The sequence below is a fragment of the Mustela lutreola genome, chromosome 1 (assembly GCF_030435805.1).
Source record: "Mustela lutreola isolate mMusLut2 chromosome 1, mMusLut2.pri, whole genome shotgun sequence".
NCBI classification, from domain to species: domain Eukaryota; kingdom Metazoa; phylum Chordata; class Mammalia; order Carnivora; family Mustelidae; genus Mustela; species Mustela lutreola.
Window position 1 is genome coordinate 289,925,970 of NC_081290.1, and position 135,522 is coordinate 290,061,491.

Here is a 135,522-nt window from a genome sequence, read left to right on the forward strand (position 1 = left end):
GGGAGCTCAGGCCAGAAGCTGCGTGGGTGGCACCACGGCCCACTAGCTGCCTGACCTGGAGTGAGTGACTCAGCCTCACCAGGGTGGGCCACAGCACTGGCCTCTTGAGGTGTCTGAGGAGCAGGGGCAGCAGCTCGGACCCTCCCACGCTCAACGGACACCGAGCCCCAGGCTCTCCCAGCTCCCACTCCTGTCCGAGCCCCGACCCTCCTCTGCCCCCTCAGCAGCCACGAGGGCCCTCCCAGAGTACACCTTTGGCAGCGTCTCTCCAGTTCAAGTCTCCGTGGCCCTCACAGCCCCTGCAACGGCTCTTCCTCATTCTGCCCCTGCAGATGCCCCGCACCCCCTCAGCTCTGCTGTTTGTACCCTCTGACCCCTTTGCCTGAATCACTCTTTTCCACCAAATGCCCATATATTCTTTGGTTGAGATTCCACCTCCTCCAGGAAGCCTTCCCTTCTGCCATGGCCTCTGTGCTTCCTCAGTTCACAGCCCCATCCCAGGGATGGCAGAGATAGCAGCTTGCCTGTGCCCTTAGCACCGTCTGTGCCCGTATGCCGCCCCGTCTGTGGCTGCTCTGTGCCGGGGGTGGACTGGTGCGTACCTGGTCCCAGAAGACGTGGCCCCAGTAGCATTCCTCTCGGCTCCCGTTGGACAGGCCCCCAGGGCTGAGGCCGTGGCAGGTGTATCCTGGGACCCCGGGCTGGGGCAGCGCACTGAGCAGGTAATAGAGGGCACCACGCAAGGCCTGGCGCAGGGCCAGGGGCCCTAGCACATCCAGGCCACAGCCAGCCCAGAGCTGGGCCCAGGCCTGGGCATGGGCGGGGTACAGAGCGCCTCCTGCCTGCAGCCGCAGGGCCTCGGTAAGGCAGGCTTGGGCCTCAGCCTGGCTGCCCCCCACCACGGTCAGGAACTCCCAGGTCCGGTCTTGCTCTCTCTCCCCAAGCGTCAGGGCTGGGGGCACTGGTGTCCACAGCATGTGTACCTCCTGCTGGGAACCCCCAGGTTGCTCCGGGGTTAGCGTGCAGCCATAAAGATACCTGCAAGAGTGTGGCCATGTCTAAGGGACCAGCTCCCTCCTTGGTCTACCTGGCCAGGCATGACCCCCTCCTCACCGGGCTCCTTGGAAGTCAGGACCCAGATGCAGGTCCAGGTCTGGGCTTTTTGGGGAGAAGGTGGACTGCAGCAGCACCGTGACGGGGCCGTCCCCCACGGCCACACGGGAGATGGACACACTGAATGCCATGACGTGAGGCAGCGTGCGGTGGGCATAGATGCGCTGGGAGGCCCGGAAGCTGGGGCTCTCTAGGGTGTGCAGAAAGGAGCCTGGGAATGGGTGGCAGGGGGTGTGGTCAGGGCAACCTGCATGCCCCACTGAGGGCCAGTGAGGACGGTTACAAAGCCACTCGCCCCTCAGGGAGGCAGAGCCGCCCTCTGAGTGCCAGCCGCCCTGTCTGGAGAGCTCCAGCGGCACAGACGACAGAGGACGCCAAGCTTGCCCGGGTTCGGGAGGCCTGCAGGGCTGAAGCCCTCCTCTTCTCCGTGAGTCGGGCATCCTGAGTTGGAAGGTGGCAGGGTGGGGCTGCCATCCCGTCAATGGCTCAGGGGGGGCACAGGGCGGTGCTGGTTACCTGTGTTAGTGTCCAGGACAAAGGTCTCTGTCAGCTGATCTCCTGTGTCTCCAGGGACCTCCAGCTGGACATTGAGGGGACTTGGCAGAACGGCCCGGTGTGTGTCCCCGCTAGCCCCATTGTACACGCCACTCACATGCAGTGTGTCATGATACACACGTGTGCCCAGGTATGTGTTGGTCATGGTGGCCAAGAGCCGGGGGTCGCTGGGCAGAGAACGGGCAGTGAATATGGTGGGGTCCTCACTGGCATCCTCCATGGAAAGCCTTGCTCAGCAGAGGGGCCTGTTAAAGGGGGAGTCAGTGGCTTCCACAACTGGCTGGGCCTCCCTCTTCTGACTGTCTGTAAAGTCCCAAGCCCCCTTCCTCCCACCCCACAGCTTGGCTGATGCCTGGGACAGCTGGTGGGGAGGGTGTGGGCCTCCTGGGCATCTCGGTCTTCCACAGACTCCACTTTTGAGCCCCCCAGGAAACACTTTCCACCCTAAGAGATGCTCAACTCCTGACAATGATCTCCAGACACCTAGCTGGGTCCCCAAACTCCCACCTTCCAGCTGTTTCCAAGCCACACCCCCAGGAGCCCCGACCTGTCAGTGGGGAGTGGGAGGCCTCCGTCTTCCGCAGGGTGGTCCTCAGGAAGGCGGGCTTGGGAGAGGGGGTGTCTGTGCCGCAGCGCGGTCCCGGGCCGTCGGGGCGGTGGGGGCGGGGTTGGGGTGGGGGCGGAGGCCAGCGGCCTTGGGCCCGGAGGTGGCAGAAGCCGGGGTTCCGGGAGGCAGGCTGGGGAGGGTCTCTGGGGCTCACCGCGGCCCTGTGTGTCCCCAGGCTCCAGCCCGCTCCGCGGCGCTCCTCCACGGCCAAAGGACACTCAGCTCCCGCCGCCCCGTCGCCGGAAGGCCTTGCGGTCCCGCCCTCAGGGCCGCGCAGGGCGGGACAGCCGTGCCCCCACCCCGGGGCGGGGCAGCTGGCGGGCGACAGGCCGCGCTGGTCCGTGCGCAGACCCGGTGCTGCCGCTGCGCGGGTGGCGCTCGCGGGAAAGTGCGCGGGAGGCACAGGTTGAACTCGGACCCCAAGGAGGTGTCCAGGGGCGGGTACGAGAGGGGCAGGGCCTTTGATCGGCGCTTGCCCCGCTCCGGCGTCGGTTTCCTCTGTCTCTCCGCGAGCTTCCGTGTCTCCCCTTTGGAGGGGTGGCGACGCGATCCTCCAGGAGCCGTCCCTCCCTTGGCTCTGGCCCCACCCTCTGACTCTCCCGGGCCTCTGCTCTCAGACTTGGTTCCCCACCTGCCCATGCGGTCACTCCAGCGCTGGGCCCTGGGCACACGCCTTGCCTCTCTGCCCTGCCTGTGCTTTGACCACCGGGCTCAGCCAGAGACACTCCGAGTCAACATACCCCTTGGAACCAGCTCTACTTGCCACCTCCCCCAGTACGGGTGTAGGGAACTGCGGGGGACCAGCTGCTCAGGCCCCTCCTGGGCCCACACCCACTTCCACCCAGCGAGTCCTGAGTCCATGGTTCTGCGCTGGCCAGGGCTTGCCAGCTCTCCCCATTCCCCACTGCAACCTCTGAGAACAAGTCGTCCTCTTGGGTAAACACAGCCCTCCTCACCATGTGCTTCTTCTCTGCCCTCTATGGTCCTTGGTAACACTGGGCCACAGCCACCCCGAGACTGACCCGGTGGGACTGTGTCTTCGGCTCAGAAGCCTGCCGTGGTGCCCGCCTCACGGGGAGGAGCCGGCAACCCTGAACTTGCCCTGACCGCCTGCGCTGGTGTCCGGCGCCCCACTAGCTTCCCTGCTGCTTCTGCAACAGCCCGGGCATGGACTGAATGTGTGCCCCCAAATCCATCAGTGGAAATCTGATCCCCAGTGTGACCGTATTTGGAGGTGGGGCCTTTGGGAGGTAATTAGGTCAAGAGCTGTCAGGAGTGGGATTAGCGACTTCACAGGAAAGGCCCAAGAGCTAGCTGGCTCCCTTTCTGCCATGTGAAGAGACAGCAAGAGGACAGCCCTCTGCCACCATGGAGAGGGCCCTCATCAGATGCCAGGATGACTGGCACCTTGGCCTTGGACGTCCCAGCCTCCAGCACGGTGAGAAATAAACCCTTCCCCAGTCCCCAGTGTGTGGTATTTTGTCTTGATAGAGGAGGGGGCTAAGACACTTCTCTTCTTGACCTTTGTGCTTGGCTCTTGCTTTCCCTGGAGCAAGTTCCTTCAAGATGCTCTCAGGGCTTGGTGCTCACACCCCTCTGTTCTCAAATGCCCTGTCCTCCGTTAGACTTCCCCAGACCCCTGACCTTGTAACCCGAAAGCCTCGACTCCATTGTCTGCCTTTTGCACTACTTCATGTTCCCCCAAAGCACTGGTCGGCCCGTCTGTACACGTTTATTGTCTTTCTTCCTGTCAGGCTCGGGGATTTTTGTCTGTTTTGTGGAGTGAACGCTGGACTTGAGGTGGTCATGGAGGGGACGTCCCCCCAGGAAGGGAAGGTGTTGACTCTGTGGTTCTCATCCGCCCGGACCGAGGTCTGAGGAGCTGGTCGGGCCCACTGTGTGCAGCAGAGACCCGAGCACCGGGGGGCTGAGTGCTGTGGCTCGGCTCCGGCATCACTCGGCTTCCTCTCCCAGGGGATGGGGAATAGAGCCCCCCTCATACAGGTGGGTTGGTGGCCAGAGAAAAGCACCCTTGTGAGGGTGCTTGACTATGTGCAACAGAAGCCGACGGAAGCAAATCCAAAGCGGAACATGTCACCCGTGTGTGGGGTGGGGGTAGGCGGCCTACCAACCCCGCGCCAGCACAGCCCCCCCCCTCCCGGCGGCTGCTCCAGGCCTCGCCCTGGGCTCCATCCCCGAAGTAGCCGTGAGCGGATACCTCTGCACTGGGACCACACAGCCTCAGCAACAGCTTCAAAGACCCGAATCCCTGGGGAGGAATGGCAACCTGCCCACGTTTGGTCAGGGTCAGCCCCCACATGGCCCCCCGGGAGCAGGGCCAGAGTTGCACTGTGGGGCCCGAAGTGCAGGTGGGGTTGGGATCAGTGGTCTGTGCGGAACGCACCAGGTGAAGGCGGACCTGTGACAGGCGCTCCATGACTGGGGCGCTCAGTGCCATTGTTCTTGCTGGATGCGTCTGCGGTGGGGGAGCGGGGGATGGCTGGAGGCCCCAGGAGAGGCAGGTGGGTGGAGCAGCAGTGGGGGCTTGGGGGAGGAGGGGTCGCTGGTGTGGAGGACAGAGAGGTAACATGTGCCCAGGCTGTGGGGGGAGGAGCATGTCCCAGGACCTGTCCCCAACCAGGTAAGGGACCACGTGCGTCCTCACCTCCGATCTGCCTGCCCCCAGCAACTCAGGCTCAAAAGAGCTGCCCAGAGCTGACAGCAGTGTCCTCTTGCCCTTGGGATGAGGAAGTCCACTCCGTAGGGCTGACTTGAGCCCTCCTCCGGCCTTCAGGAACTCAGAGGGCACTGCTGTGTCCTGCGGGAGGCCTGGGGTGACCGTCCAGGGCTGGGTGGGTGATGACCAGGTCTGGCTTTGCTGTCTTCACCACCTGAAGCTCCTTCAGGGACTGCTCGCTCAGCTGCACGGAGGTCAGCCTGTGGCCGTGCGCACAGAGCACAGGAGGGGGTAGGGTGGGGAAGTTGAGGCTAGGACTAGGGGGACCGTGACAGGCTGGGGGTGGGGGCAGTGATGGTGCTGTTGGCCCAGGCAGTGCTGAAGGGACACAGTGACAGGAGGTGGTTACTCAGGGACATCAGAGGCTGGGGGAAGGGGCTTGGGCCCAGAGTCTTTTGGGGAGCAAAGGGTGTTGGGATCAATGGCCCAGAGTTGCCATGGGCCCCAGATGACACCCGGACATTTCAGTCTGGTAGAGCAGCTGAGGCCAAGGGCTGGGCAGGGCTTTGGAGCATGGCTGTCCAGGGGCTGGGTTTGAGAGTGGTTGCTGGGGGCGGGGGGCGGGAGGGTTTCCCCTTCAGCATCCAGGAGAAGTCCCCAGGCACCCAGCCCAACCCATGGTTGAGAGGCTGAGTCCCCAGCACCTTTCCCACCCCTGCCTCTACCTGAGGGTCTGTAGGCGGCATCCCGGGTGCTGGAGGACGGCACACAGGTCGGTCACTGTGGGCTCTGATAGCTGGCAGTCACCGAGTTCCAGGATCGTCAATGCTGGGCTCTGCCTGAGCACGCTGGTGAGGTACTGAAAGGCTTCCTGAAGGCCGGGCTGCCACACCCTTGGGGGAGGAGGAGCCTCAGGACCGCTGTGGACACCCCCCTCCCTGGCCCACAACCTGTCCCACCGGTGGCCTCTCCCAGGCCAGGTCTCACCGGAGCTTCTGCACCCGGCACTGCGGCCAGGCCAGGCCCTCACTCAGCACCCGCAGGCCTGCCTCGCTGAGCCGGTTGTGGAGGAGGCCTAGCTCCCTCAGGGCGGGGGCCTCCCTCAGAGCCTCGGAGAGGTCTCGGCAGATGGAGTCCGGCAGTCTGCAGCGGCACAGCCTGTGGGCAAGAGGCACGTAGATCTGGCTTCAGGCCCCTTGGCTGCTTGGCTATAGCCCACTGGGCAAACTGGCCACTCAGTGTGTGGGGGTGGGGGTGGGGAGGGGGAGGTTTAGTCCGGGGATGGGCTGGCTCGGCAGCAGCAGAGATCTGTCCTTTGTCTCCGCATGTGTGCCTGGGTTGCCAGGGCCATCCGAGCGAGGGCAGGCCTGCACACCTCTCCCTTACGGCACAATTCTCTCCCAGCATCTGAAGAGCCCGTTTAGATCTTACTGCCACGTGTTTAATTGCGTCACCACCCGTTGAGTTTAGGGGGGCCGTGGTTAATGCAGTTAGCCAGTCCCCAGCAATCAAGCGGTTGGCTTGTTTCTACTTCGCTGCCTTTAGAAACAATGCTGTGATGAACCTTTTCATGCACTGAGTTTAGGTGGGCCAAGCTTGCTGATCACTGCCCTCTGTTTCTTCCCAGGTTGCTGGAGTACCCTCCCACCAGGCCAACCGTGTCACCATGCCCCACTACTAGCTGCCTGCTGAGGCAAGACCTACTGGCTCAGTTTCACAGGGGTGGAAACGAGCTCAGACAGACTGGCTTGCCCAAGGGCTCGGCGGCAGGCAGCTGGGACTCAAAGCCTGTGGCCCGAGTACTTCCCTCCACTTCCCTCCGCTGCCTGGGAGAGTTCAGAGGGGCTGCCCAGGAACCCCTCTTTCTAGTAGCTCCTCGCAGCTTTTCTTTGGAAGGAAAATACATTCTGGTCTTCCTTATCCCTCCCCCAGAATGCAAAGCTGCACCACGCTTTCCACTCAACCTGCGGCCAAAGCCTCCTTCCTCATGACCACCGAAGCTGGTGAAGGAGCCCCGATCCGCACCCCCCCCTCCTTCCCCGTCCTGAGTGGGCATAGCCTGTTGACCCCATCCCGGGAAACCAGAGTCCCCTTGGCCATTTCCAGCCAGGGCTACATCTCTGTCCCTGCCCAGACTATCCTGTTTTGCATCCCTTCCAAGGGAGGGTGGGGGCTCGGTCACTCACGTCAGGCTGTGCAGACCACAGTGTTGGTCAGTCATGGCCTCGAAGAGTGTACGTAGTGGAGAGGCCTGGGATTTTCTCGCGGTGGCTTGTGAACTGGTGGGAGAGAGACCAAGGTGAAGACCGCCTGTCGCCTCCCAGTCCCTCCCTCCTTCCTGTGGTCCTGAGGTGTCAGAGCTGCCTCTGTCCTCAGCCCCAAACTGAGCCGGGACCCCTCCACCCTCTTCACTCCAAACCCAGAGGGAAGCTGTTCCTCTGGGGCCTCATGCGCCTCCCTGCTGAAGCAGCCTCTGTGAGTCCGGCCTGTGCGTGTGGGGTGTCGCTGTCATTCCGAGATGGGTCGGTCATTGCACCTGCGGTGGGCGTCCCCAGCCCCAGCCCCTGCCAACACCCCGACAGTCATTATGTCAATAGATGCTGAGCTCTGGGTTGAGTGCCGGGATGGAGCTAAGACGATTTGCCCTGAAGGAGCTGAGGGTCTGGTGAGGGGGATAGACATGGGCAGAAGTCATGGCATATAGTGGTCTATGGGGTACTTCTGGGGACAAAGGGGTCCCAGGCCAGCTGGGGGAGCCTGCCAGAGCACTGATGACAGGCAGCAAATAGTGTTCTGGGTGGAGGGAACAGCAGGTACAAAGCTCAGGGCACAGCTGGCATAGTGCATTCCAGAACTTATTAGAAAGCTGGACCACAGCCACATGGCCATGGTAAGAGGTTTGTCTCGGAGGGGACCGGCTAGGAGCTGGCATGGCAAGGGCCCCTTGGGAGGGAGATGGACAGATGGACATCGGAGGCTTCCTTGAGAGGGCTCGAGCTCCTCCTTGGGGGAACAGACCTCTGGGCGTGGGCGGCATCCCCCTGCACAGATGGACGCAGGGCGCACATCCCCCCACCCAGGGTCTGTGGACTCACGAGCTGCCGCTGAGGCTGCCATGCAGTCGCTTTATCAGGCTCTTCTTCTTCTTCTCCTGCGGGGGGACCAGCACACAGCTAACCAGCCGCAGGGCCTGCCCGGCTGGGCAACTCCTCACGCAGTAGCTCAGGACCAGCAGGTCCAGGCGGCTGAAGCGCACTCGCTCCAGCAGGAGCTCCGGCCAGCCGCGCAGCGCCTGGTGCACAAAGGTGCTCTCCTGCGTCTCATACAGACAGTACAGGAGCTCTAGCGGGTAGCTGAGCTCGCCCTCCTCCTCCTCTTCTGGCTCCTGGGAGCCTTCCGGAGCTTCTGTCTCTTCAGTCCCCTCGGGAGCCGCCCTCGGGTGACCCTGGCCCTGTTCCTGCACCCAGCGCAGGACATCCTGCTTCACGCGCTTGGAAACCACGCCGCCGCAGCCGAAGTGGCGCTCGATGTCACGCAGCCGCTCCCCGTTCAGCAGCCCGAAGAGGAAGCGCGTGGTGAGCGTGAGGTGGCCGCGCAGCTCGGTGCCCCCCTGCAGAAGCGCCCCTACGCTGTCAGCTGGTGCCTCGAGAGCCTTCTCCTGCTCCAGCAGGTAGGATAGCGCTGCGAAGAATTCCTGGAAGCTCTGGTCCATGAACTGGTAGGTGACCTCTGTCTCCAGCACGCCTGGCAGTTCTTTCTTGCTGAGAAACAGCGTCTGCACTTTAGAGCCACGAAGTTCCAGTCGTTCCAGATCCTTCTCAGGGAACTGCGCCCTGTGCCGGAGGGTACCTTCGCGGGCCAGGCGGCCCAGTTTCCGCAGCTCTTCCTGCATCTGGGGGCCGTCCGTGGCAGGCGCCGAGCTCAGGACGCTGGTGATGAAGAGCAGGTATACGGACGTGGTGGTCTTGGAGGTACGCGACAGGTCCTGGTGGAGCTGGAGCTGCTGGCGCAGGACGGTGCACACGATCCAGCACACGAAGGGCACGAAGCACAGCGCGAATAGAGTCTCGTTCTCCTTCACGAAGCGGTAGGCCCGCTCCGCCATCCGTTCGTCCCGAAAAAACTTGTGGAAGTACTTCTTCTTGTCCTTGTCGGAGAAGCCGCGCACCTCCGCGCACTGCGGGGAGCACAGGCGGCCCTGCAGCCTCCCGGGGGCGGTGGCGCGCGCGGTCACCAGCAGGCGGGCTCCGGGCAGCAGCGTCTTGCTCATCAGGCCGTCCAGCACGCGCGCGCCGTCCGCCTCCTCGAAGGGGTCTGTGCAGGGCGCGGCGTCGGCGGGTCCCGGCGGCAGCTCGTCCGCGCCGTCCAGGATGAAGAGCAGCCGCTCGGAGCGAGCGAGCATCTGGCGCACGGGCGCGCTGCGGTGGGGGCACTGGTCGAGGACCAGGCGGGCCAGGCTGCACGGGCCTGGTCGCTCCAGCAGCTCGCGGCAGGGCAAGAAGAAGGCGAAGTCTACCTGGTCGTGGTACAGCTTGCCCACCGCCCAGTCGTACAGGATCTTCTTGGCAGCCATGGTTTTGCCGATGCCCGCCGGGCCCTGCAGCACGACCGTCAGAGGCCGCTGACCCTCTTCGTCGCGGCCGAACAGGCGGTTGAAGGTGTGGGTGTCCGAGCGCCGAGCGCGCTCCGGCTCCGGCTCCTCCGCGAGCCCCGGAGCCTCGTCCACCAGCGCGGCGCTCTCGCGCGCGATCAGCAGTTTGGTGAAGCGCTTGTTGATCTTCACCGAGCGGGCGTTCCTCTCCTTCACCTTGGCGTGCTGCTGCAGGACGTGCTCTCTGTACTTCTTCTTGTACTCTGGCGGGGGCGGGAGAGGGGGCCGGGGGGGTGGCGGTCAAGGGAACGGGGGAGGACTTGGACGGGAGCCGCGTCCCTGGACCCTTCCTCAGCCCGCTAGGTTCAGGTCTGTTTCCCGGGCCACACCCCCAGCCCCTCCGCCCAGCCACCCTCCCGCACACCCTCCCCCAGCTGCCCCGGACGCTCGTGCTGCAGACCTGAGGGTCACCGTACCCTCCCCCACCCCACCCCCACCCCCGCCCCCACGGCTTGGGGCGGGTGCTTCGCAGGAGACAGACTTACCCGACACGGAGAGCAGTGCGGAGGAGCCGGGGCTAAACCCTGGAAGGGAGACCTGCAGTGAGGCCCCGCCGAACGCGCAGGGGCGGGGCGGGGCGGGGCGGGGCGGGGCGGGGGCCGCAAGAGGGAGTTGGGGGCCCCCTTGGGAGCGCCCAGGACCCGAGCCCCGAGAATCAGCCCTGGTGGGGCTGTGCATGGGGAAGCGGGAAGGATGGTGGCGCGAGGCCTAGACTCTGTCCAGGCGGAAGGGAACAGAGAGGCAGGGACCCCGGCGACCCCCGAGCCCGCGCTCACACTGCAGCCCCTGCTCCTTGAGTCGCGCAGCCACGTCGCGCACATCCGCCCTCTTCAGGGTCTTTCGGGCCACGTCCAGGGCAGGCTCCGGCCCGTAGAACTGGATCATCTGCTCCGCGAGGTCCACGGCGTCGGCGCGCTCCAGCCGCCCCCACGGGATGCTGCGGCCGTCCAGGGCCGCGTCCCGCAGCTTGTGGCGGAAGCGCTTCAGCTGCTCTTGGCTCAGGTCCTCGAGCGCGGCCTGGAGTAGGTCTCGCGCCTTGGCCGCGCGGGCCTCCGTGCTGGGGGCAGGCGGGCGGTGGCGGTCAACACGCATGTGGTTGCGGGGACCCCGGCCCTGCCCCGCCTCCCACCCTACCCGACCCCGGGGTGCACGACGGTCAGCGGCTCCCACGAGGCCCCGTTGCTCCAGGGAACACTCGCGGGGAGGAGAGGCATGGAGCGGGGAGCGGGGCTTTGCTCCCAGGCTTTGCCGCCTGGTGGTAAGTGGGTACCCCCCCCCCTACCCCAAGGCCCTGGCCACCGCTGACCCCAGCGCTAGGGGGCGCCTTCCCACTTGTTGTGTCCCTGCCAAGCGGGGGCAGGCCAGGTCAAAAGCCCAAGATGCTACCAGAGCCTGCACTCTCCCCTTTCCTCCTTCCCTCTCTGGGAGCCTCCAGCAGAGCCAGGCTGGCCTCAGTGGAGAGCCAGACTGTGCCCCACAGGTCCCTGCGACACTCATCTCACTGCGCCCTTTGGTGGGGCCCAGGCTGGGGGGCCCTCACACCAGGGCCTGAGTCTGAGCCCCTGGTAGGGAAGAGAGCCCCTGATGCCTTCTGTGCAGATGGAGTCCCTAGAGTTCTGAGCCTGGGGCATGTTGGGGAAAGGGCGTGGATGAGGCGTGTGAAGCCCCAGGGAGACAGCAGCCCGATGCCTTAGAGGGCTTCCTGAGTGACCATCCCGAAAGCCAGCACTCACCCGGAGCGGAGGGCCTCTGGTTGGTCCATGGAGTCTGGCACCTAGGAAGAGCGCTTTGGGGCAGACGCAGGGATCAGAAAGGCTCCTCTCCCCAGGTTGACGGAAGCCAAGTTCTAGGGGATTTGCCCAGCTCCATCCATGCCCGAGCCCCAAGGGCTGTAGCTCAGCTGGCACTGAGATGTCGGTCCAGCAGTCACCAGGCTCCCGAACTCAGGAACCTGGGCATGTGCACACAATCACCTTTTAAGAGTTTTGCTGGGTGACCTTTGATTTTTGTCTAATCTTTTTCCCCCAGTACTGTACTCTGAAAACCCACAGGGCGTGGCAGCAAGGGAGAGCCGTGAGCAGGTGTCAGCAGGGCAGGGAAGACAGTGGCTGGCTCCGAACTAGACCTTCAACTCTAGGGCCTCAACATAGGTGACACTCTGAAGGTAGCAGGGAAGAAGGGCTTCTTGGGCCGAGGGGACACCAGGTCTCACACAGTAGTACCAGGGGAAGGAGGCTGTCACGTGAGCCAGGGAAGAGCTCTGCAGCTTCCCAGGTCTGGCGTGAGCAGTGGATGGGGAGAGGTGGGGAGGTGAGGCGTGTGTGAGACTGATGTGCAGCCACGTGTGACCAAATGAATGTGGGATTCTCCTGGACAGCGTCTGCCTGCATGAAGCGTGTGTGTTTGTGTGTGTGTGTGCATCTATGTGACCACCGTGTTTGTGTGAGTGCACCTATAGTCGGTGACATAGTTGGCGACATAACAGGCCCCAAAGATATCAGGTCCTACTCTCTGGAACCTGGGAAGGTCCCCTTCTATACAAAAGGGGCTCTGCAGCCGTGATGGAACTCGGGATCTAGAGATGGGAGATTGTCCTGCATCGCCCAGATGGGCTGTAAAGGTCATCTCAAGGACCTAGCTAGAGGCCGAGGGGGATTCAGCCCAGAGGACCGCGAGATGACCAAAAGTCAGCCACGAGGCTGCTGGCTCTGAAGTGGGGAGAAGGGGCCTTGAGCCAGGGAGCACGGGAACACAGCACCAGAAGCTGGGAATGCGGCTTGGAAAGGCAAGGGAAGGTCATGTCCTCTCGGGCCTCTGGAGGGAATGTGGCTGAGCCAACCCGTGGCACTCAGCTCAGCAAAACGGCTTTTGGACTTCAGACCTCTGGAACCACAAGAGAATAAGTGTGTACCGTCTTAAGCCAGGTTTACAGTAGGGAACGCAGCAGCCCCAGAAGATGGACACAAGATCTCTCTGAGTGTCTCTGGGCGACCGCCTGCAAGCACCGGGGTTCTGGAACTGCCACTGCCCTTCTGGCCGTCAGCCATCCATGTGTTCAGTCCTGCTTCCAGGAGGAGCCTTGAGAACTGACATCGCCCCCCCCCCCCGACCCTGGGAGAGAACCCGAGTTCTGGGAGCCTCTCTTCTGGTGGAGGGGACTCACAGAGATGTCCATTCGCTCTGATTTTTTTTTTTTTTTTTTTCTGTTTAAGACAGATCCCTCCATGTCTTCCTGAGGTGGGCTGGGGCTATCACAGGTTTGGGTCTGCTAGCCACACTCACTTCTACCCCAGGACAGTGCCTGCCTTTCTCCTACTCCCCAAGCTCCTGACAGGTCCCCGTCCATCCCACTTGATTGCCCTCACTGGGCAGCCTTCTGAACACAGGGCAGGGCTGGGAGCGGAGAGCCTGGAAAGGGTGCTGCTGCCAGCACACATGGGCGGGGGGTGCTTGGTGCTTTGAAAGAATTCCTGTGAACATGAGCACAGCTCACGGTCCCCACAGAGCACTGAAAAGCAGGGTCCGGCACCTGCCCTGTGTGTTGAAGCAGCTTCTGATGGGGCAGCTCCAGAGCGGGGCAAGACCCTTACTCCAGGCCCTGGTGAGCATAATAGCCAGCAAAGCAGAGGAGAGGACTGAGTCTCCTTGGAGTCAGGGTCCTGGTAATAAACCCTTAGCAGAGTTGGACCTCAGATGCCAGGGGAAGTTGGGGGTGCTACAGTCGTGAGCTCAATATGGGGTTCCAGCTCCTCCATCTGCCGGCTCCTGACTCACTTAGCTCCAGTGACATGGCTGGGATTCTGCAGAGGCAAAGCAGCCATCAATGGACCACAAACATAGGTGTGTCAGGGCTCGACTGTGGACAGAATGTGGGCCCAGCTCGGCTCCGGCGGCATTGCAGTGCCCTGGCCCACTTCCAGAAGCTCCACTTCCAGAGACCCCAGTGCATCCTTCATGGACCCTTCAGTGAACCCCATCCCAACCCCAAGGCACTCCACACACCCTCAGTCCTCCGGGCAGAGACAGATGTACCACCTTGGCCTGTGCTATGTTTCTCTAAGTGCACGTTCACTTTTCCTCTCCACGGGATGATTTCTTGAAAGCAAGTTCTTTACTGCGCACAGTCTCCCTTTCACTGTTGTTTCAGACAGGAAGTGCCACCATCAGGAACACCGTCTCCTGGCCAGAATGTTGGGCATCAAATCCTGCCTCCACCATCCGATGGCTGGACCACCTTGGACAAGTTATTTAACCTCTCTGTGTCTCTGTTTCCTCCTCTGCAAAACGGCATGGTAATGGCACTCCAGCATTGAGGGTGGAGAGGAGTGAAGCCGTCACACACGTGCCAGCACTTCACGCTGCTGACCGTGAATTCTTCCCTGAAATGTGTGCTGTTTCCCTTTTGCCAAAGGGACGGAGAGGGGCGAGTCAGAGAGAGCGTAGGGATGGAGGAAGGGCGTGCATCTGCTCTGGTGTGTTCGGCTAAATTCAGTGTGGGAAGGGCCCCGAAGCCTGTGATTTCAGGATGTCAAGGTCATCCCTATCTCCTCAGAGGGACCCTTCTTAAGTGGACTCTGAAGTATAAATTAGGCACCTGGGTGGCTCAATTGGTTAAGCGTCTGACTCTTGATTTCTGCTCACGTCATGATCTCAGGGTTGTGAGATCGAGCCCTGTGTGGGGGTCCACCCTGGGCCTGGAGCCTGCTTGGGATTCCCCTCTCCCTCTGTGCCTTCCTCCCCACTTATGCTTGCGCTTTCAAAGAAAGTGTACTTGATATGCTAAGGGAAGAGAGAAAACAGAAAAATATCCTCAAAACCAGAGAAAAGGCAGAAAAAGAGTGGAAGGAAAAAAGAACAAGAAAGTGAGACAAGGAAACCAAATAACAAATGGTTACAAATAGGATAAACACCCATTCAGCTACATCAACAGTCACGTTAATGGTCGATGACCTAAACACCAATTGAGAGAGAGACTATCAGAGTGGGTTAAGAACATGGCCCCGCTGTGTGCTGTTCATAAGAAACCCACGTTAAATGTGAAGACACAGATAGGGTACAAGTAGAGGGACGGCTAACACCAATCACAAGAAAACTGGGCGGATGCAGGTGGTCGAACAGTAGAAACTTCCAGTGAGCAGATACATGAGCACTAGGGGTGTGACAGACACGGCGGTGGCTGTGGCTGACGTTGCTGGACGGCACGCGTGGATGAAAATGTTAAGAGAGTAAATTCCTGAGAGTTCTTATCACAGAGAAAAAGAAGGACCCTTTTCTTTCCTTTTTCTTTTGGTATCTATTTGAGATGATGGATATTAACTAAACTTATCTGGGCCTTATGTCACAGTATATGTAAGTCAAATCATTATGCTGTATATCTCAAACTTACACAGTTTATATGTATGTTAATCATATCTTACCAAAACAGAGAAAAGAGCTGGAGTAACTAACTTCAGATAATGCAGATTTTAGGGCAAGGAAAATCATCAGAGATAAAGAGGGCGTACGTAAGGACAAAAGGGCTAATTCTCCAAGTAGATGTATCAATCCTTGATGTGTCTGTACCTAACAACAGTGCCAGAGACCTAAGGAAGAAACTGATAGAATTTTAAGGAGAAATAGATGAATCCATTTTTATATTTGGAAACGTCAATACCCCCTCTTAGAAATGAACAGATCCAGCAGGCAGGAGGAGCTCATTAAGGACACCGCTGAACTCAACACCATCAACCAACTGAACATCATGGATAGTCATCCACTACTTCAACCCCACAGAACACACGTTCTTTTCAAGCTCATAAAAAATTCACCAAGAGAGACCACATTCTGGGCCATAAAACACACCCTAACAAATGGAAAAGAATAGAAGTCATACAATGTCTGTTGAGATCACAGTGCAATTAAACCAGCATTCAACAACAGAAAAATATCTAGAAAATCCCCAAATATTTGGAGATTAGACCACACATTTCCAAATAACACATGATATAATATAAATATAAATTATAAAATAAAAATGAAAAAATAACTTATCAAAATTTGCAAGATTCATCTAAATCACTGCTTAGAGGAAAATTATAGCATCCCATGCATTTCTATTACAAAAGAAAAGTGCTCTAAAATCAGTAATATAAGCCGCTACCCTGAGAAAATAGGCGGAAAAAGGAAAATTAGATCCAAAGTAAGCATAAAAAAGGGAATAATAAAAATTATGTCAGAAATCAATGAAACTGAAAGCAGGAAGTTAATAGAAAAAAAATCAAAGAATGAAAAGCTAATTCTTTGAAAAGATCAATAAAATTCATAAGCTTCTAGCAAGACTCGCCAGGAAATAAAGAGATAAGGGGCACCTGGGTGGCACAGTTGGTTAAATGTGCAACTCTTGGTTTCACCTCTGGTCATGATCTCAGGGTCATGGGATCGAGCCCCACATTGGGCTCTGCCCTCAGTGGGGATTCTGCTTAAGATTCTCTGTCCCTCTCTCTCTCTACCTCCTGCCGGTGCTCTTTCTCCCTCTCTCTCTCAAATGAATAAATAACCCTTAAAAAAAAACCAGACAAGTTACAAATTTACAAATTATTAATATCAGAATGAAAAAGGGGCCATCATCATAGATCCCATGTGTAAAAGGATAATAAAGGAAGAACTTTATGCTCACAAATCTGACATTTTAGATAAAGTAGATCAATTCCTTGAAAGACACACTATATCAAAACTTGCATAAGGAGAAGTAGATATTATGAGTATGTCTGTATTTACTAAAAAAATCAGGGGCGCCTGGGTGGCTCAGTGAGTTAAAGCCTCTGCCTTCGGCTCAGGTCATGATCTCAGGATCCTAGGATCGAGCCTGGCATCAGGCTCTCTGCTTGGCGAGAAGCCTGCTTCCCTTCTTCTCTCTCTGCCTGCCTCTCTGCCTACTTGTGATCTCTGTCTGCCAAATAAATAAATAAAAATATTAAAAAAAATCAAATCGCAAATTAATATATTCCAGAATAGAAAGTACTAGGCACAGATGTATTCACTGGTGAATTCTAAAAAAGAAATAACAGCTCTACTCTCTCTTCCAGAAGAGAGAAGCAGAGGAAACACGTCCTAACTCATATTATGAAGCCAGCATTATCTTAACACCAAGACTTTACCAAAAATAAATTGGACAATATCTCTCATGGACATAGATGCAGAAATATTCAACTGAACATTAGCAAATTGAACCCAACGTGCATAAAATTAATTATATACTGCAACAAGGTGAGATTTATCTCAGGTATGCAAGGCTGGTCTAATTTTCAAAATCCAATTAATGTAATCTATCACATCAAGAGGCTAAGGAAGAAAAATCAATCATTGCATCCATAGACGCAGAAGAGATCTGACAACACCCAACACCCATTTGTGAGAAAAACTCTCTGCCAACTAGGAATAGAGGGGAGCTTCCTCAGTTAATAAAAGAGATTGGCTAGAAACCCTCCAGTAACATCATACTTAATGGTGAGAAACTTGAAGCTTTCCTTCTAGGACGGAAATGAGACAAGGAAACTCCCTTTCACCACTTCTAATCAACAATGGGAGTCTTAGCCTATGCAACAAGACCAGAAAACACAGTAAGGGTCTACAGATTGGGAAGGAAGAAATTTACTCCCCCCCCCATACATGACATGATTGTCTGTGTAGAAAATTCCAAAGAATAAAAAAACTCCTGGAACTAGTAAGCAGTTATTGTGAGGTTGCAGGATGCAAGGTCCGTGTACAAGATTGCCGGCTTTCCTGTGTACGAGCAAGGAACAGCTGGAATCTCAAATCAAACAGAGCTTCATTTACATTAGCACCAAAACTGGTAAAATACTCGGGTATAAGTTTAACAAAATATGTACAAGACCTGTACGAAGGAAACTACAAAGCTCTGGTGAAAGATTTAAAAAATATGAATCAATGGAAAAACATTCCATGTTTATGGATGGGAAGAGTCAATATTATTAAGCTGTCAATGTTCTCCAGATTGATCTATAGATTCAGTATAATCCTAATTAAAATCCCAGCGAGTTATTTTGTGACATTGGCAAATTTACTGTGAAGTTTATATAGAGAACGCAAAGACCCGGAAAAGCTCACACAACAGGGCATTAGAGCAAGTGCTTCAAGACGCACCATAAAGCTGCACTGGTCAGGGCCCTGTGCTGTTGGCCACAGGCTAGAGAAACAGATCAGTGAGTAGAATAGAGAGCCCGTATATAGACCCACAAAATAGTCAATTTATCACTGACAAAGAAGGACAAACAACTCAATGGAGAAAGGGTAGTCTTTTTTTTTTTCTGGTTAAAAAGTTTATATTTACTTAATTTTATTGGTGTGTAATTGACATGCAATATTATGTTAGTTTCAGATCTACAACAGTGACTCAGCATTTACACACAAATGCTCACTCCAGTAAGTCCAGTTACCATCTGTCACCACGCAAAGCTACGCGGCACTATTGTGCTGCACTTTACATCCTTGGGTGCAGTTTATTTTCTAATTACCTCTTAATCTCCTTCATGTATTTTGCCTAGAAAGGGTTGTTTTGTTCAACAAATGGTACAGGAACAACTGGGTGTCTACGAGAAAGAAAAAAATCTCGGCACAGACTTTAACCTTTCACAGAAACTAACTAAAAATGGAACATAGATGCAAATATTAAATGGAAAACAGTAATGTTTTAAGAAGAGAACATAGGAAGAAATCTAGGTGATCTTGGGTTTGGCAATGGCGTTTTAGATACATCTCCACAGGCATGGTCCATGAAAGAGAAAATGGACACATTTGACCTCATTAAGGTTAAAAATTTCTGTTCTGCAAAAGACATTGTAAAGGGAATGAAAAGACAAGCCGCAGGCTGGGAGAAAATATTTGCAAAAGTCTTATCTGATAAAGGAATGTTATCCAGACCATACAAAGAACTGTCAAGACTCCCAAGTAAGATGACCACCTGCTTAAAAAGTGGTCAAAAGAATTGGATGCTTCACCAGAGACAGTATTCAGATGGCTGCTGAGCGGAAGCAAAGATGCCGGGCATCCCACGTCTTCAGGAAGACGCAGCTTTTAGCAACGGTGCAGCACCGCCCGCCCAATGCAGTGACTACGACCCAGAGCCCAGCAAATGCCAGCAACAGGAGCTCTCACCCGCCGCAAAGCCACGCAGCCTCTTGGGGAGACAGCTGAGTGGTTTCTTACAAACTCCTACTGTACAACCAGCAATCATGCTTCTCGATATTTAAATTTTAATTTAAAGGATTTTAAACGAGTTGAAAGCTTTTTTTTTTTAAAGATTTTTTTATTTATTCACTTGACAGAGATCACAAGTAGGCAGGGAGGCAGGCAGAGAGAGAGGAGGAAGCAGGCTCCCCGAGGAGCAGAGTGCCCGATGCAGGGCTCGATCCCTGAGATCATGACCTGAGCCGAAGGCAGAGGCTTAACCCACTGAGCCACCCAGGCGCCCCTAAATGAGATGAAAGCTTATGTACGCACAACACCTACACACAGATGTTTACGACAGCTTTACTCACGATCGCCATACTTGGAAGTAGATGTTCTTCCATGTGTTAATGGGTGCGCAAACCTTGAGACTCCACACAATGGAGCATTAATCAGTGATAAAAAGAAACGAGCTAGGAAGCCATGAAAAGACGTGGAGGAACCCTCAGTGCATATTGTTAGGGAAGAAGTCAGTCTGAAAATGCTCTGCATTATGTGACTCCAACTCTGTTACATTCTGGAAAAGGCAAAACTCTGGAGACAGTAAGATTATCAGTGGTTGCCGGGCTGGGGGAAGGGCGGGTGGATGGTGGAGCTCAGGGAATGTTTACGGCAGTGACACTACTCTATGTGACACTACTGTGGTAGACCCAGGATGTCATGCATTTGTCCAAACCCCGAGAACGTACAGCCAAGAAAGAGCCCTGATGTAAACCGTGGGCTTTAGTTAATAATAATGTATCAGTCATCAGTTGTAACAAATGTGCCACACCGTCAGGTAGTGTTACTGATAAGGGGACACTTATTACGTGTATATTGTAGATATATATATGAATATATATGTGTATAAAAATTATCTATACTTTCTGCCAAATTTTTCTATAACTCTAAAAGTACTCTAACAAATAAAGTCTGTTTAGAAAAACCATAATGTGATACCACTTCGCATGTGATGGGGGTTATAAGCAGAAGCGTGGACGGTAACAAGCGTTGGGAGAACGTTGCTGGCGGGGTTGGAAATTGGTGCAGCCATTTTGGAAAAATCTCGTCAGCTCCGCAAAATGTTAAACATGGTGTTACCACAGAACCTGGCCAAATACCTCCGAGGTATCTTCCCAAGGGAATTGCAAACAACATCCACACAAAACTTCCACACGAACGTGCATAAGCTTTACGGTAGCCAAGAGATGCGAGCGACACAACGTTGGCTGGAGAGTGGATGCACCAAGTGCGGCCCATCACGGCATGGACGGCCCGGCCCCGAACAGGGGTGGAGTCCCGACACAGGGTACACCGTGGAGGAGCCTGGAGCACGCTGTGCTCAGTGAAGGAAGTCAGACCCAGAATGACAAGTACTGTCTGAATCTACTCATACGAAACGTCCAGAACGGGCAAAGCCACAGAGAAAAAGGGAGATGAGAGGTGGCCAGGGGCTGGGGGAGAATGGGCGCGACTGCTGATGGGCAAGGGGCTCTTTTTGGAGTGATGGAACATTCTGGAACTGATTGTGGTGACAGTTGTACATGTCTATGAATGAGAGTTCTTGGGGCCCGTGGATCACGCCCTTTAAGTGGGTGAATTTTATGGTATATAAATTACATCTCACTAAAGATGGTTTTTAAAAAATATTTTGTTTATTTTTTAATTTTTTTATTTGAGAGAGAGTGGGTGAGAGAGAGAGAGAGAGACTGTGAGTAGGGGGAGGGGCAGAGGGAGAAGAGGCTCCCTATTGAGCAGAGAGCCCCATGGGGGACTCGATCCCAGGACCCTGAGATCATGACCCGAGCCGAAAGCAGATGCTTAAAATGACTGAGCCGCCCAGAAGCGCCTCATAAAGATATTTCAGAAATATTAATTCCAGTTTTTGACCTCCTGACGGATCTTCTAAGCAGCCTTGGTTTGGGAAGCATACCCAGTGCGGGTGGGCTTGGCTCTGTCTGGGCTCCGGGGGCTGGACCCCGACAGTGCCCTAAATGAGACAGGAAGAATGGGGCCTGAGCAGCGGGTGGCAATGCAGGGTTTCTGGGGCTGCCCCCTCCACAGTGGCCCAGAGTGACCATGTCACCACTCGCCTGTGGGAAAAGTGAGGCAGCGGGCACGTTCCCTCCTACCAAGGGCAAGACCAGGACGTGCGCATGTCGCTTCCGCTCACTCCCTTGGCCACACTGAGCACTGGGGAGTTTGGGCAGTGCGCCAGGCATAAATCCCACATCAAAAGATACTCTGTCCTAAGTCCGTTCTCCCAAAAAATTATGATTCCAACCCGCTAGTCCCCTCGACCTGGAGTGCGCTCCGGGGCCTCCGGGGCTGGTGACGCGCATCTGGATCCAGCAGCTGGTTAGGGCTACTTTTCCGAGAACCGCCTAAGAGCCGTGACGTTAATCTCAGCAGCCTCATGACTCAGGGCTCACACACACTCCAGAAACAAGCCCCCCCTTCAGCCCTGGAGGCCTCGGAAAACACTGTTCTGTGCTTCAGCTTCCCAGAGGGGCAGCACAGGAGTCATCCCCTCACAGAGCAACGTCTCCCTAGAAGAAGCTCCTTGGGGAGCCCTCCCTGTGCCCAAAGTTCCATGCTCAGGGCAGGGGCTAAAAATCCCCTCTTGCCCTCTTTCCTTGCCTCCCCTGCTCTCCTGGTCGCAGCCCCGAACAGCTCCCTTGCCGGCCCACTTCCTCACCCTCCCCTCCCTCCAGCGCCCAGCACACCGACATCCATATCCGCACGCTTCCCTGAGGGCCGGCCGCTCTCTCCTCTCCAGAGGCGAACCCCCACATCACCACACCTTCAACCACGGCTCTCAGCTCTCCTTCCAACACAACCCCCAGCCCCCGGGGCCTGCAGGGGTCCTGAATGGAGCAGGATGTGGGGGCCCTGCCAGCTGCTGACTCAAGACCCATTCTGCCCTTCCTTCTTCCTGACGGAGCCCCACTTGCTGCGGGGTCGCTAAGTGCCTTCCTATAAGGCTTGATTTCCCAGAAGGTGACCATGGGGCACGGTCTTGGTCAATGACAGAGAAGAGGAACCCTGCTGGCTGAGCTCAGGAGAGCCCACCGTGCTCCTGCTGAAGAGGACGGACGGGGTGAGCACAGCCTTCTGCTCTTGGCCTCTCTGTCCTGCACAGATGTGGCCACAAGGCCTGCGGGTCCAGCAACAGTGAGCACGTGTGGACGGAGACTACTCACCAAGGGGGAGAAGGAGCTGGCCCCCAGGGTGGCACCACGACCCCAGGCCAGCTCCGAGCCCCGCTCCGCTGCTTCGCTGGGTGGTGAAGACTCCTGCCCTGTTCCATGTGCCCAAGATAGTCCTAACTGAGGCTGGTGGGCTGGGGACAGAGGCGACTTCTGCCCCATCTCTCAGCCCCATTTCCGATGCCTCCTTGCCCAGCACGGCCCTTCCACGGCTCCGTCTCCCATAGAAACTAGACCAAGCCCTCCGTGCCTTCACCTTTGGGGTTCCTGGGGAAAGCCTTCCCCTTGCCCTCAGGGATCCCGAGAGGAGGCTCCTTTCCCAGGAAGCCTGTGACTCAGACCTTCCTGGTGGGCATCTGGCCTATCAAGAGGTCTGGCAACATAGCCAGAGACAGAAAGGGTTGCACTGTCTTTAAAATAAGACACAGAAATATTACTCAGCCTTAGCAAAGCAGGAGATTCTTGGTACAACATGGATGGAGCTGGGGGCCGTGACGCGGAGTGGAACAGGCCGGACACAGGGACAAACACTGCGGGATCCCACCCAGATGGGGTCCCTGGAGTCTCCAGATTCGCAGGGACAGAGAGTGGACGGTGGGCGCCAGGGGCCAGGGAAGGGAGGGGGTCGGTGTCTCAGGGGGACAGAGAGTGGGTGGTGAGCCCCGGGGCCGGGGGAGGGATGGGGTCAGTGTCTCAGGGGGATGGAGAGTGGACGGTGGGTGTCAGGGGAGGGAGGGGGTCGGTGTCTCACGGGGACAGAGTCTCCGTTTGGGAAGATGGAGAGTTCTGGAGACAGGTGATGGGGACGGCCGCTCAACAGTGTGAATGTGCTTCGTGCCCTGAGCCGTGGGCTTAGAGACAGGGAAGACGGCACGTTTTATGTCCTGTGTATTTTACCACAATTCTCGTAAAACAATGCAAGTCAATGTTACTATAATCTGATTAATTATTAGCTCCAGTGTTCTCCCGGATAGGCCAGGAACCATGGCCTCTGTTTGCTTAGCGAAGAGCTGTTGGCAAGGCCTTGAGGACAGCAATGCTATCTCCCTCCTTGGGAGAACAGGGCCCATAAAATTTTATCAGGTTTTTCATGCTCCGACCCTTACTATCTCCCAAGGGTGGGAGTCCACGGGGCGCCTGCCCTGGGCCTGCCTTCCTCTCAGAGCCTGGGCTGGCCAGAACCCTGAAGTCCTGTCAGGCTGAATTAATCATCGCCTTGCTGGCAGCTGGTGGGGCTCCAGACCCATGTCCCAGCACCACCCGAAGGGAAGGCAGGGCAGCTTCCCCTTCTGCCTGGCTCCACAGTTCCCATCCTTGCCCTGGGCAGAGTTTGGTGGAGGATGGAGTGTGACGGCTGAAGTTCTCTTACGAAAGGTGGCCTGGCCACTCAGCTTCAGGAGACAGAGCCTGCCTTACTGCCCCGTCAGCTGGATGAGGGGGGTGTCCGCCTTTGCGGGAGGCCCAGGACCAAGAGGACGGAAGGCCTGGCAGGAGCAAAGAGCCCCTGAAACACAGCTGCGTGAAGCCCTTCCTCGGCGGGTGGGTGCGCCGAGGGTCCCTCTTGTCCTGCAGGTTGGGGGCTTTCCTGCCTGTCGAGGCCATGAAGGGGACCAGACGCAGGAAGTACCTGGGCCCTGGCTGCTGCGCACGGGGAGCCCCTCCCACGGCCCTCTCCTATCTCAGGTCTGTGAAGGGCTCTTGCCTGTCTACCTGTGCCCAGCAGCCCTGCTCCCACCAAGGGCCAGGTCCGCTGGCCTCCTGCCTGCCGGGGCGGGGTGGGGGCTGGCTTAGCCCTCCTCTCCCAAGACAGGACCCACCACAGGTGCACAGAGAGCCAAAGCAGCGACAACACTTCCTACCTCCCCTGCTCAGTCCCCAGAGGGTTCTGATGACCTGTTGAGGCGGAACAGTTCTCTCCCCCAGCAGCCACCCCTGGCCAGGACCGTCTGGCCCTCTAATGTCGTGGTCAGAACGCTGGGGAGAGAGGACACGAGTAGTTTGAAGAAACGAATTTAACATGTTACTCCGCTCTGTGTAATAGGGTGTGGCTCAGCCTCACGCTTGTGCTTGTGGCAGCGAAAGGATAAGTGCTCTCCTGGGAGTCGTCAGGCTCCCCAGGTGACCCCTGCCATGACAGTGGGGGGGTTCTTCTCCCCGGACAGGTCTCCCCAACACCCTCAGCACCCACCTCGAGCAAAGCCGGGCAGGTCCGCTGCTCCACGCCCGGGGATCTCCCTGCATCTCGAGCATCTCCCACACGGCCCAGCGCTGCACAGGGCCTCAGAGTGTGGCTCCGGCTACCCGATTCCAGGGCCCACCAACCCTAGCCCCTCCCCTTCGTTTCTTGGACCTTTTGGCTCCTGGTCCCTGTCTTTGCAAATGCACTTCTGTGTAACTTTGTGATTTCCAAGTCCCCGCAGACCATTTTTCCAACAACTTTTCCTCCAGCAATTACACCTCTTTCAACAGCCCCATCTTTGGTCCTCAGCCTTCAGGTCCCTGGTAACCCTCAGACCAAACCCACAGCCACTCCCATGGCCCCTCAGTCCCTCACAGTGCTCCCCCAAGTCCCCACAGCCCTCAGCGTTCCCCCTAGCTCCCACGGCCTCACAGTGGCCCCCCCAACCCCACGGCCCCACAGTGGCCCCCCCACCGGTCCCCATGGCCTCACCATGGCCTGTGCTCCCTGTGCTCCAGCCACAGTGGTCTTCAGTGGTCTTGTGAAAGCCCAGGTGAGGTCACACCCCTTCTTTGTGGTCCCATGCTTTGCGCAGAATGGAACCCAGGAGCCCACAGGTCCCTCTGCCCTGCTCTCCCCTCTCCCCCGGCCGTACCCCCCCAGCCCCCACCTTGCCCTGCTCCCTTCCTGTCTGCTCAGACGCCACCTTCTTGGTGACCAAACCCTGCCTGCTGTCCTGACCAGGTCGCTGGCCACCCCCTGATGTACTCAGCACCTCTGTGCTCCTGGGTTTGGCCATTGATCTGCCCGGCCAGATGCGCAAACTTCGCAAGCGTGGGGACTGGCTCCTCCCCGTGAGTCCTGGGCAGCTGGAGCGCACAGGGACACAGTCGGTGCCCGTCGGCTGAGTGAGCATGGCAGTGACTTTCGGCCAAGGACGGGGACTGAGGAGACGCAGCCTTTTCGGGTCGGCTTCTCTCCCTTACCCATTTCAGGTTCCTCCAGGCCCTTTCATAACCAACAGCCCATTTCTTTGTAGCACTGAGCCGTGTCCCCTTGCGTGGGTTCGCGTTAATGCCACCTTAACCCACAGCCGTCCAGTCACCCGCCGAAGGCGTCTCGGCCGCTTCCAAGCCATGGCGATGACTCACGGGCGGCTGGAAACATCCACGTGCAGGTTCTTGCGCGGGCGCCGGCTGCCCTGTCATTTGGGTCCCCGGGAGCCGCGGGGCTGCTGGGTCCCGTGTGTGGTGACGTTTGCGCTCTCGAGGGTCTGCCTTCCCACCGGCAGGGAACGACAGCTCTGCTGTGTCCAGCGCTCCACATTCTGGCTGGCCCAGGAGGCGCGCTCTCCGCGCTGCTTCGGAGCTGTGACTCTGTAATGACAGAAGAACATCTCATTCGCTCGTTTGCCTCCCGTACCTCTCCAGTGAGATGCTGGTCGCATCTCGGACCCAGTGTTTTCCTGCCTTGTCATGGTCTCTTGATAGCTGGGCGTGAGGACTGGGAACTGGGCTGTGGGTGACCTGGCGGGGGGGCTGTGTGGCGGGGGGCGGGGGGGGGGTGCCCGGGGCAGAGGCCCGGGAGCTGCACTGATTGAGCTGGGGCCGGAAGGCTGAGGGGCTGCTCATTCCCCTTCCCTCGGCCAGTGAGGCTCCGAGGAAACCCCCGCGGCCGAGGCTCTCCCTAACCAGCCTGGCTCCCAACCACCCAGAGCTGCTCCTTCTCCCTCCCGCTGCCTGGGACAGGAAGGACGTGTTCTTGAGAGTCACTGTGAGGACGGTCCCTGGGTCTGCTGGAGTTCCTGTCCCGGCCCTTGTCCCCACGGAGCCTCCGGGGTCTCACCTACTCGGGTTCAGGACCTCGTACCCTGGCATTGCCCCCGCCCCTGGGTTTCTGCTTATGGTTCTCTGCCTGTGCCTCCCTGTCTTTCCAGGCCGGGACTTTGGGGTCATAATTTGTCCCGTCATCCCACTTGCTTTATGGCTCTAAGAAGAATTGTTGGTTTTTCAGGTTTTTCCTTGTGGGGGTGCAATGGTGATGTTCAAGTTTCTTATGCCGGGCTAAGAACCAAAGTCCATTTGTTATTTTTACAATTTTTTTATGCTATGTGAAATATCTTTGTTTCGCTTTCCAATTGTTTAATGATAGTATGAAAGTGCAATAGACTTTTGACCTCGCATCCAGGGGCCTTGGCAAATGCATCTACTAATTAGAATAGCTTTTTTCAGATTCTTTCGGGTTTTTGACATCCACAACCATATTGTCTTAAATAATTATAGTTTCATTTTTCTTCTTCCCTATCTTTATAACTTTTACTTCGTTTTCTTGTCTCGTGACTTGTGTAGGGCCCACAGTGTAACGTTGGCTTAAATGGTGATGTGGACATTCTTTTTTAAAAATTTTTTTCATTTTTTAAATTAACATATAATATATTCTTAGCCCCAGGCGTACAGGTCTGTGAATCACCAGGTTTACACACTACACAGCACTCACAGCATACACCTTCCCCAAGGTCCATAACCCAACCACCCTCTCCCTCCCCCTCCCCCCAGAGATTCAGACCTTCTTGACTCATTCAACACCTCACCCTTCACCAATGATGTTAAGTTGTAGAGGCCTCCTTCAGACAGCAGGCTTGAGCAGGGAGGTAAGGGCGCCCTGTGGAAGCAAACAGGCTCACAGGCCATCGGTCCCTCACTGACCCGTGGCTGCTTACAACCAGGACCGGTCCCTGAGATGACCAGAAAGGAACACTACTGCCTCTCACTGCTGCCTCCTGGCAGAGTCTCCCCTCTGCTGTCCTGCCTGTGCCCCCTGCAGTCCATTCTGGAAACTTCCACCTGCTGTGAGCCCTCTCACAGCCATGCTGCCAGGCCCCAGCCCAACTGAACACCCCACATTGGAGCCAGTCTTTTTCTTTTCTTTTTTTTTTTAAATTTAAAATTTATTTAGTTAACACACACACTCTCTCTCTTTTTTTAACACACTCTCTTTTTAAAAGACAGAGAACACTAGGGCGCCTGGGTGGCTCAGTGGGTAAAGCATTTGCCTTCAGCTCAGGTCATGATCTCAGGGTCCTGGGATTGAGCCCTGCATTGAGCTCTCTGCTTGGCAGGGAATCTGCTTCCCCCTCTCTCTGCCTACTTGTGATCTCTGTCTTTGTCAAATAAATAAATAAAATCTTAAAAAAGAAAAAAAAAGAAAGACAGATAACAGTAAGGAAATTCTTTCTATGTCTAGGTTGCTACTTAACAAAATGGTGAATGGATATTGATTTTTACCACATGCTTTATCAGTTTAGGTAACTATGTTTGTTCCTTTTTCTGTTAATGTAAAGAATTGTGTTGCTTAATTTTAAAAAAAGTAAACAAACCTCTAAACCCAATTTAGTCATAAGGTCATATTCTTTTTATATATTGATGGATTTGAGCAGATTTTCTTGAGAATTTTCCTATGTTCATAAGAGAGATTTGCCTGTACTTTTTCTTTTAAATCAATGCCCTCATCGGGTTTTATTAACTAGGATCTGTTTCCCAGGACCCCGGGATCATGACCTGAGCTGAAGGCAGAGGTTTGAACCCACTGAGCCCCCAGGCGCCCCTGATTGCTTCATTAAAAAAAAAACCACAGATGAGATACATTTCCTCCTTTGCTTTTCTATTCTCTGGAAGAAACTGTGCAAGATTACTATTATTTTGTTCCCTGAATTTTGGTGAAATTCACCAGTGGATCTATCTGGGGCTTGAGTTCTCTTTGCGTGGAGGATTAGGTAGAATTCACTGGTGAAATCATCTGAACTTCGAATTTTTCGTGGTGGGGAGGCTTTAAATTATAGGTTCAATTCTTTTAGTAGATGTCCAGATAGAAAACTATCTAGATTTTCTATTATTTCTCACAACAAAATAATTTTTTAAAGATTTTATTTATTTCTTTGACAGAGAGAGATCACAAGTAGGCAGAGAGGCAGGCGGAGGGCGGGGGAAACAGGCTCCCTGCTGAGCAGAGCCTGATGTGGGGCTCGATCCCAGGACCCTGAGACCATGACCTGAGTCAAAGGCAGAGGCTTTAACCCACTGAGCCGCCCAGGCACCCCACAACAAAATAATTTTTTAAACTTGTATTTATTTCTGGGAATTTGTTGAATTTCATCTATATTTTCATTTTATTACCATAAAGTCCATCATATTCTCTTATTAATTTCTTATTATCTATAAGATCTGTAGTAATACCTCCTTTTCATTCTTTTTATTAAAATTGGGGACTGGGGCACCTGCATGTCAGTCAAGTGTCCAGCTCTTGGTTTCAGCTGAGGTCCTGGTCTCAGGGCCCTTAGATCAGGCTCTGTATGGACTCTGTGCTCAGTGGGGAGTCCGTTTGGAGAGTCTCTCCATCTGCCCCTCCCCCCCCCATACAAATAAAATCTTAAAAAAACCTGGGGACTGTCATGGGGAATGAAGGGTTACAGGAGATGCAAGGGAGAAGCTCAACGTCTCCGGAATAACCCTCTTCTCCCCTCACCCCTCCCCCTCCAGGTGGGGACCAGGCTGACCCTCTTGTCCCCACCTCTTCCCTTGCAGGTGGGGACTGAGGTCCCAAGAGCAAGGGTCCTTTTCCTCCTGGGTCCCACTTTTTCATAAAACCAAGCAAGAGGACCGGAAGTAGAGGAGAAAGAGCCACAGATGTGGGAGACGCCGTTCCTCCCCCTTATCCTGTGGATGGGGCAGGATTTCAGTAGTGGATATGTCTGTTAGTGATCTGTTGTAATTGTTGTGGCTTGTTTGTTTGATTGGTTTTTAATGCCCAAATCCAGGCGATAGGGGCGCCTGGGGGGCTCAGTGGGTTAAAGCCTCTGCTTTCGTCTCGGGTCATGGTCTCAGGGTCCTGGGATCGAGCCCCGCGTCGGGCTCTCTGCTCAGCGGGAGCCTGTTTCCTCTCTCTCCGCCTGCCTCTCTGCCTACTTGAGATCTCTGTCAAATTAAAAAAAAATCTTTAAAAAGAAAGAATGATACAGTTACGTGGATTGTAGGGATGGTTGGGGCTAGGGAGACACTGAGTCATTTTTTGAAAGTCATAATTGACTTAAAACACCACAGTAGTTTCCAGTGTACAACATGATGATTTGTTATTTGTAAATATTGCAGAATGATCATCTCCATAAATCTACCTAATGTCCATCAGCACACATACTTACAGTTTTTTCTTGTGTGAAGAATTTCAGGATCTACTCTCTTAGAAACTTCCAAATAAACAGCACTTAACTATAGTCCCCAAAATAACTGTCACTATAATGCTGCGCATTAAGTCCTCATGACTTCCTTCTTTTATCACTGGGGGTTTGTGCCCTTCGACCTCCTTCACCCATTTGACCACCTGCACCCCATCGGTGGCCACCGCCACCTGTTCTCTGGTTTGGTCTGCCCGTTTAGATCCCACGTAGGAGTGAGACTGTGGCATTTTTCTTCCTCCGTCTGATTCATTATACTCAGCATAGTGCTCTCAAGGTCCGTCGGTGTTGTTGCAAATGGTAAGATTTTCTTCTTTTTTGTCCCTTGTGTGTACTTGCCTCTTCCTCTGTATCCGGTCGTCCTCACGGGTCAAGGAACACTTGCCTTGTTCCCAGGTCTTAGCCTTGTGAGCAGCAGCTGTGAGGAGCGGGCTGGGGGGCTGGGGGGTTGCAGGGATCTTTCCAAGTTAGGGTTTTCCTTTCCTCTGGGTCAGTACCCAGCAGCAGAATTACTGGATCAGCAGGTAGTTCTGTCTTTAAGTCTTCGAGGAAGCTTTGTACCATTTTCACAGTGGCTGCGTCAGTTTACACTCCCACCAATGGTGCACAAGGTTTTCTTTTCTCTACGTCTCCCCAGCGGTTATGTCTTGTCTTTCCGGCAGCAGCCGTTCTGGCAGGTGAGGGTCATGTCTCGTTGCGGTTTGGATCGGGATTTCCCTGACGAGGAGTCGCATTGAGCATCTTTTCGTGTACCGATGGCCGTCTGGATGTCTTTTGGGAATAATGTCTGTTCAGATCCTCTGGACTTCTTTTGACCAGACTGTTCGGTTTTTTGCTTTTGAGTTGTGTGAGTTATTTATTTTTTTTAGAGAGAGAGAGGGAGGGGCGCCTGGGGGGCTCAGTGAGTTAAAGCCTCTGCCTTCGACTCAGGTCATGATCTTGGGGTCCTGGGATCGAGCCCCGCTTCAGGCTCTCTGCTCAACAGGGAGCCTGCGTCCCCCTCTCTCTCTGCCTGCCTCTCTGCCTGCTTGTGATCTCTGTCGGACAAGTGAATAAGTTAAAAATCTTAAAAAAAAAAATAGAGAGAGAGGGAGCACACAAGGTGGGTGGGGAGGGGCAGAGGGAAAGGGAGAGGGGAAGCCGACTCCATGCACTGCGGGGAGCCCAACGTGGGGCTCCGAGTCCGAGGCTGGAGATCATCCGCTGAGCTGAAACCAAGAGCTCTGCTGACTGAGTCACCCAGGTAACCCTGGTTATTTATAGATTTTAAATATTAACTCCTTATTACGTGTATGATGTGCAAATATTTGCTCCCGTTCAGTAGGTTTCCTTTTCATTGTCTTGGTGGCGTCCTTGGCTGTGCAGGAGTGCCCTCGGTCCGTGCGGTCCTACATGTTCAGCTTCTGTCGTCTTGGCTTTTGGTACCAAATCCAGCACTGACTGCCACAGCCCGGGCCAAGAGCTTACCACCTGTTTTCTCCCAGGACTTCTATGGTTTTGGGTCCCGCATTCATGACTGTAGTCCGTTTTAAGTTGGTTTTCGTGTGTGGTGGAAGAAAGTGGCCCAGCGCCACCCTCTGTGTCAGCTGCGTCTTGTTCCCAGCATCATCTGTCGGAGAGACTGTCCTGTCCCCTTCTGTGCTGCTGGCTCTTCTGTCGTTAAGTAATTGGCCACATGTGTGTGGGTTTATTATCTGTTCGGTTCCATTGAGCTCTGTTTTATGTCAAACACCATCCTGTTTGGATTATTACAGCTTTGTGATATGGTTTGGAATTAGGGAGCATGGTGCCTCCAGCTTTGTTTTCCTTTGTCAAGATTGCTTTGACTATTCAAGGTCTTTTGTGGATCCGTACAAATTTTAGGATTCTTTGTTCTATTTGTGTGAAAAGTGCCGTCGGAATTTTAAAAGAGATTGCACTGAACCTGTAGACCGCTTTGGGTAGTGTGGACGATTTAAGAAGCCGGGGCATGAACACAGATGCCTTTCCATTTATTTGTGTCATCTTTACTTTCTTTCATCCATGTCTTAGCGTTATCAGGGTACAAGTCTGTCTCTTCCTTGCTTAATTTTATTCCTAGTATTTTCTTTTTGTGCAATTGCAAATGGAATTGTTTCTTTAGTTTGTCTGTCTGATAGTTTGTTATTGGTGTGTATAAGCACAACAGATTTTTTTGTACGTTGATATTGTATCTTGCATCTTCACTGAATTCACTCATCAGTTCTAACAGCGGTGTGGTGGAGTCTTGGGGGTTTTCTATTATAATATCATGTCATTTGCAAATCGTGACAGTTTTGCTTCTTCCTTTTGATTTGGATGCTTTTTATCTCTTTTTCTTGCCTGATTGCAGTGGCTAGGACTTCCAATACTGCGTTGGATAAAAGTAACTAGAGCGGGCATCCTTGTCTTGTTCCTGATCTTTGAGGAAAAGCCCTCACTGTCGAGTGTGATGTTAGCTGGGGGCTTGTCATATATGGCTTTTCTTATGTAAGGGTGTGTTTCCTACTCACTGTGTGGAGCATTTTTATCACAAATGGGCGTTAACTTTTGTTGAGCGCTTTTTCTGCATCTGTCGAGAGGGTCCTATACTTTTTACCCTTCATTTTGTTAGTGTGCTGCATCCCACTGATGGACTTGTGGTTGTCGAACCACCATGGCATCCCTCACCTAACTCCCGTTTGATTGTGGTGTACGACTATGTTAATGTACTGTTGTTGAATTTGGTTGGTGATATTTTGTTGAGGATGTTTGCGTCTATGTTCGTCCGTTCTCATTGTCGAAATTGGCTGTTTGTATCTTATCTCTGTTTTCTTGGATAGTTGTACCAAGAGTATCTCAATTAATTGATTTTTCACTTTTTGGCTTTGTTAATCCTCTCATGCATTTATTTTCTACTTTTATTTATTTCCTTATCCTTTTTACTTTCTTGGAGTTTAGTTTATTGTTTTTCTACCTAAATTCTCGAGAGGAATTTTGAGATCGTTGGTTTTCAGTTTTTCTTCTTTTGCATGTATACATTTAAATCCATAGGTCTGGGATGCCTGGGTGGCTCAGTTGGTTAAGTGGCTGCCTTCAGCTCAGGTATGATCCCGGTCTTTCGGGATCGAGTCCCACATCAGGCTCCATGCTCAGCAGGGAGCCTGCTTCTTCCTCTGCCTCTGCCTCTGCCTGCCACTCTGTCTGTCTGTGCTCTCTCTCTCTCTCTCTGACAAATAAATAAAAATAAATTAAAAATAAATAAATAAATCCATAGGTTTCACTTAAGGCATGAATTTAGCTGCATCTCATAAGTTCTCATATGCTGTATTTTCATTATTCTTCATTTTTAAGTGTGTTTTTTCACACAACCATTTAAAAAATGTAAAAAAAAAGAAAAAGAAAAAGAAAAAACAAAACAGGGTGTCTGGGTGGCTCAGTGGGTTAAGCCGCTGCCTTCGGCTCGGGTCATGATCTCAGGGTCCTGGGATCGAGTCCCGCATCAGGCTCTCTGCTCGGCAGGGAGCCTGCTTCCCTCTCTCTCTCTCTCTCTGCCTGCCTCTCTGCCTGCTTGTGATCTCTCTCTGTCAAATAAATAAATAAAAAATCTTTAAAAAAAAAAAAAAGAAAGAAAAAACAAAACAAAACAAACCCATTCTTTACTCATAAGAGATACCAAAACAAGATGTGAGCTGAATTTTCTCTTAGGGAATGCCTTGCCAACTCTTGAGACAGCATGCGATTTACTGAGGCTGCTCTCTTACTCAGATACGGCATGTGACATTCATCCGTGTGGCAACGTGTCTCGGTGGTTTGTGCCTTTCCCTTGCTGAGTAGCATCCCCTTGTGGGGGCATTATATGCTGCTTTGTTCACTTAAAGACAGTATGTTTTGGACATCTGTCCATGTTGCTATATACAAATGTGTCTCATTCTTATCATTGCAGAGATGAACCAACAGTCATTTAACCGGTGCCCTACCAAGGCAAATTGGATCATTCCCGTTTTCCTGCTCCTATAAAGATTGCTCTAGGAAACAACCTGATGCGTGAGAACGTTTATGGTCACAGCAGGGATCGCTCGTGTCACTGCCACTCAGAATTGTGCGGTCCAGCCTCGTAGCCGGAAAGGGTGGGAAATGCGGTCCAGCCGTGCGTCCGGGAAGGCGTCCGGCTGCATTAACCCCTCATGTTCTCCGCCTTAGGAGCTGGAGTGCCGCACTGTTCAGTTTCTTGGCCTTTGTCTGTACAGACTCCACTCATGTCCCCACTGACCGGGTCAGCAACTTCCCCACTCCCTCCGGCGAGACTGCTCCCTGTGTGTACAAGTGGAGAATTCCCACCCTGGGAGTCCTGGCCCCCGCGATGTGCTGAAGGTTGCACACATTAATGTTCACTCCGTGCAGTGAGGTTCTCCTTGACAAGAGTATGAAGTCATGCCTCCTCCTACTCCCCAGATCTCGGTTTCTAGTGCTTTCGTCAATAAAAGGGACCAGCATCCTTCGCTGATTTTCGGATTGGGGCAGAAGATATGCTAGGTGAGCCTGGGGCATTTTATCTTGCCAGCAAGTAAGACAGTGTTCAAAACAAACAAATTAAAGAAACAAACAAAGCTCACGATCATGAAGCTATGTATGCCGATGGGACACAGGAGCCAAAAGAAAGAGCTCTCGAGGCCAAACCAGGGAAAACTTGAGCAACAAAGTAAAGTAGTGTTGAATATAACCCAACATATAAAGCAATTCCACAAGCTCATGCTGATATAAGTAATTGAATAAGTAACAAGTGGATAAAAATAGTAATTAATGATAACTGGGAGACACATACCCTACACAAAAGAATCCCTAGTAATTGGTGCAGAGAAGCTGCCCTCGAGGAGGTGGTGCACAACCACACACTCTAAGTGTGGGCTGTGCAGGGGACCTCCACCCGGAGAGCGCGGGGCAGAAGGGGTGAGCTCCGTCCAGAGAGCGCAGGACGGAATGGGGGCACATCCTTCCAAAGAGCTCAGGACGGGGGACCGTGAGCAACGGCACAGCAGAGACCCTGGACAAGCCCACTGCAGCCGGCAGGCCAGGCAGCATCACGGTGGCAAGTCCTGTCGGTCTCGTGTACCTGACATGACGTGATGACAGTGGCTCTTGGCCTCTGCGCCCATCCCCTCAAAGCCATGACCCCAGCGCAGTGGTGAGAAAAACAGCAGATTCCCAGACGGTGACACCCTACAATATACCCGACTGGTCCTCCTTCAAACTGTGAGGATCATCACAAACAGGAAGTCTGAGAAGCTGTCACAGCCCAGAGGGGCCCCGGGACACATGAGGACCGAATGTCATGTGGGGTCCTGGGTGAGGTCCTGGAGCAGGAGAAGGACATTAGAGGAAACGGAGGAAATCTGAGCAAAGTGTGGGCGCAATCAATAATGATGCATCAGTATTGGCTGATTAGTTGTGGCAAATGTACCGTACTAATCATATTAGTCAGGGTTCTCCAGGAAAACAGAATTAACAGGTTATAGGTGGTTATCGATGTAGATATAGATTTATTATAAGAAATTGGCTCACAGGTGCCTGAGTGGCTCAGTTGGTTAGGCAACTGCCTTTGGCTCAGGTCATGATCCCAGAGTCCCGGGATCGAGTCCCACATCGGGCTCCCAGCTCCACAGGGAGTCTGCTTCTCCCTCTGACTCTCTCCCCTCTCATGCTCTCTCTCACTGTCTCCCTCTCAAATAAATAAATGGAATGAAAAAAAAGAAAGAAAGAAAGAAAGAAATGGGCTCACATGACTGTGGAGACTGAGAAGTCCTAACATCTGCAGTTGGCAGCTGGAGCCCGGGGAGACCTGATGTGAAGTTCCAGTTTGAGAGTGGTAGGCTTCAAACCCTAAAAGAGCTGAAGTGTCAGTATGTGTCTGAAGGCAGGAAAAGACCCATGTCCCACATGAAACAGGCAGGAGGAGTTCCCTCTTGCTTAGGGAAGGGACAACTTTAAAAACAAAACAAAAAAAACCCCCAACAAAACCATCCCTTCAACTGATTGGACAAGGCCCACCCACCCTGAAGAGGGTCATCTCTTTCATTCAGTCGGCTGATACACATGTCAGTCTCATCCAGAAATACCCTCACATACACCCCGGGAAAACTGTTTGAGTTAAAGTCTGGGCAATGTATTGCCCATTCAAGCTGACATACAGATTAACCATCATGTAAGATGTTAATAATAGGGGACTTTGATGTGGGTTGTAGGGGAACTCTGTGCTATCTTCAGAATTTTTCTGTAAATCTAAAACTGTTATAAAAAACATTTTTTAAAATGCCAGAAAGATTTGAAACAAGAAAGATTCTCTTGCTGGCCTTGAAGTAACAAACAGCATGTTGTGAACTCCTTCCTGAGGGAGCCCTATGGTAAGGGTCTGAGGGTGGCCTCCAGGAGCAGAGGACAGTCCCCCGCCGACAGCCAGCCAGAGGTCACGACTTCAGCCCTACCCCCTCAAGGCTCTGAATTCTGCCAACAAGCAGTGCCCTTGGAGGAGGAACCTGAGCCTCAGATGGGCCCTGTAGCCTGGTGACCCCCGATGTCGGCGAGTGAGACCTGGGCAAAGGAGCAGCAACGCACACCGGGACTGCTGACCCTGGAAACACTGACATTATGAGCACACTGTTCTGAGCTGCTGGGTCTGTGACAGCTGGTTACACAGTGAGAGGAACGGATGTATCAGGTGACAACGGTGTGATGTGTTTCTGCTGTTAGGAGCAATGACAGGTCTGGGTCACATTAGGCATCATTTAATATGGTATATATTTAAGAAAAGAAAGTGTAATAAAGTTTTGTTTTCATTGCCGAAGGTGAAAGGTCAAAGCAGACAAAGGGCTTCTCTTCTGGACTTTGGTGACTGTATTTGTCAGGGTTCTACCAGAGAATCAGGACCAGCAGGATGTGTGTGTGGGGCTAGAGATGGGGAGGGGGTTGGGGGTTCCTCTAAGGAATTGGCTCATGTGGTTGTGGAGACCTGGTTGGTCCGAAATATGCAGGGTGGGCCGGCAGGCTGCGGGCCCAGACAGGAGCCTGTGGGGCTTGAGTCCAAGGGCCATCTGCTGGCAGAATTCCTTCTTGCTTGGGGAAGTCCGTGTTTGCTCTGTTAAGGCCGTGAATTGATTGAATGAGGCCCACCCGTACAGTGGAGGGTAATCTGCTTTACTCCAAGTCCACCCATTTAAATATTAATCTTGTCCAAAAATCACCTTCACAGGAACGTCCAGAATGTTTGACCCAGTATCTGGGCATCATGGCCCAGCTGAGCGGACACACAGAATTAGCCGCCACACCAGAGAATGGGCGGGCTTGTGAATCACCGACAGTCCAGTGGAACCAGCGTGTCTTGGGCATGTCGCCCACGGGGAGGGCCTGTCTGGGAGCGGGGCTTCAGCGCAGTGGAGTACAGAGGTGGGCTGAGGAAGGGGCAGCTGGCCTCTCCACGTGGTCTTTACCCATGAGCTCGGAGTTTCCAGTAAATGCTGCCACATAAGAAACACTTAGTGAAAGTCTGTCTTTGTGGATAAAAGGAAGAGGCTGAGTTTTGCAGTCTGGGTGAGAGTTGGATCTTTCTGGAAGTGGGCATTTAGTTTTGAATGATATTGCAGGACGCACCCATTTTTATATGACTTGAAATGGTTCTTAAACTTGTCCGTGTATCATGGTTCCTTTGGATGGCTATTGGGACAGTTGACAGGGACCGCCGCAGCGTTTCTACCTGATTTCTAACGAATTTCCAGGTGATGCTGCTGTTGCTGGTCCAATGTTTCATGTGATGAAATAGATCTGCTATAAAATGGGAATGTTTGGGGCGCCTGGGGGGCTCAGTTAGTGGAGCACTGACTCTGGATTTCAGCTAAGTTCCTGATCTCTGGGAGGTGGGATCCGGCCCCCGTCGGGCTCTGCGCTCGGCAGGGAGTCTGCTTGTCCCTCTCCCTCTGCCTTTGTCTCTAAAATAAATACACAAATAAACACAATCTAAAATAAGTGATATCCAAGTGTTTGCATGACTGTGCATTTTTTCAGGGTCCCTGTGCCTTGCGTCAGAGCCTGCTTTATCCAGCAGCTTCTGTGATTCCAAGTATGGACACAGGGTGGTGCCATGCGCCCACGGAGTCACCCTGGACCTTCCGGGTGCCCTGGCAGCTTTGAGTGGGAGGTTGTGTGCAGGTGGCTGGTCTCTCCTACCCCCACCCCCCTGGAGCAGTAGGGTCAGGTCCAGGGCAGAGGTAAGAATGTGCTGAGTGTGGGTGAAGGAAGGAGGTGATGGTGGAGATTCAGGTGACAGGGCTACTGGGTCTTCCTGAGCCCTTGGGAGCTCTTCCTGGAGCCACTCCTGACCAGGACAGGCTGGAACAGGCCTGGCTTGCCTTGATCCCTGGGCCCTGCTCCCTCTCCTGGTTTCTCCTGCTGTTACAGGGCACTCATCTGACCCTGCACCCTCAGAGCCTGTCACTTTCTTGTTCATTGTGGACCGCCCCGCCACTTGGTCAACACTCTTCTCCGTGGGCCATCTCATTTTCCTTACAGCTGGAGGAGGAGAGTCATTCAGGGCACAGAGCAGTGCTCTGCGGAGGCTCAGTGTGGCCTCAGAGCCACGAAGGAAGAGGCCAGACCAGGGTCCCCACCTCAGCAGCGTCTGTGTGCTCGAGGCAGCAGGGTCTGTGTAGGGTTTGGTTTGCACAACTGGTTCCGGGGACCGAAAACCCAGCCAGGTTGAGGTCTGCATCTGCGGGTAAGGGAGCCCCAGGAGCTATGTGAGCACGGAAACAGGTCTGTACTTGGAGAGGCTAGACAGCTGAGGCTGGTGGGAGTGGATGCGAAGGCCTGAAGGTGACGCAGGGGGTGGACAGAGCTTGAGGGGGAGGCCTGGGACTTTCCTCTCCTTTGGGTCACAGTCCCCCGCCCTCCAGTCCTGGCCTTCGCCAGGGCTTCTCCATGTAGGAGGCCCCCATCTCCTTCCACTCCCGCCCCCCCACCCCCAAGGCTGGGAGAGCTCGGGGCGGAGAAGGCCTTCCTTAGAGCCAGTCCTGGGTGGTTGGGGACAGCAGGATTTCTCTGTGAAAAAAGAAACGCTGTAGGCTGCCTGATTGATGGTCTGGCCCATGGTCTTATTCTTGACCGACCCCGAAGGTGTAATTAAAGGTTTAGGCGGAAGGGATTATTCCAGAGGAGGGGCCGAGCCCCCCCCCCCCCCCCCCCCCCCGCAGCCTGAGGCTGGCATCTGCGTGTGGGACTCAGCGTTGCCGGAGATAACATTCAGGACACACTCCCTCCTCCAGCTTCCCAGGGCTCCCTCCTCTCTGGAAAACTGAGATAAAGGAAGACGGTGGAAAGCCCAAAAATGAGCCCCACATTTAGACCAAGTGTGGTTTCCAGGGAAGAACACATGCTAAATCACGTTTCCCATGCTGCGTGCTCAGACCAGCAGCTCGCCGTTTCTAATGATCATATCCGTGTTGGGGGTGACCACGGCTGAGTCTGGGCTCAGGCGGCCTCTGCCCCCCAGCTACTGGCCTGTGCCCACGCTGATCCGGTCTGGAGACAGCTGAGGAGTTCGCTCTGGGCTGTGGACTTTATCCCCGTGCATAGTAATCTAGGTCGTTCTGACAGCAGAATGAAACCCTGCCCTATTCCTTCTCGTCTGACTCAGCTGTGTGCTCCTCAAGACAGGCCAGTGCTGGCCGTGGAATGGAAACCACATGTGTCCCTCCGACTCCAGCCTGTCCACCGCCCCGACCCAACTCTCCATGTTTCCCTACCTTAACCAGCCTTCCAACAGTGAAAACCTGCCAGACGCCCACGGTTCTGTGATGACCCCAGCAAAGTCCTTGCCCTCCTGGGGCTTGTATCCCTGCTCTGAAAGCAGACCATCAAGAAGGCACGTTTGAGGAGAGGTCAACGGAACAGGACCTGAAGGGTTTAAAAACACGTGGCGAACGCTCCAGTGTGGGGTGGGAGTGAGGTGTGTCTGGAAGAAGGCAGGAGGCGGGCATTAGGGTATAGGGAGCAGGCGAGGCTCGGTCAGACCACTCCGGCCTTGAAGGCCATGGAAGGGAGGCACGGGGCGCCGGGGTCGGGGGGAGGCTGAACATGGCAGTGGTAGGAGCTGGTTGCTCCCCAGGGGCCGTCCGGGCTACTGGGTGGGGCAGTGTCAGAGGACATTTTCGGGGCTGGACTGGTGAGGGTGGAGGGTCGGCTTGGTGGGGTATGGCGTTGTGGGTGACCCGGTGTGCAGTGTGAGCACCGGAGGAAAACGAGGGTGAAGCTCGGACATTCGACCTGAGCACCCGGGAAGGGAAAGTGCAGGGGACGAACCGCAGGGCCTCGGGAACTCCACCAAAGCTGGGGACAAGAGTCAGCCTCAGTACACCCTAAGTATCATGACTGATGAGCAGTGGGGGTGTCACGGCCGAAGGGGGTCTGGAGAAGGTGGATGGAGAGATTGCACAAATCCTGGGGTTGTCAGTGATCAGGCCGGCTCTGCATGAGTCGGGAGGAAGGCCAGGGGCTCGGCATCCAGCAGCCAAGGGCAGAAGGGCTGGAGAAGCTGCTGGGGACTTGAGCATCAGACTCACCCCAGGGGCTCAGGGCCCCTGTTCTTCTGGAGGACAGTAACTGGGGTTCATAGTGAGCCACATCTGGTCCTTCCATTATCTCAGGGAAATCAGCAGCAGGGTCTCTGATAAGGGTGTATGTGTGTGTGTGTGTGCGTCTGTGTGTGGGGGGTGTTGCTTCAGAGAGAAGGTGTGAAATCGTCTTGCAGAGCAGGAAAACACACTGTGGGTGTTTGCTGTGGGAAGAAGCAAGTAAGTCATTTTCCGCATAAATCAGGGAGGAGAGGCGGGGAGGCTCCGAGCTCACGCAGGGCAGGCGGGCAGCTCACAGACCACTTCCCCCCGGGGCCCGTGGGCATCGGGACCCAGTAATTCGGCCCTGGGAGCCTGTCCCCACAGGTGGGCCCAGAGGCAGGGTCCTAAGTGCCCCCTGACCCCTGAACTCGCACTCGCTAAATGTCTGCTGACCTTCCCACCTCTGTTTGTCCACGGGGCAACTGTGAGGGTCTCCTCCAGGACCAAAGGCTGTCATGTCAGTGAACACAGCATAGAGGCCGCTCAGACCTACCACGTGCTGGGCCTGGGAGGAGCAGGGCGCTGGGAACAGCCAGCGTCCATCAGTTAAGAGTCAGAAGGCTAGGTAGCCCAGCCAGGAATCCCTGAGCTAGAGAATTTTAAAATAGCTCTGCATGGGGAGGTCATCTGACCCTCCAGATACTTAAGGTGCCCTCTTGACTTATGTCACTTTCCCCCTCTTGCATTCTCAAGCTCTTTGACTTCCCTACTCCTGCTTCTATGTTGAGGGTCGTGGTCACTGAGAAATGAAGGCCCTTTGCCGAGTGGGCCAAGCCTGCCTGTGCTGAGAAGAGCTCGAAGCCCCTCGGGTGCCCCAGCAGGGGTGGGGCCTGGAGGCTGCTGGACTGAGGCTGGCTCTCACCACTTCCAAGCAGGAGTCCTCTCAGCCAGGCAGCGTGACAGGAGGGGACAGCTGCAGCTCCCTCCTTGAGCTATAAAAAGCCCCAACAGCCGAGTGAGTAGAGGGCACGCCAAGCAGATACACGGAACTTAGCTGGACTCCGGGGGAGCTCGGCTCCACTATGATGCTGAGGTTACCCTGTGCCCCCAGGCTCCTGCAGGCCTCTCTGAGGGCCTGGGTGGTTCCCAAGGCACATGTCTCCACCAAGCCGGCCCGAACACCCACATCTCCCACGGTAAGTCTTCCGCTGCGGAGGGGTGCTGACCTGAGCGGTGGAGTGGGACGTCCTGCACTGTCTTGGGAGACGAGGTGGGTTTGGGGGCAGGACACAGAAGGCCAGGCTGGTAAAAGGGAGGAGGGATGTGTTCTCAAGCCTGTGGCTTCTAGAGGTGATCCTCGAGCTAGAACACAGTCCTGAGGCTGGGACACCGTTCCGACTCCAGGAAAGAGGTGCTTACATCCCTCACCTGGAGGTTAGGCTCCCAAAGCAGCTGGCAGAGTCAGTGAGGGGACGGTGGTCTCTGTTTGCAGGCCCCCACTTGCCTTCTGGCCAATGAGGGTGCTAAGAGCTAAGCTGAAAGGGCACTGGTGTGGACGCCAGCTTCACTGTCCATTCAAGGGGACGGTGGGCTGCTCTGAGGGTCTGTGAGAACACAGGCGAGAACACAGAGCTCGGTCATCCTTGGGCTCCGGGACAGCAGATAACTACCTCTGAGTTAAGCCTCAATAAAACAAGGTCTGGAAGGTCAACTGCTCAAGGTCATATCACTGGTGAAGCAAAGATCTGAACCCAGCTGAAGGGCCCAGTTTTGGGCCAACGTTGTTCTGAATCTGCTGGAAGGTGAAGTCAAGAGGAAGAACTGCATCTGACTCTGTTTGAGGGACCAGGGAGGGACGACGGGGCCCAGGCTCCGTTTCAGGAGGAATCCGAGGGGAGGGGAGGTAGCCAGGTGGGAAGGCTGGTGTGCTTGCGTGTGTGTGTGCATGTGCACACGCGGTACGGGGAGTCCATCTCCTCCTCCAGCTTCTGAGCGGGACCACCAGCCAGGGAACAGGCCCTGCCCTCTCCCTGTATGAGCGGCACCTCCACCGTCCCTTCGCCCCGCGCTGCGCCTGACACGTACACGCTGTGCCCAGGCAGGAGTTCAAGGTCGAGGCACAAGTGGCCTGGCCAGGCAGGCTCTCGGGGGCAGGGGTGATGGGAAGAGGTCCCGCGGAGAGACTGGAGCCCAGGGCGGTCAGTCTAGGTCTTTGCAGAGGCCGTGCGCATGGACGACTGCAGTAGTCCCTGCTCGTGCGGACTCTGGGCTGAGCTGAGGGGTCCCCCAGGAGCAGAGGGGGTGGGGCAGGTCTCTCTGGACCACTGCTCTGGTGGGAAAAATCCCACCCTGCAGGGCCAGGGGACCCAGGGGCAGGTGGACAGCCTTCCTCAGTGACCCAGGAATGACCTCATGTGTCACGGACTCACACGTGCTTTCCTTGACCCAGGAGCAAGCCATTGGACTCTCTGTGATGTTCCTCAGCTTCCTGATTCCTGCAGGCTGGGTCTTATCCCACCTGGACAGCTACAAGAAAGGCTCCGCGGCGTGACGGCTCCGCAGCTCGGGCTCCAGGCGCACGACGGAGAATTGCATTAAACCCCTCCCCCACCTAGTGCTCCCTTGGTGATCGTGTGATTTGTGTACGAGCGTCCCCGTCTCTGGACACTCAGCACTGGGTGGAGGGCTGCTTGGGACACCTGGGCCCCAGAAGCCCCGGGCTGGGAGGGAGTGGGTCAGACACCTCTGTCAGAGGACAGGGGTCCCCTCGTCTGAGCCCCGTGAGATAGGACTTGCTTCCTTGGCCCCAGTGCCCTGTATGTGTTGAGCCGCCCTTTTCCCAGGGCAGGAGAGGAGGACGGAGGCCAAACCCCCACTGAGTCCTATCTCCCGTCTCCTGCTCTCTGATCTCCGAGGCCCAGGCTTGACCTGGGAGCTAAGGCTGAGGAAACAGAACCACGAAGAGGACAAAACAAAGGCGTTTATTACATTCTCACATGACACAAGAGGTGTTCCCACCGATGGAGGTAATGGAGATGAGCCTCCAAGTGGTGTCCCCACGCGCTTTCGGGCTACTCCTTCTCATTCCTCGGGGCACATGTACACTCTTGTCTGCCTTATCACCGGAGACCCGTGACCCCTCCCCACCGTGGGCTACGGGAGACACCTACAAAGGAGGCTTCTCTCTGTGGCCAGGCACCCTGTCAGCCACAGTCTTGCATTCACAGCAAGGAGAACAGTCCCCACCCCCACCGAGTGCAGATGTTCCTGGTGGCCACAGACGGGGAGGCGGGGGACTAAGTGAGGATGTCGTGGGCCTGGTGCTCCACCAGCATCTCCATGCTCCTCACGTCCGTGCACCAGAACTCCAGGCGGTCCTTCATCCCCTTGATCTGAGGCAGACCAGGACCACACGGGTGTTAGGATACGTAGCAACCCCAGGCATCCATCTCCAGCTAAGTCTTTAGGGCAGGACTAATCAGAGCTGGGGGAGTGGGCTGTGTGAGAGGGCGTGACCCCCGTCAATTCTTACCACAAGGACATTTAAAAAAACTTGCATGAAAGAAAACAGGCAAGAATAGAGGAGATCCACAGGGTTAAATTTCCGGCCAACATGGACAAGACGGATCTGAGCTCAGACCACAGAACTAGGAACGTATCTGATCAGAGTACCAATTTTAAGATTAAAAGGCATCGTCAGCACAACAGCACTGTAATTACGATAAGCTTTTAAATGCAGGGTTCAACCCCAAGACTTGTATTAAATTAGGCTCCCTGAAAAACCCTCCCTCCCCACAGCAGTAATACACTCCCGAAACCCCGTCAGTACTGCCTTCTTCCTACCGGGCTTCCATCCAAGCGAAACTAAGACAGCAGATACCGTCCCAACCCCCCGCCCTGGGGGTGAACGATGTGTTACCTGCTGCAGATCCAACACGCGGGGCTGCACCCAGGTCATGTGAACCCGCTTATCCACCTCGTCAATGCTGCCTTTCACCAGGCCCACCGAGAGCGCCTTCATCACCAGCAACTCCACCTGTGCAGAGAGCGGCCGACGTGAGTCACCCCAAGCAGTGCTCGTCGGAGCTCCGACCCCCCCTGGGTCCAACAACTGTACCTCGTTCACAGTGATTTTAGCACTTTTGGCAATTTCTTCAAAAGTGAGTTGTCTGTGATTGGCAGGTCGTGTGAAAGTCATCTGAAAAAAAAATTTGTTAACTATGTTTCCAAATGAAAACTGTCCGAGAACTGACCGATAAGGATGTTTTTGTCAATACTTGCTCCGAAAGTATGCCTATTCCTATCCCACAAACTGAACTCTTCCTTAACACCAGCCCTGTACGTTTATTGGGAACCGGCTTCACGCAGCTGTCCGCAATGGTTGGTATTCGCGCGCAGAGCAAGCGCTTGGGGCCGCGAGTCAGGGCTGTACGTGAGCTGGAGACCGTGTGGTGGCCCAGAAATGTACGGGCCGTTCCCTCAAGGAGCTCAGATTCTGACAGGAAAGCAGAGGAGCATGCGGAGAGGTGTGTGCGCTGTGACGTACAACGGGGGGAGGGAGGCTACTTCAGCCCAGACGGTCAGGGAACACCTCTCTGAGGAGGGTCATCTGAGAGGAGACGCAAATGGTCGCAGAAGACAAAAGGAAGGTGGTGGAGGGGGGTGCGGCCGGAGTGCCGCTGCGAGAGGCCTGGAGCCTGCGGGGCCCGGTGGGCTCGGCTGCAGGGTCTGGAGTCTCGGTGGTTCCCGCACGCTCACCTCCATGAGGCACAGCAACTGGATCTTCCTCAGAAGCTGAGCCTCGTTGGCTGCTAAATCAGGCTGAGAAGGAGAAAGACACCAGTTACATAACCTGCACCTCGATTCTTCCTACAGACGGAAGGAAGAGAAACCCCGCACGTCCAAACACGGTATACCGCGGGGTCGCGGAGGCTCACTTTTCTCAGGGCGCCGTCAACGGCTGCATCCCCGAAAGCCCGTGCTCCCGCCTAAGGCACGCGCGAGGCGGTGGGTACTAATGCCTCAGACGCCGGGGGCAGGACCCAGGCACAGGCGCCACAAGGAAACTTTTGGCACAACAAGGCAAGGACGGACCCGCCCTGAGCAGGTCCCAGGGCACCGCCTGTGCGGTCTGCTCCGTGGAAATGGGGCCTCCCAGGAACACAGCCCCTAAGCTGCAGGGAGGCGCTCCGAGCACAAAGACGGCAGAACTTCGGAAAACGGCACTGCCGCGAGGTCCGGCACAGGCCCGTCCACACGACCCGCACCGCTGCCCCAGGTAGCTCACGGGTTACTGCCGAGCAGAGACCAGAGACAACGGGTTCCCTGCCTCAAGCACGGAGGAACCCCTACGCCGACGCTTCTGCCACAGGGACAGCCGGGTCACTCTTCCGAGGGCCCACTGCCCCCGGACACGGCTCCTGCCACTCAGAGGCTGCTGGCAGTGCACCTCTGAAGCTCCGGCCGGCCGTCCTTCTTCCCAAGGGGCACACGTTCTCCCAGGGACCAACGCAGACTAGAAGACCGCAGAGAGCGGAGCTTGCTTCCTGCCTCTACTCAGCTCCACTATGTGTGAATTCTACAAGTTTATTTTCAACTTTGAGAAAACCGAAGTTTCAGAAAAGTACAAAAACAATAATCCCCATCACTACGAACAGCTTCGTAATATTTCCTTCTAATAATTTAAAAAATAAACTCAGTACAAAAGCTCAGGTCCTCGTTAACACCTCTTCTCCCTAGTCCGCACCTCCCAGCGGCTCCTCTCCTGGCCCGGTGCCCTCGCCCCTGCTGACCCCTTTCCCTCTACACGGCCCGACCCCACCACCCCCTGCATGGCCCACTCCCGTTCCGCACAATGGCCTCGCCTTCCCAAACCCTGGGCTCTCCCCGGCTCTCCTCACTCACTCACAGACCCTTGTCTGTTCAACAAATGCTAAAAGCTGCCACATCCTCTTCACTTGGCTACATTCGGCTTGCCCCGAAGACCAGACACAGAGCATTACTTCTTCTGTGACACCTGTCCGCCAGATGGCACTCCCCTATCACATTCTGTTGGCAGGGCCGCGCACCACCACAGCAACGAGTGACTACCGCGACTGGCCACTTAACCCCCCGCTCGACAGCAAGACTGGCCTGTCTTCGTCTCCTGTCTCCCCAGTGCCTGGGCTGTAGAGGGAGGGCGAATCCCCGGGCAGGTGCGGGCTGAAGGACAGCCAGCGACGCTGCAGGAGTGCTCAGCTGTCCTTCCCACGACTGACCTGCTGGCCCCAGGCGGTCTTCAGCGTCTGGAACCTCTCTACATTGCCGCTGTTAAAGGCATAAAGGGTGTCGATCAGCCACTGCCGGTCGGTGGTCCTCAGGGACTCCAGCACGGGGTGCATGAGCTGTGAGGAGGACAGGGTTAGCCGGCCGAGAACCGCCAGTCGCCCCCTTGCTAAGAAATCTGTGCCCAGGGTCCACTTACAAGTTCTCCAAAGTTAAAAACTCCCTCGCCAAGAAGTCCTGCTAGTCCCAGCGTGAAAGCTCTCTCCTGCTGCTCAGACACTACGGCAACAGCACACCTCCAGTGACACCCCCGTTAGGAGATCAGTCCTGTTTGGCTTTAAAAATCTCATAAAAAAGTAAAGAAACCATTCCCTGTAATGGTTCTATCACAAAGCCTTAACGTGTTTTTGTAAAAACTTTTATCTCTTTTATTGATTTTATTTTTTAGAGAGGGAAAGTGGGGAGGGGCAGAGGGAAAGCCAATCTCAAGCTCATCCCAGGGCCCCGAGATCATGACCTGAGCCCAAACCAAGAGTCGGACGTTTTCAAAGTTCTGAGCCACCCAGGTGCCCCATTAGTCATCTCTTTTATAGCACTCGCCTAACTCAAGTTATACCTAGGACCACGTATACAGGTTTTGTGGGGAAGACATTCATTCGTTTACTTATTTCTACCTAAGTATGTGACTCTACGTGTATTTGCAACTAACCTACTTCCTGGAAGCATCACCTCACATGTCTCGTTCCGTCACCTCATTAGCCTCTTCGGAACAGCGTGAACGTACTTCCTGTTCCCATACAATTCCCCACTCTCCTGACTGCACTCCTTGCTTTTTCCAGGATGCTTTTCTTGAGATGCAGGAACTAACACTGCAGTACTGTGTTTAAGGAGCTGCTGGTGTCCACAGCAGCTTCCACAGTGAACCGTGAGGAACATCTCAAATGGGCTCCCACAGTCCTTGTATTTTCCCCCAAACTTATCATTCACTTTCTTTCCATTTCTCAGACCCTTGAAGGACTTTTCTAAGGTACGTGCCTGGGTCTGGTTCAGTTTTCGCCACCAGAGCCTCAGGTGCAGGGTCTCACCGCGCCCTTCAGGCTGCAGAGGCCAAGGGAGACTCGAGGAGGACCAGTGAAGGGCGACAGGGCACAGCCTCGTTTTCACCTGCGCTAAACGCCCACGGCAGACCCGGGGAGGAACCGACACTGGTGCGGCTCTCTCCACCCTCTCCCACCTGGGCCTTCCTCAGCGAGGGACGCACACGCCAGAGCAACTTCTGACAGCTGCTGGCACGCCTCCAGAGCATGCTCCTTCGACAGCGACTTCCACGGCTCCACGTTACCTGGCAGATCCTTGATGTCGACACAGCCCAGAAACCGCAGGGCATCTTTGTAGTAGGCTGCGTGGTTTCCGACTGTTTGGTAGTATTTACTGGAGAGGTCGTAGAAACGGCTGTGAACGGACGTCACACCAGGGAGGCTGTTGAGCATCTCTTCCACATCCTCAATTGTTTCCTATGCGCAGAAGCAAGATCGCCCTCCTTTTTAACCGAAAGCACTTTTAAGGCAACATATGACACAAAGACTGATGGGACTATGTTAAAATGGAAAATTCAGTTCATCCAAGACACACACGAAAGAACGAAAACGAGCGACAGACTGGGCAAAGGCATCTACGGCACACGTGACACAGCAGGGGTACGGCCCACACTCTAGGAGAAATCTTAACAAACCAACAGGAGGAAAGCGACACAAGGAAAAATGGGCCAAAGACAAGACATTAACAGGCAATTAACAGAAGTGGAGACCCGAATGGAGTGGTCACGAGAGCCCCAGTGAGACGGCCCTTCACCTCCACCAGACTGGCAGGAATTTAACAGTCTGAAAACACCACGTGTGGCCCTTTGGAAGTGCCAGTGCGGTGCCGCCGGGCAGTGCGATGCCAGGGAGTGTGCGCCATCTTGCGGAAAGGCTTGACCACACTTGGTAAAGGCGCACGGCACACACTTCATTACACCTGTGCCCTCACCTGTAGGCACATGTGTTGGTGTGATTCTGCCCGTGTATACACAAGGCACCGGGCACCGAAATGCTGGTAACTAACAGTGCTGTTCGTGACAGGAGGAAACCCTGAATCCCTTCCACAGGAGACAGATGCCCAGGCTGCGAAACAGTCACCACAGTAAAACACCCAACAGCGGCAAGAGTGAACGGCCCCGCACCAACACACAGACTCTCCAACCTCACACCGAGCCAGTAACTTAAGACAATGCCACATGTCACCTGACTCACACCCGATCCACAGAGCGTCAGGAGCCCCACAAGCATGAGGACCACCAGACCTGCGCACCAGAGCGCTGCTGGGACAGGAACGTGCTCAGAGGGCCCCACGGCTCCAACCGGGCAGTGCTGCCTCGACAAAATTCTTTCCGTAATATTTTATGGCTTTTAATAGGTCTTAAATATTTCAGAACAAAACGTAGTAAGTATGCACGCAGGACAGGACTGGGAAGCAGTTAAGAAATACGATGAGAATACCAACACCTACCCAGTATTTTCTCAAATACTGTGGATACCAAAAACCCAAACCCAAACTCAAACTCCAAACAAATGCAGGTAGTCTGGTTCAACAAGATGGACTGACCACATATAAGTTGGCCTTACAGCCACCCATTTGGTCCCCCAAATTACACTAAAATGGAAATAAGAAACAGACAGGGATTAGGAGGCAGACAGGGTCGGGAGCAGCCTGTGACCTGTCGTGGTGAGTGGGCTGACCCTGGTCCACGAGGGCCCACACGGACAGTCTGAGGCTGCCTGGACCCTCCTGCTGACAGACGTGCCCAGGGCAGTCCTCTTATGTTAAAGGGGAACAAGTCTCATAGCAGCAACTGATTCTCAGTGGTTTGGGGAAACAAAACCAAAACCAGCATGCACGCCTGCACGCACAGAATGACGGGGCAAAGAACTGTCAGCACTGGGAGTCTCAGAGAGAGGATGTGTGTGAGAGCTCTTGGTGCTGTGTTTGCAACTTTTCTATGCTTTAAAACCACTTGAAAAGGTAGAATGGACAAATAGGATTTTCCCCCTAAAACTCTAAACCACTTTGTAAACCAAAGACAAACCTCTATTATGGCAACCTTACCTTCGTGACCTGTAGGTCCCCGATGTTTAATTTTAGAGCCCCAATCGCAGTTTTACACAGGATCACTGCCTCATCGCTGCTCTTCACCTACAGACGTCAGACACAAGAGGACCTGAGAAGTGTGGGCAGGAGGCGAACAGAACATCTGCACACTGGCTCCACTTGTGTGACCAGAGACACGCTGGTCTCTGTAAGGTACGTGTGGCAAGTGTGGACACAAAACTGTAAGTCACACATGTTCTCAAGATTTGACTCAGACTTCCTATTTACCTTTTCTCGAGTCTTTTCCAGAAAAGTAAGAGCCACATTGGGATCTAGAAAAGGCAGAAGAACAATGTCAGAAGAACCACCAATAGAGTATTCTTAGAGATTAGTTCCTACCAACCACAACACAGGCGGGATAATCTTGAGGCTTACATCATACAATAGAACATAAAACGTATTTTAGAACCCGGTATTTTCTATCAAAATGTAAACGTTCAATTATCTTGTATTTCAAAATCATTTTGATTGCCATTTGGATCTGCTCCTTTATGACACAAAGTGAGACTCACCAGTCATCTGTCTGACTACGTGAAGAATGATTTCTACCAGGGACAAAGGATTCACCCTGAAATAAAAAACACCAGTCTATGATTGTTGTTAAGCTTCAGTGTTTCATGTTTAAAGTCAAAAACTGACAAAGGTGTTTTACCTGTGTTCAAACTCACTGATGAAGTTTTCATAGAGCTGCGGAACCAGAACATGTAGCGTAAGTACAGGATGTCTTTCATTCTGCAAAATCAAACATGACCAGCAGGCCCGCCACATGGCAGGTGCTGCAGAAACGGTGGTGGAATGACTGGAGACCCACACATGGGTTTATTAACCACCAACGCATTACTGAAGAAGCTATGACTCTTTTCCCTGGTAATTAGACCCCTGACCTTTAAGAATCTCCTAAAACAGATTATCAGTTTGAAAGACTCAGTAACCTTCCGATTTTAGAGGGCTGCAGCCGATATGACCAAATTTATTAGCCATTCAGCAAATACTCGAGTACTTACTCAGACTCTTTGCTAGATACTACAGACACAGGATACGGAAGATGAAAGTCTGGCATTCAAGGATTCCTGACCTAACAGAGCAGACTTATAAACAAATAAATGACAGGACCATGAGTTTACAATCGAAGGAAAAAACCCCTCGTAGGTGGATCTACCAAAAGGAGAGTTTCCAAAGATTATTCCAGAAATGGTGATAACTGAGTTTTAAGAAGGAAGAACATTGGAGAGCTGGACAAATCTGGAGAGGAGGCATGGAGTTGGGAGAACATTCCGGACAGGAACAAACACGCGCAAAGCACTGAAGAAACCCTGTGCTGTGTTTCAAGAGCACTTCTCAAGGGCACAAACAGTGGGAGGTACTGGGGCTTTTCCTTGTCCTGAAGGTAAGCCCGAGTCCGTGGAAACACATGACCACACGTCCACTTTACAAGCATGACTGCAGGCAGGGCGGGTAGGGTAAGGGGGGAACAGACGGAGGGACAGAGACCAGCCGAGGCTACTCGTCAAGACAGGAGTGAGTGAGTAAGAGCAGTGAGGGCAGAGGAAGGGTCCGAGAGGTTCGCTGGTCACAGGGAGGGGAACGGACAATGACCTCGGAGGTGACTGCTGGGTAACTGGGCAAAATGGGAAGAGGAGCATCCAGATAGGGTCAGCTTGGATGAGGAGAGTCTGCGATTCCTCAGCCACGGGTGACGAAGAAAATGTGGGGTCTGTGCACACGGAGCGTGGGATGTTATTTAGCCATAAAAAGACAACACGGATGACATCGAAAGGCGTTCTGCCTAGTGAAGTCAGTCAGACAAAGAAGGACAAATACTGTGTGACTTACTTCCACGTGAAATCTAAAAAAACTGAACTCACAGATACAGAGAACAGACTGGTGGTTGCCAGAGGCAGGGGATGGGGGGGTGCAAGAAATGGCCGCAGGTGGTGAAAAGACACAGATGTCCTGTCATGAGATAATTAAGTCCTAAAGACACGCTACAGCAGTGACTCTAGTGAACCACACTGTGCTGTGCATTTGGAAGTTACCAAGAGAGCAGATCATAAAAGCTGTCATCACAGGAAGGAAGAAAGTCTAACTGGGAGACGGATGTTAGCTAGACTTACTGTGACCATTTTGCACCCCTCCCCCAAATCATCACACTGTACATGTTAAACTAATACAGCATGACACGTCAATTACTTCTCAAAAAAACTTGGGGGGGCGGTTAGAAATGCCCCTAAAGCATCAGTTAGTTATTTAAATCTGGCAACCAGCAAGGGACACCGGGGTGGCTCAGTCGGTTAAGCGTTTGTCTTTGACTCAGGTCACGATCCCAAGGTCCTGGACTGAACCCTGCATCAGGCTCCCTGCAGAATGCAGAGCCTGTTTCTCCCTCAACCTCTGCCTGCCACTCCCCCTGCTTGTGCTCTCTCTGTCAAATACATAATCTGGTACCCAGCAGAGAGCCATCTAAATCAAATGGCTTTTTCATTACAAAGGACTATTTCAAATATATATTTTTCAGTAAGAAAGCATTCTCAACTTTTCTTATTATTTTTAAAGATTTTATTTATTTATTTGATAGAGATCACAAGCAGGCAAAGAGAGGAGGAAGCAGGCTCCCCGCTGAGCAGACAGCCTAATGTGGGGCTCGATCCCAGGACCCTGAGATCATGACCTGAGCTGAAGGCAAGAGGCTTAATCCACTGAGCCACCCAGGCACCCCTCTCAACTTTTCTGATACCCGTTATAATTTATGCAAAAACCCCTCCAAAAGTAAAAGAAACTCAAAATTACTACTGGTCACTCCAGATTCATGAACACTATGTACTGGAAGTTCTGTGGGCCGAGTCTCACCAATTTTTCAAGGTTTGCTTGCCCACTGAAACAGTAAACACCAGTCTGCTGACCTGCGTAAATTTTATGTTACATGGGGTTGAGGGAATATTTTCTAGGTAGAAAGTGATTTAAAGACAAAAAAACAAAGGATAGAGATGAAGAATCACGAATTATTCATTGTTATGACATAGAACCTTAGGGAACAAATATTATGAAAGCTCTAATTCATCATTTTCCCACATAATCCAGAAGACAGAATGCCCGGCAAAATCTTTAGGTTTACCGATGAATACAAGTTCCTTTGAAGTAGTAAAATGTCAAACTGGCGGGTATAAAACACAAGAAACTCTTAGGACCCCAGGTGTAAGCTTCGCTGCGGGCACGTATAAAGTGGTGTATCCAGGGCGAGTACCTCAAGCCAACAAGAACTAGTGCTGGGCTCCAATGCAGGTGTAAATCTGATTTACTCAGAATCTGAGAGAAAGGCATCAAAGAGTAAGATGTTAAGAAAGACCTGGGGGCGGGTGTCTGTCAGGGACTACGGGGAAGGCTTGGGCAGAGAATTTTGTTTTTCTTCCCTGTTGACAAAATGCTAAAAGTGCTCACTAAAGAGGACTCCCCCCTCCAAGCCTCCCCACCGCTGAGGGAAGCACAACAGAGGATCTACCTTCCACACCCCCTAAGACAAAGCATTTGGGCGGGCAAGCAGAAATCAGTGAGCGGAGGAGGGTGATGACGGTCACCTGTAAGACTCCTCCACTATTTCCCACACCCTCCCCCCCCACCGACCTGAAGAGCAGTTTCCAAAAGTGCAGTACTGAAAAAGAGGGTCTACGAGCAGTAAGATCCGGGGCATCCTGGGCTAGAAGACCGCGTCTCAGGCAGCGACTTCAGAGGAAGCCACACTGTATTTGAAGCTACTTGTGCCACCGACTAGCTGTGACCTAAGGCAAGTCACTCCCTCTCCGGTGTGGGCCTCCACATCACAGGAACAGGGAAACAGCAGGGCCACCTGCCCATGCTGTCGTAAGGGCGCAGCAGGGACACTGACTGTGAGGAGCTGCAGTGTATTAATGGAATGCTCAGCTACTATTTTTAAAACTCCTTTACACTGGTGCGGCACATCATTTACCTTAATGAGGCCATCTCCTTGGGCAAAGCATGGGTCCTGCACAAAGTCAAGCACCTGGAGCGTCAGCTGATGCCACAACCTGAAAAAGATAAGGCCCTCAGACGGGTCAGCTGGTATCCGGGGGCAGACGCCCCGGCCCTGACAGTCCCACGAGCACCCAGCGGTGCGGCCTGGGGAACAGGAAGCCAGTCGGAGCGGGTGCTAACGGGCCTAGCTCTTCTCCCGGAGAACCCTTTCCAGACGACCTCAAGAGCTCCTGCGAGGTGGGCCTGAAAACACGGATTTGGGGTCACACACGTGTACGCAGAAATCTGGCCCTTCTACTCTATCTCGGGAAGCAGCTTCAAGTGAGCTTGTTGCCTCCACTACACGGGGTGCACGAAGCACGAACCGGGCAGACGCTCGCACCCTCTCGGGAAGCGGCCGTCTGGAAGCCCGAGTCCGCCTTCCAAGCACGGAATGAAGCGCCGACAGCAGGAGGCTGCGGAGCGGCCCCCGACACGCGTCCATCTTGCCGGGCGCCAGGCCGCCGGCAACGCCCGCGCGTCACTCGGCGCGCGTGAAGAGCGGCTGGGGGCCGCAACGACCCGCTGCCGAACCCACCCTGCGTCTACCGAGGCCCGGCCTCGGCGGCTTCGGGCGCACAAAGCCCAGCATGGGGCGCAGTGGAAGCAGGGACCACGCGAGGGCCGGCGCCGCTGAAACCCAGGGCGCGACCAGCCGCAGAAGCAACAGGGAAACACAGCGGCTCGGGGCTCCGGCCTCTCCGCTGACCCAGACGGCGCAGACCCAGCCGCGCGGCGGCGAGGCCGAGACCGGAACCGGCTGCTCACGACGCGCGGCGGCGCGACCTCGGAAAGCGCCTCTGCTCGTCCGACCGCGGTCGGGAGCCCGCCGCAGCCCCTCGGCCAGGAAGCCAGGGAGGCCTGGGCGCCCCGCGCTCCGCCTACGGCTCTGCTCCGCAGTCCCCGCGGGCCGTCGGCCCTCTCCGCCCTCGGGCACCTCGGGCCGGGCCCGCGCCCCCTCTCCGCCCTCGGGCACCTCCGGCCGGGCCCGCGCCCCCTCTCCGCCCTCAGGGCCGAGCACCCTCGGCCCCTCAAGCCCCCCCGCCCCCGGGCCCGGCGCCCTCTCTGCCCCGCTCTCCCGGCACTGGGCCCCGGGCCCTCGGCGGCGCGCTCACTTCTTCGTGTAGAGCTCCTCCAGACGGTGCCACACGGCAGCCTGGCCGGGGCCGGAGCTCTGGCTCTGCTGCAAGAAACCAGGAACGTCCTTCATGACGGCAGGAAGGCCGGGGCCGCTCGCACGACGGAGACGGTACCCGCGGGGACGGCCGCCGGAAATGCTCACTCACTTCCGGCGCCGCGGCGCGCGAGGCAGGCCGGGAGCGCGCGAGGCAGGCCGGGAGCGCCCGGGCGGCCGCGGCGCGCGCCGGTCGTCAGGGTAACGGCGCCTGCGCCGCGGGAGAAGATCGCTCCGGGGTTTGTGCCGGGCTTCCCGCGCAGACCGCGGAGCCGTTCCGCGGTACGAGGGCCTGGGGCCGGCCCGGCCTCCGACCGGCTTTGCGGCCTCGGCCCTGGTGACGCGCAGGCTCTCATCTCGATGGGGACCGCGGTGACAGCAGCGTCTGAACCGTGGCTCGCGAGGACGGACTGAGAATGCCGTGAGCGGCCGGAGCAAGTGCTCGCAGAGTTCGCCTCCCCGTCCCGGCTGAACCGGGTGGGGAAGTGGGAGAGGCGAGGGCTGGCGCCTGGGCCCGTCTCCGGGGCGAGAGGCGGGACCCCAAGGGGCTGGGACGCCGCCCCCGCCTGGCGTCCCTCCACCTGGGCTGGACTCGCGGCCCTTGGGGACAAGGTCGCGAGCGCGCGGCGGCGGAGCGTGGACATGGCCTGGTGGGCTCGGCCTGCGCTTTCCGCCTCCAGAGCCTGGGGCCCGGCAGGTGAGGGGCCTCTCGGCGCGGCAGGGCGGCCGCAGGGGTGCGTCGGCGCGGGCGGGGCCGGGGGAGGCGAGCGCTCAGGCGCCCGCGCTGCTGGGGCTGAGTAGCGGGCGGGGTTCGGTAGAGGCGGGCGCCGGGGTCCGGTGTTCTCCGTGCGTGGTCGCGGGACTCTGCAGAACCGGGAAACGCGGGCCCCCGTTCACGCAGCTCAGAGGACAGTCCAGAGGTCAGCGGCACCGCGGGTTCTCGGCTCTCCTCTGCACGTTTCGGGCGGGTGCGGGCGGCACTCGTGGGTCCTGTGGACAGTCGCTGCTGCCACGCAAGTGTCAGAACGTACGTGCCTCCGCGGTCGTCCATGCGGACCTGCAGCATTCCCCTGTTTTCATGCGAGCCCCCCCCATCCACCCCAGCAAGCGCCCCCCCGACCCTGCCTCGCCGTCCGGGAAACGGCTCGAGTCGGGGGGAGGGACCTGTCGCCCCGGTCCCGGAGGGGCAGGTCTAGATGCCCCCGGGGCTTCGCGGTGGTTGGCCGTTCGGACCCCTGCCGCCGCCGGTTTCCGCGGGGCACTGCGGGTCCCCGCGCCGACTTCCGGGTTGGGCGCGAGCTCCAGGATTCCGTTCTACCGATGCTTCCTAAGGTGCGTAATCGCTCTGTCCTGGAGACCCTTTGTGATCCGGTCATGGCCGGTCACGCTGAGGGACGCTGTCCGGACTCCCTTGGGGCCAACGCCTGGGTCGAAAGGTGTGTGGGTTTCCATCGGCCTCGACAAAGACGGTGCCGTTCGCACTTCGCTAGCGTGTGTTCCTACCCTTCTCGGCAGTAATTGCACATTTGGGGATCTTTGCTGTTAACTTTAAAAATAAAATTAATTTGCCAAGAAAATGGGTGTGTTCAGGAGTAGCAGAAAATGCAACCCAAGACAAGAAAGCTCTGGCAAAACCACAGACCGGTTCCGTAAACAGAAGTGCCCTTAGGAGGAAGGGGAGGGGGGCTTGGAGGGCCGTGGGAAGCGCTACGTCCTTCGGGACGAACCGGGACCTGGAAGTATGCTGGCTTCTCGTTGGCTGTGCCGCGCCCCCCTCGGCCGGGCTCTGCTCTCATTGGCAGAGCTGTGACTGGCTCTCATTGGCTGGGCTATGGCTGACTCCTTGCCTAGGCTCGGCTCTCATTGGCTGAGGTGTGCTGTCACTGGCTGGGCTCTGCCCTCATTGGCTGGGCGGTCCGGAGGGACGCTGCGGCTTCTTCCCGCGGGGAAGGCGGAGGGCTGCGAGGAGGACGTGGCGGGCGGGAGAGCGCCCCCTGCCGGCCTCCGCTGCGCGTCGGCGAGGTCGCCCCCACTCGGTCTCCCTGCCCAGGCGTTGGACACGGGACTGTCTCAGGGCCCGCCGTTGTTAAGAAACGAAGTGTCCCTGAGGGATTATAATAACCGACTTGATGCCGCCTCGCACAGGTACGGAGAGTGTTGTTGAGGAGCTTAATAGATCCGAGGGCTGTTCCTTCATTCCCGAAAATTCCTTCTTGACTGCGCTGACCCGGGTCCCGGCGCATGCGGACTCCGGCCGCCCGAGGACAGCGCCCGAAAGACCCCGGCCCCTGACACGGCCCGGTGGGGACGGACCCGGCCCCTGACACGGCCCCGCTGAGACCGCAGTCCGGCTGTGTCCCGTGCTGCTGCCGACCCGCTGACAATCGGGGGCCCCACAACCCCCCTCCTCCGGGTCCATTCATTTACGCGAGCGGCTCACAGCACGGGGGAGACCCGCTGACCGAGTCGATGACGGGCTTCGTCCGCAGGATGCTCGAGGAACGGAGTGAACCGCCAGACCCAGAGATGCAGGGGGAGGTCGGCAAGGGTCCCTGGTCCCTTGTGCCTCACGGAGCTTGGGGCGCAGGGGCCCGGCATGTGGTTCACCGACCGGGAGGCCCTCTGAGCCCCCCTCCTCTTGAGTTCTCCGGAGACTCCGACCCTCTAATCACAGTCGGTCTGCCCGGCAGCCAGCCCCCACCCTTAGGGCCTTCCCGAGGTCCCCTCCTGGACATGACCCAGATGTGGTGGGGAGGGGCTGGTTACGCGGAACAGGACACCCACTTCACCTTCGTGGCTGTGAGGGGAGTTGGGGAACTGAGGACTGAGACCGATCGACCATGGTAACAAAAGACGTGCCCTTTGCTCTTAGGAATTCCGAGGGTTTGAGGATGAAGAGCAAAAACATTATAAATCACAATATCACAACTTCCCTTTAATTCCTTTTGTGTTTCTCATAATGACTTGCATGTAGGAGGAGCTCAGTAAACGTTGGGCGGAGATCGCAGGGGAAGAGTCGCTCTAGGTGCTGAGGGACACGGCGCCGTTCCCCGCTGTGGGGACAGCCCGAGCATCTCTTCTCTTCCTGACCGTCTGGCCAGTTTTCACTGGAAAACTTCCTTTGGAGACTTACCACGTCACACTCAGAAGAACTGCTTGACGGGTGCTTTTACACAAGTGTCTGATGCAGCAGAACCCCTTCAGGGTTGTGGGCATCTCCGCAGGAGTGTGGGCATGAGGGGGAAGCACTGTGCTCCCTGCTGTGTGGATTTCCTGTGCTTTCTGCTGGGAAGGGTCGTCTTGAGCAAGGCTGTAAGAATCACTTCTTGGTCTGGCGTTAGCTGCTGCGGCTCAGGATGGCAGAGTGACTTGATGAGACCAACAGTGACCTAGGGCTCTGAGTCTCCTTTGGGGCCGTCGGCCCTGCACATACACCTTCCTTTGTCTTGTTCCTCTTTCTTTTGTACATACCTTTCAGAAATCTCTTCTTTTGAAAAGCCAAGGCGATGCCCATGTGGTGGGAGAGGCAACAACACAAGCAAGTAGGCCGGGAGCAGCAGGCAAGGGCCTGACCCCCGGGTGCAGTGTGCGAGGTGGCGTGCAGGGTCGCCGCGGGGAGGGAGGGGCCGTCAGCCTGCCTAAAAGGAGCAGGGAATCAAACGAGCGCAAAGTGATTGTTCACTGGGGTTCGCCGGTGGCTTCCAGAAGGAGGTGGCATCACGAAGTCCTGGCCTTGACTGTGGGAAAGCTGGACATGCCGAGGTGGAGAAAGGTCTTTAAGGCAGAGGAAGCCGGGGTCGGACATACACAAGAGCCAGGCAGTCCTGTTGCTTGGCTGAAAGCAGGGGTATATAAGAGGGCAGGGTGGGGCTTGAAATTGTCACTGGGGTGGGACACGCTGTGCTGGGATGGGGAGCAGAGAGCTTCTGGGGACCCTCACTGCCCGTGTGTCCCGTGGGGGTGTCGGTGCAGAGAGTGGGCAGTGTTGGTTTGGAAGGAGCGAAAGAACGCAGAAGACAGAGTCATCCCTCTAGAAGATTCGTGCTCCCGAGTTGTTCGAATATGTATGACGACGTGCTTTTGGGATGATGCTCATTTCTTGCCTAAACCACAAATGAGTAGAGGAAGTGCTCCCCGTCTCCTGTTTTTACGTCTGTATTCATTTAGATCCATCACTCATGTGAGGAAGGTTCTGACTTCTTTTGTTGAATCTCTTTTCCCGTCAGGGTGGAGGAGTTTCTATACTGAAGTCAGAGACGTCCTGGGGGAGGGTCATCAAGGGCCTTCTCCTGGAAGAACGGACATGGTGGCCACCAGTCTCTGGGGTGTGAGAATGGTGCCCGGCGCAGTGGGGCTGGCGGTCCTGAACCCTGGGTGAGTTGCCAGCATGATGCCAGGAGATGAGGCAGTTGTGCAGCCTGGTTAGATGTTGCACAGGGGCCCCAGCAGCAGATCAGTGAACCTAGGTAGCATTCCCAGGCCCACAGGAGGTGAGGCTCTGTTGCCCTGCCTCCCACGGCTGCGGACTCACTTGCAGGGGATGCTGTGGGCTTCGTGTTACTCGCGCTGCTTTTGTTTCTTCCTGTTGCTTTCCTGGGTGTTGGGTCCTTTTCTAAGTCCTGAGGCTCTGCTGAAGCTCGTGACTTGTACGTTGTGTCTCACTTTTTTCCCAATGGAAGATCATCCTGCAACCCTAGCACTCAGCCGTGGGAGTGTCTCGGCTCCTGGCTTCTGGGGGTGACTCGAGAAGCCTTCCAGTGTTTCTCAGAGAGCCCGAGCTGAGTCTACCCACTGCCTTGTCTTTTTTTTTTTTTTTTTTTAAATTATCTATTTATTTGAGAGAGAGAGAAAAAGAGCACAAGCAGGGAGAAGGGCAGAGAGAGAGAAGCAGACTCCCGGCTGTGCAGGGAGTCCCATGTGGCGCCCAATCCCAGGACCCAGAGATAGTGGCATGAACCTCAGGCAGACACCCACTGACTGAGCGCCGCCGAGGGCCCCAGCCCCCAACCCACTACCTTGTCTCGGTTGTGGGATTCCTTCGGCTGCTTCATAGTACCAGCGGTGGCGAACATTGAAGATCAAGTTTCTACAGCAGTGTGGAGCCTTAGCGGTCAGGGCGCGAGTGTTTCTGGAATGGTCTCCAGAACCCGCTTTTTCTCCTGATTGTTTTTGGTGTAAAGTCTGAGACATTTGGCTTTCTTTAAGTGTCACTGCCCGTCTGTCACACCCAGGTGTGCGAAGTGTATGCCTCTGCAGAGAGCACACCCAGAACCCCACACAGCTCCCACACCTCTGGTGCGGACCCTGTTCTCTTCACACTCGCCCTGGACAACAGAATTAAGAGACCATACATTCCTTGTTTGCCCAATTCCAACTGACTTCAATTTTTTGTTCCCAAATAAGTTGTGATTTCTGAGTTGAGACTCCTTTCTCTTGTAGCCCAGTAGTCCTCCGTGATGAGAAGCGTGGTCATCTGGGGGGAGGAGAGGGAAGTGTATCATCGGTCTCAGTGGTGGGGGTGGCGGGAGGGCTAGCACGAGCTTACCTGTCCCTAGTCACCTGGCCACTCTCTTCTGTTAGCATTGCAGGTGGAAGAAGACCCATATCTTTTTCCGCTGGTGCCTCGAGCGTCTTTGGAAGAGGAGGCAGCAGTAGGAAGGAGAAGCTTTCTCTGCAGGACATAGCAGAGCTGATCCAAGCCAGAGCCTGCCAGAGGGTGGTGGTCATGGTGGGTGCCGGCATCAGTACGCCCAGCGGCATTCCGGACTTCAGGTGCCCTGCCGCGCCGGCTCTTCCCTGGGCACCTGGGCTGCCTCCTGGCCCCACCCTCCTGCTCTGGGCTCAGAGCGTCTTGCTCCTTTTTGCAGGTCTCCCAGGAGCGGCCTCTACAGTAACCTGCAGCAGTACGACCTCCCATACCCCGAGGCCATTTTCGAGCTCGCTTTCTTCTCTCACAACCCCAAGCCCTTTTTCACTTTGGCCAAGGAGCTGTACCTCAGGAACTACAGGCCCAACATCATACACTACTTCCTCCGACTGCTGCACGACAAGGGCCTCCTTCTGCGGCTCTACACACAGAACATTGATGGGCTGGAGAGAGGTGAGCCCTCCGCCTGTCTCTACCTGGTCACATGCTTCCAGGCAGTGCTTACCCTGTCCTCTGATTTCAAGCCCACTAGTTACGCCTTTGTCCCTGACAAAAAGTCCCCCGTGTGTTTAAGAGTCACTGTGGAGGGACGCCTGGGTGGCTCAGTTCGTTAGGCGGCTGCCTTCGGCTCAGGTCATGATCCTAGCGTCCTGGGGTCGAGTCCCACATCGGTCTCCTTGTTCTGTAGGGAGCCTGTTTCTCCCCCTGCCACTCTGTCTGCCTGTGCGCTCGCGCGCGCGCTCTCTCTCTCTGACAAAAAAATAAAATCTTTTAAAAATAAATAAATTAAAAATTAAAAAAAAAAAGTCACTGTGGAGATCTCACTAGTGGACCCGATGTCCTGGCCTACTGGCTAGGCTGTGAGTTTTGGAAAGAGTTAAAGTTGATATTGGGAGCTTCTAGTTCAGCTAATCTGATATAATGATTTCTTTTTCAAGAAATTAATTATGAACTTTTTCGAGCACATACAAGTGGAGGACTGTGGTGAGCCCTCAAGCCCTCGACACAGCCGGTCCTTCCTTTGTCTGTGTCTTGCCGCCCCGCCACCTCTCAGCCCCAGTTATGTTGAAGTGCGTCTGTCCGTGATGTCATGAACTTAACCTGTAAACAACCTGTAAGTACTTCACTGGGTATCCGGAGAAGGTAAAGACCTTTAAAACATAACTCTGATGTCACGGTCACAAAGAGATGACCACTACTCCCTTAGTGTTATCAGACTGTTTGTATAGTGATGTCCTGCCTGCCCCGGTAGCAGCCCTGACCAGTGACTCACGGATGGTCCTGACGCTGACTGTGCGTCGCGAGAGGCACTGGCTGAGCCTTTCTCTCATGGCAGCGGCGCTGACGGGTGCTGCGAGCCAGCAGCGGCTCGGCTGGGCCGCAGACACCCGGTGGTTTGAAAACCGGAGTGGCCTGGACTGCACTTAGCAGCCACGAACACCCATGGGGATGACCTCTCCTTCTGGAGCTGCGGCAGGACAGGCCTTGTGGGAAGGTGGGAGCGTGTGGCCGTGGGCTTTCGCATGTGGAGATTTAGGACAGTAATGGGGACAGTAGGAAGCCACCGCAGCTGGGACTGTCTGCCCGTCACAGCTCCAAAGCTGACCGTGGGAACAGGTAACTGTCATAATAAGGTAACTCTGTTTTTCTACAGCTTTTCCCCCTTGTTAGTACAGTATTTATTTGTCTTCCCTCTGTCAAACCCTGAGCCAACCACTTTCCCCAGGCTGCCTGGGGAGGGTTAGGAAAAGGAACATACAGGGCAGACAGGACGCGGGACAAAAACCTATGGGAGGTGGAGGCGGCTCCTTCACATGGCGAAGAGGATGAGAAAGGCCGCTGTCCCTCTGAGAGGGCAAAGCCCAGAACGATGCGGGAGAAGAGCTCTTGCTTCAGAGGAGGCTTCCTAGCCCAGCCAGGGATGAGGCTTCTGAGAGCCGGAGGCGCCTACCGCGGGAGCCTCAGCCAGTGTGCGGAGGTCCCGTGAGACCGTGTGGTTCAGAAGCTGCGGGGAGACGAAGGGAGGTCAGGGTTGTGGCGCTGCATCTGAGGCTCTTCTCTGTCAGCGTCCCTGGGGGGGGTTAGTGCCGACGCAGTCAGCAGTGGGCTCCACAGCTGGCAGGCGCTCCTGGCCAGGAAGAGGCTGGGGACGACCTCGGCATAGGATGAGTGGCTGCGGCAGGAGAGCTGCTCCCGGTGCAGAGAGGACAGACGGGCCGGGTGGGGTGGGGTGGGTGGTGCTCTACAGGTTTTATATTTTTTTGAAACATACGGTCTTCATTTCGTTTTTTTGTTTTATTTTGTTTTGTTTTTTAAAAGATTTTATTTATTTATTTGACAGAGAGAAATTACAAGTACGCTGAGAGGCAGGCAGAGAGAGAGGAGGAAGCAGGCTCCCTGCTGAGCAGAGAGCCCGATGTGGGACTCGATCCCAGGACCCTGAGATCATGACCTGAGCCGAAGGCAGCGGCTTAACCCACTGAGCCACCCAGGCGCCCCTGTTTTGTTTTGTTTTTAATTTTAAGATTTAGTTATTGGAGAGAGAGTGAGAGCCTGCGCACCTGTGCCCGTGGGGGGAGGAGCAGAGGGAGAGGGAGAGAGAGCATCTCCAGCAGACCCTCCTCTGAGAGTGGGGCCTGCCTGCCTCGGGGCTCGATCCTAGGACCCTGAGACCAAGACCTGAGCCGAAATCAAGAGTCAGATGCTCAGTGACTGAGCCATCCAGACACCCCTATATAGCTTTTTCACTTTTCCTTAGTGTCTGGAGAGTAGAAAGTGTTTTCCTAGGTATCAGATGTAATCTTATCTGCACTTAGATCAAACCTGTCGACAGGCTTTGTTTAACCATGGTTTGGCTCCACCTGAGAGCCCTCATCGGTGCGCTTACTCCGCTCAGGGGGACATTATCTTCAGGGGGTGGAGGTGGCGATCCCAGGCTTGCACTGAGAGATGGGACTCCGGCAAGGGCCTCCTGGCTGAGAGCTCACCCCTGGAGCTGGCGGCTCTTAGCTGTGGTTTGAATTTCAGTGTCTGGCATCCCTGCCTCAAAGCTGGTTGAAGCTCATGGATCCTTTGCCTCTGCCACGTGCACCGTCTGCCGAAGGCCCTCTCCGGGGAAGGACATTTGGGTGAGTTATCCTGCAGCCCCTTCTCTCTCTCCTGCACTTCGTGGTGGGAGTGACGGGAAAAGTGGCATTTTATAAGCATCATCTTGGAAGAACAACAGTAATGGTGTGAAACGTTTTTCTTTATTTTTAAATTGGAAAAGTAATACACACTTGTAAAACATTAAGAAACGTGGAGGGGAGGGGCGCCTGGGTGGCTCAGTCGGTTAAAGCCTCTGCTTTCGGCTCAGGTCATGATCCCAGGGTCCTGGGATCGAGCCCCGCATCGGGCTCTCTGCTTGGCAGCGAGCCTGCTTCCTCCTCTCTCTCTGCCTGCCTCTCTGCCTACTTGTGATCTCTGTCTGTCAAATAAATAAATAAATCTTTAAAAAAAAAAAAAAAAGGAACGTGGAGGGGAAAACGTATCTCTCTTCAACCTCTTCCTATAGCCCACTTGTAACGGTTTGATGTATAAGGCTCCAAGCCTTAAAAAAAAAAATGCCAAACATACTTGGCCGTATCAGTGTACCTACACCATAGAGTGACTATACTGTTTTTAGTAATAGGATTACTAAGAATTTTAAAAATTTATTTATTTGAGAGAGAGAAGGAGAGAGCACGAGTGGGTCGGGGTGGCAGAGGGAGAGAGAATCCTAAGCAGACCCGCCCTGAGGGCAGAGCCCAATGTGGGGCTGGATCCCATAACCCTGAGATGATGACCCGAGCTGAAACCTAGAGTCAGAGACTTAACTGACTGAGGCATGCAGGTCCCCCAGTAATAGGATTGTTAAGTTTAATATTCTACAAACTGCTTTGTTACAGAACAAAATTGTATGGATGTCTTGTGTCAGTAAGTACAGGTCTGCTTGCTGTTTTTAGTGACTTATATTAAATTTAGCCCTTTACCTTCTGTGGGGTATTTTTTGATGTCTGTGATTTTTGCTATTAGGAACAATGCATCCATGACACTTGTGCTTGGATCCTGTGTCTGTCTGGGGGTAGTTCTGTAGGATGGGTTTCTTCAGGCAGAACAGGATAGACTGGAAAATCTTAAATAAAGATGAAACTCTGAAATATTGCTGAGGTATAGGACCCTGTCTCTTATTTTTTAATGAGGTCAGATTCACAGAACTGTCAGATTAGCATCTGACAGTGCAGCGTTTGTTGGCACTTGATACGTTCCCAGCGTTGGGCCACCACTGCCTCTCTCTGATTCCAGAACATTTTCATCACCGCAGAGGAAAGCTCTGTACTCCCAACCAGTCAACCCTCCCAATAAGCCCTGGTGAACACTGGCCCTTCTCCAGAAGTTCCGACCTGGAGTCATATGCGTGCAGCCTTTTCAGTCCCATTTTCTTCGCTGGGTCAGATGCCTTTAAGATGCCTCCATGTCTTTTGGTGGCTTCGCAGACCACTTCTTCTGAGTGCTGAATAATATTCCCTTGTCTGGATGGACGACAGTTATCTGTTCATCTACTGGAGGGCATCTTGGCTGCTTCTGTGTTTTGGCAGTTATGAACAAAGGTGCTGTAAACCTCCCCACGCAGGCTTTTGTGTGGATGTGAGTTTTCGGCTCTTTTGGGAAATACCAAGTGAGAGCGTGTTTAGTGCATTCTGACGTGGCTCCCCCACTTTGCATTTCTGCCGGCAGCGAGTGGGAGCTGCGTTTGGTGTTGTCCGTGTTTTAGACTTTGGCCGTGGTGGTAGGTGGATGGGGGTCCTGTTTGCTCTCGTGTACAGTTCCATGAGGACATGCTATGTGGAGAAGCTTTTTAGATGCTTGTTTGCTGTCTGTACATCTTCACTGGTGAGCTGTCTATTCGGGTCTTTGGCCGATTTTTTAATTCAGTTGTTCATTTTCTTATTGTGGAGTTTTAAGAACTTTTTTTGTATTATGGATAACTGTCCTTTATCAGATGTCTTTTGTAAATATTGTCTTCCCACTTTCTTGCACTGTCTTTCACAAAGCAGGGTTTTTAATTTTAATGAGGTCTAACATACTGTTCTTCCATGAATTGTGCCTTTGTTTTTAGCTCTGAAGAGTCATTGCCACCTCCTGCCCTGGCCCTTTGTAATAGCATCAAGGGCTGGGGGTCGGGGGCTGGTTGTTTAGGGACCGAATTTGCTGGAGGTGAAAATTGAGAATGGTCGTGGTCTTTCTTTTAGGTGAGTCATCTAGGATGCCCACGAGCTGGTTTTCCAAGTTAACTAAGTCCGGAGTGGACAAGGTTTCCCATGAGATGATGGTTCGGCTCATTAGTAATTGAGTTAAAGGCTACCTGGGTGGATTTAGTATCGAGAGGAATAATTTTCTTTGAGGACAACGTGGAGTCGCTCGTGATGGTCATGAACAGGTTCATTGGGCTTCTCTGAGCAAGCCTGAGTCTGTTCCAGTCAGCAGGCTCAGAAAAGGGTCCTGTAATTGCTCGATGTTGCTTGCAGCCCTCTCGGGAGCTCCCGGGTACGATCCCAAATCTGCCCCCATTGGTGGAGGGCAGGGACAGACTGAGGAGGCGGCCACTCCAGGTTCGTAGGTGTCCATTCTAGTCATCAAGGGAACTGACATACAGGGCTTGTCCCAGGCAGCAGCGGGACGGATCCCCACATCTAACTCCAAATCTTGAAAAGTTCATGAAGAGGCCGTAAGTGGGCTCAGCCCTGTCTACTCTGCACGTGTTCTCAACACCACACCACATCCCCTTCTCAAGGCTGTGTCCTTGGAGCAGCCTCTGCGGGGGGTGGGGCGGGGACACACAAAGGGAACCCAGGGTCCGAGGATGCGGGAACGGAGTGAGGAGCTTCCAAGTGCTGGGGTCCAGGTCACAGGTCAACTGGGGGTCACACCTCTTTGATGACCTTCCCCAACATCTGGAGATTTCCAGCGAGTGTTCTGGTACTTTGCCCAAACTCAGGCATCTGTTTCTCTAAATCCCTTTCAGGGTGCTCCCATTGGGCTGGTTTTATCCAGCGTTTGGCCTGACCCTCTCCAGCAAGCATATGGACCCATCGACATAAATCTGAGAAATCAGATCAGTAAGTTTGAGCGACCGTGTTACGTTCTTCAGCAAATTCTGGGGGTCCTCAGTCACTTTAGGACACTCTTGTAATATGGCTCGGAATTCAGCCTTGGTCCAGGCAACACGAGCAACTTGGTGTTCACCTGGGCCCCAGCAGAGTGAACTTCAGAAGCGGCAGGTGTGGACAGGTTCAGGAGATGGAGGAGGCAGGTGGGGAGAGGTCTGGAGGTAAAGGGAGGCTCAGCAGAGGGTTAGAATGAGCGGTGGGTAGCAGGGAGGTGGGGACTGTGCCGAGGGAAGAGGAAAACGGCTCCAGAGGCGGGACCTGAGCGCACGACCTGCCGGAGACAAAGGAGACGGGGAGGCCGGGCTCAGAGGCGACGCTGACTTCTTTCAGTTGTTTGCCTCTTTGGAAAATGCTGTTTCTAAGTTAACAAACCAAAGTGGGGAGCAAACTTTGAACCCTGAAGTGTTTGGAAGCCTCAAGGTACCAACTAAAATAACATGGCTGTCCGACTCAGCTGTGAGAAGAGTGAATTTGGGGAGATGGCGCGTTCCCCATCACGGCCATCGAAGTTGTAAATTACTTTTGGTGGAGTCCGTCCATTGAGTTAAGAATGCACGTGAGGAGGGACCACAGTTTTGAAACCTAGAGCAAGCTGGGGCCCCAGAAGTGTGGGAGTGTGGGGGCGGTGGTGCCCTCGAAGCGTTTGATCCCCGGGACCCCCTCTCCGAGAGGCTTTTCCCTAGAGGGAAGAGAAAACTTTCCAAACAGTACCGTTTGGGTAGGAGCAGCCTGGCTCTAGGAAGGCGTCAGACCCAAGGTCAAGCAAGGACTCCGAGAAAGGACAAGGCCGTCCTAAGGTCTCGGATAACGCCTGGAGAGCTCAAAACACAGCCCAGGAGAGAGCTCACCCTCGACCCCAGGCTCGGTGGGAGAGCTGCGAGCCTGACTGGGTCTGTGGGGCCTGGCACCTGTTCGCTCGTGGCCTCGGAACCGCCGGGGCAGCACCTGCATCCCACTTCTGACACCAAGTCATGTTTTCCTTAAAAGCAAAACTGCCTTCAGCAAAATGGACTGTTCGGGAACAGTAGAAAAATGCAGTTTGGGACAAGCAAGCTACAGCAAAACTAGGCAAGTCCAAGAAAACAAAGGAGAGGAACATTTGATGGAAAGGAGGGAGGGAGTTGGGAGGGGCTGGAGAAGCAGTTCAGGGGAAAGATGGTGTCTTGCTAGCTGTCACTGGAATGGTTGATTTGTTGTAGACGGTGGTACACATCTTCCCCTGTTGGGACCTGCCTTGATGGTTCTTTGCTGTTGAGGGTTCTTCTATTGGGTCTGTAATTCACAATTCTTCATGTGATTGGTGGTGAGTAGTAGGGTTCCTTCCAGCCTCCTGAATCCAGATTAGCAAGGTCTCCTTTTATTAATTTTCATAACGTCTAGCACCATTTGTTGAAGAGATGAGATTTGTTCCTTTGTCAAAGATCAGTTGACTGTGCAGGTCTACTTTTAGGCTGTTGTGTCCCACTGGTATTTTCACCTGTTCTTAGAATCATGCCACAGTCCTGAGTCCTGTAGCTTTTTATACTAAGTCTTTTTTTTTTTTTTTTTTTTCCAAAGATTGTCAGACAGAGATCACAAGTAGACAGAGAGGCAGGCAGAGAGAGAGAGAGGAAAGGAAACAGGCTCCCTGCTGAGCAGATAGCCTGATGCGGGGCTTGATCCCAGGACCCTGGGATCATGGCCTGAGCTCTTCGCAGAGGCTTTAACTCACTGAGTCACCCAGGTGCCCCTTTATACTAAGTCTTGACGTCTTCTCCGTCATTCTGTGTGTTGGGTATTCTGGTCTTTCCTTATAAACTTAGGATCAGTCTGTCACTGTCTGTTCTTTGCACCTTTGTAACCTCTCCTCTCTGTCTTTGGAGTTTTGCACTTTTACTGTGGTCTATCTCCTTGTGGATTTCCTTTTGTTTACTTATTCTGCTGTAAATTTGTAGGGCTTTCTGAATCTGTGGTTTGAGACCTTGCATCATTGCTGGAAAGACCCATTGGCCATTGCCTCTCCCACTCCCTCTCCTTCCTTGTGGAACTTAAACTCCCACGAGACCTTCTCAGGCTCCCACCCATGACTTTTATGTGTGTTTTGGCTTTCTTCTCTATGCTGCATTGTGAATAATGTCTTTTGATCTGTTTTCCAGTTTATCAACCTTCTATTCTGTTGTTCAGAGTAAAGCTCTTCCATTGAGTGCTAATTCTTCTTTCTTTTTGTTTGTTTGTTTGGAATAGATTTAATGAGATGCAAAACCTCAATCAGCAGTAATCTCATTTCCAGGTCTGAATTACTGGCCTCATTTTTTTCTTCTAAATTTTTATTTAAAAACTAGTTAGTTAATGTAGTGTAGTAGTGGTTTTAGGGGTACAATATAGTGATTCATCATCTACCTACAGTACCCAGTGCTGATCACAAGTGCCTTCCTAATTTTTGGTACTTTTTATTACTGGAAGTTCTCTTTGGTTCTTTTTCAAATCCACTACATTATTTTTTATAGTTTTCTATCCCCATCAGATGCTTCAAAGCTGTCTTATTTTGTTTTAAAGCACTGAACACAATTTCTCCTTAATCTGTATCTGAAGTCTTTGAGTAGACTCTCTTTGGTTGGCTGTCTCTGCTGGTTCTGGCTGGGCTCAGCTTGCTAAGCTGAGGCCAGGAAGTTTTGTCTTAGGAAACTGGAGTCCTCTTTCTTGGGCTCTCTCCTCTGAAACCCAGCCCAGCACATCAACGCAGTCATCTTAGGGTGTAGTGATGGTTTGTGTCCACCTTCCCATGGCCTGCGGGGAAGTGGTCTGTCGTAATGGTCCTTAGAGCTTCAGCCTGAATGTCTGCCAGGCCTAGAACGATGTCATGATTGCTTTAGCTAAAGCTGGGGACAAATTTTATATCACCTTTCACATTGAATTATGCCTAGTGGCGGTTACATGCCTGTAGAGTACCTCCTGAGGGCTGTGTCATCTACTCAGTATTTCATTGGCATCTGAACGGCTCTAATAACTGCCCCAGGTGCACAGCTTCGTGTGACACTTGCGGCATGTCCTGTGCCTTCAGGACCTGCTCTCAAGTACTCCACTCGGCCCCCAGTTTTAGGGTGCTCTGTGAATCAAAATGGGCAAAATGTCAGTAAATGCCAAAGCTGGGCTCATTATTCAGTTGTTGTGAATGTTTGAAAATTTCTTAGTAAAGGCAATCTTTTTTTTTTCAGTCTTTACTTAAGTCCTAGTTATGTTACATACACTGTTGTGTTCGTTTCAGGTGTACAGTTGAGTGACTCACACATCCATATGTCCCCCGGTGCTCGTCACCACAGTGCCCTCCTCTGTCCCCATCCCCCAATCAGCCCGTCCTGTGCCCCCTCCCCTCCAGTCGCCAAGAGTTTGTTCTCATATTGTTAGTTAAGAGTGTTTCTTGAGGGGCGCCTGGGTGGCTCAGTGGGTTAAGGCCTCTGCCTTCGGCTCAGGTCATGATCTCAGGGTCCTGGGATCGAGCCCCGCATCGGGCTCTCTGCTCAGCAGGGAGCCTGCTTCCTTCTCTCTCTCTGCCTGCCTCTCTGCCTGCTTGTGATCTCTGTCTGCCAAATAAATAAATAAAATTTAAAAAAAAAAAAGAGTGTTTCTTGGTTTGCCTCTCTCTCTCTCATTCTGTTTCCCTCAATATTAAGAACCAACTCTTTTTTTTTTTTTTTAAGATTTTATTTAGGGGGCCTGGGTGGCTCAGTGGGTTAAGCCTCTGCCTTCAGCTCGGGTCATGATCCCAGGGTTCTGGGATGAAGCCCCACATTGGGCTCTCTGCTCAGCGGGGAGCCTGCTTCCTCCTCTCTCTCTGCCTACCTGTGATCTCTGTCTGTCAAATAAATAAAATCTTTTAAAAAAGATTTTATTTATTTATTTGACAGACAGAGATCACAGGTAGGCAGAGAGGTAAAGGGGCGGTGGGGGGGGAAGGAGGCTCCCCGCTGAGCAGAGAGCCCAGTGCAGGACTCGATCCCAGGACCCTGGGATCATGACCTGAGCCAAAGGCAGACGCTTAACCCACTGAGCCACCCAGGCAACCTGAGAGAGCCAGCTTTTAAAGTGTGTTGTGACATCGTCTTCGGCCCATTTTCTGTGTCTGTCACACAGGCTGACGTGTCCGTGGACAGGATTCCCCGCTGCCCGGTCTGCACTGGCATCGTGAAACCCGACATCGTGTTCTTTGGGGAGGCACTTCCCCAGAGGTTCCTGCTGCATGTGGTTGATTTCCCTATGGCGGATCTGCTGCTCATCCTTGGGACCTCCTTGGAGGTTTGTCAGCAGGTCCAGAGGTGGACTGAAGTGTGTGTGTGTGTGTGTGTGTGTGTGTGTGCGCGCACGAGGTGGGGGGAGGCTGGAAGGATAGGGCCCGGGGGGGGGCAGCTGGGGGTGGCCCCAGGTGCTCTCGGAGCCTTCTGGCACCCTGACTTGGGAAGGTGAGGAAGCAGAGGTGTTCCTGGCCTAGGGAGCGGCAGTCTGGGCGGAATGGGGACGAGGGAGGACACTCAGCTTTGGGGTTGCTGTCCGTGTGGGTGGGGCACCGTGTGTGAGCAGAAGGGAGGGATGGGGCAGGACAGACATCCCAGGCCATATCGCAGAGGCCGATTTTGTGCTAGAAGCATTGATGGGCTTGAACGGGTTGAACTGGGGACATGGCTGGTGCCCTGCAGTGTCCCAGAGACTGTTGGGGGTGGGGCTTGAAGCAAGATGTCCAGGAGGCTGGTGCTCACGAAGTCAGAGCTACGGGCACATTCAGACCACGTGACTATGAGAGAGGGCAAGCAGAAGGTCTTGGGGACAGGAGAGGGAGTGATTTGGCTCTGTCTGTGGGTGCTCAGGCCATTGGTTGGTAAGGAGGTATGTGAGTGGGGTGCCGAACTCAGTTCTGCACGTGTGTGTGAGGTGCCTGGGACACACCGTGGACACATTCCAGAAGCTGCTCTCCATCTGGACCTGAAGCTCAGGACTTTGTGAAGGACGTTACAAGAGCAATAAATGAGCCTCTTCACCGAGCTCTGCCTGACTGGATGTTGGCACCACAGGGCACCAGGGCCAGGAAGGCCTGTGCTCAGAGCTCCCGCCAGCCCAGAGGCCTCGAGCCCAATGCATTTCTTCAGCAGATGTGCCTGCTGTGGGCCAGCCCCGTGCTAGGGCTTTGGACGGACACAGTAGGACGTCGCAAGCAAGGGACGGTGTTAGGTGGCAGTGTGACAGGAGAAATGACAAGTGGGACGGAAGGCTGGGGAGGGTTGTGAACTGCGTGTAATACCAGTGTGGTTGGTTCATGTGGCCGTGTCGGGAAGGTGAGCCTGGAGCTGAGGCCAGAAGGAGACGTGGCCACATGGAGTGAGTGATCGGAAGGCAGTAGGGACAAGGTCTGACCTCCTGACCCCGCGGGTGCTGTGGTGGGCAGAGTTGGCAGAGACCCCACAGGTGGCAGTCCGGGCGGTGATGGCGGCTGGCCAGGGACACTGCGGAAGGTGTCAGAGCCCAGGTGTGTGAAGGAGTGGTGAGTGGGGGAGCGTGGACACCCGCAGGGCTCCAGGGTTGTGACCTGAATGAGACCGCAAGAACAGAGCTGCTTTCCTGAGAGTGAGAAGCCACATGGGCAGGTTGGGGGAACTTGGCCCCAGACACACTGACTCGAGTGCTGTGTCAGACCTGTGATGCCCATACTGGGCCTGGATGGAAGGGGGAGCTTTGTGGGGGCAGAGGGGCCGGGGGCAGTAGTAGTTAGTGGTGGGTGGTGCGGAGTCTGGCCGCCGCCCTGTGCTGGCCACCAGCAGCAGACACTGGGACCGCCAGTCCTCTGTTTTTTAAGTGAAATGAAAATAACCTTTTTCTCTGGTTATAAAAGTACCGTATGCTCCCACATTATACAGACATAGGGGGTGAAGTAGAGGGTCCCTCCAGGCGGTTTGCTTGTCCTCACAGGCTTCTCTGCTGCCCAGATGTGGGCTCTCAGCAGAGGCAGGGACACTGTGCACAGAGACCTCCTTGGTCAGGTGCGGGTATGCCGTCCCCGCTGGGACCCCCCGAGCAGAGTTCTTGTCTGTGGGCACCAGGGAGTCTGCGGTGTTGCTCAGACTTTATCTCCTGTGCCGTGTGAAAGAGACAGTAACACACTTGATTACAGACCAGCCCTCTGGGTCCCACTGAGGGGGACGCGCGTCAACCATAAGGTGATTTCTGAAATCTGAAATAGTCTGAACTCTGGAACACATCTGGCCCCGAGAGTTTTAAGATGAGGGATGATGGCTGTATAATTTATTTAAGGAACGTTCTATCGATGGACAGCAGGAACGAATAGCGTAAGGATTTTATATTCAGAATAAGAGTGTAGTGAGTGGTTGTGTGGACACGTGTTTGCACATGCATGTGAGCGCCTCCTCTGTTAATATTGAGAAGTTACTTTCCAAAAAGATACACAGACCAGCCGTGTAGGAGTGGCCATTTCCCACATCCTCAGCAACACCAAACATTAGCTGTCTTGAATTGTTTTTTTTAAATCTATCTTTAAGGTTTTCTCCATCGGATTGGTTAGAAATAAATGTGTGTGTGAGAGAGGAGGAAACAGAGAAGGGAGGGCGGGCGGGCTAACCTTTCTGTCGTCAAGAGTGACGTTGGTCTTTTCGTGCCAACCACTGTGTTTTCTTTGGGTTACATATTTATGCCTCTTGCTCATTTTTCATTGGGCTGTTTTCTTAGTCTGTTTATAAATTAGCATTTAAAGCCATAAATTATATAAAGTGTTTATAAATTAGTTTAGCAATTAGAAATATAAACTGTTACATGTTGTTAGTATGTTTGCAGTTTATGGTAATGAGGTTTAAAAATTATTTTTCTACATCATATTTTTTTTTAAAGATTTTATTTATTTGTTTGACAGAGAGAGATCACAAGCAGGCAGAGAGGCAGGCAGAGAGAGAGGAAGGGAAGCAGGCTCCCTGCTGAGCAGAGAGCCCGATGTGGGGCTCGATCCCAGTACCCTGAGATCATGACCTGAGCCGAAGGAAGAGGCTTTAACCCATTGAGCCAACCAGGCGCCCCTCTACATCATATTTTTATGTAGATAATAATGTGGTACTTGGCATTATCTGACTTATCAGGCCTAAAAAGTTCTCTCCCTTTACTTATGAAACCTAAATTCCCGTGAAGAACTGTTCTGTGTACATTTAAATCACTCATTTGAAATGTTTTCCACGAAAGCAGGAGTTGAGTATGTCCCCACCAGGTAATGGGCTAGTGTCCACGCCGTCTATCTCATCTGTTTCTTGTGTTATCACTCGTGAGTGGAAACTTCACTTGAGAGCTGGATGAAGAAGCCCAGAGGTACTAAGTTAGGAGTCCCTGGAGGTCTGGATGGTGGAGACTGTGGAGAGGTGGAGCCCCCTGAGGGCCCAGGCCTTTGCTCCCAGGGAGCGGGAGCGGACGGGCGAGATGCTGCTGGGAGGAGACGGTGTGTGATGGGGCAGGACAGGTAAGAGTGGGTACAGGTCCTGGAGCCCAGATGCACCTGGGCAGGGGGACCTGTGGAGGCCAGAATGTGCGGGAAGCAGAAAGACATGGACCAGGGAGGCACAAGAAGGGAGGAACCCAGGCACTGAGACCGAGCAGACCGCATGACTGGAAGAAGTGAAACAGTGGTGTGTGTTCACTGTGTCCAAGGCCTCACGTCAGTCTGAGCTGCCCTTTCAAAGGCTCAGGCTGTGGCATGCGGTATCCTGGGGGGCTTGGAGGGTGGGCGCTGTGCTCCTCACATTTGGGCAATTTTTCAGGTAGAACCTTTTGCCAGCTTGTCTGAGGCCGTGCGGAGCTCGGTGCCCCGGCTGCTCATCAACCGGGACTTGGTGGGGCCCTTCGCCTGGCGTCCTCGTGGCACGGATGTGGTCCAGCTGGGGGATGTGGTTCAAGGCGTGGAAAGGCTGGTGGAGCTTCTGGGCTGGACGGAAGAGTTGCAGGAGCTTGTCCAGCAGGAGACGGACAAGGTACAGACTGTCAAGCAGGGTCCTCTGAAGAAGGGCTGTCTTCCTCACTGCCCAGGGGTCTGGGTCCACCTGATTTGGAGATCTGGCTGGCTGAAAAGGGACAGAAAGAGAGGATATTGGCTATTACTCCTGTCCCGGCCACTGTCTGGGGCCTTCTGTGTGCTTATGGATTGGGTGTTGTGACTCAGCATCACCCGGTGGAGATGAAGATAGTCGCGGAGCTGCGACTTGGTCCAGGCAGCCTAGGCGGCTCTCACTGCAGCCTTTTGTCCCCTGAATAAAGCAGCACCAGGCTCAGGTGCGGTTCTGAGATGAGCTTTGAGGAGCGGAACTTGTGTGCTGGTATGGGACAAAGCCCCACCTCGGGATGCTTTCAGGAGGTGGTCAGCCCGAGGGCTGCTGGCCTGGGACGACCTCCTGAGGGTAAAAAGCCAAAGACCCCTGATGCTCTCGAGGTGTCAAACCTGTTCAAAGTGAAGTTTCCTTTGAGAATCAGTTAAGCATGTGTGGCCCTAGCGTGAGTGCCTGTTGTCTAAAGGAGGCAGCATCGAGTACCTCAAGTCCAGTTGTCTCCAGAAGGATCATGTGACGCGGCCCTGGGGCTGAGGTCTTGGCAAAGCCTTGCCCTTCAGCTGCGAGTGCCTCAGGACTCAGGGCTGTTGGGTGGGGACTGACCAAAGCCCCCAGCCTCTGGCTGCAGCCTGGTTTCTTACCATGTTGAACCAAAGAAAGAAGAATTTGAGGCTTACTGAGGCCAGGAGGCTTTGTGCTATTTCCACACATCTTAGACATTGTGACCACTGGTTTTTCTGGCCCTCCCTTCCAGAATTTGGCTCTAATGGCTAAGATGTAGGCTGATATCACTCCTTATCTCATTGTAAATGTCAAAGTTCCAGGGCTGGGTAATTGTGGAAGTAGACAAGGCAGGTAGCACAGAAGCCTGTACTTGGCACATCAAAAGAAGAGGCGGTAAGTGGCTTGGTCAGATCACCTGGCAGCTTCTTGGATCTGACATCCTTTTTCCATACAAGACTGAGTCATGTGACACCCCCCCCCCCCCCGGGGATTTTTGGAAGCAGTCCTACAGGATTTGACCTGTGTGATTTTACAGTCTTAAGGAAATTTATGTAAGGTGGGTTCTGGTGTTAGGGGTTTACGTATATAATGAAAGAGCTGCTACCCAGAAGTAAATGTTGAGGGAGGAGCTGCAGTTTGTCCTGGGGTCACCTTCCCCAATAGTGCCCGTTTCTGAGCATTGAGCTTCAGCACATCTCACCTGGCTGGCCACCTGGATTCACCCTGCTGGCTTCGTGTTACTTGAGCTCAACAGCACCATCGGCAGAGGCAGAAATAGTTTGTTTTATGAGATGGTTTGAACCCAGGTCCTGAGGTCTGTGGGTCTGATTTCCTTCCTCCTCTGTTCCAGCTTCATGGACAGGACAGATAGAGTGATGGCGGGTCCCCCTCCCCTTCTGGGACCGGAAATGGTTCCAAGGAGTCCCTGCCCACCTCTGAGCAAAGAGTCTTGGCTGAACCAGAACCTGCTGCCTAAGGAAGAGGGTGAGGCCGACTGGGTCCTGAGCTCTGTGCCAGTGGGTCATGTCGTGCTCCGGCTGTGGGACACCCCAGTTGCGGGCGCCAAGCTGTCCAGCGCTTTTCTGTGGTTTGACTCTTCAGTCTGCTGAAGCTCTTGATGCTGAAAAAAAGCTTTCTCCTGACACTGACCCTCTGGAACCCCAGCGGACCAACAGGACGCCCAGACCGGACCTGCTCTGTGTCTGGGTCTCCGTCTGAAGGGCAGGCTCAGTATCTCTCCCCTTAGACTGTCTGGGGCGGAGGGGCCACAGCCATTCCTAAGGTGTGGTCCTGGGTCCCACGTAATAGAATCGAGTCCTGTAGCACGCTGGCCTCCTTAGTAGAGTTATTGTTAGCTGGAGAAACTTTGTGCATTTCTGGCATGAAATAAACTCTTTGGTCTCCTCAAAGGAATGCAGGTGTTAATGATGTGAAAGGGGACCTTGGGCAAGCATGGACATTCCCCACAATGGAATAACCCAAGGATGGAGAACACGCCACTGGCTCCACCCTGGAGAGGGGCCTAGTGCTGTTTCCCATGGAGCCCCAGCACCCCTCACCACCACACCCCCTCCACTCTACCCTGATGCCGTTCGCCTCAGCCTCCCCCCCAAGAAACTCTTCTGCTCTGGCAGCTAAGCAATACCCCAGTCCCCACTCTGCCCCGCCAGACCTTCCCAGTAATGCCCCCTAATTAACCTCTGTGCTGCGGGAAGGCGTTACTCACTCAGAAACCTCGGCTTGCCTCTGGCCTGCTCATACTTCCTGCACAGGCTCCTTCTGCGGGGGTTGCCCCCAGACCCAGCTTGCTGATCCCCGGCTCCTACCTAGGAGTGTGGTCCCTCCTAGGGATGGTTTCCCTACCCATGGCACATGTAACAGATGCAGAGGGGATCTGGGGGCTCCTCAAGAACAGAGAACAGGACTAATGATCTAGGAAAAGGGCCAAATTCTGAAAAGAATGAAATGAACCCAGTACACACGCTCTTGCTTGAAACTCTTTATTCCAAGATGATATTTTCTGTGACATCTGTGACATTTTGTGGCAGGTGACAGAAATCCAGACTTAGGGCTTTACGAGGTACACTTCCCTTCATCTATTTATGGTCTACACCAGTGGGAAGGTCAGGAGTCCACTGTCACAACCAGTGAGAGCTTGGGCGCCGTGGACACTACAGTAGACAGCTGAGCAAGGACCACGGATGCGTAAGAGGCTACCAGTCCTGAGCTCAGTGGGGACAGGAAGAGCAGAGCGTACCTTGGAAATTTGTTTCTGACATTAGTACACATAGCTCTAGCCAGTTCTTTTCCTGTGAACCGCAGCACTGGCTTGGCTTAGAAGCTCTGGGAAAGCCTGCCAGACGTGGACATGCTTGCGTGTGCTCACGCCCAGCTCTGGCCCCAGGCAGCAGCCCCTGCGCACACAAGACTACTTCAGCTGCAGAAATCAAGGCTGAGTTCCCAGAGTTGCAGCGGGACAAGGCCCTCACAGTCCTACAGATAAGAAATTGGACCAGAAACAAATCATTAACAGAACTTTGGAAGTAAAGAGCAAGGGATCTCCAAGCTAGACAGGGACGTGGCTTCCCCGGGTCACAGTCCCAAGACATCTCTGGAAGCAGCACCAGTTCTGAAGGGAGAACAGACGACTGCTGTCCTCAGTCAGGGTCAGAGTCAGGTTCCGAGGAGAGCTGCCCCTCCATGGTCTCACAGATGGCATCCTGCAGGGATGTCAGCTGACCCCGGGGACTCATCCCCATGGGCTGGATGACTCTGTGCCTGTGAGAAAAGCACGGTGAGGTGGGGAAGGGGCCTGGCAGAGGGCAGTGGAAGTCGTGCTCACCCAGACTACTTCCTAGTGCTCCACCGGGCTGTTCCCATTTACTGGGGAATCCCAACTAGTACCCAGTGGCTTTGGAACCTTAGTCTTAATTTCTCGAGATCTCAATCTTCATCACCTACGAACAACCACCACCCGTCTCAAGTCTAAGCCTTTCCTGGGGCATTTCCTTTGTTTGAAACCTCAGGAATGCAGCCTTGCCGAAGCCCACCTCTGACCCCACCTCTTGGAGTTCACAAGACTGGACACAGGCCTGGGGTTCTGTTCTCCCTTCTCCCAGCTGTGGGCCCCTCCTTGCCTCACCACGTACCTGGAGAGCTTGTCAAACATGTTCACCAGCTTCATGGCCTCATGCTCCTTCTGCTCCTCCGTCATGCCCTCCATGGGGTTGGGCGGCTTTTCCTCCACCCTCCCGGTCACTGGGTTTATGCTGCTTCCCAGGGGAAGGGGTGCAGGGAATGCATTAGTGACTCTCTAGGACAGGAAGCCGCTGCACAGTGGGTGGAGTCCCACACGTTCTGCTTGGGCCCGGACTGGCAAGGAACCCATGCTCCTGGGGGTGGCAGGAAGCCTCCCTCCAGGAGCAGCAGTGGACCAGCTCCTGCCAGCTGGATCTCCTGGTCCCCCAACGGCCCAGCTGCCTTCAGTCCATGTTCTCAACAAAACGTCCTGACATTAGGGCATATCACTTATGGAGTCAGTGCCTAACTCGCAACGTCCTGCCCACCCGCCCGTGGCTCCATCTGGCTGTGGGAACAGGGACCAGGCTGAGCGAGGGAGCCAAGGGTGTAGGGGCACACACCTGGCCTTGGCTTCCTTGTACTCATCCGTATCCGTGTCCTCGTCCTCCGAGTACTGGCCCTCAGGCCGGCCCCCCGCCATGAGGCCCCTGGCAGCCAGGAGGCCGGCGGCATTCCCGTAGCCCGTGTACTTGATGAACCGGGGCACTGAGGGGCAGGGCAGAGGTCAGTGTGCGAAGGTGTCTGGAGGGACAGGCGGGGGGCTGGATCCCAGCACTCACCACTCTCAGAGCACAGGACAAACAGGAACTCGGCGGCCACTCTCTTCACATCGGTGTCCAGGTGTGTCATGAGACGAACAAGCTTGTTCCGCAACAACTCACCAACCTCGGGCCGGGTCCTCACGTCCCGCAGTGGGGGCAGCACCTGGGGAGGCAGCCTGGGCCTGCAGAGGCTGGGGTCTGTGATCTGGGGGGCCCAGCTCCACCCCCCAGCCCCCCACCCATACCTGTGCCTTCAGGAACTTCCTGGCGGGCCGGTGAATGCGCGCACACTCCGTCAGCACGCTCAGCACGGGGGCCACGCTCTCCTTCAGCCTATGTGTCTGCAAAGGAGCCTCTGTCACTGGGGCTGTGCCCCCACCGGACTTGAGGTCAGGGTTGGGGTAGTGACTGATACACACACACACACACACACACACGCACACACGCACACACGCACCACTCCCCCCCACCGCCCCCAAGGCCTGGTCCTGGCAGGAGGCATTCAGGAAGAGGCCTTGCCACAGTCAGCCAGCTGAGGGGCCAGGAATGGGCAGTGGGGATCCGTGTGAGCTTCAAGAGGACCTCGGTGGGAACTTAACTGAGGAGTGCTCGTGTGTGCTCTGTGACCTGGGCAAATCACTCAGCTATGCTACCCTCCCTACCTGTACACCGAAGTTGTTCATGGCCATTAGCACCCCAAGGACACACGACCTGTCCTCAAAAACCAGCGTCCAAAACACAACAAAAATCCCTCCTCGGTGGGCTTCACAGACTCAGACAGTGAAGAGCTGCCGGCCTCCCCCAACTTACCTCCCTGGATCACGAGCCTAGCAGCAGTCTCGGTAGGGACCGTCACAGACATCCCATTCGATGCACATGACTCAGCTCCCAGCACGCCTGAGCAACATGGATCCCCAAGAGGTCCACCCAGTATCACTGCAGTGCGGGCTGCAGCCTGCGTGATGTCTGCGAGCTCCCAGAGGAGCTGGTCAGAGGTCTGGCCCCCAATGTCCTGGGTGCAGGAGCCTCTGGCTCAAGATGCCTCTGGGTCCCCTCAGGGATGCCAAGACACAACTGACGCTCGTTGCCAAGAGCTGCTGAATGTTGCAACACCGAGATTCTTAGGCCACCAGCAAGGACTCAAAAAACATGCACAAAAAGCTGTAAAAAGTTCTTTGTTTGACTCAGAAAACTCATCACGATAACCAGAAAAAACAAAACCCGCAAGAACGTGTCTGAGTCTGCGTGCCTGAGAGACAGACCGAGTGTGCACACGCACGCGCGCCCCCGTTTCTCATGGTCTGCCAAGCTGGACCACAGAGCAGCCGCAGAAATCACCCGAATCACCCCGCCAGGCTGATCTCCACTCTGCAATGTGGACTGTTAAAGCAGCGACCGTGGCTGCCTGGGAAGGTCAGAGCCACCGGGGAGCCCCCACATCAGGTCCCTCTCCCCACCTGGTGCAGACGCTTCTCCAGGAAGCTGAGGAGAACACGAATCACATCCATGTTGGCTCCCAGGAACTCCAGGGAGCCTTCGCGCGGCTCCAGGGTAAGGAGGACATCCAGACACTTAAGGGGCAAGTTCCCCAGGAGGTTCACCGTGTGCCTGAAGACAGACGGGGAGGAGGGCTTGCTGAGTCCGATCCCCAGCGTAGGTTCAACCCTTGATGCCCCCGCAGAGGCCACATATGACAGGAACTAGTGACTGGGGGCTTGGCGACAGGAACCAGAGGCCAGAGCTGAGGGCAGGACTGACCAAGGCAGTGTTTCCACTCGGTGGGGTGAGCTCCTAAGGAAGGGGGCACTGCCTGCAGATGCCCTCCCTGCCATGCCCTGTCTGGGCTGAAGCACCGAAGACATCTCTGGAAAACTAGAACCTGCCTAGGCACAGGTCCTGTGAGCACAGCACCACTTGTCACTACTCCTCTGCTTCCAGAACGACGTTCTCATCCTCAGATCCGTACCCCTCGTCCTGGCCACACGCGGATGTCGGTCCCAGCCAGGGCTGGGAACCGCTCGGCAGACACACCAGCACACCTCCCTTCCACCTAACAGGCGTCCCTCACCCGTGGAACTCCTCCGTGTGGTCTCCAGCAGCAGCGACCATCACACAGTGCCGCAGGATGGTCCCCAAGTGCCGGTAACGGGAAGCATCTTCCTGACCGAAGAGAAAGGGGTTCCCGTGAGGGGAAGCCCCACTCCTGGGTCCTATACACGGACCGCGACTCTCCTCTCCCGCACACCTCACCCCTGTCCTCTTCCACACACCCTGACGACATTTCCTCAGTCCAGCGTAGGTCCTCTCAGGACAAAGTCACGGTGCACTCCAGCCCCATGCTCATGGCCTCCCCGTGCCCCAAACGCCCTCCTGCCAGGCTGCAGGAGCCACACAGCCACACACACTCCATCTCTCTTAGAAACGTTCTTCGTTCAGGCCCTCTGCCCAAAATGTGCATCTCCTCGCCTCCTCCAGACGGGCTGAGAACTCCACGGTCCTCTCCCCATCAGATCTCCGGACACCGGCAGGGGCCCTCCAGGCAGACAGAGCCAGGGAGCGCCCACACGGTGAAGCCCTGTGGGTGCAGGTCCGTCCTCACCTCGTCCACCTCTCTCTTGATGGAGTCAAAGGTGATGTTGAACAGCACTTTGAGGATCTCCATGGCCCGCTCGGTCTCCTGGGGAGGAAGGAGCTCGGGCGGGCTCTCCCCCGGGATCAGTCCCAGGGTCAGCTGCAGCGCGTCGGTCAGCAGGCGCACCCCCTGCAGGTCCTGAAACAGCTGCTGCCGCACGTCCGTGCGCAGTGCCGTGAGCAAGAACAGGAGGCGCAAGTCAAAGAACTGGATGTCGTGCGGGAAGCTGGTCTGCGGGCCCAGCCCCACGCGCTCTGCCAGCCTCACCACCAGGCGGGCCTCTGCCGCCAGCACCTGCGCCACCGGGCTGCTGAGCACGAGGTTGCACAGGCACTTGAGGGACTCGAGGACAACGTCCACATCCAAAGGCTCGGGGACCGGCTCCTCCAAGGCGACGCCGGCATAGCGGGCAAGGGCCTGCAGGCTCTGGCGGCTGGTGAAGGGGCCCAGGCAGCTGCGGTCCCGGGACAGGATGCGGATGCTCTGCAGCCAGGGGACGCGGCGGGAGGGCGGCAGGCCCCGCTCCAGGACCGAGCCCAGCAGCTCCGCCAGCCTCTGCGGGCAGGGAGAGGAGCGGCTCCAGCAGGCCCCTTCCCCGGGCCACCCACGCCTGCCCCTCACCCCGGTCCGCGCCCACCTTCCGGTCCTGCTGCTGGGCGTCCTCAAACGTGAAGCTCTGGGAGTTCTGCGGGGAGACGCGGGCGCTCAGCGGCTGGGGGCGCGAGGGCTCAGGCCCCCGGGCCGACCGCGCGCAGCGGCCTCGGGACGGCGCCCAGCCTCTCCCCGCAACTCCTCACGGCGCGGCGCGCGCCCCGCCGCCCGCCCCTGGCCGCGCACACACGCCCCGGGCCGGCCACGACGCGGGCCCCGCCCCGCCGCTCCCTGGCGAGGACCCCGTTCGCGGGCCTCGCTCACCTCCCGGTTGTACGTGCGCAGAGCCTCCATAACCACGTCCTCCTCCCCCGCCTCCACGGCATCCGCCACCACCCGGGGCTCCATGGCGCCCGCGGACTCCCGCGCCGGGCAGGCGGGAGAGGCTTCGCGCACCCGCTCCCGGCGGTGTCCAGCCGCCCCGCCCTGCCCCGGCGCGCGGGGGAAGCCGGGACCGTGCGCGCCGCGCCGCGCCGCGGGGCGGGGCCAGGGCTGCCCGCGGGGGACGCCGGGACCGGGTGCGCCACGCTGCGGGGCGGGGACTGTGCGCGCCGTGCGGCGCCGCGGGGCGGGGCGAGGGCCGCAGGCTCCTTAAGGTGGCGAGCTGGGTCCGCTGACTGGAGCTTGGTCTAGCCGGCGGGTCGGCGGGGTTTTCAAAGCTCTTACTGGGGGATTGTTCGACCCGGGGCCCAGTCGTCCCTGACCCTCCTAGGGACCCCTGCTTCTTGGGCCGGAGCTGCCCGCAGGCGCCGCGCCGCCCTCCCGCGGCCCCTTTGACGCGCAGAGCCGAGGCGGGAAGGACCCCTCGGCGTGTTCAGCGGGGGCTGGAAGGCCTGCCGAGGGCCAGCTCGCTGCTTTCGCCGGGCTCGTGTCCCGAAGGGATAGACGAGGGAACACGGACATCCGGGACTCGCGGTGGGCCGCACAGGGGTCCGGGTCGAGTCCGCGCCGTCTCTGCGGAGACCGGGCGAAAAGAAGTGATCTGGGGGAAGGTCACTCAAAGCAAAAGGAGCGGCCGGTTCCAAGACGGGGATGGCCGCGGTGGGCGAGAGAAACACGTCCCTGCCGCTCCACGAAGGCGGAGAGTGCGGAGGGTCGGGGTGAAGGCAAAGCCTGACCGTGCGCCGCAGCGTCCCGGGTGTGCCGCTCAGAGGCAGGGCGGCCTGGCCTGCGTCCTCTTCCGAAAGGCAGCGATGGACGTCCCGGGGTCCGCGCGCTGTCGGGAGCGCTCCACGCCACGGCGCGTCGGCATGCACCGTGCGACAAGCCCCTGTGGGCCGTCGGCCCCGCGCCAGGCCCACTCCCGGTGCGCTCACTCCCGGTGCCGAGTGCGGCGGCGGGAAGCCCTGGTCCTCCCGTCCCCGCACGCGCACCCCCGTCTGGCTTCGTTTTCCTGCGGAACGCGTCACCCCTGCATCTTCGGCAGCGCTCGCCGGGGCCGGCACTGGTCTCCACCGAGTCCCACAAGCGGCGGCCGCGGCCTCGAAGCGCACCGCAGCCTGGGCGGGGGCGAGCGCCCGCGGCGACCCGTTCCTGCCTCCCTCGCGGCGGAGGGGCCCGGGAGCGCCCGCGGGTAGGACGGGGCTCCGTCTTCCGCGCGATTGGCCGGTGGAGGTGCCTGTCCACGCCTCCACGCGGTCATTGGCAGGGAAGGCCCCCGCGGCCCGCCCCCTCCCCAGACCGGACGTGGGCCGGACGCCGGCAGGAAGCGGCGGGGTCGCAGGGTCCTGCCCGGGACTGAGCCACGTCCGCGGGGGCCGTGGCGGCGCGGCTGACGCGGGCCGGGGCCGGGCGCGATGGCGGACTGGGCTCGTGGTGAGCGCGGGGAGCCAGCCGGATGGCGGCGCGGCCGCCCGTCCACGGGCGCCGGCAGCTGGCGCTGGGAGAGGGGCCTTGGCGTCCCGAGAGCCCCTGTTCTCACCCGGGGAGCGGGCCGCCGATGCCCGTGTCGCCGGGCCGGGGGGACTGCGCGGCTGGGCGAGCGCGGAGCGGTTCGTAGGGCGTCAGCGTCCCTTTCTGTGCGGCGCGCCCGCGGTGACTCGTGGGGCTGGGCCGCGGTGGGGTCCGGGCCGCCGGGGAGGTGGTTCTGACCCCCTGAGGGTCAGGAATTGGGACTCCCCGGGTCTCGCACGAGTCCCGTGTCGGGTCTCCGCACGCGCCGTGCTCCGGGTGCCACGTAGGATGTGGGGTGCAGAGGCGCGCCGACCTCAGCGGACCTCAGCGGGTTCTTGGGTGTCGCGGAGCTCTCCTCCCGGTTGTTCCCCCTCGGTCGCTCGTCGGCTGCTCCGGACCCGGCGCTCAGGTCGTCCCTGCAGGGCCCCTTCTGCGGCGTCCCCGGGGCCAGAGTTCGTCGTTTTTCGGAGGGCGGGTCCCGTGTATCCTGGGGCCGTCTGTGGATGGAGCGGACAGGTTCTGTCTCAGTCTCCGAAAGTGCTGGTGGGCCTGAAGCCTTTGGGGCACCTGCCCGTCGCGGCTTGGCCGTGTTCACAGGCGGTCTGCTCACACGGCAGGTGCCCGCTGCTCACACGAGCCTGTCCGCTCAGGTCCCTGCGCCCGACCCTGGCTGAGGGTTGGACCTGCGTGACAGCGGGGGGGGGGGGCAGTCCCCTGAGACTTCCAGCTTGTCGGATCGAGCTGGAGTGAGCGCCCTGGGGCCAGGAAGGGCTGATGGGCAGGGGTCCAGGGCGCGGCTCACAGGTAGACGTCCCCCCCACTCAGACTGTCCCTTCCCACAGCTCAGAGTCCCGCTGCTGTGGAGGAGATTCTAGACCGGGAGAATAAGCGGATGGCCGACAGCTTGGCGTCCAAGGTCACCAGGCTCAAATCGGTCAGTGGTGGTGCTGCCTCATCTCCACCTGGCAGGCACTCTGGAGTGGGGACTAGAGGGAGGGTCGAGGCTGGGAAGGGTTTCAGGTAGCTCCCATCTTCCTTGTCTGCTCCGCGGCAGCTCTCATCAGTGAGGTCCAGGGGACAGCTGGATCTCCTGAGCTCTGCTGGGGGCACTGTGCCTGGCAGAGTTGTTGGCAGGGTCTGCTGGTCTCTGGGGGGATCAGGTGCCATCCGGTGTGCCTTCTCTGATCTGACTTTGCCCCCTCTGTGTCCTGACCAGCTGGCCCTGGACATCGATAGGGATGCGGAAGACCAGAACCGGTACCTGGACAGCATGGTAAGGGTCTGCAGCGTGCGCGGGCATCGCGGCCAGCTCTGCCCCATGCTGCCTGCTGTGCCAGCCCCTGGTGTTGCTTGTGGCACCTGCGTGGCCGTCGTGGAGGTGCTGTCCCTGTGTGACCTTGCTGGGATTCCTCCCTCAGGACTCGGATTTCTCAAGCATGACAGGGCTGCTCACGGGGAGCGTGAAGCGCTTTTCCACAATGGCGAGGTCTGGGCGAGACAACCGGAAGCTTCTGTGTGGTGTGGCCGCGGGCCTCATCGTGGCCTTCTTCATCCTCTCCTATCTCCTGTCAAGGGCAAGGACTTGAGCCACAAGGAGCTGACTTCTGTGGGTGCCTGGGGCAACCAGGGCCTTCCCCTGCCTGGTGTCCTAGGCTCCAGAGGACCCACCTACAAAATACTCCTTTGAAATGATGATCGGGACTTGGGAATTTTCTTCCTGTGTGGTCGGACTTCCCGGCTGCCTCTGACCGAGCGAGCTCATCCTGGCTGGCCCCGTGGCCGTAAGTCTCTCTCTTGCGGAAACCAACGGCCACCCACCTGTGCTGCTGTGGGTGTGAGAGGGCAGAGCCTGTGGGAATCGAGGACACGGCTACCTGTGGCCAGCAGCCCTTCCCTTATCCCTTGGGGCTTTGACTTCTTGGGGCCCTGCCCCATCCACATCTCTGGGTAAGGCCACGTCTGATGCCTGAGGTGCCAACACAGGGAGGGGGGTTTGGCGGTGAAGTTGGAGCACCATTGCCTCAGCTCAGAGATGGCAACTACTGTTGGGGGCTGGACGTGGCAGCTCAGCTGGGCTCCTGGGCCAGGGCAGGTCAGCCTCGGGGGAGGACAGGGTGTTGTGGATGTAGAAGTGGACTGCAGCCTGGACTGGAGGCACTGGGCTCTGACTCTTCTGGATCTCACAGTCTTGTATCCGTGGGCACAAAGTTCCGTTTTCTCAGCATCCACTGTCTGGCCGACACCAAAGATGGATTTCCGGGAGACCAGACATCTAGAAGCAGTTCCCTCTGGCATCTTGGAGTCAGGCAGGGTGTGTGTTGGGGGCAGGCGTTCTCTGACTGGAGGCTTCCCTACAAGGGCTCTCTCCGTAGGATCTGTGGGTCCCTTTGAGGGTCAGCGGGCAGCTTCCCCTCCACCACGTGAGGCCCTTCGACAGTGAGCATCCCTTACTGAGGCAACTCTTAGTCCCTCCACCCAGCCTCTGCAGACTGCTCTCCAGGCGTGCCTCCCCCGGGCCCTCCCTGCCCGCTTCGCCAGCCCCATTCACACACACAGCAGCACAGGCCCAGCTGGGCCAGCGGCTTCCTACCCTGTGGTGGGGTGTCAGCACCGTCATTGTGCGTCAGCACACGTGAGAAGCGGTCGGTCAGCTGTGCGTTCTTCTCTGTCCTTGCTGCCATCTGCCTGCCCGGTCACTCCCCTGACTCCCAGAGGACTGTGGGCGCTGCCCCGCACTGCCCGCTGTGTAGTCCCCTGTATGGCTCCCACACAGTGACCGCACCTCGGCTCCGGGCACCTCACTTTCCTGCCGCCGCTGCCTGCTTTCCCTTCTGCTCTTCCTGTCCCTTGTCCGTTCCGCAAGCCTGGCCTCTCCTCACATGGTCACCGTAGCTGCTGCTCCATTGTACCTGCTGGGCCACTCAGCCTCCCGTTGGAGGGGAGCCTACTTTCCTCCGCCTGAGTGCCCTGTTCTGACTTGCCCTGGCCCCTCCGGGTGCTAGTTCTCATGCGGGGAGGTCAGCGTACCTGCCTCCTTGTCTGGGGGGCTATGCTGTTTCCCTTGACACCTTGACATTCCTTCTCAGGCCCCCGGGGTCCTGTCTCCCTCCCCAGTCCCCACGCACTGTATCTCTGAGTTACCGATCTCATGTTAAGGCTTGCCACAGGGGCATGTCCTCTGGTGGCCACCAAGCGTACTAGGCCTTTGTAGTGTCTCCATTTTGCACCCACACTCTTGCGTCCCTGCCCAGGCCTGTGCTGCTGACCTCTTCCTGATGACGTGGCTCAGCTGTGGGAGCCGCACCACGCTATGGGTTCGATGCAGGCTAGATGAGATTCTGTTTTAGGTAGTCTTGACGGGTGCTTCCTGCTGTCCCCTTGATAGCTCAGGCTGCTGTGTTCTCTCCTAAAGCCCCATCTGCCTCCTCACCCCCACTTCCACGGCTCTTTGTGGCCCTTCCAGCTATTTGGGGGTCTGGCTTTTAGTTCCTTTCTGGTTTACCTTTTCGTCTCTCATTCTGATTGTATCGGGATGGATTCCACGTTGGGGGTGTGGCAGCTCTGCCATGGCCTGTGTGGCCTTCCACCCTCCTGCCCTGTCTGCAGCTCTCGCGCTACTGCTGTGCTGTCTGCTGACATGGGTCCCTGAAGCCATTGACAGAAAGAGGACCTCGGGGCCCAGCCTTTGCCAAGTGAGGACACACTGCCAGGCTCTATCCCACAATTCAAGGACAAGACTTTTAACCATAGAAACTTGGAATAAACAGCTTCATGATGAAGCAAACAGTTTTTTTGTGTCCTCATTTTCATGGGTGCTTGGGAGTTTCATCTGGACCTGACCCTGGTCCACAGACTGGCCGGGGACGCTGGTGGTCTGGACCCCACATCCTGCCGTCTCTGGTTCTACCATGTCCCTGCTCTGGTCCTCATGTTCCTCCCACCCCCACCTAAGGCAGTTGGTCACAGGCTTGTCACTTCCTCTGCCAAGTTTGTGTAACTCACCCCCAAGGGTTAAATGTATAAATGTGAGGAGCTCAGAGCAGCCTCATGTGGGGAGGGGCAGCAGAGTGAGGGGGGAGGGGCGGCAGCCATACTGTGCTTTGTTGTGCTGCTGCTGGTGGGCTCACAGGGACCACAGGTGGGGGCGGCCGCCCTGCGGTCTTCACAGTGACCTTTCCGCAGGGCTGCGGTGAAGTCCACACTCCAGTGCTCAATGCCTGGCCTTGTACTCTGGGTAGCCTCTGGAGATGCCTGGTTTTGGCCTCACTCAGATACCCCCTTCCTGGCCCACATCCTGGTGCTTCCTGTGTTGCCTTTGCTCTTAACATCACCTGAAACCTTAGTTGCAAGTGCGGAAATTGGTGTCTTACGGTTAGTGTGGTTGGCATTCGAGACGGGCGTGGTGGGGATGGCCCTCCGCCTAGAACATTAAGGCCTCGCCTGGCCTCGCCTGGAGCTCTTGTCCTCTGAAGGCTTGCTCAGGTGCCTGCAGGCTGAGGGCGGCGTGCTGGCTGCCTGGGGGCCGCTGTGGCCTCACCGAGTGCTGAGCACGCACCCCCACCACGGTGGCTGGTGCTGGAGGTTGCAAAGGAAGGGGCTGCCTCTGCTCCACAGAAGGGCTTCTCCTTTGTAGGTCCCACAGCCTAGCCTCGGGTCATGCAGTGCTGCTTCCTTGAGGGTGGGCACAGATTCTAGTCCGGATTCAAGGGGTGGGGCACAGAGCTCACGGGGAGGGGTCTGTCACGCAGGGAGAAGGCCCCATGGAAGGAGACAGGTGCCGGTGTGACCGTCCTCGGAGTGTGGGATGAGATGTGACGTGCAGGGCCGGTGGCAGAACTAGGAGGGCAGGCGTGGCGCGGGGTCCAAGGTCCCAAGCCCCCCTCTCTGCTCAGACCCCAGTCCCTGGAAGCCAGGAGAGGACCCAGCCACTGAGGCAGGAGCCCCTTTTCTGGGAAAGCTTGATTCTACAGCCAAGACCAGTTCGTCAGTAATGCAATCTGGGATTTATTAAATATCTGGGCACAGCAGGAAACAAGATAAGCAAATGGGAAAGCATAGAAAAAGTAACTGGTCACGACTGTCCAAACGAGCTCTGCCCTGCGGGCAGCAGCCCATCTGCCCTGCAGGCCGCAGCCCACCTGGTGGAGGCCGCATCCCGGGCCCACACCCAGGGCGTCTCCGGCGGTGGCTGTGCTGTGCAGAGGCTCTGGGCAGCCGGCTCCTGTGGGCCCGGGGCTATTCCACATCCACCACCAGGGGTGTCATGTAGTCGGAATGTTTAATGCCGAAGGTGACGACAGGGGCGCAGGGCTTGGTCGCTGTCACCTGGGAGAGGAGAGGCTTTGAGAAGAGTTGGCATTCCCGCCCCGCCTGACAGACTCCGCTGTCTCTGGGGCTTGAGCTGCTGGCAGTAGCTTCACTGTCCCTCCTGAGCCTGGGCCAAGGTGACCGGCAGCAAGTCCACGCCACCGGGTTTAAACACGGAGGCTGGTGCATGGTGAGTGCCCCTGCTTTCTGGGGAGGCAGGACCTGCCCCTGGGGCAGTGGTGTGCCCTGGATGCCTAGCGTGCCAGGCTAGCACGTGCCAGGATGGCCACTGGGACCCCCACTGGCCCTTCCCCGCCACACCCACTCTGGGCATGCTCCCCTGCTACTCACGTCCTCTTGCCTGTGCCCCACCAGACCGTACCCCTGCAACCCCCCCCCCCCCCCGGGATTGTGCCCCCAGTAACCCAACCATTCTGGCCTGTGGTCCCTGCTCCCCAGGCTGTGCCCCTACCCCTCTGGGCCGTGTTCTTCCTGCACCTTCTCAGGACTGTGGGCTCCTGGTCCCCAGGCTGTGCCCCCCCACCACTCTGGGTGGTGCCCCTATGACCCCTCCGCACCGGGTTGTGACCACTATCGTCCCCACTCCCTGCTCACTGTGACCCCACCCCTCACCCCTCACCCCACCCCTCCGGGCCCTGTTCTTCCTGGACCTTCTCAGGGCTGTGAGCTCCCGGTCCCGGCTTGAGGGTCTTGTCCCCCGGGGGCTCCGCTCGGGCTGCCATGGTGTACTGTGGAGCCTTGGGCTTCGTCACCTGCACGTCTGTCTGGCGGTAGGCTGCAGGACCTGGGGTCTAGGAGGTGAAAGAGGCTCAGAGAGCCTCAGCCTGCCCGGGCATGCTACTCCTGACGGGGGTGGGGGGGGTCGGTGCCAGCATCGGGCCATGGGCTTCACGCTTGAGCCACTGTATGTCTGTGTGTCAGGGGTCCCTGTTGTCTCCACAGAATAGTCATCCTGTGGGGATGACCTCTTCTGTGTGGGACGTGGCCCTTCCACGGCAGCCTCGCTCTGGAAAAGATACCCTGTGTGTGCCAGTTCCAGGTTGGTTGCTTTGGTGTGTGCCAGAGAGGCCCCTTTCCGGCTGGGACTCTGTCCTGTGGTACTTGATGGCCATGCGATGGCTGGGCAAGGTCAGCAGTGCTGGGATGCCACCTTGGCCTTCTCTCCAGGCTCCTCAAGCTCCCGGGCACATGCCCACCCCAGGGCCTTTGCACTGGCTATTTCTGCAGCTGGAACCTCCTCCCCCAAATATCGACAGCTTCTCTTCTTCCTATCTTCCTGCACGCTGCTTTATCAAAGGCCGCTCCTTGTCCTCCCTGCAGCAAAGGCCACTCCCCTGCTCAGCCCTCCTCAGCATGATCAGCATCTGTACCCCTGTCCACTGTCTGCTTCTCCTCACCCCTAGACTGGAATCTGGGGTGTGTGTGGGTGGGGGTGCGACAGGGTGTGGCCAGGCATGTGGCAGGGCCCAGAGGATGAAGAGCTGACCAGCTTCAGTCTGGTGGGATCTGGGGGATGGGGCCAGAGGGGCCACCCCTGGGGGATGAACTGTGCTGCGCCCTGGCAGGGGGACTCTTGCCTTGTGCAGGTCATCACTGAAGCTGCCCAGCTTGCTGCGACCCTTGATGGAGAAGGAGGGCTGGGAGGCCTTGCCGACAGTGTGGGGCCCCATCACCACAGGCAGCATGTAGGCGGCCGGCCCTGCACGGCGCACGGGCATTGAGTCTCAGGCTGGACAGAAGCCAGCATCCAGACTCTCCACCAGCTCCTTCTTGGGGCCATTCGCCTCCAGGAGAGCGGCCATCAGGCTGCCCTGTCCCCCCCTCCCCCCCATCTCCCGGCGCCCCTGCCAGCGTCCCCAGCCCAGCTAGATGTTGGCTGCCAGGGCTGCTGCACACCTGGGGTGCTGTCCACTCGAAAGGTCTTGGTCCGGGCGGAAATGGAGTGGCTGGGTGCTGAGTCAAACACGTGCTTGCTAGATTTCTCTGGAAAGTAGTCACCTGGCTCGGGAAAGGAGTGGAGGGTGTGCTGGGAGGGAAAGGACCGTGCAGACGGGCTGCGGATCTGGCCCAGGGGGTCAAGGAAATCCCCCAACACTGCAGGTGCAGGGCTTCCTGGCCCCCGTACAGATGGTGCCCGAGGTTGGTCAGGGATGTCCGGGGCTGCAGGAATCGGGGGACAGCTGCGGATTTGGAGGGAAAAGGGCAGGCTCTGTTGTGGGCCTGGTGCTAGGATTCAGGCCAAGAAAAGCTCAGGTCAGAATTGGGCTAGAGGGTCCCCTACGCTGCCTCGGGCCTGCTGGTGTCCCTTGTGAGGCAGATGAGGGGATAGGAGACCCAGGATGCCTGTGTTCCCTTACTGCCCCGCCGTAACAGGGCACACGTGGCCGTCGGCAGAGTTGGGCAGGCCTGCGGGGGCCCCAGAGTCCCTTACCAGGGCCAGGGGTCGTGATGGTCTTGGTGCGATAGCGCCCCAGGATGGAGTAGGCGGGGCCGAGGTCCTTGCCTGTCCTCAGTATCTTGGGGTTCACACTGTAGCGGGGCCCTGGGGAGCAGTTCTCTGCCAGGAGCATGGGGGCCCCTCGGAAACTGTAGGCTGGTGCACGCAGCTTGGTGGGTGTGTGCCTCACAAATCCTGTGGGACAGGGGCTCTGAGCAGCCTGGAGCCAGACACCATCCTTGTCCCCACCCTATTGGCCCCAGAGGGGTTCATGGGCTGAGAGCCAGGGATGAGCCCTCTGCCCCACCCCACACACCCACCCCTCAGACCCCCAGACCGGCCCTACGCTCTCCCCGGACCTGCACCAGCCTCATCCCAGACGCTTCCCAGATCACCCCAAATCCTCCCCAGACCCATTCCAGGCTCCCAGGCACTTACCCGTGGTGGGTGGAATCAGGTACTTGGGCCCTGGGCTGCTGTAGAGGGCCATGATGGGCCCCCGGGGGCGATGGGGCCTCCAGGTGCCCACCCATACTTCCTCTGCCATGGCTGGCTCTGTCCATGGAGGGGAGGGTTACCAGGTGCTGGGAAGACCCGACTCCTAACCCCATCCCTGCTTTGTCCCCACTGATGGGCAGAATTTCACGCCACAGTCTCCTCAGTGAGGTCTTGAGCTGGGCCCAGACTTACAGAACTTCTGTTTCGAGGTGGGGGGCCTTCTGTGCCCCCACCAATCCCCGAGAGGAGGCACGCCAGGCCCTCGTGTACATGCCCAGAAGGACTGTCTCTCGCAGACCACCACCCCCCCCCCCCCCGGTTCTAAGGGGCTCTGGGCAGGTTCCTTCTACTCAGAGGACTCTGGACACTGCTGGGCAAGGAGCGGTAAGCAAAGGTGGGAAGTTCCTGGGTGAGGCTGTGCCATGGGTGGCAGGCGGCTCCAGAAGGGTCCTCACCTCTTTGGTCCAGGAGCTGCTCTCAGAGCAACCTATGGACCAGGCCTCCTCAGAGGCGGTCCTGTCACTCTGGCCTCAGTGCCAGGGAGTTCCCGAGAAAGGAGCATGGAGAGGAAGGCCTCTTCCTCTTTCTCCTCTCCCTGGGGGGCTTGGAGAATTGGGGAGGGGTCCTAGCCCTAAGCTCTAGAATGTGGCTCTGTGGGACGGTGGGTTCTAGATCACCATCTGTGTGATGGAGACAATGGCCTCTGCCCAGAGAACCCCCACCCTCACCAGGCGTGGTTCAGGTTGGGACTTTGCTCCACTCTTCCTTTGTGACGGGAGGGGCAGAGGTTTGGAGGACAGGAAAAGGGACAGCAAGGTTCTGTACTGGACATGAAGGTCATGGGGCCCAGAACTGGAGTGGTGGGGGAGTGAAAGTTGTGAGGGTCAGAGAAGAGCCTAGTCAGCCAGGCCCCCAGTGAGGACCACTGATGGGGAGGGGGGACTGAGCACAGGAAGCCTCCAGCAGTCGGGATCCTGGGATCCAAGGTGAGTGTAGGGTTGGCGCAGGCTAGGGCGTTGGGGTGGGGAGCTGCTGCTCTCCCTTCCATGCCCCTGCTGGCTGTGCCCACCCCTGGGAGCACGGCTTTTCTCAAGAGCAGATGTGCTTTCTTCTTGGCTTTGTCCAAGTTCCTCTTGGGGCTGTGGCCCAGGTCTGCGCTTCTTCCAGGTAGACTCTTTTCTTGGGTGACTTGAGGGAGACACTTTCAACCCCTGACCTGTGCCTTGGTGTGTTTGTGCGTATTCATGGTCTTGGAATGACAGCCTTCAGATGCAGAGCAGTTCCAGCAGGGCCTCCCAGTCCTGGCCGGTGACCTCTGCCTGGGGCCCTTTGCCCGTCCCTGCTCTGGGGCCCTGCGCCTGCATCCCACCGCTGCCTCTGCAGGCCTTTCTGTGTCCACCCACCTGCCTGTCTGTCTGTCTGCTTTGTCCGCACGGGTGTCTGGTGGGTCTGTCCTCTGCGTGGGGCTACTTGTACGTGCATGCTCTGTGGGTGCAACCCTGTGAATGTGAATTCCCGTGTGCGTGTAGTTGTGTCTCTGAGTGTGGGGAGACACAGGAGCCTGGAGCGGAGCTGCAGGACGCTTTATTGATTGAACAGTATTAGGGTAAATTCACACATGGGATAGTGGGACGACACGGCCTTGGCTGCTTGTGTAGCTGGTTCTGTGGCTGCTTGGGGCTGTGACTGGGCTCTGCTAGGCCTCATCTTCGCTGCCCAGCACTTGCACCTGGAAGACAGACAGGTGTGGGCGGACAGGGCTGGGGGTCCTGTCCTCGGTGAGCAGTAACCAGAAAGTGCCATCTCTACTGGGCAGGCAGGCCCAGGTCAGCCCCTGGGGGACAGTAGCCTCTGGCCCATTTCAGCCAGTCCTCTCCTACCTCTCCTAGCAGCTGGGGAAGTGGTGCATGCACCTGCGTGGGTGTGTGTGTGTGCACTTGTGTGCAGGTGTGCCCGTGCATGCGTGTATGTGTAGGGGAGGCTGAGGGGCTCCATGGGGAGTGAGGTCTGGGAGGTCCACTCCCACCTACTGCGGCCGGTCGGGGTGTCTGTAGACGCGTTCGGCTGCATTGGGGGATAATCAGGAGCCGTGGCATTTGGCGGAGGGCCAGTAGGGTGGGGCCGTGGGTCCTGCTGGGGTTTGTGGGCATTTAGGGACCTGGGTGCCCCCGCCCCCCAGCCCCAGTACCAGCAGCTTGACCAGCTCCGCTTTGTGCATGGGCTGGAGGTTGTCTATGCAGGACTTGAGCTCAGTCAGGGCGGCCTTGGCATCCGCATTGACGTTGTACTTGCTCAGGGGCCCCTCGTAGAGCTCCTCGGGGGACCCCACCAGCAGCGTTTGCAGGAAGTCCATGAAAAACTCACTGCTGTCCTCCCCGGTGGCCAGCCCTGTGTGGTGAGGGAGGGATGGCACCAGGACAGGAGGTGGCCTTCCTGCCCATGACCCCAGACTTCCCAGAACTCCAGCCTCGGCCTCTAGACCTTCCGCATCCTCCTCACCTCCCCCAGATCGTCCTCCATGCCAGCCCCCACCCCTACCTGCCCGTGGACCACTCCTCTGCTTCCTCCCTCCACTCTGGGTTCCCCGGCGTCTCTGGGGAAGGACTCCAGCCCCTCATGCAGCCGGGACTTCCCCACCATGTGGGGTTGGCTGACCTGGGGGGCTTGGAGTGTGGGGGTCAGGCTGGGCTGGGTTGGTGACGCTAGGGCTAGGGGAGAGGATGGAGCTGGGGTGCGCGGGGCTGGGCTCGGCAGGGGCATCAGGGTCGTTGCCCACATCCGTGTTCTGTGATGGAAGCCGATAGGGCCCCTGTCAAGGCTGTCGCCCTCCCTGCGAGGGACCTGGTGCCTGGGTTTTCAGCTGCCTAGGCCCCCCTCCACCCCCCAAACAGGGGCTCTGCTGACAGAAGCACAGACTCACCCCAGGAGCAGAGCAGGACGAGGGCCACCAGCAGGAGGGTGCTGCTCCCCTTCATGGCAGACGGCGGTCCCTTGGCAGCTGCCTCGGCTGGCTTTATGCTGCACCTGGGCTGGAGGCGGGACAAGCTGCCCGTCAATACCTGGGCAGCCAGCGGGGCGTGTCCTCACCCGCTCCCCGCTCCCCGGGTGTCAGCAGTGGAAGGCTGGGGGCACCGTGGAGGGGGATGTCAAGTCAGTGGGGGAAGGACAGGAGGGACCAGGACGCCGCAGGCCTCTGGCCAGGCCTGCTTTGTGGCTGAGAGTGGTGGGGTCTGGGGTTGGGCTCAGGTCTTTCTTTTGTGGGTCCCCCTCTGCTTAACATGCCTGAGGGTCTCCCTGGGGCAGGGGTGGGGGCTTCCTGGGCCTGTGGATCTGGGTGGTGGGAGATGGGTCAGGGCCGCAGGAAGCTCAAGTGGACAGTAGGGTCCAGCAGGAGGAGGTGGGCCTCGGAGAGACTGAGGGGCCAAGAGCCAGACTAGCCTGGGGCCTGGTGGGAGTATCCCACCACTGTGGGGGGTTGGGAGGGGGCCTCATACTGAGACATAGCCTCCTTCTGCAGCAAGGCCAGCCCTGGGAGCCTAGGATCGGGGCGGGGGGCGGGGATGGTGCTTAGATGTTAGAATGGAGCTGCGATGTCTATGTCCCCAGCCAGACCTGCCCAGGAGCCACCATTCCCATCTGGGACTCTGGCCCTCTCCTGTCCCCTGCTGCCACCTGGTGGCTGATGGTGTCTTCGGGTGCCCGAGAGGACTCAGGGGTTTAGCCCTGGAGCCGCTACTCATTCAGCATCTGGGGACGGTTTCCACCTTCCCCAAAGTGCTCTGGTTTGATTACTCTGGTATGTGTGTCACCCTTGGTCACCCTGTCCCTCACTCGTCTCTAGCTGGGCCTAAATCTGTCACAGACCACAGCCCTTGTCCTGTTGACAAGGTGTATTCTGAATCCTCTTGGCTGCTGTGGAGTAAGACCCAGCGATGGTAATCTACTTACAGATTCCAGGAGTATGGAGCAGAGCACATGTACTGAGGTCACCTGTAACAGCCATGTGGCCGCATCAGTGAGACTGTGCTCGAGGCCACGTGGAGCCCCCGTTCCCAGGGGCCCCAGGGATCACGGATTCTGGCCTGGCCATGGCCCCCACCTTTGCTCTGATGGACCCATCACCTTCTTCATTTAATTTCATTAGATTATTGAAGTACAACAGACCCAAGATGTTACATTAGGGTTAGGGTTACAGCTTAGTGACTCCACAGCTCTGGGCATTACTCAGCCCTCCCCACAAGAAGCGTAGCCCCTGTCTGTCCCGAACAAAGTTCCTACCATGCCACTGACTAGTCTCTCTGCTGGGCCCGTCTCCACCCCCCACCCCCACCCCGTATTGGTCTCTGGCCGCCTGTTGTCTCACTGGGCAGATGTCTAGCCATGCCAGCCCCGGGCTTCAGCGTCTCCCAGAAGCAGTGTTCCTGGACCTCAGCTGGTCTGAATCCCTGCAGGTGATTCCGACAGTCAGGGCCGGCTCCAATGGAGACCAGCCTGCCCCTCTCTTCTCCTTCTCTGTTTTCCTACCAAGTCTCCAGAGCTTCGTCCCTTCCGGAGGTGGACTGGGTGCCCCCTTGGCTGTGTTTGGGTTGTGGCTGTTGTTCTTCTCCACACCACAGCCCCTGAAAGCAGAAGCTGCTGGCGGTTGCCCTGCTGCCCTTCGTGGGCTGCCCGAGACACACCGTCCAGCCACCTCCCAGCCCAGGAGGATGGAGAGCAGGCCTCCTCCGCTGATGACTCCGATTACCAGCAGTGGGGACTTTGCTTGCACATCTCCAGTCCATCACCCCTCAGCATTTATTCATGCTGTAACACAACCCCACTTCAACCAAACACAGCAGAACACAAGCATCCCCTTGACACTGGTGACAGAGGCCTCCCTTTGGCTCCGCAGACTCTCACCAGGCCCCTCTATCTTCCTCAGTGCCCTGGGATGGGAGGCTCCCGGCCTGCTGTTTTCTGGTTCGGTCTGGCTAACAATGGGGGACCAACATGTTCAGCATCCATTAACTTTACAGGGTTGGATCTTTATTTGATCAAAAATCATACTCAAAACATTCTACCCCCAAAGCCCACATTCGGTGGGTTCATAAAGTGTTTGGTACAATTTTCACAGATGTGCAAATACCAAGACAGTACTTGTTAATTATGGTATTCGTCTTCACGATCCGCACAGCCCCTGTTCTTCCAGTGTTTGAATGATTACTTGTGCCTCATGATCTTCTGTATCCTAAGGGGCCGCCTGTTCCTGCACAGAAACGTTAAGCCCATTACATATTGAAGGTGTCAGGCAATTTGTCGGACTGATTCATGGAGTCAATGAGCTGGGGGAGACAAGAGGAGCTTCTCTGTGGCCAGATGTTCTTGGCTGGACCCCTCCCCTCACAGCCACCGTATCTGAAATTCCGTCGGCATCTGCTCATCATGAGCCCCGTATGAAGCACGAGAGAGGGGTCCAACACATGCACTGGTGTGCAAGCCACAGGCTCACTGCCTCTCTAAGCACACCGCTTGGTCAGCTGACGTTCCTCAGGAAAGGCAGGACCACTGAGGAAAGTAGGGTGTTGGCTGAGGTCCTGGTGCCTGCTCGACACTCTGGGATGCTCGGAGCCCTGTTCTCGTTGTGGCTGTGCCCTCAGGACACACAACCCCAAACTTGGTCTCTGGACTCTGCCGGTTGGCAGTATAGCTGTGCATGGTTTCATAGGATTCAGAGCTTACAGTTTTGTGGGCAATGAGGCTGAAAAGAAATTTCTTATTTTGCATCATCACTATATTCGAATCACACATACGCACGTCACCTACAACTGAATATTCTAGCAGTTGCACTAGTTCTGAGTCAGACTTGCGTTTCGGTGCAGGCAGTGGTGTCTGGAAAGCTGTGCCTAGCTAGGCCGTTTCTCTGTGGCAGACACACCCAGTATTTTCAAGCAATTTATTTGGTTTTGCAATTGTTTCATATGTAAATGCCGCCGGAGTTCTGGTAGTTTCAACGCCTCAGCTGCCAGGCTACAACTGCAAACGGCACACAGGAGTTGGAGCCTTGTGCCGTTAACTAAAACGGAGCCAAGGAAACAGTGTTCTTCCAAGTTCAAAGAACATGAACTCTGTCTTCATTTCCTTGTCGTAACAGTGTTTACTGATAATCCTGCCCCATCCGTGAGAGTAGCGGCGACTCTTAACAGTGGAAATGTCAGGCAAGGGTGCTTTCCTGAGTCAGCGTTAGGCTATGAATTAAGAAACGGAGGGCGCCTGGATGGCTCTTCAGTGTCTGCCTTCGGCTCCGCTTGGGTCATGATCCCGGAGGCCTGGCAGTTTGCCCCGTGGTGGGCCCTGCTCTGCGAGGGGTGGGCTCCTCCCTCCGCCTCAGTGCTCTTTCACTGTTTCTCTCAAATAAGTACAACCTTAAAAAAAAACAAAACTGATTAGGTCAGGGTTAGGGTTAGGGTTAGGAATTAGGGTTTGGGTTTGTGTTCATGGGGGTGGTGAATGTGCCTTGGTTAAGGTTTTCCTTCCAAATCCTCCTGCTCCAGCCCCATCTCCGTCTTCCAAATGGCAGGGTTTCCTTCTGCGTTGCTGACTGAGTCTTCCGGTGTTGGTCAGCATTCCCGAAGCTCCTGTTTTTCAGACCTAGGCTTTGGGGGTGGGTAGTACCAGAGCCATGACTAGGGTTAGGGTTGGGGCCCAGGAGCTTTGTGGGACTTATCTGCTGGCAGTGTGGAGACCTTCCCAGAGGGCTGATTTGGGGGAGGTTTATGGTGAGGGTGAGGGTTAGGGTTTGTGTTTGGGGGGCGCTGAATTTGTGTGGAAGGGTTAGGGTCTGGGTGCTGAGAGCTGGGAGTGTAGGGACCTGAGGGCCTGGGGCGGCGGTGTGGGGGTGCGGAGGGGTTGGGGACCTGTGTGTGAAGCCGGGGGCAGTGTAGTTGGGGACCTTAGGGGCCAGGGGCGGGGTGTGGGGATGGTCGCCTGGGTCAGTGGACATGCAGAGTCAGGGCCCCTCTGTGCTTCTAGAACCAGGCAGCCTGAGTCAGAGTGGGCCAGGGGGACAAGCCGGTGACCTACAAGGAGGCCCACACATGGCACCACATCGCCTACCACAAGGGCTGGCTCTCGCTTTACACAGGTGTGGGGTCATGGTGCTGGGGGCCTACGGATGGAATTCTTGGTCGTGGCTGTCACACGGACACCAGGTAAACATGTGCACAAGGCCTGATCCAACTCCAGCTTGTTCAGAGGGCTTCATGCTCAGATTTCACAGTCCCACATCACCGTGGGGCCGGGGCCGAGCAGTTACCCTGCACACGCCTTCCCCGCCGAGGGCGCTGCCTTCTTGTTTCCACTCCTGCTGTAAGCAGGTGTTCTTTTTGAACACCTTTTCGAGGTTCATTAGTGCCCATGTTTGCAGTTTCAGGCTTTCTGTCGGCTTCACTGCTTTAAAATAGCCCTAATGCTGATGTGTGAGGCACAAGAAAGGTGTGACCTACACTGGGGAGAAAATATGGGTGTTAATAAGCTTCCTTCAGGCATGGGTTCTAATGCTGTGTGGGCAGAGATTTGAGGGCTAAGCGTCGTATGTATTAAACAAGGGGTCTGAAAGCAAAAACATGCAGGAAACAAGGTTACGTATTGATGGGACTCCAACCAGGGCATGCAGAAACCTCACCCCGTAGATCCTCTAGGAGTGAGGGTTCGTTGCTCATTGCTCATGCTGACTCCGTAGAACACAACTACTGGGACTAATGAGGATCAGCTGTGCTTTGTTCAGTATGAGGCTTCTCAGCTTGGGTGTTTTGAGATCCATCTGTGTAGAAAACTTAAAATACAGATTCCTGTCCCCCACCCTTTCCAGGTTCTGCCTCTAAGATGTGGGGCTGGGTGTGGGGACTCTTCATGCATATGCTATGGGGTGTCGGGGTTTCAGGATCTGGGGATCTGGGGATGGGTGTGGAGACTCTTCACACGTACTGAACTTTTGAGGTGTAGGAATTTCAGGATCTACTTTGAGAATCCACTGGTTGAGGTCATGGCCCTGGCTGGTGAGAGAGCTCCTGTCCTCAGTCTCAGAAGTAGCTGGTGGCCTCGTCTCTCTGGGCCAAGGGATGGCCAGTGCTTCTATAAATGGTCCAGAAAGAGTGGCAAAGGTCTAGACAGGAAAGGATCATCTGAGTTTCTTGCATTGCTAAGGCCTCCGTCTTTCGTCTTTCGTTTGGTAAAACCAGGATAACCAATAATACCTACTTCACAGGCTTTGTTTGTGAATGTAATGAAATCATGTACTTTGAATTCGCAAGTGCTCTTCTTTTCATTCCACTTGTAGAACAAGAGAGAAGAAGCCAGGCTGGGGGTGACAGGCCTCGGATGTTCCCGCTGGAGTTTGTGCTGGGTCTTCAAGGTGCCCTTCCCCTTTCAGGTCGCCTGGGTGGGGAGGACCATGCTTCAGAGCAAAGAGTGGAGGACGTTTTCCTCCAGAAGTTCATGCTGGGCACCTTCTCAGGGTGCCTGGCCAACCAGCTGGTCCTAAAGCGCCGGGCTAACCAGCTGGAGATCTGTGCCCTGGTCCTGGGCAGCTGCCTGCACACAAGTTCTACTTCCTGGTGGGCTGCAATGAGACTCTGCTGTCCCACTTTTACAAATGCCCCGTCTGTCTGCACCTCCAGACTGTGCCTTCCAAGGCCGTGTGTAAGTACATCTAAGACAGTCACCTTGTCTGCATCAGGCTCTAGGCTGCGAAGGACAGAGGCGTGTGGGAGAGGAGTGAAGCAGAGACGGGGAAATGCATCTCCTCACTGTCTCGAGGATTCCTTTCCAAAGCTGCTATCGAATAAACAGACCTTCCGTGTTGTCTTTCCCGTTGGCTCGTCTTTCCTCCTCAGAGAAGAGCGCTAGAGCTGGGCTCCTTCAAGGGTCTCCAGGGCTCCACAAAAGGCTGCCGGTTGTTTGAGGCTTGGGTAATAGCTACAGTGTGGAGTCTCTTGTTACTTTACCAGGAACTTTACCTGGAGCACTTTGTTTTCTCTCAAAGTGGAAAAATCCATTTTTGGTAATTATAAAATAACCAACGTCAATTTTTTAAAATTTGAAAAATTGTAGCCTCCATTCATGCTATAAAATTCTTAACCAACTATCAATAAACCAATTCTTCCTTACCTTGTAAGGGCCTATTCCGCCAGAGCGGCCCCACCCCGGTTGAACTGCCATTTTGCTGTAAAACTTAAATTGACTCTGCACTCCCCCCCCCCCCCCAGGAGAACTTACTTAAAAACAAGTCCCAGAAACCAGTCCCAGGTAACAAAGTCCAAATACAAGGGTGGGTCAGGCCAGGTGGAGGTATTCAATCAGTGGGGGCGCATACTGTCTCCTAGCTACCAAGGAGTATGGGCCCCGCCCTTTGGGCACCTTTTGGGCGCCAATTTTGAACTAGGTGATAGGCAGGTTCAAATGCCTGCTAGGGTAAATTGTAATTCAGTTGGTCACCTAGCATGACTGTGTAGCCTTCTCTGTGTGTTACAATTTCATTGGCCACCTGTGTGTGGCCAGGCCCAACCATATGGCCTTTGCTCTATTAAAGTTGGTCTGAAAAGCAGGGAGGGGTCGCCCTCTCTCTAAGGGGGGGCCCCGACTGGTCTGTTTGACGGTTGGTCTGATTCTTGATGCTTGGCACGAAATAAAGCTTTGCTTGACTTTTTTGCTTTGTATCAGTCTCACTCCTTTAATCATGGACCCATTATTGGGGGACCCAACAACCTTGAAAATAATTTAAACAGTATGGACATGTGTCCAGTCAGCCATGAAACTTTCTTGTCATTCTTGCACAGAGAGAACTGTGAACGGTTCATTTCCAGTTGCACTTTTCCCTCCAGAAATATCTTTATGGACACTCATCACTTATTAAACAAGCTTCAGTGGAGCACCTGCTATGTGCCACACGTTCTTCCGAGGGCTTGGAATCCGTCCACGTACAAAACATCCCGTTCCGAGATACCTGCCTTCATGGCACTTGTGTCCTTGTGGAGGTGGGCAGGGAGGGTCAGGCAGCACTGAGGACTCCAGGCAGGTGAGGGAGGTAGACCCACAGCTCTGGGTGGGAGAGCGCTTCAGGAGGTGCAGCAAAAGCTTCACATGGTGCTGATGGTGGGGCAGGGGCTGCTGATCAACTTCGCTGTGACACTGACCTTGGCCCTCACCCTGACCACGACCCTGTTACACTTAACCTCAACCTCACACACCCTAATCCCAACCCTGACCCTGACTCAGTCTTTCATCCTGTAAAGACTTGCTCAATGTTTGCAGATCATTTTATAGATTATTAAAAGTGTGACTTTGTTGAATTTTTTAAAAACCCAAATCAATTATTTTAAACTGTTAAAGGAATAGTATGTTTTTAATTCTCAGAGCTGGCAAGCAGATGAAGGCCCAGGGGGCTGGAAAAAGGCTATTGTTAGGGAATCTCTTCAGGTCTACCCAGGAAAGAAGGATGACTTCTATTCCACCTCTTTTCAGGAAGAATATGGGTCAACTAACAGCACTGAATCCACACAAAATAGCGCAGCTCAGAGGAAAAAAGGACAATCAACAGCCTCCAGAAGCAGAGAAAGAGCCACACCTAGGAACCAAGAGGACAGACCGTGGGAGCTGTGCTCAGGCCAATTTGCAGTCTGCAGATCCTCTGGAACTAGAATGCCCCAGTGCCCCTGGGGGTCGTGGGTCAGGCAGAACGTACACCCTGATGCTGCACTGTTGGAACCTGTGACAAGTCTCCTGGTCCCTTCGTCCAGGAGACACCCCCCCACCCCCTGACTACTCTAGCCTGCCTCTCGGAACCCCTCTTTTTGAGCATTGTTGGCGCCAGTGTTTACTCACTGTTTCCCCCTTGTGGCCACTCTCCAGACAGCATGTGGCAGAATGTTTCAACCTGTCAAATTCAAGGGAGAATAAAATAGAATAAGGTTGGTCCCTGTGATGAGGGAGCACGAGGCTGGCTGAAGACAAAGCAAAAGCTGGCGCCTTGCACCCCCCTCTCCATCCGCTCCCCCCAAGTCATTTGTGTAGCATTCCTCAGGCAGCCCTGACTGCCACGAACAATAAGCAAATAGTTTAACTTGCAGAGCTCACAATCCTGCTAGACAGGAGTCTCCCTTGGCTTACAAATGTCCTAAATCTCACTAACAAAGACGATTGAGGGGCACCTGGGTAGCTCAGTAGGTTAAAGCCTCTGCCTTCGGCTCGGGTCATGATCCCAGAGTCCTGGGATGGAGCCCCACATCGGGCTCTCTGCTCAGCGGGGAGCCTGCTTCCTCCTCTCTCTCTCTGCCTGCCTCTCTGCCTACTTGTGATCTCTGTCTGTCAAATAAATAAATAAAATCTTAAAAAAAAAAAGACGATTGATAACAGGATTGTGACATCCCACCAAAAAGTCTCCCAACTATCTTAATGTTAATGGCTGGTCTAAAGACAACATTGATCCAGACACAAGGGCAAGGCCTCCGGTAGGTAGGCCTGGGACATCCTGGCACCTCATAGGCCCTCTTTAGCATATGAAAACTCCATTGAAACCTCCCTTCCCTTCACCTTCCCCCAACCGCATGGTACATAACCTGCCATCCCTCACAACCCGGGGCAGCAGCTCTTCCTGCCTATGGGTCCTGTCCCCGTGTTTTAATAAACCACCATTTTGCACCAAAGATGTCTCAAGAATTCTTTCTTGGTCATCGGCTCTGGACCTCAGCCCACCAAACCTCACCTAGGTTCTAGAATTTCATCACCTGGATCTCCTAGCTCCTAAAAACTATCCTATAATTCATGAGCGATATTCTAAATCGAGTATATCTTAACTAGATATTAGGGTTAGGTTCAGGGTCAAGTCGCATACATTAATTATGGACAGCTTTTTGTATGTCCATCTTATCTGCCTAAAGTGTTTTTAAAACATAAAATGGAAGAGGCTACAGTCACCAAAGCACTGAGCACATTACCTATCCCAGGAAATAGGTCACTAAACATAAATACTGTTTCATCTTAGCCGAGGATCAGGAGCTGCTCCTACAGTTACTAGGCAGGTAGCATCGGTGGCCAGCAGGCCACCTCCCCCTGACCCCCACACCCAGCTCAGCACATCCCCTGCTCTGCTCAAGGGCAGCAAACAGACGGACCAGGGGCCGGTGTGACTCCCTCCTGTCAGGCATGGCTTGCTTCCGACAGGTAGAGAAGTGGGCCCCCTCACAGACACAACATGTTCTTTTGGTTCCTTGCTCCCTGCCTCCCATTTCTATCACCATGGTCCTGAACATTTAGCTCCTGTGAGAACTTGGGTTTGCAGATTTCTGTTGACATTTAGAAGTGTAGGTCTGTGCTGCCTTTGTTCCCTGTCCTTGGGTCGGAGATGAAGGCAGGAAAAGTCATCAGACTCTGAAAGCAACAAAAAGAAATGTCAAGTATGCTCTGTCCCTGGCACCTCAGACTTGAAAGAAATGTCAAACTACAGGGACGCCTGCATGGCTGAGTCAGGTAAACCATTGCCTTCGGCTCAGGTCGTGATCCCAGGGCGCTGGGACCACTGGGCTCCTCGCTCAGCAGGGAGCCTGCTTCTCTCTCTGCCTCTGCCTGCCTCCATGCCTGCTTGGGCACTCTCTCTCTCACTGACAAATAAATAAATAAATAAATAAAAAAAATCTTTTCAAAAATATATAAAAAAAAAAGAAATGGCAAACTATGTACTTCATGTTCTACATAATCAGCTTTAGGGACTCACAGATGCATCTGAAATGAAATTGTACTGAAAGAAATGTACTGAACTTTCGCCTCGCAGAAGACAGTTTAGGGACACTGTCCCTCGCCCGCCCTGTCATTTCCTTTCTGGCCAATGCCGGTCACACTGACACATATAGTCACACAATTGTGACATCCTCCTGGAGCACTCTCGGTCCCCCACCTCCCAGTCTGGCCAACACTGCACACCCCCAGTCCTCCTGGAGCATTCCTGTGTCTGCATTTCCCTTAATTCTGTATGGTTTCTGATTCATTGTTTCTATTTCTGGAGAAGTCAGGGGATAACTGGGGTCCATTGCAGTTCGAATTTCCAAAATGTACAGGATCCAGCTGGACCCCAGGAGAGGCAGGTGTCTCCCCTGAACTGAGTGCACCGCATCCGGCTCTGCCCCCACCGCCGGCAGGGGGCGCCCGACTCACCGCGCCTCGTCCTGCACGGCCCGCAGGGGGCGCCCCAGCCCCACTCCAGGACCCTTGCTGGGCATGCGCGTTGGGGCCGCCTTCTCCGCGCTGACAGGCGTTCCAAGGCCTCGGGACCGTCTGTGCGGACGCCCGGGCTTCAGGAGGAAGCGGGGCCTCCTCCACGGTCAGGAGCCCGGGCTCCTCAGGACCCGTTGTGGGGGATGTGGGTCTGCATACATGCCGACAGGACCGGTGTGGAGGACGCGGGGCCGCGTCCACGCTGACAGGACCTGCTGTGGAGGATGTGGGGCCGCGTCCACGGTGACAGGACCCGCTGACAGGACCCGCTGTGGAAGGTGTGCGGCCGCGTCCACGCCGACACGAGTCCGGCCCCCTCAGGCCCCGTCGTGGGAGAAGGTGAGCAGAAGCCGCCGGGGCGGGCACTGCCGAGGGTTGCGGGGCTCGCAGGGCCCCGCGGAGGAAGGGCGCGCTGTGTAGACCGTGCGGCTTCCGCGGCTTTGTGGGCGGCGCGGGGGTCCCGCGGGGCTGAGCGCGGGGCTGTGGGGTCCCCCGGTCCGGGCTCGGATGCGCCCCGGGTCGCGGCTGTGTCGGTGCGCGGCGGTCGCGGCTCCTGCGGCTCCTCAGACGGTCCGGGCGCGGCCGCCCCTCGGGACTCCCGCTCCGCCCGCCCCGCCCGCCTCGGCCCCGCGCGTCCTTCCCGCGTCCACACCCGCCGCGGGGCCGAGTCCGGGCGTCCGGGAGCGACAGCGCGGGCTCTGCGGGCGGCGGCGGGGACGGCGGGTGTTTCCCGGCGCGGTTCGTCCCCGAGCCCGAGCGTCTCCCGTCCCCGCGCGTCCCGCTCCGTGTCCGTCGGCGGCGGCGCGCGGCGTCGGAGCACCGGCCTGTCCCCGGCTCGGCGGGTCCCGGACAAGGCGCGGGAAGCCGGGAGGGCTGCCTGGAGGGCGCGTCCGTGGAGAGAGGCGGGGGCCGGGGGGGACAGAGGTTCCCGCCGCGGAGCTGCGGGGGCGGCGACTTCCTGCGGGGGATGAACCGCGGCTCCGGGCCGGGAGCGGGCGCGTCTCCACCGCCGGGTCTGCGGCGCGCCGGGCCGCCCCCTTCCCGCCGCCGGCCCGAGGCCCGACCCGCTTCCTCACGGCTCCGACCCGGCTGTGGGGCGCCGCGGGGACCTGGGACCCCGAGTCCCGCCGCGTCTGACTCGCCCCGACTCCCGCGAGTCTCGGGCCGGCCGCGGCCTCCTGCGAGGGCGAGTGGCCCGTCCGCGCGGGGGACCTGGACCCGGCGGGCTCGGCCTCCCTCCCGGAGCCCTACGTCGGCTCTGCTCCTGCGACCTGGTGCCGCGGGGGTCGGGAAGCGCCGCGTCCTCTGCGGTGACCTCGGATCTGCGGGTCTCACAGAGACGCTCGTCCCCGCACGCAGACCCCCCGCCGTCGCTTCCGAACCGTCTGTCGTGTGACACGGGCTGCGTCGGGCGTTTGACCCCGAACCCCGACACCGTCCCGCGGAACCCCCACGGAACCCAGGTGAGGAAACCCTGACGGCGCCCGCAGTGGCCCCCGGACCGCAGGCCCACGTTGCCGGTCACCGCCCGCCGCCCCGTCCGCGGCGCCTTCTCCGGTCCCGACCGGTTTTCTCCCTCCGGAGCCGCTCCCGAGAGTCCCCCGTGTGCACGACCCGGACGGGCTTACGGAGCGCGGAGGGTCCCGTCTGAGGGGCATTTCCACAGGGCTGTGTCCCTGGGGCCGTTCCCGGGGTCCACGCGCGTGGTGACAGGCGTCATCCTTCGCGTCCTCACGGCGACTAAACACGACGACACGGCCCGCTAAAGACATGGCGGGTGGCAGCCACGTGCCGCACGTCGTTCTCCGGAATGTTCTCGCTGTCCCCGAGGGGACTGTGCGCGCGACCCACCAGCTCCCCGGTCCCCTCCCTCGGTCCCGCAGCCGCGTCCGACCGTGAGTCCCGGACGCCGCCTCCGAGTGCGGTCCTGGGGTCTGTCCCTCCGTGGGCATCAGCGTCCGCCTCGTTCCGGACTCGGAGGGGAGCCGGCGGCCTTCAGACGCGCGCGCGGTGTTCGCCGGAGATTTACGGGAAAATGACCCCTTCTTCCTGCGTTCGTGAGAGGTTGTCTCGGCAGCAGACGTGGATTTGGGTCAGAACCTTTTCCGCGCCACTGAGACGACCGCGTGGTTTTACTCCCGCACTCATTGCACCGCGCAACATTGTTTCACTCTGTTGCACAGCGGGAGACGCCTGGGAACAGACACTGGCTTACGGCGCACGGCGTGTCCGCGAGCTCTCGGTTTCGCAATGTTCCTGACCAGGATCCTCACATTTGCTTAAAGAAACGTATAGGACTGCATTTCGCTGATGTTGTGATGATTTCATTGGGGTTGGTATTCGTGGTTAGGATGGGGGTTAGGGGTAGGGGTTAGGGTTAGGGTGGCCTTAGGGTTAGGGTCTCCCTGTCCTCGCCGGCACAGAGCCCGTTCTCCTCCAGCAACCACAGTGATCTTTCTGGGACATAATCTTCGGGCCTCTCTGTGGTTTGCTCCCCTCCTGCCCCCCTCCCAGCCTCACCTCTCCCACGGGGACCCTCCCTTCTGTGGGCACCCCGGAGTGTGGATTCCCACAGGTGCCTCAGGCTGGAACCCAAGCCTTTGCCTATGCTGTGCCTCTGCCAGGAGCACCGTTCCCTCCTCCTGCTTCCCGTCCGGCTTGTTTCCCCATTGGCTGAGCCACGATTTGCCCCCTGATGACCTGCCTCATGCCTGCTGTGTGTGTGTGAGCTTTCCCCCCACTTAAATGTTGGGCTGCATGGGTTTCCAACCTTCTAAGCCTTAGGGTCCCCTTTGTAAGATGGGGTGCTGATGGCCCCCATCTCTGGGAGCAGGAGGCAGGGAGGCCCCAGGGTCAGACTCACTCAGGACAGGCTGGGAGAGTGACTGTCGCTTAAAACAGCCCAGAGCCTGCCCCCTTGAAGAAGGTGTACATGTTCATGGCCCCCAGCTCTGGGGTCCTGCTGCCAGCCTCTGGCAGTAAAACTTCTCATGCCCTGTCCCCTGTCCCTACAGCTTCCTGGACCTGTTCTTGCAGACAGTGGAGAAGCCCTCCATGGTGGGACACAGGGTCACCTACTACATCTTCACTGACCAGCTGGCTGCCAGGTCCATATGCCCCTCCAGGAGGGCTGAAAGATAGTGGTCTTCATGGTGAGACACAGGGTCACCTGCTACATCTTCACTGACCAACTGGCTGCTGGGTCCATGTGCCCCTCTGGGAGAGCCAGATGTTGGTGGTCCTCATGGTGGCACAGGGTTACCTACTATGTCTTCATTGACCAGCTGGCTGCCAGGCCCATGTGCTTGTCCAGGAGGGCTGAAAGATAGTGGTCTTCATGGTGAGACACCTGCTACATCTTCACTGACCAGCTGGCTGCAGGGCTCTTGTGTCCTCACCGAGAGGGCTGGAGGGTGGTGGTCCTCCAGGTCTGTGGTTCCCCGCACTGGCAGGATGTGTCCATGCAGCACATGGTGATGGTCAGCTGCTTCTGTGAGCAGCACTTCCTCTTCAAGTTGGGCGACTTGGTGTGCAGGCATAGACCTGAAGTTCTGTGACCACATGGGTGTGGAGATCCTGTCTCCCTTCTTTGGCACCCTGTACCCCAGTTTATACTGGGAAGCCTGCAAGGACTTCAGCTACGAGTGCCAGCCGTAGTCCCAGGCCCACATCCCCAGGGATCAGGGCAGCATTTACTACCTGGGGGCCTTTTTTAGGGTATTGGTGGTGGAGGTTCACTGACTGACCTTGGCCCGTCACCATGCGATGGGGGTTGACCTGGCCAATGAGATGGAGGCCATATGGCATGACAAGAGCCACCTGAGCAGGTACCTGCTGGATCACAAACTCACCAAGATGCTATCTCTGGAGGACCTGTGGTACCCACAGCTGCCAGGCTGTCCCTTGGAGGACCTGTGGGACCTGCAGATGCTGGACTGTCCCTGGAGGATCTGTGGGATCCGCAGCTGCTGGGCTACCCACCACCCCCCTCCCCCATCATGGAGAAGCTGAGATACATGGCTGTGCCCAAGAATCACCAGGACACCAGGAACACGTGAGGAGCCCCCGGTTTCCATCAGGGGATGCTGCCAGTGGAGCCATCAGAGCAGGTTCCTTCTTCTGTCCCCTTGAGGGAGACTGTGAGGCCCAGATGTCCAGGGTCCCTGCACATCTGGGGCTGCACCTCCATGCGGGAGGCCTGCTTGGGGGCAAAAGTTCCTGTCATGTGGTCACTGCATTTTGATAACTTCTGGCTCATTTGCAGCTATGAATGGCTCCAGTTTTATGTCAGATGTTTTTCTGTGTCAATGCTGAGCAATCATCTTCAAAAAGAACAGTCGAGAGAAAAGGTTTCCTCCCTGGTTCTAAACAGACACATCTTGGTGGGGCTGGGAGTGGCCCTGCAGCCGCCGTGGAGCCAGAATGGGCCCTGGCTGGGTCTTCCCTCACAGTCCCATGGGGCTTCAGGGTCAAGGGTGTGCCGAGCCACCTGCCAGACCCCCAGTCCCCTGACTGCCAGAGGCCTTGGCTGTGGCCGCTAGCTCATCCTCCAGGAGAATGGAACCCTCTGGGTTATATGTGGTTCCTGCCTTGGTTTTAAATGGCTATTTCTGTGCTGGTATTTGTAATGGCTCCGCCGGGATGTGCATCCTGTTGGGACTCCTCAGTGCCCACCGGTGGGTTTGCACTTGTGCCCCCATCTGGCTGCGCCATGTCTTAGTAAGCATTCACTGGGTGCCTGCAGTGAGCTCAGTCAGAGTGTGAGAGTGAGAACTAAGATACAGGATCTCCGCTCAGGGCCCTCCTGGGACTCACGATGGTCCTGAACTCCTGACTCACTTCTTTCCTATTGTGGCATATCAGACATATAACCGACTCTGTTAAGCACATTTCAGGGTCAGTTCAGTGTCAGTAAGTACGTTCGCTCTTCTGGACCTGCCACCGCCATCCACTGCCACAACTTTGTCCTCACCCCAAACCGAACTCGACTCACCCTCACCCTAACCCTCCATCTCTCCTCCCCCGCCCTGGCACCCACTAGCTCCTTCCATCTCTATGAATCGGTGCTCTCTGTCCCTCACAAGTGGGGCCCTTCAGTATCAGTCCTTTGGGGACTGGCTTATTTCATGTAGCATAATGGCCTCAACTTCTGTCCCCATGAGCCTGGAGCTGACCCACTTTTCTCCCAAAGGAGTGGCTCAGCCCTTTCCTGTCTATGCCGAGCCTCCTCAGTCCCCTCTGTCCCCCTCATCTTCCTTCTCAGCCTGAAGATGATCCCAACCGATCTGCAGCTTTGAAGAGCTGCAGAAAGTGAGGGTACCACTGAGGGCATGTTTCAGAAAGCTTTCCATTTTCAGTTTTTGATTCAAAGCCCCAAGAACTTTAAAATGCCAGCAGTGTTACAGTGTGGGCCAGAAAATCACAAGCCTCTCTGCACTCAACACCACCTAAACTATTGGCCCTTTCTTGTCACTTGAGCTGAATACAAAGGATTGGGAGTAGGAGCTTGAGGGCAGGTCCTGAGTCAGCCTTTGTGTTTGGGGGACAAAGGCCATGGAGACAAGCTTGTGCCGAGCCTGAGGAGGGGGTCTGTGTGGAGACCCCAGCTACAGACACTGCTGTCTCATGATGCCCCTCAGCCCACCCCAGTGCACCTGTGCTGGGAGAGCCCCGGCTCCCACCTCTCTGCAGAGGGCTCTCTCCTGCTCGGGTGGTGCCTCCTCCCCTGCCAGTCACTGCCAGCCTGCAGCATGGGAGGGTAGATACCCCGACGACCTCCAGCCCTGGGGACAGAGCCAGTGCGGGTGGGGTGTGGTCTTCCAGCTGGCTTGAGTGCCAGGCCCCCACCGTGCTCACTCTCCTGTGGGCTCAGTGGACAACGTCCTCCCTTAGGCTTCTTAGGCCCAAACCATCCCCTGCTCAGGGACCATTCTCGGCCCAGGCTCCACACGCTGGGATTCGGAGCAGGTCATCTGGACCTTCTGGATTCGTGCTTCCATGCCCATGACATGGGCATAGGCTGGCCTCACAGACTCGTCAGAGGAGACCCAGTGCAGAAAGATGCAGGCCACAACATGGGAGGTGCCAAGTGACCCCAGAGGGAGCACCTGGGGCCTTGCACAAAGCACCAAGCTCAAGAGACCCAGTGCAGGATCTGGGCACCAGGCCACAGGGCAAGGGGAGTCCTGGTGGGGGAGGCCCTGGTGAGGGGTAGGAGTCCATGGAAGTGTCCCAGAAGAGGCAGGAGACAAGGAAGGCAACAGGACTGAGCTTCCCCAGGTGGTCAATGGGAAGAGTCAGAGGCTCACACAGACCTTTGGGTAAACTCAGAGGCCCTGGAGATGTTGACTGAAATGCTGTCATTTGGTTGGAAAAGTTGTGCCACAAACCCTCAGTTAACATTGAATGAGTTACTCTTTGTTGCTTCTAGGAATCGGTGTGTATGAGCCATTTGAACTCACTGCATGAGGTCTAGGATACTTTTCATCATTTCTCAGGACTAGATTTTTCTTGAGGAAATGCTAAGCAGGTGTCTTTCCATTCCTTTCTTTGTGGAATGGGCCTCTGTTTTCAGGGGCAGATTCCTGGTGCTCATCACTGCTGCGAGTCCCGAGGACGACCCTGTCACCTCCCACAGTGGAGGTGACCCCATGGGTGAGGGGGGCGCACTGATGAAGCCCCAGTGCTCAGGACAGAGCAGGGACCCCAGGTCCTCCGCTGAATGAGGGGGGGCATGAGAGAGGCTGGGGGGAGGGAAAGACAGAGGGAGGGAGGAGGGGGAGGGGAGGGGAGAGAGGGACACGGGGAAGGGGTCGGGGATGAACAACAGAGCGAATAAATGAAGTAGGGGGGAGGGAATGAAACTGCAGAAACAGGTCCACACATCAGGAGCCATTATTTTAGGTGAGGTCTCAAGAAATCACAGCTCAGGCCCTGCATGGTGGCTCGGGGCTGGTCCGTCTGTCCTCCCAGTGCTGACCTTCCTTGTCCTTGGCCGTCTGTCATCCTGGATCCTCTCTACGTCCTCCTTCAACTATTATGAATGTCCCCAGGAGCAGGGTGGCAGGAGTGGGGTCTCAGAGGGGCTGCCTCGATCCTGTGCCCCAGACAGCACTGAGAAAGGAGCCCCAGGACATTGTGTCAGGAGGACGGGGATCAGGATCCCCTCCATCTCCCTGGGCACGAACACTGTTCCATTCCCTGCTGTCTCACCACTGCTGTGCCCAATCCTACTGAAAACACATCCGTGGCCCACCGAGCCAGAGTTTCTGGGGGTGAGTCCCAGGCTGAGCCCTCCTAGGTGATAGGTGGGCCTGTGGCCTGGGATGGGTGCCGCTCACGGTTGTCTCAGACAGGGGTGCCTGTCCGCCTTCTCTCCAGGGGCCCTGCATCGGACCTCTGCTTCCTCACGTTCTCCCCAGGGCTGCTGGTCCCCAGACCAGACACCTGCCAGTCTGAGGGTGACCAGCACTGCCTCCCCAGGGTTTCCTTTGCCTGAGTCCTTCCCCGGGAGCTCCTGCATCTCCTGACACATACTCCCTGTGTGCTTCTCCTCCCCCTTGAACTTGCACTTGTCTAGTCTCTGTCCCTGTCTCTGTCCCTGTGGGACCCAGAGACTTGGAGCATGGAGTGGAGCAGACCCATGGGAGACCTTTCTCTGGTCTAGGGTTGTGAGCGATGCTTTTGCCCTCCACGGTGTGTCTTCCAGCTTTCTGCATTTCCCTGGTTTCTGTGTGGGCCACAGGAGGAAACAGCTGTGTCCTGTCTGGGGACCGACTGTGGTGTCCCAGCAGGAACAGGGGCCTTGGCCCCGAGATTGTGCCCAGAATTCCTAAAGGGGTCCCTAGGATGACATCTCCTCTGTAACCCATTGGGCGTCTCAACATCCAAGAAGGGAAATTCTATGTCAAACAGAGAGAAGAAACAAAAACCAAACCTAACCAAACCCCAAACAAGGGCCCTTTGAAAATAGGTGCAGACACAAAGGCACCTATTGAGGGATTCCACTTCCAGAAACCTCCAGAACACGTGCAGGAACAGAAAGAGAAAGCAGCTTAGGGCTTGCGAGGGGCCAGGCTGGGGGGAACAATGGGCAGGAGGGCTTGGGCTCAGGGTCTCCTCCTTTGGGGAAGGAGATAGCCTGCAACGATGTTCTGGGGCGTGGTGGCACAGCGTTGGGAATGCACTTCATGCTCATGACGTGTTCAAGGGAAAACAAGAACTTTTATTTAAAATAAATAATACACGGCATAGAGGAGATGGACGGCGGCGAGAACGGTGACTCCATACAGGAGAGGAAGAACACAAGGAGGGGGGATGAAACATTCTGGGGGGATGTCGGGGTCAGGGGATGGAACTGACGGCATTTTTCTGGGAAGATCTCCCCGCAGAGCTGTGGGCTCTGGATGCGGGTCTGGGAGGCCCGCAGGAGAAGGTGTTGGGGCAGGGGTTGGGCTAGGGGCGGGGACAGGGTCAGCAGTAGTGGCCGGTGCAGGATCCAGAGCAGGAGCTGGGTCAGAGGCAGGAACAGGAGGCCAGGCAAGGGCAGGGAAAGGAGCAGGAGCAAAGGAGAGGGACTGGGTCTGGGGCGGGAACAGGGGCCTAGGCAGGGCCAGGGGAAGGGGCAGTGGTCCTGGCAGGGCCAGGGGAAGGGGTGGCGGCAGTTGAAGGGGAAGACGCAGGGGCAGGGGCTGTGTCTGGGGCAGGAACAGGGGTCCAGGCGGGGAAAGTGGAGGCCTTCCTGGCAGGGGCAGGGGCAGGGCCAGGGCCAGGGGCAAGACCAGGGGTAGGACCTGGGTCTGGGGCAGGTGCAGGGGCAGTGGCCCTGGCAGGGAAAGGAGAAAGGACAGGGGCAGGGGCAGGGGCAGATGCAGGGGCAGGGGAAGGGGCAGGAGCAGGAACTGGGGCAAGTGCATTGGTGATGACTGGTGCAGGGTCAAGGGCAGGAGCTGGGTCTGGGGTGGGAGCATGGGTCTAGGCAGGGCCAGGGGAAGGGGCAGTGGTCCTGTCAGAGCCAGGGGAAGGAATGGCAGCAGTTGAAGGGGAAGACGCAGGGACAGGGCCTGTGTCTGGGGCAGGAAAAGGGGCGCAGGCAGGGAACGTGGAGGCCTTCCTGGCAGAGGCAGGGGCAGGGGCAGGGCCAGGGGCAAGACCAGGGGTAGGACCTGGGTCTGGGGCAGGTGCAGGGGCAGTGGCCCTGGCAGGGAAAAGAGAAAGGACAGGGGCAGGGGCAGACGCAGGGGCAGGGGCAGGGGCAGGGGCAGGGGCAGGGGCAGGAGCAGGAGCAGGAGCAGGAGCAGGAGCAGGAACGGAGGCAAGTGCCTTGGTGATGACTGGTGCAGGGTCAAGGGCAGGAGCTGGGTCTGGGGCAGGAACAGGGGCACCGGCAGGGAAAGAGGAGGCCTTCCTGGCAGGGGCAGGGTTAGGGGCAGGGTCAGGGGCAGGGTCAGGGTCAGGGGCAGGGGCAAAAACAGGGTTAGGATTTGGGTCTGCGGCAGGTGTAGGGGCAGGTGCAGGGGCAGGACCTGGGTTTGGGGCACGTACCGGGGCAGGTGCAGGGGCAGTGGCCGTGTCAGGGAAAGGAGACGGGATAGGAGCAGGGGAATGGGCAGGGGCAGGTGCTGGGGCAAGGGCAGGGGTGATGGCCTGGGCCGGGTCAAGGGCAGGAGCTGGGTCTGGGGCGGGAACAGGGGCCTAGGCAGGGCCAGGGGAAGGGGCAGTGGTCCTGGCAGGGCCAGGGGAAGGGATGGCGGCAGTTGAAGGGGAAGACGCAGGGACAGGGCCTGGGTCTGGGGCAGGCACAGGGAAAGTGGAGGCCTTCGTGGCAGGGGCAGGGGCAGGGGCAGACGCAGGGGCAGGGCCAGGGGCAAGACCAGGGGTAGGACCTGGGTCTGGGTCAGGTGCAGGGGTAGTGGCCCTGGCAGGGAAAAGAGAAAGGACAGGGGCAGGGGCAGACGCAGGGGCAGGGGCAGGGGAAGGGGCAGGAGCAGGAGCAGGAGCAGGAGCAGGAGCAGGAGCAGGAACGGAGGCAAGTGCCTTGGTGATGACTGGTGCAGGGTCAAGGGCAGGAGCTGGGTCTGGGGCAGGAACAGGGGCACCGGCAGGGAAAGTGGAGGCCTTCCAGGCAGAGGCACGGGAAGGGGCAGGGGAAAGGGCAGGAACAGGGTTAGGACCTGGGTCTGGGGCCGGTGCAGGGGCAGGTGCCTGGGCAGTGGCCCTGGCAGGGAAAGGCGAAGGGATGGGGGCCGGGGCAGGGGCAGGGGCAGGGGCAGGGGCAGGAGCTGGGGCAAGGGCAGGGGTGATGGCCTGGTCGAGGTCAAGGGCAGGAGCTGGGTCTGGGGCGGGAACAGGGGCCCAGGGAGGAGTCGGGGAAGGGGTGGGACTAAGGGAGGATCTGGGTCAAGGGCCAGAACAGGAGCACAGGCAGGGGCAGGGGAAGTGGGAGTCGCTCTGGCAGGGGCAGGGGCAGGGGGAGCGGCAGGAGCAGGGGTGGGGGCAGGAGCAGGAGCCAGCTCTCCCCGGACAGCATCAGCATCTTCGTGGGCAGGCGCCCGGGCACCTGTGGGCTCCCGGTCTCCCGCCGAAGTGACTCCAGACATCATGTGCCCCTCCGGAGTTGATGAAGTTGGGAGTAGGTCTAGCTCCTCCGCTGGAGAAGCTGGGAGAGGAGAGAAGGTCACCCGCGGGCCTGCCTCTCCCTGTGGCTTTGCAGAGACAGAGCCCAGCCCGGGGCCTCCCGGAGAAGCCGCAGCCACGAAGGAACCCTCCCCGGGACGTCTCCCCGACTGCAGTCCACCCCCTGGGTGCTCCGAGCCAAGTCGAGGCTCCTGGCCCCACACCGGCCTGTGGGGGCTTCTCCCTGTGGGGCCCAGCACCGACCCCTCCCCACACAGCCACAGGCACCCCACCCCAGCCTTCTCACCCTCGGACTTGGCCTCCGTGGGCTCCGTGTCCAGGACCGCAGTGCAGTGGAGTACCGCGGGCAGTGGTCTGGGAGGTAGCGAGGGCCTTCCCAGGACCGGGGACTCCGGGGTCGGGGAGGGGTGCGTGTCTTCCCGCCTCCTTCCTAGTTCATCCGTGGCCTGCCAAGGCAGAGACGGGGAGTGTGCAAGAGGCGTCAGACCCCTGCCCAGCCATACCCACCGTGCTCCTGCCCAGTGCCCCTGCTTCTCCCAGATCCCACGCAGACCTGTGTGTGCACAGCCCCGCACCTGGGTCAGTGACCCGTCCCTGCAGGGTCTCAGGATCAACCCTGGGCAGAAGGGTGCAGCCCCCACACTCCGTCCCACCTAGCCAGCCTTAACCTGGGGTGTGAACATGACCTGCCCACCAGGCATCTGACCCCTCATCAGCCTGCTCCTGCTTGGGGCGTCTCCACCCCCCATGAGCTCTCTTTACACACACACACACACACACACACACACACACACACACATCCACACACGGGGAGGAGACGGAGGCCTACACGGGTCGGTCAGAAGGTGTGGGGCTGTCTGACTTGAGCCTCCCGGTATCACCTTTTGATTCTTTTTGCCAAAGGGCCAGAGTTGTCGGGGAAGCCTGACACGACCTGCCCAGTGGGGGGACGTGTCTGGCGGGCGAGCTCTCCTCTGCCTGCATCCTCTGGGCTTCGGTAGGCAGCAGCAGCAGAACATGTCGCTTCCTTCAGGATCTGCCCAGAAATGAGCTGGGCAGGGGGGTTTTCTCTGGAATGTGGGTGCCAGGATACGTGGGTTCCAATTCCGTTGGGCTGTGTCATCAGGGAAGTGAGGTCACCACTGCCTGGGGGCTCCTTACCGGACTTCCTGCTCCCACCAGAGCTCCCTGAGGGTTAGGGTTAGGGTTAGGGTTAGGGTTAGGGTTTAGGGTTAGGGTTAGTGTTAGGGTCAGTGTCAGGTTTCCGGTCACGGTCAGGCTTAGGGTCAGAGTCAGGGTTTAGTTAGGTTCCAGTATAGGGTCAGGTCGGGGTTAGGGTTAGGGTTAGGTTCAAGTTCAGGTTTAGGGTACCGTTTAGGGTTTGGGGTTAGGGTTAGGTTTAGTCTTAGGATTGGGGTTAGGGTAGGGTTAGACCGTGTTAGGGTCAGGATTAGGGCTAGTGTAGGGGTTAGGGTTAGGTTTAGAATCAGGGTTAGGTTTAGGGTCAGGATCCGTGTTAGGGTCCGGTTCAGGGTGAGGTTTAGGGTCAGCTTCATCGGTGTTATGCTCAGGGTTTGGGTCAGGCCCACCGTCAGGGTAGGGTCAGTGTTAGGGTCAGGGTTTGTTTCTTGATTAGGGTCAGGGTCAGCTTCAGGGTATGGTTAGGTTTGGGTCAGGCTCACAGTCAGGGTCCGGGTTAGGGTTAGGGTTAGGGTTAGGATTAGGGTTATGGTTAGGGTTAGGATTTAGGGTTAGGGTTAGTGTTAGGGTCAGTGTCATGTTCACGGTCAGGGTCAGGCTTAGGGTCAGAGTCAGCGTTTAGTTAGGTTCCAGTATAGGGTCAGGTCAGGGTTAGGGTTAGGGTTATGTTCAGGGTCAGGTTTAGGGTTGGGGTTAGGGTTAGGTTTAGTCTTAGGGTTGGGGTTAGGGTAGGGTTAGACAGTGTTAGGGTCAAGGTTAGGGCTAGTGTAGGGGTTAGGGTTAGGTTTAGAATCAGGGTTAGGTTTAGGGTCAGGATCCGTGTTAAGGTCCGGTTCAGGGTGAGGTTTAGGGTCAGCGTCATCGGTGTTACGGTCAGGGTTTGGGTCAGGCCCACCGTCAGGGTCAGGGTCCGTGTTAGGGTCAGGGTTTGTTTCTTGGTTAGGGTCAGGGTCAGCTTCAGGGTATGGTTAGGGTTGGTCAGGCCCACCGTCAGGGTCAGGGTCAGTGTTAGGGTCAGGGTTTGTTTCTTGGTTAGGGTCAGGGTCAGCTTCAGGGTATGGTTAGGGTTGGTTCAGGCTCACAGTCAGGGTCCGGGTTAGGGTTAGGTTTAGGGTTAGGATTAGGGTTAGGGTTAGGGTTTAGGGTTAGTGTTAGGGTCAGTGTCAGCTTCACGGTCAGCGTCAGGCTTAGGGTCAGATTCAGGGTTTAGTTAGGTTTCAGTATAGGGTCCGGTCAGGGTTAGGGTTAGGGTTAGGTCAGGGTCAGGTTTAGGGTCAGGGTTAGGGTTTGGGGTTAGGGTTAGGTTTAGTCGTAGGGTTGGGGTTAGGGTAGGGTTAGACAGTGTTAGGGTCAGGGTTAGGGCTAGGGTAGGGTTTAGGGTTAGGTTTAGAATCAGGGTTAGGTTTAGGGTCAGGATCCGTGTTAGGGTCCGGTTCAGGGTGAGGATTAGGGTCAGCGTCATCGGTGTTACGGTCAGGGTTTGGGTCAGGCCCACCGTCAGGGTCAGGGTCAGTGTTAGGGTCAGGGTTTGTTTCTTGGTTAGGGTCACGGTCAGCTTCAGGGTATGGTTAGGGTTGGGTCAGGCCCACCGTCAGGGTCAGGGTCAGTGTTAGGGTCAGGGTTTGTTTCTTGGTTAGGGTCCGGGTCAGCTTCAGGGTATGGTTAGGGTTGGGTCTGGCTCACAGTCAGGGTCCGGGTTAGGGTTAGGTTTAGGGTCAGGATTAGGGTTAGGGTTAGGGTTTAGGGTTAGTGTTAGGGTCAGTGTCAGCTTCACGGTCAGCATCAGGCTTAGGGTCAGATTCACGGTTTACTTAGGTTTCAGTTAGGGTCAGGTCAGGGTTAGGTTAGGGTTAGGGTTAGGGTTAGTCTTAGGGTTGGGGTTAGGGTATGGTTAGAAAGTGTTAGGGTCAGGGTTAGGGCTAGGGTAGGGTTTAGGGTTAGGTTTAGAATCAGGGTTTGGTTTAGGGTCAGGATCCGTGTTAGGGTCCGGTTCAGGGTGAGGATTAGGGTCAGCGTCATCGGTGTTACGGTCAGGGTTTGGGTCAGGCCCACCGTCAAGGTCAGGGTCAGTGTTAGGGTCAGGGTTTGTTTCTTGGTTAGGGTAGGGTCAGCTTCAGGGTATTGTTAGGGTTGGGTCAGGCTCACAGTCAGGGTCCGGGTCAGGGTTAGGAGTTACTGTTAGTGTTAGGATTAGGGTTAGGGTTAGGGTCCGGGTTAGGGTCAAGGTCAGGATCAGGATCAAGTCAGGGTCAGGGTCATGTTTAGGCTTTGGGTCAGAGTCAGGGTTCAGTTTGGTTCCAGTTTAGGGTCAGGGTCAAGGTTAGGGTTAGGTGCAGGGTCAGGGTTAGGGTCCGGGTTAGGGCTTGTGGTTAGGATTGGGGTTAGTGTTAGGGTTGGGGTTAGGGTAGGGTGAGACAGGGTTAGGTTCAGTGTTAGGGCTAGTGTAGGGGTTAGGGTTAGGTTTAGAATCAGAGTTAGGTTTAGGGTCAGGGTCCGCGTTAGGGTCAGGGTCAGGGTTAGGTTTAGGGTCAGCGTCATTTGAGTTACGGTCAGGGTTAGGGTCAGGCTCACCGTCAGCGTCAGGGTCAGTGTTAGGGTCAGGGTTTGTTTCTTGGTTAGGGTCAGGGTCAGCTTCAGGGTATGGTTAGGTTTAGGGTCAGGCTCACAGTCAGGGTCCTGGTCAGGGTTAGTTGTTAGTGTTAGGGTTAGGGTTAGGGTTCGGGTTTGGGTTCAGGTTTACGATTTGAGGTTAGGGTTTGGGTCGCGTTGAGGTTCGGTGTTAGGGTTATGGTTTAGGGTTCGGGTTCCGGTTCAGATTCGGCTTAGTATTAGTGTTCTGGTTCGGGTTAGGATTAGGCCCTGCATGGTGGCTCGGGGCTGGTCCATCTGTCCTCCCAGTGCTGACCTTCCTTGTCCTTGGCCCTCTGTCATCCTGGATCCTCTCTACGTCCTCCTTAAACTATTATGAATGTCCCCAGGAGCAGGGTGGCAGGAGTGGGGTCTCAGAGGGGCTGCCGCGATCCTGTGCCCCAGACAACACTGAGAAAGGAGCCCCAGGACATTGTGTCAGGAGGACGGGGATCAGGATCCCCTCCATCTCCCTGGGCACGAACACTGTTCCATTCCCTGCTGTCTCACCACTGCTGTGCCCAATCCTACTGAAAACACATCCGTGGCCCACCGAGCCAGAGTTTCTGGGGGTGAGTCCCAGGCTGAGCCCTCCTAGGTGACAGGTGGGCCTGTGGCCTGGGATGGGTGCCGCTCACGGTTGTCTCAGACAGGGGTGCCTGTCCGCCTTCTCTCCGGGGCCCTGCATCGGACCTCTGCTTCCTCACGTTCTCCCCAGGGCTGCTGGTCCCCAGACCAGACACCTGCCAGTCTGAGGGTGACCAGCACTGCCTTCCCAGGGTTTCCTTTGCCTGAGTCCTTCCCCGGGAGCTCCTGCATCTCCTGACACATACTCCCTGTGTGCCTCTCCTCCCCCTTGAACTTGCACGTGTCTAGTCTCTGTCCCTGTGGGACCCAGTGACTTGGAGCATGGATTGGAGCAGACCCATGGGAGACCTTTCTCTGGCCTAAGGTTGTGAGCGATGCTTTTGCGCTCCCCGGTGTGTCTTCCAGCTTTCTGCATTTCCCTGGATTCTGTGTGGGCCACAGGAGGAAACAGCCGAGTCCTGTCTGGGGACCGACTGTGGTGTCCCAGCAGGAACAGGGGCCTTGGCCCCGAGATTGTGCCCAGAATTCCTAAAGGGGTCCCTAGGATGACATCTCCTCTGTAATCCATTGGGCATCTCAACAACCAAGAAGGGAAATTCTATGTCAAACAGAGAGAAGAAACAAAAACCAAACCTAACCAAACCAAACCCAACCCCAAACAAGGGCCCTTTGAAAATAGGTGCAGACACAAAGGCACCTATTGAGGGATTCCACTTCCAGAAACCTCCAGAACACGTGCAGGAACAGCTTAGGGCTTGCGAGGGGCCAGGCTGGGGGAACAATGGGCAGGAGGGCTTGGGCTCAGGGTCTCGTTTGGGGAAGGAGGTATCCTGCAACGATGTTCTGTGGCGTGGTGGCACAGCGTTGGGGATGCACTTCATGCTCATGACGTGTTCCAGGGAAAACAAGAACTTTTATTTAAAATAAATAATACACGGCATAGAGGAGATGGACGGCGGCGAGAACGGTGACTCCATACAGGAGAGGAAGGACACAAGGGGAGGGGATGAGAGATTCTGGGGGGATGTCGGGCCCAGGGGGTGGAACTGACGGCATTTTTCTGGGGAGATCTCCCCGCAGGGTTGTGGGCTCTGGATGCGGGTCTGGGAGTCCCGCAGGAGAAGGTGTTGGGGCAGGGGTTGGGCTAGGGGCGGGGACAGGGTCAGCAGTAGTGGCCGGTGCAGGATCCAGAGCAGGAGCTGGGTCAGAGGCAGGAGCAGGAGCACAGGCAAGGGCAGGGAAAGGAGCAGGAGCAAAGGAGAGGGACTGGGTCTGGGGCGGGAACAGGGGCCTAGGCAGGGCCAGGGGAAGGGGCAGTGGTCCTGGCAGGGCCAGGGGAAGGGGTGGCGGCAGTCGAAGGGGAAGACGCAGGGGCAGGGGCTGGGTCTGGGGCAGGAACAGGGGACCAGGCAGGGAAAGTGGAGGCCTTCCTGGCAGGGACACGGGCAGGGGCAGGGGCAGGGGCAGGGGCAGGGGCAAGAACAGGGTTAGGACTTGGGTCTGGGGCAGGTGTATGGGCAGGTGCATGGGCAGGACCTGGGTCTGGGGCAGGTGCCGGGGCCGGTGCAGGGGCAGTGGCCGTGTCAGGGAAAGGACAAGGGATAGGAGCAGGGGAAGGGGCACGAGCAGGAGCTGGGGCAAGTGCAGGGGAGACGGCCGGTGCAGGGTCAAGGGCAGGAGCTGGGTCTGGGGCAGGAACAGGGGCACCGGCAGGGAAAGTGGAGGCCTTCCAGGCAGGGGCACGGGAAGGGGCAGGGGAAAGGGCAGGAACAGGGTTAGGACCTGGGTCTGGGGCCGGTGCAGGGGCAGGTGCCGGGGCAGTGGCCCTGGCAGGGAAAGGCGAAGGGATAGGGGCGGGGGCAGGGGCAGGGGCAGGAGCTGGGGCAAGGGCAGGGGTGATGGCCTGGGCGAGGTCAAGGGCAGGAGCTGGGTCTGGGGCGGGAACAGGGGCCCAGGGAGGGGTCGGGGAAGGGGTGGGACCAAGGGAGGATCTGGGTCTAGGCCCAGAACAGGAGCACAGGCAAGAGCAGGGTAAGTGGGAGTCGCTCTGGCAGGGGCAGGGGAAGGGGGAGCGGCAGGAGCAGGGGTGGGGGCAGGAGCAGGAGCCAGCTCTCCCTGGACAGCATCAGCATCTCCGTGGGCAGGCGCCCGGGCACCTGTGGGCTCCCGGTCTCCCGCCGAAGTGACTCCAGACACCATCTGCCCCTCCAGAGTTGCTGAAGTTGGGAGTGGGTCTAGCTCCTCCACTGGAGAAGCTGGGAGAGGAGAGAAGGTCACCCGCGGGCCTGCCTCTCCCTGTGGCTTTGCAGAGACAGAGCCCAGCCCGGGGCCTCCCGGAGAAGCCGCAGCCACGAAGGAACCTTCCCGGAGACGTCTCCCCGACTGCAGTCCAGCCCCTGGGTGCTCCGAGCCAAGTCGTGGCTCCTGGCCCCACACCAGCCTGTGGGGGCTTCTCTCTGTGGGGCCCAGCACCGACCCCTCCCCGCACAGCCACAGGCACCCCACCCCAGCCTTCTCACCCTCGGACTTGGCCTTCGAGGGCTCTGTGTCCAGGACCGCAATCCAGTGGAGTACCATAGCCAGTGGTCTTGGAGGTAGCAGGTGCCTTCCCAGGACCAGGGCCTCCGGGGTCGGGGAGGAATGCGTGTCTTCCCGCCTCCTTCCTAGTTTATCCTTGGCCTGCCAAAGCAGAGACGGGGAGTGAGCAAGAGGCGTCAGAGCCCTGCCCGGCCATACCCACTGTGCTCCTGCCCAGTGCCCCTGCTTCTCCCAGATTCCACGCAGACCTGAGTGTGCCCAGCCCCGCACCTGGGTCAGTGACCAGTCCCTGAAGGGTCTCAGGATCAACCCTGGGCAGAAGGGTGCAGCCCCCATACTCCATCCCACCTAGCCAGCCTTAACCTGGGGTGTGAACATGACCTGCCCACCAGGCATCTGACCCTTCATCAGCCTGCTCCTGCTCGGGGCATCTCCATCCCCGATGAGCGCTCTGTACACACACACACACACACACACACACACACACACACGGGGAGGAGACCTAGGCCTACACGGGTCGGTCAGAAGGTGTGGGGCCGTCTGACTCTGAGCCTCCCGGTGTCACCTTTTGATTCTTTTTGCCAAAGGGCCAGAGTCGTCGGGGAAGCCTGACATGACCTGCCCAGTGAGGGGACGTGTTTGGCGGGCGAGCTCTCCTCTGCCTGCATCCTCTGGGCTTCGGTAGGCAGCAGCAGAACATGGCGCTTCCTTCAGGATCTGCCCAGAAATGAGCTGGGCCGGGGGGTTTTCTCTGGAATGTGGGTGCCTGGATACGTGGGTTCCAAGTCCGTTGGGCTCTGTCGTCAGGGAAGTGAGGTCACCACTGCCTGGGGCTCCTTACCGGACTTCCTGCTCCCACCAGAGCTCCCTGAGGGCGCCCCTCCCCCAGCTGCTCAAGGCTCCCCCTCCACCCCGTGCCCTGTCCATCCAGTGATCCCCACACAGCCTCCCCCCAGCCCCTGGGCGGCCTGGGTGCAGCTGTTGTCTCCGCTGGCAGGGCACAGAGCTGGGTTCAGACTGGGTTCCTGCTCCTGCCCAGGACTGTGAGCCCGCACACACCCTGTGGCTCTCACACCTCCCCAGGCTCCCCGTCTGCACACTGGGGGTGTCCTGGCTTCTCCCGCTAGGGATGGCATCAGGGGTAGGACCCCTGCGTACGTTCCATCCCCGCTCTCCCAGGAGGCTGGTGCACACACTTGGCCGGGCACGGGTGAGCCAGGGGCTGGGCGGGGGCATGGAACACAGCCCCGAGGGGCCTGGATCTGCTCTGGGATCCAGGCAAAGCCACCGTCCTCCTGCCTGGGTCCCATCCCCCGTGGCAAGGTTGCAGTGCATGGCTTCTGACCTTGGTGACACAGGCTTCCCGGGGCTCCCATTAGGTTGAGGTCCAAGGGCCTCGTCTGCGCCCATGTGCTGGCCAGCCCCCACGGGGGACCCCGGGCATTCCAGAATCCGTCCTCCCAGGGTGGATGGCCCGTGGGACTGAGAAGGGGACACAATGTTTGGCTGCCATTTCCCAGCCGCTGGAGGAAAGTCTGGGACTTCTCCTGGTTCCCTCTCTCCTGGGTTCAGTGTCTGTCTCTGTCTGTGTCTCTGTGCCTGCGTCTGTCTCTGTTCGTGTGTGTCTCCCAGGAGCCGGATCTGGGGGCTCCAGGGCTGAGGGGAGAAACCTCCGAAGTCTCCCTTGTCCCTGTTTCCCTCTCCTGGGCTGGTGCTCGGTTCCTTGCTAAGTAAGGCCTTCTCACCCCGAGCAGAGCTCTGACTCTGGAACCTCTTCCCAGTGGGGGTCCTGAGGCCGCAACAAGGAGGGTCCTGCCCTGGGTCCCCAGACCAGGGGTCCAGTGCTCTGCCACATTCTGCAAGCCCACAAGGTCAGCCCCCTGAGTCCCCAGGCTGTCTTCTGCTCAGAAGGACCTCGAGGGAGTCCAAAGCATTTTCCCAAGACTGGGAGCACAGTGGGTCAGGGACAGAGATTCAAGGCCAACAGGCTCTTCTGCAAGCCTGAGGGAGACTAGGGACACCCTGTCTCTATGGCCCCACTGATAGAAGAGGAAGGGGAGGCCTTCGGTGCTGTAGCCCTGTCCACACTGGGGGTGGGGGGTGCCTCTTCCTACTTCCAGTAGTCCAGGGTGGTGATGGACACCAGGCCCCAGACCCTGTCCCCACCCAGTGCCCTGGCAAAGCCCCTGGGCCCCTTGGGGACCCCTTGACCATCAGCCTGTCCTGTCTCCCCTCCCCATGCTTTGGATCTCGGCCCTTGCCAGGAGTCCTGATGCCCCCGACCCCATGGCCCAGCTGTCTCCAACCTCTTTCTTCTTTCCCCCTTGTTACCCACCATTTTCCCAGGGTGTCTCCCCCTCTGACCCCTAGCTGGGCAGAGTGGGGTGTGTGTGCGTGTGTGTATGTGTGTGTGTGTGTGTGCTAGACACACACACACACACACACACACGCACGCTCAAACACATATGCCTCTAGCTGTCTGGGGATGCCCGAGGTTATGTCCCCACATGGGATGGGGTGGGTGGCTCTCCCCAAGGATCTGAGGAGCTCTCACCCTCAAAGCAAACCTCCTGGGAGGGTCAGGAATTGCCTAGGCCTGGAGGGAAGCACTGCCCCTTGGACTCGGTACCCGATTTTTGTCCTGGGCCAGTCACTGCCTCTCTTGAGCCCAGGTTCCCAACTGTCCCTGAGGGTTGGACATGGAAATGCTTGAACCTGGCTGTTCCTCCAGGGGTAGGTGGAGGTGGAGGAAGGGTGCACCAGGCACACAGACCTCCATTCCGAGAGGGCCAGGTGTGCCCAGGAGACCTGCACACGGCACCTGTCCCCTGACCCAGCCTTGTGGTGGATGCGGTACCCACCATGGCGCTGTCCCCGACTGGTCCCCCATGTTCCCTCATCACTGCCAGGTGCTTTGTGGCCCCGAAGTCTGCTGAGCACCAGAACCATGCCTTCCCTGGGAAGCAAGGCTCAGGGTGCAAGGCCAGGCGGGTTGGACATCTGGGGATGCGAAAGTCACTGAATTCCCCCCACCCAGGTGGTCTGGAATTCAGACTCCATTACAGGGTCCAGCTAAATGCGGGGTTGAGCCAGAGGACTTGGAGACATCAGTGGAGGCCTAGTCAGGGCAGGGAGATCAGTGGGCCCCGTTCAGTTCTCCTCCCCGCCTTCTGCTTGTCTTACCGGCTGTGCCCTGGGGCAGAGCTCTAGCCTGTCCCTGGATTCAGCCCTGGCTAGAGTCAGAGGGGTGGGAAGGTGGGCAGGCAGGAGGGGGTCACCACCAGGATGCCCAAGTGTGAGGGGGTTGTTACCATAATGAGGGACCTGTGGACACGCATGGATTTCAGCCCTTTTTAGACGTGAGCAGTGGCCCCAGGACTCGGCCCCTGCCCCCTCCTTCACCTTCCATGAGGCCGCATTTCCCCCAGCCCAGTCTTCGTCTGCAGCCAGACCTCCCTCCAGCCCCAGGAAATTCTGCTGCTCCAGGAGGCTTGAAACTCATTACAAGCTGGCGCCGCGCCAGCCCTATGGGGCCTGATTTTAGGTCCTGGAGTCCCACAGTGAGGAGAGGTTATGTGGCACAGGAGCAGGGAGAGGGCAGAATGGATTCTCCCTGGGGGCCATGGCTCCCTGGTCTGCACAGACCCTGTTGTGTGCTGGCCCCTAGGGCACCCATACTCCAGCTCCCAGGCAGGCTCTGGGAGGGAAACCAGAGTGTGGCTTGTGCTAGCTCAGACTGTCACTCTGTCCTATAGCTACAGCCTGTCCTGCCAGCTGGACTCCCTCTCCTAGTTGGTCAGCAACACCCTCAGAGCCAAGAACAGCCCATCATCCAGCTCAGGGGCCAGTGTGTGGCCGGGCAGGCAGGGGAGAGCTCGCCCTGGGCTCAGGGAATCCCTGGCTGGGCTAACGGTGGCTTGGGAGGCCTGGCCTTCCAGCCCCTCTGCTGAGCAGCCCTGTGACTGGAGTCATTTGCCTCCCCTCTCTGGGCCTCACTCTCTGCCTCTGTGCAATGCAGTGATCCCGAATGGTCAATCACTCCCGTGGCAGGAACATATGGGATGCTGGTGATTGACCTGTTGTGGGCACAGAGTCTGGATTGCAGAGTGCTGCGGAGGATGGTGCAGAGTGTTGCCAGTGAGCACCCCTCCTCCCAAAGCCATTCAGCCCTTCCACGCAGCTGTCAGGCCCCTGAGAGACCACGTTCCTGACACCAGGTCCCTATGTGTGGCTCTTCCTCAGCAGTGGGACAGGGTGGAACCCTGGAACATGGGGTCATCTCCTCACTCTGAGGGCAGGAGAGCAAGGAAGACTTCCCCTGGGGTCCCCCAAGGCCATGTAAGAGGGGAGGTGGCTGCCCCCAAGCAGTACATTGAAATTCTGCTTCTGTTAGAACCTGAGAACTGGGGTTTGGTTCTTTCACTTGCTGGGCTGACAAGACACACACGCTCTCCATGACTCCTCCTTGAATGAAGAGCTCTTGCAGGGTCCTGGGCGTCCTGGACTTGGGAAGGGGAGGGGCCAGTCCTCTCTCTGGCTCCTGAAGAAGACCCGTCATCTCAAAGACAGGATTGTTTCTAGTCATGATCCTGGGCCAGAATGGGAGACAGCCCCTTACAGCTCCTGACTCTGGGGCTGAGGGGGTCTTTCTCAGGTGCAGCAATGCCCACCGAAAGTGGGGGTTTCAGAAAGAACATATGCCTGGACCAGGTCCTGCCCCAGGGTGGTGGCTGCCTTCTCCAGCTCTGGAGAAAGAGGGACATCCTCTGCTTCTCTGGGCGTGGGGTCCTCTGACCCATGAGCAGGCACTGGAAGTTTTCCAGTCTGACTCTGGAAGTGCACCAGTGGGTCAATCACTATCAACACATGAACACGGACAACATGCTAAAGAAGTGCCAGAGGTGATCCTGTGCCAATGGCCTGTGGTCGGCGGGGCTGGCAGCTTCAGTGCCCTCCAGTGGACCCTCTTTCCCTGGATGGGAATCCCCCTGGAGTCTCTGTCTTCAGCGTTCTCTTCCTGATGGTTTCAGGACCAAGGGTGAGACTGCTGTGGCTTAGAAGCCTCCACCCTTGCCTTCCTCCTTTTTTTTTTTTTTTTTAAAATATTTTATTTATTTATTTATTTGACAGAGAGAGATCACAAGCAGGCAGAGAGGCAGGCAGAGAGAGAGGGGGAAGCAGGCTCCCCGGCGAGCAGAGAGCCGGACTCGGGGCTCGATCCCAGGCCCCTGAGATCACGACCTGAGCCGAAGGCAGAGGCCTCAACCCACTGAGCCACCCAGGTGCCCCTGCCTCCCTCCTTTTGCACACATCACTGCTACCCAGGAAGCAGGGGCTGCTGCTCCCACACTGCCGCACACAAGGCTGACTTAAGGCACTCATTCCCTCCATGCCCAGCTGCTCTGGCTCTGTCACACACACAGTGGGCACAGCTTCCTTACTAGGCCAGGAGTCCCAGCAGAGCTCTCCTTTCGCAGGATCAAGGTTCATATTCTTAGCCAGAGAAGGAAGCCCCATCTGTCCTCTGCTAGAGAAGGTGAATTCCTGGGTCAGGTGGACCTCAGGTGCCTGAGGACAGGGGGTCTCCTGCAGTTCCCCTGGAGAGAAGGGTGACGGACACCCCTGTCTGGGAGAATGGTGAGCAGTGCCCTTCCTAGGCCACAGGTGCACCCGTTACCTGGCAGTGCTTATACTCCGACTCACCCCTGGAAGCTCTGGTACAGTTTTTCATAAATGTATTTTTTTAAAAGATTAATTTATTTATTTGACAGACAGATCACTAGTAGGTAGAGGGGCAGTTGGGGGGGGGTGGGGAGAAGTAGGCTTCCTGCTGAGCAGAGATCCCGATATGTGGCTTGATCCCAGGACTCTGGGACCATGACCTGAGCTGAAGGCAGAGGCTTTAACCCACTGAGCCACCCACGTGCCCCTCATAGATGTATTTTCAACAGAGTTCAACACAGCGGTGATGGAGATAGCAGCGGAGTAAACAACGCCAGTGCCTGTGGAGGTGGATGGTGGCTCAGTTAAGCCACGGAGTCTTGATTTTGGCTCAGGATGTGGGATCGAGCCCAGTGCAGGGTCTGTGTTCAGTGTAGTTTGGGCTCATGATTCTCTCTTCCCCCTCCTGCCTCTCCCACCACTCTCATGCCCCACACTCTCTCTCCGAAATAAATGAGTAAAATATAAAAATGGCATCGTACAGAATGTACTTTTAAAAAATTATAAAGAATTGAACATTGATTTTGCCATTTTTAGCATTTTCAGTATAAAGTTGGCAGTGTTAAGTGTGTTTACACTGCTGTGAAACAGATCTTGAGAACGTTTCATCTTATAATCTGAACATTACATCTTACAAATCTGAACTTCTGTTCCCATTGTTGTTTTTCATGTAGAAAGCACATTTATTTATTTATTATGCTCAGTTAGCCACATGTAGTACATTAGATTTCAATGTAGTGTTCAATGGTTCATTAGTTGTGTATAACACCCAGAGCTCATCACAACACGTGCCCTTCTTAATACCCATCACCGTGGTACCCCATTCCCCTCCCTTCTGTAAGCCTCAGTTTGGTTTCCAGAATCCAGAGTCTCTCATGTTTGTCTCCCTCTCTGATTTCTTCCCACTCAGTTTTCCCTCCTTCCCCTGTGGTCCTCCATGTTATTCCTTACGTTCCTCGTATGAGTAAAACTGTATGATAGTTGTCTTTCTCTGGTTGACTTACTTCACTCCAGTTCTGTGACTTAATCCCCTCCAGTTCTACCCATGTTGATGCAAATGGTGGGTATTCATCCTTTCTGATGGCGGGGTGATATTCCATCGTATATATGGACCATATATTCTTTATCCGTTTGTCTGTTGAAGGGCATCTCGACTCCTTCCACAGTTTGGCTGTTGTGGACATCGCTGCTATGAATATTGGGGTGCACATGTCCCTTATTTTCATTACACCTGTATGTTTCCGGTAAATACCCAGTAGTGCAATTGGTCGGTTGTAGGGTAGCTCTGTTTTTAATGTCTGAGATACCTCCATACTGTTTTCCAAGGTGGCTGTATCAGCTGACACTCCCACCAGGAGTGTAAGAGGGTTCCCCTTTCTCCACATTCTTGCCAACATTTGTTGTTTCCTGTCTTGTTAATTTTTGCCATTCTAACTGGTGTTAGAATGTGGTGACACCTCATTGTGGTTTTGACTTGAATTTCCCTGATGGCTAGTGATGTGGAGCACTTTTTCATGTGTCTTTTGGCCATTTGTATGTCTTCTTTGGAGAAGTGTCTGTTCATGTCTTCTGTCCATTTCTTGACTTCATTATTTGTTTTTTTGGGTGTTGAGTTTGATAAGTTCTTTATAGATCTTGGATACGAGCCCTTTATCTGTAATGCCATTTGCAAATATCTTCTCCCATTCCATGGGTTGTCTCTTAGTTTTGTTGACGGTTTCCTTTGTTGTGCAGAAGCTTTTCATCTTGATGATGTCCCCCAAATTTCTTTCTTTCTTTGTTTCCCTTGACAAGTCTTTTTCTTTTTAAGATTTTTATTTTTTATTAGACAGAGAAAGACACAGGGAGAGAGGGAACACAAGCAAGGGGAGTGGGAAAGGGAGAGGCAGGCCTCCTGCTGAACAGGGAATCTGATGTGGGGCTTGAACCCAGGAATCTGGGATCATGACCTGAGCTGAAGGCAGACGTTTAATGACCAAGCCACCCAGGTGCCCCTAGAGATGTGTCTTTAAAGAAGCTGCTGTGGCTGAGGTCAAAGAGGTTACTGCCTATGTTCTCCTCTAGGATTTTGATGGATTCCTGTCTCACATTGTGGTCTTTCATCCATTTTGATTTTATCTTTGTGTATGGTGTAAAAGAATGGTCCAGTTTCATTCTTCTGCATGTGGATGTCCAATTTTCCCAGCACAGTTTATTTAAGAGACTGTTCTTTTTCCACTGGATATTCATTCCTGATTTGCCAAAGATGGGTTGACTATAGAAGTGAGGATCCATTTTTGGGTTCTCTACTCTGTCCCATTGATTTATGTTCTGTTTTTGTGCCAATACCATGCTGTCTTGATGCTCACAGCTTTGTAATACAGCTTGACGTCGGGCATCGTGATGTGATGATCCCAGATTTGGTTTTCTTTTTCAACCTTTCCCTTGTTATGTGGAGTCTTTTCTGGTTCCTGTTTGTTCTAGCTCTTTGGAAAATGCCAATGGTATTTTGCTAGGGATGACATTGAACGTGTAGATTGCCCTGGGCAGCATAGTTATTTTGACAATGTTTATTCTTCCAACCCATGAACATGGAATATTTTTCCATCTCTTTGTATCTTCCTCAATTACTTTCATAAGTGTTCTATAGTTTCTAGAGTATATAGCCTTTACCTCTTTGGTTAGGTTTATTCCTAGGTATCTTATGGTTTTTGGCGCTGTTGTAAATGGAATTGATTCCCTAATTTCTCCTTCTACAGTTACATTTTTAGTGTATAGAAAAGCAACTGATTTCTGTGCATTGATTTTGTATTCTGCCACGTTACTGAAATGCTGTATGAGTTCTAGTAATATGGGGGTGGGGTCTTCTGGGTTTTCTACATATAGTGTCATGTCATCTGTGAAGAGAGAGAGTTTGACTTTTTTTGTCAGTTTGAATGCTTTCTATTTCTTGTTGTTTTATGATTGCTGATGCTAGGACTTCTAGTACTATGTTGAAAAATAGTGGCAAGAATGGGGCATCTTTGTTGTGTTCCTGAGCTTAAGCTCTCAGGTTTTCCCCATTGAGAATGACATGTGCCATGGACTTTTCATAGGTGTTTTTTTATGAAATTGAGGAATGTTCCTCTATCCCTACACTCTGAAGAGTTTTAATTGGGAATATATATTCCATCACAAATGGGCTCATCCTAGAAGGGTGTTTTGAAGGTCTAAGAAGCACTATCCACTCCATGGGTTAGACCAGAAAATGAAGTTCTTTCCACTTGGAGCATTACTATTTGGGTCTTAAAATTGTTTTGGAAATGTGGGAAACCATTGCATTTCCTGAAGCCCAAGCCTCAGAAGGTCTGAGAACAGTTGACCTTGTCAGGAGCCAGGCACAACTCCTCAGGAAGTGTTGGTGCAGGAAGGGAAGGGGCAAGGCTCTGAGGGTGGTCTGCAGCTAGAGGAATCCGGGGAAGGGGCCCTGTTTGTGGGGGCCCCGCCCCAAACTCCGCCAATGCCTGTGCGGCCCAGCCAGCTGCAGCCAGCTGTACAGGTGGGAAGGGCCTCCAGGACCCCCTGCAGTTACAGGGAGGCACCGGTATAAGTTCTGGTGCTTGGATGCAGGCAGGTGTAGCCACCAATGGGCTTGGGGCACCACCCTCCCTGACCAATCACCATGTGGGGGTGGAGCTACCTCTCTGTGGGTGGGCCCCCAGCTGCCCCTGGATACAGCAGTGAGGCAGGAGAAAGTGAGATTGACCTGTGGGGGTTCCCTGGTGGGTGAGTACACGCTGTGGGCCGGGGTGGGGACGCGGGTGGTAGGTTGAGCTCCATGTGGGAAGTGGGGGTACTGGAAGGGGGCATGGAATGAGCTAATCCTGGGAACTCAGATGAGTTCTCCTTTTTCCCTCAAAAGTCCCTTCTGCCCTATATCCGTTAATTGGCCATACCCCCCAGATCCTTGAACTCTAGGACGCCCACTCACCCCTGGTTTTGTGGGATGAGTTGTGGACATTTCAGGTTTCCCGGTGTTCCCCTGGAAGACTGGGATGTCAGGATGGCACACAGTCCCCACGTCAGTGGGTTGCACCCCGGTCCCTGACACAGTGCAGGTAATGGACCTTGAGCAGCACCTCCAGCTCAGCAGGGTCCCCCTGTTCAGGCACAAGTGTGGCAGCACCAAGCCTCAGAGCCAACCCCCAACTTCAACATTGTGCCCTGTGTCCCTTGGAGATGGTGGTAAAGGCCCGCAAGGATCATGCAGGTGGGTCCTCCAGGTTCCAGTCTCCCGCCCCAGGCACAGGTGTAGATGCCCCAGAGGCATCTCCTAATTTTAGCATTGTTCCCTGTGTCCCTCATGGGTGTTGGCAATAGGCTGTCAGGATTGTGCAGAAGGGTCCTCCAGGTCCCTGTTCCCCCAGGCACAGGTGTGGTGGCAACAATCCTCAGAGTAGTCCCCCAACTTCAGCACTGTGCCTCATGCCCTGGGGTTGGTGGTCATAGCCGGTCAGGATCCTGCAGGAGTGTCCCCAGTTGGGGGCCTGGAAGCTGGATTAAAAATATATATGTATTAGGGACGCCTGGGTGGCTCAGTTGGTTAAGCAGCTGCCTTCGGCTCAGGTCATGATCCCAGCGTCTTGGGATCGAGTCCCACATCGGGCTCCTTGCTCCGCAGGGAGCCTGCTTCTCCCTCTGCCTCTGCCTGCCATTCTGTCTGCCTGTGCTTGCTCTCTCTCTCTCTCTGATAAATAAAATCTTTAAAAAAATATATATATATGTATTAGACTGGTGACTAGAACAGGGTCACCCATTTAATTTTGGGAGTATCTTGGTCTCTTAGAAGAAACTGCCTTTCTAAATTTTAAAGAATGAAGAACATATTTAAGGGTAAACACAATGAAGGGATGGAACATGCCCATAAAGGTGAAAAAAATTTTTTTTAATTAAAAAAAAAAAAGAGTTGATATAGTAAGTTGGTTGGGAGAATAAAGAAAAAGAAAGTGGAGAGAATTTGCTTGGGCTGGAGACTAGAACAAGCCTGGAGCTAGATTTAGGGTATATTTTGATCTATTAGAAGAAGTTGTACCCCAAATTTTTTTAGAAGAAAAAACCCTATGTGTAAAAAAAAAAAATAAAATAAAGTTAGAGGGGCGCCTGGGTGGCTCAGTGGGTTAAGCCGCTGCCTTCGGCTCAGGTCATGATCTCAGGGTCCTGGGATCGAGCCCCGCATCGGACTCTCTGCTCAGCAGGGAGCCTGCTTCCTCCTCTCTCTCTGCCTGCCTCTCTGCCTACTTGTGATCTCTCTCTGTCAAATAAATAAATAAAATCTTTAAAAAAAAAATAAAGTTAGATACAATGAAGGATAAAATATGACTATAATAACAAAGGTTCAAAAAGATTATGATTGGGGCGCCTGGGTGGCTCAGTGGGTTAAATCCTCTGCCTTTGGCTCAGGTCATGATCCCAGGGTCCTGGGATCGAGTCCTGCATTGGGCTCTCTGCTTGGCAAGGAGCCTGCTTCCTCCTCTTTCTCTCTGCCTACTTGTGATCTCTATCTGTCAAATAAATAAATAAAATCTTTAAAAAAAAGATTATGATTATCTTTTTTTAATGAAAGGTATTGTTAAGATAAACTAGTTAAAAACCGTTAAAAGAGGAAAGGGTAAAAGTTAAAAAAAATAGCAGAAGAAAAAAAATTTAAAAAGATTAATTAACTGCAAGACTAAAGAATCATGGGGAGAAAGCCATGAATTCCGTGCTTTGCTTTCTCCTCCTCTGGAATTCTGCTGTTCACCTTGGTAAGTGAACTTGGTCTTGGCTGGATTTTTTGTTGATCTTCTGGGGTGGGGCTGTTGTAGTGATTCTCAAGTGTCTTTGCCTGAGGCAGAATTGTACCGCCCTTAGCCGGGGCCAGGCTAAGTCATTCCCTCGGGTTCGCTTTCAGGAGCTTTTGTTCCCTGAATGCTTTCCGTAGAGTTCCGGAGGACGGGGACGAAGATGGCGGCCTCCTGGTCTCCAGCCTGGAGGAGCCCAGAGCCCGGAGCCCCACTCCTCAGTACGCCCTCAGAGAAAAGCGCTCAATCACTCCCGTTTCCCTGGTCTCCAGCCATGCTCCGAGCTCACCCAGCCTGCGACCGGTCCAAGGTAACCCCGAGCTGCGAGCTCACTGTCGGCTCTGTCTCTGCAGCCGGCTTCCCCGCTCTAATACCTGCGAGCTCTGCGACACTCAGACATCCCGATCCTTCTGTGACCCCGTGGGACCTGGGGCCATGCTGACCCCGCGTGGGCTTCACCCCGGTTAAGCCTCTGGAGCGATGTCCCTCAGTGGAGCAGACTTTTAAAAGTCCCGATTTTGTGCTCCATTGTTCCGCCGCCGCTTGCCGGGAGCCGCCCCCTCCCACCGCGGTCTATCTTCCTGTGCTTTGGATTCGCTTCTCCGCAGGTCCTACCTTTCAGAAAGTGGTCGATTTTCTGTTTCTAGAATTGTTGCTTTTCTTCTCTTTGATCTCCTGTTGGGTTTGTAGGTGTTCGCAATGGTTTGACAAGCTATCTAGCTGGTCTCCTGCTGCCGATGTCGTCTCAGCCTGTTACTTCTCCGCCATCTTGTGCGTGTGTGTGTTTTTTAAAAGATTTTATTTGACACAGAGGGAGAGACATCACAAGTAGGCAGAGCAGTA

General features: G+C 56.1%; 8 protein-coding genes, 2 long non-coding RNA genes and 1 pseudogene across 18 annotated transcripts in view; 5 read left to right on the plus strand and 6 right to left on the minus strand.

The window, feature by feature from the left end:
- The window catches only part of PGGHG (protein-glucosylgalactosylhydroxylysine glucosidase), a 7,033-nt gene extending 3,769 nt beyond the window's left edge, over positions 1-3,264 (minus strand). Inside the window, exons 1-5 of one of the 4 annotated variants that reach the window (XM_059153020.1) lie at positions 2,430-3,256; positions 2,216-2,273; positions 1,630-1,913; positions 1,114-1,324; positions 603-1,038 (exon numbers count right to left, since the gene is read on the minus strand). In XM_059153020.1, coding sequence (XP_059009003.1) covers positions 603-1,038; positions 1,114-1,324; positions 1,630-1,888 — 906 coding nt within the window. In that variant the 5' untranslated portion in view covers positions 1,889-1,913; positions 2,216-2,273; positions 2,430-3,256. Of the gene's footprint in view, positions 1-602; positions 1,039-1,113; positions 1,325-1,629; positions 1,914-2,215 lie in introns of all 4 variants that reach the window. The other 3 variants (XR_009348854.1, XM_059153016.1, XM_059153006.1) reach the window with 3 other exon arrangements.
- A 724-nt stretch (positions 3,265-3,988) lies between these two features.
- NLRP6 (NLR family pyrin domain containing 6) lies at positions 3,989-11,460 on the minus strand. Its single transcript, XM_059152997.1, has 8 exons — positions 11,337-11,460; positions 10,380-10,660; positions 10,089-10,127; positions 8,048-9,806; positions 7,139-7,231; positions 5,940-6,110; positions 5,678-5,845; positions 3,989-5,212 (listed from the first exon to the last, which is right to left on the minus strand). The coding sequence occupies exons 1-8, from the start codon at positions 11,363-11,365 to the stop codon at positions 5,074-5,076; spliced, it is 2,679 nt and encodes an 892-aa protein (XP_059008980.1). The 5' UTR covers positions 11,366-11,460; the 3' UTR covers positions 3,989-5,073.
- A 19,339-nt stretch (positions 11,461-30,799) lies between these two features.
- Positions 30,800-37,418, plus strand: LOC131818516 (uncharacterized). The gene is made up of 3 exons (XR_009348860.1): positions 30,800-31,085; positions 33,345-36,113; positions 36,645-37,418. It is a non-coding gene; the product is annotated as an uncharacterized LOC131818516 (long non-coding RNA).
- A 223-nt stretch (positions 37,419-37,641) lies between these two features.
- LOC131818560 (uncharacterized) lies at positions 37,642-42,614 on the plus strand. Its single transcript, XR_009348876.1, has 3 exons — positions 37,642-37,656; positions 40,753-41,195; positions 42,449-42,614. It is a non-coding gene; the product is annotated as an uncharacterized LOC131818560 (long non-coding RNA).
- A 350-nt stretch (positions 42,615-42,964) lies between these two features.
- On the minus strand, positions 42,965-54,774 carry PSMD13 (proteasome 26S subunit, non-ATPase 13). 4 transcript variants are annotated; one of them, XM_059153080.1, is made up of 13 exons: positions 54,591-54,774; positions 53,411-53,489; positions 50,102-50,181; positions 49,962-50,017; positions 49,678-49,721; positions 49,408-49,494; positions 47,498-47,777; positions 46,463-46,542; positions 46,257-46,382; positions 44,758-44,820; positions 44,117-44,197; positions 43,919-44,035; positions 42,965-43,391 (listed from the first exon to the last, which is right to left on the minus strand). In XM_059153080.1, exons 1-13 carry the CDS (start codon positions 54,683-54,685, stop codon positions 43,296-43,298), a joined length of 1,284 nt encoding a protein of 427 aa, XP_059009063.1. In that variant the 5' UTR covers positions 54,686-54,774; the 3' UTR covers positions 42,965-43,295. The 4 variants fall into 4 exon arrangements, with proteins under 4 accessions (XP_059009063.1, XP_059009074.1, XP_059009084.1 ...); XM_059153091.1 differs by having other exon boundaries at positions 50,102-50,136; positions 54,591-54,773; XM_059153101.1 differs by having other exon boundaries at positions 47,606-47,777; positions 54,591-54,772.
- Positions 54,775-54,820: 46 nt separating this feature from the next.
- SIRT3 (sirtuin 3) lies at positions 54,821-76,457 on the plus strand. 3 transcript variants are annotated; one of them, XM_059153121.1, is made up of 8 exons: positions 54,823-55,346; positions 58,876-59,023; positions 60,230-60,421; positions 60,517-60,749; positions 63,324-63,424; positions 70,595-70,756; positions 74,263-74,472; positions 75,899-76,457. In XM_059153121.1, the coding sequence occupies exons 1-8, from the start codon at positions 55,292-55,294 to the stop codon at positions 75,917-75,919; spliced, it is 1,122 nt and encodes a 373-aa protein (XP_059009104.1). In that variant the 5' UTR covers positions 54,823-55,291; the 3' UTR covers positions 75,920-76,457. The 3 variants fall into 3 exon arrangements, with proteins under 3 accessions (XP_059009118.1, XP_059009104.1, XP_059009108.1); XM_059153125.1 differs by lacking the exon at positions 54,823-55,346 and adding an exon at positions 56,632-56,794; XM_059153135.1 differs by lacking the exon at positions 60,230-60,421 and having other exon boundaries at positions 54,821-55,346.
- Positions 76,458-77,032: 575 nt separating this feature from the next.
- On the minus strand, positions 77,033-82,571 carry RIC8A (RIC8 guanine nucleotide exchange factor A). Its single transcript, XM_059153065.1, has 10 exons — positions 82,438-82,571; positions 82,160-82,207; positions 81,490-82,077; positions 80,959-81,050; positions 80,348-80,498; positions 79,136-79,231; positions 78,909-79,053; positions 78,690-78,834; positions 78,198-78,317; positions 77,033-77,826 (listed from the first exon to the last, which is right to left on the minus strand). Exons 1-10 carry the CDS (start codon positions 82,519-82,521, stop codon positions 77,706-77,708), a joined length of 1,590 nt encoding a protein of 529 aa, XP_059009048.1. The 5' UTR covers positions 82,522-82,571; the 3' UTR covers positions 77,033-77,705.
- Positions 82,572-83,846: 1,275 nt separating this feature from the next.
- Positions 83,847-87,852, plus strand: BET1L (Bet1 golgi vesicular membrane trafficking protein like). The gene is made up of 4 exons (XM_059153145.1): positions 83,847-83,988; positions 84,909-85,000; positions 85,283-85,339; positions 85,485-87,852. The coding sequence occupies exons 1-4, from the start codon at positions 83,970-83,972 to the stop codon at positions 85,650-85,652; spliced, it is 336 nt and encodes a 111-aa protein (XP_059009128.1). The 5' UTR covers positions 83,847-83,969; the 3' UTR covers positions 85,653-87,852.
- Positions 87,853-89,052: 1,200 nt separating this feature from the next.
- Positions 89,053-92,960, minus strand: CIMAP1A (ciliary microtubule associated protein 1A). Its single transcript, XM_059153173.1, has 7 exons — positions 92,785-92,960; positions 92,270-92,386; positions 91,826-92,026; positions 91,291-91,392; positions 90,966-91,093; positions 90,045-90,185; positions 89,053-89,391 (listed from the first exon to the last, which is right to left on the minus strand). Exons 2-7 carry the CDS (start codon positions 92,376-92,378, stop codon positions 89,302-89,304), a joined length of 771 nt encoding a protein of 256 aa, XP_059009156.1. The 5' UTR covers positions 92,379-92,386; positions 92,785-92,960; the 3' UTR covers positions 89,053-89,301.
- A 943-nt stretch (positions 92,961-93,903) lies between these two features.
- On the minus strand, positions 93,904-95,353 carry SCGB1C1 (secretoglobin family 1C member 1). The gene is made up of 3 exons (XM_059153164.1): positions 95,250-95,353; positions 94,518-94,717; positions 93,904-94,058 (listed from the first exon to the last, which is right to left on the minus strand). The coding sequence occupies exons 1-3, from the start codon at positions 95,302-95,304 to the stop codon at positions 94,026-94,028; spliced, it is 288 nt and encodes a 95-aa protein (XP_059009147.1). The 5' UTR covers positions 95,305-95,353; the 3' UTR covers positions 93,904-94,025.
- A 4,996-nt stretch (positions 95,354-100,349) lies between these two features.
- On the plus strand, positions 100,350-109,629 carry LOC131813462 (histo-blood group ABO system transferase-like; annotated as a pseudogene).
- The last annotated feature ends 25,893 nt before the right edge of the window (positions 109,630-135,522 follow it).

Coding starts and splice junctions, on each gene's coding strand:
- NLRP6 (XM_059152997.1), bottom strand. CDS start 11,365: ATGGACCAACCAGAGGCCCTCCGCTCCGG. Junction 10,661..11,336: donor CCAGAGGCCCTCCGCTCCGG/GTGAGTGCTGGC, acceptor GCCTGCCCCCAG/CACGGAGGCCCGCGCGGCCA. Junction 7,232..8,047: donor GGCAGCCTCAGCGGCAGCTC/GTGAGTCCACAG, acceptor CTCTCCCACCAG/TTCACAAGCCACCGCGAGAA.
- PSMD13 (XM_059153080.1), bottom strand. CDS start 54,685: ATGAAGGACGTTCCTGGTTTCTTGCAGCAGAGCCAGAGCTCCGGCCCC. Junction 53,490..54,590: donor GAGGAGCTCTACACGAAGAA/GTGAGCGCGCCG, acceptor TATCTTTTTCAG/GTTGTGGCATCAGCTGACGC. Junction 44,198..44,757: donor AGTTGCTGTGCCTCATGGAG/GTGAGCGTGCGG, acceptor TTTTTTTTTCAG/ATGACTTTCACACGACCTGC.
- SIRT3 (XM_059153121.1), top strand. CDS start 55,292: ATGGCCTGGTGGGCTCGGCCTGCGCTTTCCGCCTCCAGAGCCTGGGGC. Junction 59,024..60,229: donor CTGGCGGTCCTGAACCCTGG/GTGAGTTGCCAG, acceptor CTCTTCTGTTAG/CATTGCAGGTGGAAGAAGAC. Junction 63,425..70,594: donor CTCCGGGGAAGGACATTTGG/GTGAGTTATCCT, acceptor TCTGTCACACAG/GCTGACGTGTCCGTGGACAG.
- RIC8A (XM_059153065.1), bottom strand. CDS start 82,521: ATGGAGCCCCGGGTGGTGGCGGATGCCGTGGAGGCGGGGGAGGAGGAC. Junction 82,078..82,159: donor CCCAGCAGCAGGACCGGAAG/GTGGGCGCGGAC, acceptor CCCTGCCCGCAG/AGGCTGGCGGAGCTGCTGGG. Junction 78,318..78,689: donor TACAAGGAAGCCAAGGCCAG/GTGTGTGCCCCT, acceptor CCTGGGAAGCAG/CATAAACCCAGTGACCGGGA.
- BET1L (XM_059153145.1), top strand. Junction 85,001..85,282: donor AGGTCACCAGGCTCAAATCG/GTCAGTGGTGGT, acceptor TGTCCTGACCAG/CTGGCCCTGGACATCGATAG. Junction 85,340..85,484: donor ACCGGTACCTGGACAGCATG/GTAAGGGTCTGC, acceptor TTCCTCCCTCAG/GACTCGGATTTCTCAAGCAT.
- CIMAP1A (XM_059153173.1), bottom strand. CDS start 92,378: ATGGCAGAGGAAGTATGGGTGGGCACCTGGAGGCCCCATCGCCCCCGG. Junction 91,094..91,290: donor TCGAGTGGACAGCACCCCAG/GTGTGCAGCAGC, acceptor TGCGCCGTGCAG/GGCCGGCCGCCTACATGCTG. Junction 90,186..90,965: donor ATGACCTGCACAAGGCAAGA/GTCCCCCTGCCA, acceptor TTCACCTCCTAG/ACCCCAGGTCCTGCAGCCTA.
- SCGB1C1 (XM_059153164.1), bottom strand. CDS start 95,304: ATGAAGGGGAGCAGCACCCTCCTGCTGGTGGCCCTCGTCCTGCTCTGC. Junction 94,718..95,249: donor CGTCCTGCTCTGCTCCTGGG/GTGAGTCTGTGC, acceptor CTCACCACACAG/GGCTGGCCACCGGGGAGGAC. Junction 94,059..94,517: donor CGGAGCTGGTCAAGCTGCTG/GTACTGGGGCTG, acceptor TCTGTCTTCCAG/GTGCAAGTGCTGGGCAGCGA.